This window comes from Brassica napus, chromosome A8, assembly GCF_020379485.1.
Source record: "Brassica napus cultivar Da-Ae chromosome A8, Da-Ae, whole genome shotgun sequence".
NCBI classification, from domain to species: Eukaryota; Viridiplantae; Streptophyta; class Magnoliopsida; order Brassicales; family Brassicaceae; genus Brassica; species Brassica napus.
The window spans coordinates 10,449,276-10,567,558 of record NC_063441.1 but is presented as its reverse complement, the minus strand read 5'-3'; the positions used below and the strand labels follow the sequence as shown (position 1 = coordinate 10,567,558).

The following is a 118,283-nucleotide window of genomic DNA, read 5'->3' as shown; positions in this document are numbered from 1 at the left end:
AAAATGATAATCGTACATATGTTTAATGTAGTATTTCTATTTTTATGTTGTATGTTTACATTATATTTATTATTTTCCAAATTATATATAATTTTTTTTATTTTTTTTATAAAACGGCAATGTTACATTATGGAGATAAACCGTCTTTTTTTCAAGTGAAAATGATAATCTTACATATGTTTAATGTAGTTTTTCCATTTTTTTATGATGTATGTTTACATATTATTTATAATTTTTGAAATTAGTAATATTAAAATGTAAAACTATATTTTATGCCACGTGTCATCTTTTGGGAGAAGTTTTTTTTGCTGATGTGGACGCTCTATGGAGTCTCAAAAGGTTTTTAAATAAAAATGTAAAATGATAATCATACATATGATTAATGTAGTATTTCTATTTTTTATGTTGTATGTTTACATTATATTTATTATTTTCCAAATTATATATAATATAATTTTTTTGTTTTTTTATAAAACGGTAATGTTACATTATGGAGATAAGCCGTCTATTTTTCAAGTGAAAAATGATAATCTTACATATGTTTAATGTAGTTTTTCCATTTTTTTATGTTGTATGTTTACATATTATTTATAATTTTTGAAAATTAGTAATATTAAAATGTAAAACTATATTTTATGCCACGTGTCATCTTTTGGGAGAAGTTTTTTTTGCTGATGTGGACGCTCTATGAAACCTCAAAAGGTCCCTTTTATTAGTAAGGATTTTTGAAAATTAGTAATATTAAAATGTAAAACTATATTTTATGCCACGTGTCATCTTTTGGGAGAAGTTTTTTTTGCTGATGTGGACGCTCTATGGAGTCTCAAAAGGTTTTTAAATAAAAATGTAAAATGATAATCGTACATATGTTTAATGTAGTATTTCTTTTTTTTATGTTGTATGTTTACATTATATTTATTATTTTCCAAATTATATATAATATAATTTTTTTGTTTTTTTATAAAACGGTAATGTTACATTATGGAGATAAGCCGTCTATTTTTCAAGTGAAAAATGATAATCTTACATATGTTTAATGTAGTTTTTCCATTTTTTTATGTTGTATGTTTACATATTATTTATAATTTTTGAAAATTAGTAATATTAAAATGTAAAACTATATTTTATGCCACGTGTCATCTTTTGGGAGAAATTTTTTTTGCTGATGTGGACGCTCTATGGAACCTCAAAAGGTCCCTTTTATTAGTAAGGATTGCTTGAAATACAACAAATCGCTTGAAATGCTACAAATTTTATATTTTGAAAAAAAAAAACTACAAATTGAATATTTTCTTAAAAAAATATTTTCAAACAAAAATATCATAACATTTAAATAACTAAGTTCATGGTTTAGTGATTATTATTTGGGCAATTGTTAATAATAGTACTTTTTATCTAAAAAATGGCACTAGAAGAAAAAAGTAACAAAAATGACATTCATTAAAATATAAAATATCTCTAATATCATTGGTTTATAATTAAATAAACAAACAAAAATAAATAAAAATAAGAAATGAAAAATAATTTTTTTTTATAGTTTCAGATTATATGTTTTCAGATTCGAAATTTATTATAATTTTTTTTTTTGAAAATTTTTTTTTCGAATTTTTTTTTTTAAATTTTCTTTTTATAATTCAAAAATACTTTTTGAAACTGTTTTTCTAATTTTTATTTTTAATTTTTTAGTATTTATTTTTTATTTTATAAAATTTAAACTTTAATTCCAGAACCCCATCCCTTAACTCTAAACCCTAAAGTTTGGATTAATTAATTCAAGTAGTATAAGTGTATATTTACCTCTTTAATGAAACCTATTTTTGTGACTTTGAACCTTGAATGATAGTTTGAGAACAAAAATTTGGTTTGGTGTTATCCTAGTCTTTCTCTTCTATCTATCTAAATTGTTGTAATTTCAGCATTTTCTAGTTAGTAATTCGTGTCCATTACGTCTGATAATATATTTAGTTAAGAATATACTTCTAATACGTCAACTCCAGTAGTATCGATTATACTGATCGAATACAAAGTAAACCTGGTTTTTCATTTTTTCTAATTTACCTATCCTTTTCATAATGATATTTTAAGGTTTCAGGTCCATTAAGCTTCGATACCAATTTTTTTTTTAAATAATAATAATTGAACTGTTATTGTGTATGGTTTTGTAAATTACTAAAATGAGATATTACATTGTGATTAAAAATTTGCACCAATCATTCTTTTGTATTTTTAGAAGATAATAAATTTAGAGGAATGATCACTTCACGCAGGACTTGGATTATGACCTAGTTATTGTTAAAATAAAAGCAAAAAAAATAAACGGGAAAGATGAATAAACAAAATCAAACAACAAAAGTATTTAATTTGGTTTACCAATCTATGAAAAAAATAAGAGATTTTGTTAATGAGGTTAAAGGTAATTCTTGAATACAATAAGTTGCACAAACACTACATATATTAAGGATTATCTTGAGTTAAAACTCCAAAACTACTGAATTGCAGGTTTAGATTTAATAATGGTAACTGAACTGAAAGTTGCAGTCTATATAAAAAGCATCATACACTTGCGAGATCCTGGCTATCTCTTGTATCGAGTGATTTAAAACATATCAACAATTATCAACTTAAAATTAAGGTAACAAAAATATTGGTATTTTTATTTTATATTATATTCGACGCTTGTGAGCCATAGAAAAGACATATAATTACTTTCATCTTGTTATGTTTTTTAAAGAACTAATTTTTATTCCAAATAAAACAACCATCCCTCCGCATACTATACCCAACTTTGTAAATGGTATACTTACAAAGTTCAGATGGTTTTATCCTCCACAAATAATGTATCCAGAAACCTTCGTAATCTCGGGGCTCTTCATATATGTCAAACCAACGCCTTCCATTTGGCAAATCAAAGGAACAGAAAAACAATGACCTTCCGAAGATATTACGCTGAAACTGAAATGACCACGACCCACCGGGTTGCAATCTCTGTTCTCGAAGATCAATATCCTTTGATTTACAATGAAACTGCACTGTACTACCAAGATGGTTCAAGATTTCTACCTTTATTTCGGCATGTGATAGATCTGTAGTTACAAAGATAATCAATATAAAAAGTGATAGGTATCGTTTTGGAATATCCATTTTTGTGGTATAAGAGAGTGTTTGAGCTAACATAATATGTTGTTTGTAATAGTTGAATGAGTTATATATACAGAAGTACTAATGTATTGTAACGCAGAGTCGACGATCATTTATATTTAGTTCAGTAAATTTAGACTAATATTACTTGTTTTTTTAATTAACGTATTTGGTCAAACTTTTTAGTTTGGAAACGTTAATTAAGAGACATTTAACAAGTAGCATTTTAGAATTGACTCATTAATCTGCTGATGACATCTCTATCTATCTCTATTAATATTATAAAAGATATTTACAACCCATTTCTATTTTTAATCTTTAAGTACAAATTAGTTTTCATATATTTTTAAAAATAACAATTTTTTTTCTTAGCTTCGGCTTTCTCTTTACGATTCACAAAATTAAAAAAAAAAATCTGCAGTGTAGGTATACGATTAAATGTTTTAAAAAGTTTCTGCAGTGGTAGGTGTATGATGATTAAAAAAAATTCTTTATATGTATAATTACATTTGATACATATAAAGAACTTCAACTTTTGACGCTTTTTAGTGTAAGTGTTAAATTTTATCCAATTTCTGTTTTTTTACAGAATTTACAGGGAAAATTTGAAGCGGATAAAGACCAAAAATTAAACAACAGGAGGAGGAAAGAAAAAGCAACACTAAGAACACTAGCAGACAATATAAACAATCTACAAATGAAAGAACTACCAAACCAGGAAGAAAATAGCTTGGCCGACAATGAGCATTGCTAAATGAGAATGATGCCTTTGATAAACCATGAGACCACGTTCCGGTAGAATGAGACTTGTCCAAGAAGACTACTCTATATGTATGACACCATTCATGAGCTTTGCGAATAATGTCTGACGAGCAATCGAACCTCACAACTATATTTTTATAATAAAGACCAGTTGTTTATTTTATTAATAAGTAACTAGATTTTGATCTGCGATTAGAAAGCATAACTTAGTTTTTCATTTATTGATCCAAACTAATTTAAAAACTACCATTATTTTTGTTTCAAATCTTGACAAAAGAGTTTTTATGTTTTTATTATTTGTTTTTTTTTTCAAAATGCAATATTTGTTCGAAAAAGATTTCAAGATGATATTTGTGATATAATAGTATAGATATTATATATTGAATAACAATATAGTCTCATTATTGAAATGTAATGATATGAATTATTGATTTTAAAATAAAAATGAGTTTTTCTTTTCATAAATTTATCATAGCTCTAACCATCAATTTACACTATTTTTATCCTATCTGATTTAGAAACTACTACTATTTTTGAAAGAGTGGTTATTATTTTGAACCATTTTGATATGTTTTCATGAATTTATAACTTTTACTTAAAAAAAAATAATTTGAAAATTGTTTTATTATAATGTTTGGGTTTTTTGTTCACATTATAATGTTTGAGTTTCAAACAGTATTTTCATATTCGATTAAGATTTGTGGTTGTATAGATATACCCGACACCTTGTATATAATCCGGTTCTGAATCTGATGAAAATTTTGTTAATTAAAAGTTTTATAAAGCCCTCCAAAAACCTGCTATTAACATGCAATCTGATACCGTTGATCTCATAAAAACCACAAATGTCTGATAATATTTCTAAATTTTTTAATTAAATTACTCATATACTTTTTAATATTACATAAACCTGCCATTCCTTTGAATTTGATGAAAAATTTACTATGTCATCTAAAGAAAATAATTTGATAAAATCTGGTAAAACCCCATAAATCCGCTATTACCTGCTATTTGATACTGTTGATTTGATAAAAACAAAAAATATCGGGCAATATTTTAAATTGTTATATTAATTTACTCATATACTTTTTAATATTACTTAAACATGTGATTCTTTAGACTTTGATGAAATTTATATTATCTCATCAAAAGGAAAAAAAAATTATAATAGAAAAGACAAAATTTGTTTACATAATAGCATTAGTTTATTTTGTTCTGAATAACCTATTATAAGTTTATATTTTTTTTTTAGATTTAAAATTAAATTTTAAGATAATCCTTAAGATATTCTTAAACACACGTAATTTTTATTAATATTATGTACAAAATGATATAGTAAATAGTATTTTAATTTTTTTGTAGATATTCATATTTTATCGTTAAATAATACTATGAACAAAAAAATGATATTCAACTATGTATATAATATATGGTTTAGACTATAATGTTTTGGTTTGTATTGAAAATATGGATAATATCTGAATGATTTATCTTAAATATTAATACATAGATTGAAGAAAATAATATTTTAATTTTATTATGTATGTTCGTCTATATATGGTTCATAATATATGTAGTCCCAATAATTAAACGAGAATATTTATATATATAGGTATCTCATAAATATTTAAATTTAAAGTTAGCATATCTTGTAAATATATATAGGTACAATATTTATTGATCCATTTAGATTTATTGATAGGCCTAAAAAATATTAAAATGTCAGTAATGATATTTTAATTTTCTTTGTAAATTTAACGACATTTTGAAAAAAAAAAAATGAATTTTTCATTAAAAGAGAAAAACATGAATGATTATATTCTTAAAGTATAGGTTTTTAAAATATTTTTTAAAATGTGGTTATAAAAAGAATTCTAGTTAAATATATTTCCATTTTAATTTTCAAAAATAATATAACGTTTGACATTTGATAAGAGTTAAAAATGAAATATTAGTTATTTTATTTTTCTTGTAGATTTTACTTTTGGACGCGCCTCTGATAACACATGATGTATGTATGCCAATGTACTTTGTGGTGGGAAGAAATATTTTGAACATTTACAAGATAGGTTGATTTAGAAGAAGTGCAGACTCAGGAGATGAGACGAGTGTACTTTAAATGTTTGTATATGTTGGTGAAGTTGCAGAGAAGGTAAACCAAATAGATGAGACGAGTGAATGGAGTACCCGTGTTCTCCAAGAAATTATCTAGCTCTGTGAGGTCTAATAAAACTGGAATTTTCAAGATTCTGGTTCTAATGCGGGTGAGTTTGACATGAATGCTCCCTGTTTCATATCTCTCTACACAGTAAACTGTTAGTATAAAATATTGATTATTTGAGCTAAACCTTCTTTAGTGGTCTAACGACTGTTCTAATCCTAACTCACTGTTGTAACAACTGTTTTCATCTAAATACTATGCTAAACCTTCTTTAGTGGTCTAACGACTGTTCTAATCCTACCTTCTATTCTTTGTTTCTCACTTATGCTTAATAACAAGGCTGGAGAAGAATGGATTGTGAGGTATATATTTGAGCTAGTAGCCTTGGACCACAGTGGAAGTTCCACGGTTTAACGATCCTCTAACCACAGCCTTGCAACCGTGCGATAGGATATGTCGAGTAATGAAAACTTTTCTCAAACTCCGTAAAGAGCAAAACATTCTTATTACGGCTGCACCATTTGAGTTCACTCTACAAGCAGATGCACCATTTGAATCCAGACAAAGAGGAAAAGACCTAGTGATCACTAGAGAGTAAAAGAGCTGTTGTAATCCAAAGCCCTCAGGGCTTGAGACTCTGTTACAGCATCTATGCTTTCAGTGTTAGCTTAAGATACTCATACATGGTTAGATCCTTGTACATATCTTTCTACTTCTTACCTCTGAGAAAGTCCACCACAAGCTTCTCTAACAGATCTTATGCTGTGTTACCTCCAAGTTTCTGCTCCCCCATGTTCCTTTAGTCATTTGTCTCAGAAGAACTTGGGACGTAGACTAGAAGAAGTTGTTTAAGCAATGTGTAAGTGTAGTAAGTAGAGATCTACTATAAATATGTGTATCAAAAGTTGTAAGAAATCCAATTATAAGAAAAAAAAAGTTTGACCAAAGTTAACAATGTGGAAAATCAAAGTGTTCTCTCTACTCTCTTCAAAAATGTTTATGTCTTTGAATTACAACAAAGGCAAGAGAGTAAAGAGAGAATACCTAAGCTTGTGTCAAGACAAATAACACAAGTAAAGAGAAAAAACAGAGAGGGCACAAAATAGAACAAGAAATGGAGCTGGCCGTGAGTGGAGAGGTCAAGCAAGAAGTGGCCAAGTCCATGTGAACGGCCAGCAGCAGAATCTTGTGGTCGAGAATACAATGAGCACCTAGCTTCTAACCAGCCAATAGCAACACAATCATCAATGACAAATGTTGCTTCACTATTCACTCATCTCTCTGCAAAAGCTTGTGAGTGAAATTTGAATAATGAAACCGGCTTTGATATTGGTGAGAACCAAACTAAGATGCAAAAGCAGAGAGGCTTTTCAGGACGCAAGTTTAAAGTTCTTCTTGGATATAAATGCCTTTTAAAGCTATTGGATAGTGGTCTTAATATATTAAAACATAGGTTACATACTTTGTCAATTCAGAAGGAGGTAGAATGACCACTAAACTTAAAATTTCATAAAACATCATTCATTTGATTAAACTGACCCATTACATAATTTGATTGAACTGACCCATCTCTTATATATTAAAAGAGGAGCATTGCAATTAATGCGTTCACACCAATATTGACACATGTCGTTTAAAAATACACTCTCACATATTTGTTTCCTTATTTTCCATCTTTTGGAGCATTTTGGCGTTTTTTTTTTGTGATCTTTTTAATGAGCTTTTGATTATAAACTATCCTGAGGTTTGAAACACTTTCTAAAGAGTTTGTAATCTTCTTCACACCTTTGAGGTTTCAACATATCTCATCAGACATCCGGTGATGACAATTTTTATAGACAAAAAGGATTATAAATTGCAAACTGAGATGAAAAGAACTGTGTTTTAAGACAAAACTAGATTTCCACCCGCACAACCGTGCGGGTATATATTTTCACATTTATATATATAGATATTTGTTTTACATAATTATTATATCTTTTAATGTTACTCACATATTTAAATGTTTGTATAATTATGCTAAATATAATAATTTTATAGTTTTCATGCTGTAAATTAAAATCATCACATATATATGTTGTTTATTATATATTTGTCTTATTGAATTTGCGTTTGATTACTAAACTAAATTTTTTAATGCATGAAACAACATATATGAAAACAATTTTGTATTTAATTTATTATAATCATGATCCGTAATTCAAATCGCTAGATTTTTTTAGTAATTTTTTTTAATGTTTATTAATTTTATATAATAAATTACAGTATATTAAAAAGTTTAAGATAAGTTAAATTTTTATACATGTATTATATAGTTTACTAATATTAACCCGTTCTACCAACATGTTATATTTTTAGCATAAATATTTTATATTTATGAAAATAAAATATGTTAACTTATCAATTTAAAATAATTTTATCATAATTTGTTCAATATAACATTTTTATTTTAAAACGATAGATATTATTATAAAATTGATAAAATAGGATTTTTTTTTTGGAACAAAGATAAAATAGGATATAATTTTATTCTTTTAGTAAAATTTCATTACTAATTACAAAATTAGTTGAAAATATTTATATTAAATTTATAACAATTAAGATCTTATTATAATCTTTTTCAAGAGATTTTTTAGAATTCTAGTTTAAAAAAAAAAAAAAAGATAAAAGATATTATGATTAAAGTAGTTAAAAATATTATGTATATTATCATTAGTGATATACATTTAATATAAAATTTAAATGATGGTCCAAATAAAGATATCACTCATCAAAAAATCATGATTTTTATTTTATTAGAAAAAAAATTTGAAAAAATAAAATTAAAATAAATATTTATTTCTAAAAAAATATTTAAAAATTATTAGTAAATGTATTTGTGAAATTAATTAATTTCATTTTATTTAAATTTTCGTTTATAAACCAAAACTATATTTAATTTTAATTTCTAATTATATTTTATGATAATTTAAATTAAAACTAACTAATTTTTGAAAGTAAATTTAAAAAGATTTTAAGAAGATTTTAAAAAGATTTTGTTAGAACATTTTAAATATATTCATTTGTATTTCAAATAAAAAGATAAAGATATTAAAAGATATAATAATAAACTTATGTAAAATATGATATTTTCTAGGAATGGTCCAAACTAAAAAAATCACACATGAAAAGAAGTCATGACTTCTATTTTAATATATAAGATAGAGAAATCCAACACATCCGTTAGTCTACTGAACATAGAAGTCTCCTCTTTTCTTCTTCGCATGGCCTACACGACGATCCATCTAGGTTATTCTCGGCGAGGTTCTTGAGTTGGGGACTTTAGTCGTGGACAAGCGTCACGCAAACTGAAATAAAAAGAACTGTGTTTCTCGACCGAACCTGTGAGAAATCCAACACATCCGTTAGTCCATTGTTGAAGTCTTGAAGAGGAGAAAAGAACCTGTAAGTTTCTGTTCATTAGATCGGCTTTGTGAGGCGACTTCTTTTGCATTTTGTGCCTACCTGTTGATTATTACTGTCAAAAATAGAATTCTTCTCCCATTGTTTCGCCAAGCTTAGAATTATCGTTATTACAAACTGCTGTAGCTCACGAACTCTTCTCCCCTTTCTTTCGTCAAGCTCACGAACACAAATGATAACATTTTTACATTGCCAATAATAATTTTACGTTTTTATTGCTGGCTAGCAAACTCTTACCTACCATACGTTCTTTAAAGCATACTATTTATTCTTTATTATCATATACAAATTAATGGAGGCAGTGCATGTGAAGGCAAAAAGGATCGAAGTCTTATGAGATCATGGAGATTCTGCAACAGAGTTGATAATCGGTACAAAATCTATAGGATAAACACACAACTTTCAAGCTAAACTAGAAGAGTCTTTTTTTTTTGGTATTGTACAGTTTGTTATAGATGAATGACTAAAAAAAACACGTAAAAAAAAAAAAATTCATACGCGCCTGTTATTAGTTCCAAGTTGGAACTTCTGATTGTAGGTTTACCGAATCGAACCGGTCGGTTGTGAGTTGGAACGTCTATTGAAATCAACGAAAAATCGAGAATAACCGGCAGGCCCGCCACAGTATTTTCCAATTGGCCCCCATATAAATGAGAAAATAAATAATTAGACTGAGGTAAAAGGAAAATTATCACAAAAGACCCTGAAAAATCGAGAATAACCGCCAGGCCCGCCACAGTATTCATATTTATCTGAACACACAGAAAACTCTAAACTGAAAACACTTCCAGCAGAGTAAGTCAAAGAACACATTACAGAGGGGAAATCAATGTAAACAAGTACTAGTTCTATTCTCTCCAGCGATGGCCACAATTAGGGTTGCAGCAAACGAAGAACAGAGTCATTCCTTCTTCACCTCTAGCAGTAGCCTGCAGATACAATCACACACACGAGCTATATAAACAAGAAGTAGAGAGCAATAAAATATATGGTGGTGTAGAAGTAGCAGCATTAACCTGGAAGAAGACAGCTTCGCCGTGTTGACACTTGGCGCAGCGCACGGCCTTGGTGCGGGGAAGAGTCGGGTCAGAGGCAACGTCAGAGAGGATCTGAGTTTGTTCACTAACAGAATGGTGAACCTCGTTTCTGTAAACACAGTTGTCATCCGCTGCTTCCTGCAAAATCCATGGCCACAACAACACTAGACTAAACTGCAGATCTCAACGATTCATATCAAGAGTGCGGTAATCTATCAAACAATCGACATGAACGATAACTAATTGCCATTTGCTCAGAAGGTAACAAAGCACTACAAGCTGGATTGTGGATCTAAACTCAACTTCTCGCATTTGACACTAGTCTCTAGGAGAAGAACAAAGAGGAAATAGCATCAGTTTTATCAAACAACAATAATGCTTAGTGGATACTTAGTGTGAACCAAAACAGTTTCAGCTAAAGTCTGTCTAATTTGATGAAACCCAACAAAGCTTTGTTTTCAAAGCACATAAAAAGCATGGAACCCTAATTTCATTAAGACATAAAAAGCCATGGAGGAACACAAAATTAACCTGGTGATCGCAATTACGGCAGGCGTAGAGGAGTATGGACTGCTCCCTGTCTTCCTTCGGATACAAGATGTTATTACTGAACAAGAAAAATACAGTTGGTAAGAGATGGAGAGAAAGATCGGAGCTTTATTCGAATTGACAGCATAGGTAAAACCGAAACGGATTCAGACAAAACTAAGAGATGAAAATTGAAAACCTAAAATCAAAACTCTTGAGTAGAAGAATAATAATAATAATAATAATAATAATTGACAACAGATTCGTGTTTTACCATTCGCGACAGAACTTCATGGTACTCATCTTCGCTGAATCTTTCTTTTAGCTGACGAGTTTTCGATTTCCCTCTCTCTCTCTCTCTCTCTCTCTCTCTCTCTCTCTCTCTCTCTCTCTCTCTCTCTCTCTCTCTCTTCTCTGTATCGTTCCTTCTTCACTGGGAGAAGAGGTCAAGCTCTAGTCAAAGCAGCCTAGTGGCAATCGTATGTAATTTTCGTAAACTTTCCTAGGCATTTTATTCAGTAAGCTATTCTAAAAACCCACTGGCCAGCCCACATTCAAGGTTTACTTTTATTGTATACTAGGGATTGAATTTATATTAAAACTATTTTATATAAAAATATATTTAATTTTATAAAACGATTAAAAAAAATTTTGTATTGAAAAGCTAAATATAATCTTTTTATTATAAACCATATTGTAATTTTTATTAAATTTTGTTAGTTTGGGCTGAAAAGACCACTAACATTTTTATTTGTTAGATAACAAAAAATTATTAAACTAAAAAAGTAAGGAAAATGTAATGATTTTTCTTATTTGATTTCTATTTCAATTTGATATAGTCGAAGAAAAAATTAATGTAAGAATAACTAATGTTTTTTTTAATTTTTAAAAGTATCAAATTTTAATATTATTACAATAACTAATTTTTTCACGACAATAAGTTAACACATCCACCTTCAAACTAAATCAATTGAAAGTAAAATGTAACGTGATAATATTATAAAAAGTTATATTTTGAAGTAATATAAATAGTATAAATAATGTCATAAATAATAATTAGTATATCCTACTATATAAAAGGAGCTAAATCCTAGCTTCCTAAGCCTTGCCACATGAACAAAATAATCAGAACCAACCATTATGCCATGTCATTATGGACTGGACTTTAAAAAAAAAAACCAACCATTAAAATATGTGAAGAGTCACGGTTTAACCCGGGTTCAACTCCAGTTACGTCATAATAAAACAATGCATGCATTGATTGTTGATTATTAGGCTTTTAGCTACCACATCTTTGCCATCCTAAATCAAAATCGATTTCTACAACTTTAATTTGCCTCATACTTAATATTCTTATAGCTGGTGAACAATTTAATTTAGGAAATCGTTATATTTCATGCCAAAAATGGCTACTGTATTCACTGAAAATTAAATAACATATATTCTACCATTAGGATCAAGAACTCTAATCTGAAGACCATATATTCATCCCCTCCCACTCTGAAAAAACCACCACTGCCAACCGTTCAAGATTTTGTGTAAGTCAATATCTGAAAGTCACAATTTTGTCAATTTCTTGACATAAGTGATATGTTTAAGAGTTGGATAGTTAAGTCTGTATGCGGTTGGGGACGTGGGGTTTAGCTCACCTTCCACTGTTTATTTTCAACTGTTATAATTTGTGCGAACAAACGTATAAGATTTTAGTTGGTTAAGATTAAACATAGACCGACAATCTTCCGTCTTTAGCTATTGGTCTCCGCCAAAATTTTTTAATTTAATATAATAGTTCCTGCCTGCTAAGCTACTACAATTGTAGTTCACATCTATCGGTCATATAAAATATTTAGTTTTTTTTTGGCTTTATAAGATTTTAGTTTGTAATTAATCTCATGGTTCGATTTTATCCATTGGAACCTTTTTCACTATGTTTTATTATCAAACCATTTCACTTTGGCTAACATTTAAATATTCTTTCCTTTTTTTAAGGATTGATTGTTCCTCAATACCATGGTCAAACCAACCGCCAAAGATCCTCCGCTTATGGGAGGTATTTTGAATTTACAAGTACATTTTTGAATCAAAAACATTATTAGTATTGATATATTAATTTAATACTTTAATCCAAAACTTTAATAAAACATATAAAATACAAATTATGTTTTATATATATTTATTTTTTTATATAATTTTGACTATTTACATCTTATTAAATTTGAAATGCACAAAAAAAAAGAAAAGTTACATCTTATTTGATAAGATTCCAAATATGTAAATGAAATGCTACGTTTTGATTTTTGTTTATTGCTACGAAACGTTTTAAAAACTTGGGAAAAGGTAAAAATATAGACGACATGACCGGCCACTCCTTTTCCCCCGGTTTGCAAGAATCTAATTGAGTTGCTTAATATTTTTTCCAAATTAATATATAGTCTCATCATAATCATACATTAATAATCTATCTCTATATAAGTTTATATAAGTACTAAATAAAGATATTTTTATTCATTTTATAGTTACAAAACTCTAATAAAACAAATATAAACATTATTAGTAAAATATGTTTTTTATTTAAAAATATAAATTATGAAAGAAACCACAATTAGTTCTTAATAAAAAAAACTCTGCTCCCAGCTGTATCAACAGATTCGACATTCACCCCTAGAAGACATATAGGAATAATTAAATATTTTGGCAAAAAAAAAACATTTTTGTGATGAAGATTCTTAGATGATGATCATTTTTTATACAAACATGCGGCATCTCTTCATCATTGATTTAATCCCAGGAAAACGCTTAGAAAACTATTAACACAAATATTAACATATTTTAATTAAATATATAATCCGCGCGGAGCGCGGACACCGGCTCTAGTATTATGTAACAACAAATGATGTTTTATAATATATGTTGGTTTCATTTTAGCTTTGTACTTAAACCAAAATATGTGTCTAACGTTATTTTCCTTGAGTTTTCTATGATGAACTGAGGAACACACCATTGGAGTAAGAATATTATACTCAAACTCCTAATATAAACTTCCTAGATGCTTCTCCAAGGCATTTATGCTTTTAAAGTTGTTCATGAATCCACAACTCTTTACGGTGTAGATTAATGTAACTTAAGTATGCACCCTTGGAGAAGCTTCTCAGACATTGCGACTTTGTAAAATCAGTTCATACACACATCTTTAATCTAAGGGCTGCATCAATTATTTCTCTTTGTCATATATCATCAACCGCAAATACTCTTCATCATCTTAATATTTATTTGTACTGATCATCATAGCCACTAATCTCATTAAAAAATTCCGCTTGCAAGGTATAATTTGGTGTTTTCTAAGTCCGACCAACACACCAACATTTACCAACCTTTCTTTGCACAGCACAACACGAGATGAAAAAAAAAACCCGAGAAAATGTGATAACTAGGGGTTCCTTAAGCGCTTCAGGTCTTTTGAAACATGGATCAACCTTTCTTCCCTTTTATGTGTTTTTCATGTATGCATTTCCAAAGCGCACAGATCTCTTTCTCTAAGGATTGACTGTCATGTTGCCACTCTTTCGTTTGTGATCTGATTGTCCCTCTATCAAATATCCTATGAATAAATCATGACATAACCTATCACAGTAACACATATAATACATAGTTTTATGCTGATCTATAGTTGCATAACAAAGGCATGATATTACGTATATTGGTCCACTTAATCCAATATAGTCAAATTTGATCAATCAAACATACATAGTTGGATTTGAATATTGGTCTTACTCTTAATACATTAAAATAGAGAAAATATGTAAGAAAACATTTGACTACTGATCGTATACTTTGTCAATGCAAAACAATGTACAATAAATCATATTTGTTTCCAATAAACGAATACTTATTTTAAAATTCAAATTTCATAAACAACATTCACTTGATTAATTAACATGTTACATAATAAAAATAATTTATAATTTAAACTATCAAATTTCAAATCTAAAAACAACAAATGAGATCTAAAAACAACAAATTAAAAATAAAACAAATTGTAAAGTTTAGAAATACCAAATCTTGCTCAATTATTGCTCAATTCTTGTTTTTTTAGTTATTCTTTTCTTCAATCTTCTTCTCTTACTCTCTCTTCTCTTCTTTTCTTTTTCAATCCTCTCATTCAAAACATTGGCTTTTCTATCCATGATTTGATAGAACCTTACATGCTTCAATACCTCTCCTCCAACTAGGTATGTGTAGCTTTTCTCTTCCACAAGTATGGTTGCTTTCACATACATGTCTTGTTTGACATTCTTGAAGATAAAACAAGAATCAACCACCATCTTATTCTATTCACATTTCCAATGACCTCCAAAGAGTCCACCTTAGCATATCTATCCATCTAATCGCATTGAGCATTCGATCTTCAAGTGAATCCATGTAGAATTTCCCCATCACACAATCAATGACAAGGTTAAATAGATGTTCATCACTGGAGTAGAGAGTATTCAAATATTCATCTTCCTTTTTTTTTATTTTCCTTCCACCACTTTCCCTCATCCTCCTTCATAAAATATGCCATCAACGTTTTCACTTTATTTATAAGCAAAATATAAGCAAAATTACAAAATATACCATCAATGTTTTCACTTTATTTATTGATCTCCTATAAATTTATTTGATCCAAATTGTGTTATCCTTTTTGTCACTATTATTTTGGTCATTGGAGCATTCAGTAAATAACTGAATTACACGTATTTATTTATATATGTATATATTCCCCCATGTGCTAAATCATTACTTGTATGTAGTTGAACTAGTTAACTAATTGATATAGGCTGAACTCACATATGAAGATATCTTCCACTACTTTTCCTATGTTGTTTTAGCTCGAAACTAAGACTATTCAATCTTTGAATCATTGTTTTATCTATTATATTTGCGGTGTTACAAGAAAAATATATATTATATTTGTTCTAATATCCTTATAGAGTCTCTAATAAAATTAATAAAGTCTAATTGGTAAATATGTTTGATCTTACAGTAATTTCTAAGGTCCAAAGCTCAAGTTTGTAAGGGCATCATATCAAATTCAGATGAATGTCCATAAGTTGGAAACCTCAAAACTGATTTGAGATTATTAATGCATTAAACACATGTATAACTATTGTTTATAATACCTTGTTGATCTTATAACATTCATCATCTAAACTAATCAACAGTCATAACTTACACTGAATAAATTTAATTATAAATACTAGCTATATGTTTTAAATATTTGGATTTATCATCTTTGAATTATAGAGAGAACATGGACTTATAAATATAAAACCAAACCATTCAAAGTGACAAACTAAAAGCAAATACTAAAAGAAAAATTTAATGAAAATAATTTTTTTACGTGAGACGTGGACCAACCAATAAAAATATTAATTGGCTCACTGTTCTTTTTTAAAAAAAAAATCTTGAGAGTATAACTAAATTAATTTGATTACATAGAAGTCACTTATATATATAAGAAAAACCTTCCCTACAATAATAAATTATTGAAGATAACTTAGGAATCAAGATGTGTATCTTGCTTCATAAGTTATTATAGACTCTTCTTATTATGAAATATAGCATGTGAAAATCTTTGAAGTCAAATCAAAGAATATTATATATGCTATCACGAAAAACTTAGGCTGATTTAAATGTATATCATCTATATACTATACTAAAAGTTGCATATCCTCAATGCTCAAGCTGTCCACGTCAGATTTTATATTCAGACCAATCAAAAGATTTCAAATTGCCACGTCATTTCATCTTTCGTTCGATACATCTTACAACCGGGCCATTCATGTGGGCTTTGAATTGGACCATTTCAAGCCTATCTCTCATCGCAAATCGTTTCTGACTCTTCTCCTTCACTTTCATTGTTTCGTCGTTTCAACATTATGAAATTCGCCGTTATCAATCCACTCTTAAAACATTCAATTATGTTTCTATTCATTTCTTCGTGATTTCATTTCACCTTCTTTGTTTCTCTTCCTATATAAATTTATTCATCTAATCTTACATCCAACCAAAATCAACAACCCCATAAAAGAATATAAAAGCTTTGGCTATGGGATCTTTTAAAGCCACCGAAAGTTTCCCTTTATTCTATATTTTGCAATTTTTTATTGGATCAAGATGCTGATGGGTTTTGAAATCGTTCACAGACTCGATCTCTGTTTGTTGGTAGTTCTAGAACATTTGGAGCTGTTGAAGTTCTTGCTGTGGTGATATGAAGGCTCCTCCTCCAACACTTCTTCATCCCACCATATCCGCCCTATACCAAACACAATTTCTTGAAATATAAATGTAATGCTCCGACCCGCCCACGGCTAATGGGCCACCCACGCCCGCTCTCTCGGCCCGTGGGCCCCATCCCGTCTGACGGTCGGTCCGTTAATTTTTTCCAAAGGCTCGAAATCATTGTTTACTGACCCTGCAATCACCACCCGACCTTTTCCCATGCTTTGGCCTCACTCGCACGCTATCGCGAATCACTTCCCGATAGGTCACCCATCCTTCCACTACTCCAGCTCAAGCACGCTTAACTCTGGAGTTCTTTCAGGATGTGTTCCGGAAAAGGTAAGTCAACTTTGGTGACATAGGTAGCCAAATCAATTATCTTAAGCATTTTTCACATATCACAACTCGGGATGTTACAATAAAGGTATAGATTATTTTAGAATTTAGAGATAACCTTCTGGGTTTTGTTTCCATAATTTGGTTTTAAATCAATTCTTCAAAGCTGCACCTTTGGGCTATATAGTTTACAAATCATGGTTCTTCTTTTAATTTTTTTCAGCATCTCCGAACATAATATGATGTCTTGGTATCGGTTTCGTCCCAAAAGGTTCGAGATTTTTTGATTACCAATTATTATAAATAGCTGTAAAGATCATGACTCATGAGACATGTTAACTATGAACCAGTAATAATAATATTAGATAACAAAATCTTACTTTATTAGGAATCTATGAACAAGTTTTGTCTTTTTCCATCTATATTGGAGTTCCCATGATACAAAGATATTTTTATGCTTGGTTAATTCTTATTTTTTTTAATCTGAATGTTTTCATGCATTAGCTGCAAGTTGTAGCATAGGTTTTTTTACACCAGATGGCGTTTAGAGTAGTATGTCAGCTAAAAAAATCGGTAGTGAGCTTTACACCAGTTCCTAGGTGTAACCTAAATCAATATCTTCTTTGCATAATTCATTAAGTCTTTTAAAGTGGCAGAAATATAAAGAAAAGTTGATGATGTGGGTCCCAGATTCAACTTGCATTCTCCTGCCGGTGTAGGATTTATTGATGAAGGGCAGTTCAAGAGGCCTTAGAGAAAATCACAATATAGCATATGCAGCTAAGCGGGGCTAAGGGAGGTTGCAAACAAAATTTGGGTATTGTGCTGAGCAATTGGGCGTTAAAAATCTGGTCAGTGTGCTTTTATACTTTTGGTCTGTATTTTGTATGGATGACAGTTCTAATGCTGCTTGAGTTGAAGGTTGATGAGTTGAAGATGCAAAGGAGGCGCCAGAGGAGAAGGCATTGAACTTTGTGTGTGCAATGTTAGAAAATCCTTATGCTGTTCTTCAGGGTTCACGACATATGGTACGACTCTGCAAACAAATTCATATTATAGACTCTTAAGCTGGATTTAGTACTACAAGAACAACTGTCCTCACATCAAGGCTGATATACTTTTTATTTTTCTTTGTCAGGCTGCAGTTGATGGAGAATGCAGTAGTTTCAACAAGTCCAACATGGTGATGGAGTAATAGACTTTTTTCCATCAGTTTTTGGAGTTAGTGGTAACATGAAAAGCCATTTAGCAAGTTTGAGTGTGTGCAATGGCTTCTCATTCAGAAGATAGAAGAGAAGAAGAGAAGAAACGTCTTCAAGTCACCTTCAATCTGCCTGAAAATTGCATGAATAGGCTAATTAGTGAACGCAGTGAACACTATCCAAGTGTTGGTGCAGTAAGTATGCTCAACTCTGGAATGAGCAATACAGGATGATGCACTTCATAATTTTTTTTTGCCATCAATGGAAAAAGAAGCAAGATCCTTGCTAACTAGCAGAGCAAAGAGTCGGCTGCTTTCAGAGTATGGACAGGTTTTGTAGGACAAGGTGTCTGCAGGTCCATATCAAAAGAAAGAAATGTACATTAGCTCCTTAACTCAGATCAGGAAGCTGCACTACTTCATGTGTATCCAGTTTCAGTCAGAATATTAGTGATCATTGACGAGCTCGACACTACTATTTTACCGTGACCCGTCAGCTATATTAATTTAAGAATATCATTAATACTTGGATTTATTGATTCTTCAATATGAAAACAGTCAACTTTCATCTACTTCTAATTTGTTGGTAGTGCCGTATGGTCTGTATTTAATTTGTGTAACTTATTTTGATTTAGAATTGTTAAAGTTTTATAATGATAACTCCTAGACTTTATCTACGATATTTTCTTTTCCTTCCATTTTCAAATATTAGTTTTCCTACTCTCACAAAAAACCTACTAAATTTATTATAACATGATTTTTTAATTCTAAAAATTCCCAAAATTCAATCCTTAGAAATAAAAAATAGATCAGTTCAATCTGATTAGAATACTAAAAACAATTGAGTACAAAACAAAAAGTGAAATAATAAAGACTAGGATAACAAAATATATCTAAATTAAAAAAATAAGACACATAAATGTATACATAAATTCTATAAAATTAAATTATTAAGTGGACAATTTCAATCAATTAAAATAATACATATATTATATTCTAATAATAAACTGTTATTCATTTTTATAAAAAGATTATTAAAATTAAAAAATTAAAAATTACATGAAATAAGCAAGGAAAAAATAATAAAAGTATAAAATTAATATTATTAAAAATAAATTAAATAATAAAACCAATGGGTAGTGTGGACAAAATCTTATATATACTAGGGGTTGATTTAGTTTCTCTGGTATATGCCACATAGGCAAACACTAACCAATAAAATCATAAAAATAATATTTTATGTATATATTAATAAGAAAGATTGCACCATGTACACAAAACATTCTCTCTAATTAGGTAAATATCCAAAATTTCATATGATGGTACCTTGATCGCTAAACACCAAATTTTACTTAGACCATCTTCAATGTATTATCCTATTTTCACATATAAAATAGAGAAACTCTATAATAGATTTGAGATATGCTCCAATGTATTTCTCTATAATAGCAATCTCTAAATATAAAGTAAAAAATAAAGGAATACTATTTTTTCCTCTATAAATAGAGGAAAATATAGAGATCTCTATTATAAAGAAAAACATATATGTGGGTTGGAGAAATTTCACTTCTAAATGCTATTATATAGGTGAAAATACCAATGTGTTGGAGATGCTCTTATAGGTAGATTGGTAATATCCATGTTTTTTGTATTATGAACCTATTGACTATTAATAAAAGATTAAAGCGATTATGTCAAATTAATATGTTCGATTTGTTTTCTAAATCTAAATATCAATCAATACAAATAAATAAAATTATCTTATATCTAGATAAATATGTGTTTAGTAAAAACAATTTTAATAAGTAACGTGCAAATAAAAAAACATTTTTTCAACAATGTGTAAGCATCAAAAAATCACAAAATGATGGAGATCGAATAATCTAGAAATCTATGAAAATATATTGAAAATAATTTTAGTAATCTATAAAAATATCTGAATAAATCACATTTTATATTAACTGAGAGATAAAATACATAAAAAGATAAAAAAAAAATGATTCTTGAACTCAAACGCAGAGTTTACTGTATGTATTGTACTCCATCCGTTTCATAAAGAATGCCACTTTGTCATTTTTCACATAGATTAAAAATATAATTGAAATGCATTTAAGTTCTTATTAGTTATACCTATTCAGCCAATAGTATTTTAGATAAACAGAATTATTTATAAAACTAATGCATTTGTAACTAATATTAAGCTGAAATTATATTGAAATTCTAAAATGACATTTTTCTTAAATAAAAAAAAGGTTAAAATAACACTTAATATGAAACAGATGGAGTATTAACTTCTTCTTTCTTTTTTTCCTTAGAATATTGTATTAACTTTCTAAGGTAATACATAGTTTTACACTTCCAAATTTAATGTTATAACCAAAATCTACATCTTTGTAATCTAATTTCTCACTTTAATTATATAGTTACATTTGATTTATCCTAAATTAACAACTATGATATTGTTTATACGGATAAACAAACAGTTTCTTCCCAACAAATATATTGAACAACAAAGGAACAATCCTTAAATATATAAATATCAGAAAAATATTTTCAATTAACCATGTACGATATTGTTTTTTGATAAATAATGTAAATAACATATGAAAATTTATACTTGGTTCAACATTATTAACAAATTCATTTTCAAGAACTTCATAAACATTATTCAAAACGTTAAGAATTTTTATTTTAAAGTAGAATACAAAAAAACATTAGTAGTACATCAACGACGCGACACATAAGAAGAAAATAACATAAAAAATTCATTATCATCTTTGTGATGTTAGTCGTGTCACTCAGTTTTGGTTTCATATATTGTAAAACTAATTTATAAAAACAAAAGCTTTTTACTGAAAAAAATCAAAAACTATAAAGTCATATTATTAGTTTACAGCAGAAAAACGTAAACAATTATACAAATATCCAGTAAAATTGGTATAAGTATAATTATCAATATGTTTACAAAATAAAAGCAAATTCAAACACAAAATTTCACCTACTAATTTTAAAATAAAAAATTAAAAAATACATAAGTGTTCTCCATCCACTGATACCACAAATGCCCCTCCATTCAGTTACTAAAAGGTTTTTTTTTTAAACAAATGTCTTTGAGTTCTCTGTGTAGATACTATATGCTGTGCACAAGAAAAGCCATAAAAAAGTGAACTTATTAGGGAAACCCATAAAAAAATAAATGATGTAGAACATTATTATGATCTTGATTTTTTTTATCTGGTTTCGCCCCATGAAATAAAAGTAATTACATAATTATCATGATAGTTATATCTTTTATTGTTGTATGAATACAACTGATTTTCTTTCCACAATTAATATATTTGTCGGATGTTGAGCATTACATCCATATAGATTATCTAAGATCATACTCCATCTTTCTGTTTCATTTTATATGCGTTTAAGATTATCTCACACATATTAAAAAATAACTAATTTTATGTTAATTATATCCCTAATTAAGATATTATTTTGTTTGTATTTGATAATTAATAAAGAAAGAGAACATGAATAAACTGAAAAATGATAAACATCTACATTTAAAATATAAAACGACACTTATAATGACATATACTTTTAAGTTTAAAAAATAATTAATATAAAACAAAGAGAGTATAATGAAAAGTCAGATAAAAAAAATACAAATTATAAAACCACAAATAAAAATGGAAACTCAGTACTGATCCTAAAACCAGAAACAATTTAAATAATTATGAATCAAACAGTTTCTTATAGTGACAACTCACATAGATAAAGATGAGAAATCAGATTATAAATAAGACTTAATTTTTTTTTTGGTTATTTATATTGGACATATATTTTAGATATTAAAAACAATAAAGTTTAGTTTTAAATAGTTTTAAAAATCATATTTTTTTTACAATGCAGTAATATTATACATGTGTACATACTCACATAAAATAATATATTAATTTCTATTTTGAAAATAATCCGGGCGTAGCCCGGAAAAAGTTCTAGTAAATTTAGAAAATTTATATTTCTAACTCAAAGAAGTTTAAGTCTACTGTATATATATATAGTCGTGTGTCATTCATTAATGAACAACTTAATAGTATTCGTATATTCAAATTCTACACTAGATTTTGATTTGTATTTCTAAAGCGTGGGATTATTTTCAAATACAACTATAATTTAATGAAACCCATATATTTAATTTGACTTTTTGTGTATATTTATAAAAAAATTGGTTTCGTTATTTTGATAATAATTTAAAATGTATTAATAAGTTTATTTTTTTGTATAGAAGTATACATACTTTAGTGGTGGTAAAAATGAATAATGGTACTATGAAAGTAATAAACATGAAATTTCCTCTAAATTATTTATAAATTCTTATAATTATTTATACAAGTTTATTAAACCAGCTTCACCCTTTAAATAGTAAACTCTAAATAATAAGAGAAAAAGACTAGGATAGCACCAAACCAAGATTTTGTTCTCAAGCTAGCACTCAAGGTTCAAAGTCACAAAAATAGATTTCATTAAAGAGGTAAATATACATTTATACCACATGAGTTAATTAATCCAAACCTTAGGATTTAGAGTTAACGGGTGGAGTTTTAGAATTAGGGTTTAAAATTTTATAAAATAAAAAATAAATACTAAAAAATTAAAAATAAAAATTTAAAAACAGTTTCAAAAAGTATTTTTGAATTATAAAAACAAAATTTGAAAAAAAAAATTTGAAAAAAAATTATAAAAAATTTTGAATCTGAAAACATATAATCTGAAACTATAAAAAAAAAGTTCATTTTTTTATTTTTATTTTATTTGTTTTCATTTATTTTTGTTTGTTAATTTAATTTTAAACCAAGAGTATTATAGATATTTTACCCTTTAATGAATGTCATTTTTGTGATTTTCTCCTTCTAGTGATATTTTTGAGACAAAAACTCAAAATGTGCTATTATTGACAACTGCCCTAAATATTTTGTGTATATTATTGATATTCATGAATGTTTATAATATTAATATGATATAGATAAGTTAAAATATTTATATTTAATTGATTGTGAATTTAATTTATGAAATGATTTATTAATTTTTAAAAAGACAGGAAAACATAGAATTAGGAGTAATTATTACTTCATTAATTTTGGAAAAGACAAAGATTACTTAAAAATATGTTCATTTAATTATTTCAATGGCATTAGGCTGTAAATATTATGCAAGTTTAAGGGTTAGTCTCAATTTGTACTTCTCTTTTAATAGATTAGATGAGTCAATCTAAAATTTTACTGTTTAAATGTCTCTTAAATAACGTTCCTACACTAAACGGTTTGACCATATACGTTAATTAAAAAACAAGTAATATTCGTATAACATTTACTAAACTAAATCTAAATGATGGTCGACTCTGCGTTACAATACATTAGTACTTATGTATATATAACTCATTCAACAATTACAAACAACATCATGTTAGCTCAAAACACTCTCCTATACCACACAAATGGAAATTCCAAAACTATACCTATCATTTTTTATATTGATTATCTTTGTAACTACAGATCTATCACATGCCGAAATAGTGGTAGCAATCATCAACGATTTTGGTAGTACAGTGCAGTTTCATTGTAAATCAAAGGACATTGATCTTGGTAACCAGAGATTGCAACCCGGTGGATCGTGGTCATTTCATTTTCAGCGTAATTTCTTTGGAAGGTCATTGTTTTACTGTTCCTTTGATTTGCCAAATGGAAAGCGTTGGTTCGACATATATAAAGAGCCCCGAGATAATCTAATAGGTTTATGGTTCCAGAAGTATTTGTGGAGGATAAAACCACGTGGACCTTGTAAGCATTCCAATGACGACGGGTGGTCTGGTATATTGCTTGATAATTGTTTTAGTTGGAATAAAAATTAGTTCTTAAAAGACATAGTCAATATGAAAGTAATGCATATGACTTTTATATGTTTCACAAGCCTCGAATATGATATAAAATAAAACATACCAATATTTTTGTTACTTTAATTTTTAAGTTGATAATTGTTGATATGTTTTAAATTACTCGGTACAAGAAATAGCCAGGATACCGCAAGTGTATGATACATTTTATATAGACTGAAACTTTCAGTTGAACCCGCAATTCATTAGCTTTGGAATTTTGAATCAAGATATTTTCTATATGTATGTTGTGTTTGTGCAACTTATTTTATTCAAGAGTTACCCTCAACATCATTAACAGAATCTCTTACTTTCCATAGATAAAATCAACTGGTAAACCAAATTAAATATATTCATCATTTACTTTTTTTTATTCATATGTTTTGTTTATTTTTTGCTTATATCTCCTATATATTAATCTTGAGACATTACAACATGTTTTCGTAGCCACGTGTCATTACTAGAATGATTCTTAGAATCCTTAGAAAAATAAGTTGTTCCATATAAATATATGTTATACTTTTTTATTAAGCTACCAATCAAATTGATTAGTAGTTTACAAAGCGATATTCTTTCGTTTCTTAAACAAATGATCATAAATTGTATGAATATGAAGTCTCATTAATAGATATTTTTGATATACATATATATATATATCTCATTTAAATTAACTTATATACTATATACTATATGAAATATATAAATATGTTAATTTCAAAATTTGTAGTGAAAAAGTATTGAGATCTTAATATTTTAATTTTTAAATTTGTATTGGAAATCTCACATAAATTTTTGTGATTAACGGTTTAAATTTTTGTTACAGCAAATATATAAAAGTTAGTAAAATCATATGAGTAGAAAGTGTCAATAATAAATATTTATATTAAAATATATTATAATATATATATATATGTCAATATCACTAACGTTTAATTATATACTATATAAAGGAAATAAAATGATTGTTTTGATTTATTTACCAAAAACATGCATGATTGTAAATTAACAAAAGGAATTTATTTTGATTTATGTGATTACTTTAATGTATATACTTTTATGTATACACATTATTTTTAAATATGTGGCTTCTAATATGTTAGTTGATCCTCACAATCTCAAAAATATACTTTTTCAAATTGAAGTGTTTTTTTAATATAGGAAGCACTATATATATATTATTTCATTCATATTAAATAATTTAGTCTTGATATTTATTCATAAAAAACTTTTAATGAAATATCATGACAAGATTCCAATCACCTCCTTTTTAGTTTTTCGAAGAATGAGAGATTTGATCATTTGTCTAATATTTGTTTCTCCATAATACCCTGTCTAGATATTATAATTGTAAAAATGAGAGATTTAAAACTATTTATTAGACTTTTTCTGGTTTATCATTTAATAAATAAAACAGTTCTTAATATATAAATAGTTTACATATACTAGAATGGTAAAGTATTATATATTTCTTTATCGGTATACTCTCAAGTAACTAAACCTCAAAAGTGTAGATTAATAAATAAGTAATTTGTTTTGTTTTTCTAGAATTAGATGATTTTTATACCGAACTGGTCAATATATACTAGAGAGACATTTATATTTCGAGTTTGTATTTATATTTTATAACAGCTTAATATATTAGATTTGAATACTAACCTCTGAATAGAGTTTGCCAGTGATTTTTTCAAAAAATTGATTCTTAGATATGTATCTGGAGTGGAACTAATGTTTATAGATATCCATTTTTTTAAATTAACACTTATATAATCCACCAAACTCATAGAAGAAGTTAAAAACATAAACAAAACTCATATTACTGAAACAGAAATGAAAACAAAAGCACAATTTTATAATAGTAGAAAATGGAGAGTCAATAGTAAACAAACTGAGAGTAGAAAACCTAATATGCTTTCGTCATTTTAATCGATTTTGCCTATATGGTTTTGGTGATTTGTGTCAGCCGAAATACTTAATTTTCTTTTGTGTATATAAAGTCTTAAAAATAATTAACATGGGTTATAACCCTAAGTCGAAGTACCTACCTAAACCCGAACCAATTTTTGGATCCGAACCGTTAATACAAAAATATCCGAACGAACCTAAATGGTTTCAATTTCAACCAATCAGTAGTTGATAGTCAAGGACGTGTTATTAATACTTGGGCTGATATTATTAACCGTGCTAACCTTGGTATGGAAGTTATGCATGACTTATGAGCTTAGTACTTTAGGGTTTGGTTATAATCTGGACCGAACCTAAATCTGAACTATAATCCAAGGATATCCGAAATTAGTATAATATGTTAATGTTTTATATATGTTAAGCCGTTAAGGTAATTTAGATTTTTATAGTATTCGAAAGATTTTTGTAGTTTATTTTATTTGTTATTTTTAATATATATTAGTTAGATTAGATAGTTTTGATTTATTATAAATTTGATTTATGAATAATTTAAATATTTTGAATTCTTTCTGTCGATTTTTGAGTTAAAAAAATATATTTTGGGACGATTTCAGTTATCTTTTACAATCTGATCCGAACCGAATCCAGAAGGAATCAAACCAAAGCCGACCCGATAATTAGTAAAATCCGAATGAGGCTTATGAGCATAATATCAAAATCCAAAAATCCGAATCAATCGAACCGATACCAACGGAACCCCCGAACATCCATGCCTATGATACATTTTAGAGACCAACATTTGTATTCGTCATTTTACAATCGATAAAGATTGTAGTGTTGCAAAATGTTAAAACCGTTTATTGAACAAACATTAGTATAAAAAATTCATTCCGCGCATTCGCACGGGTTATCATCTAGTCATATCATATTCAGCATTCTATTATACTAGAAAAATAATAGATGCAGCAGGGATAGAACACAAAAGTTCGTGAGGCTGCGAATGATGAGGGATGTCATATTGGTAGCCACCGTCATCACATGTTTCATGAACTTATTGATCCTAGGTGACGATGAGGTACAATGGTTACATATGGGATGATTATCGAAAAGAGTTATTGGCCTCAAGAACATGGGACTAAATATGAGTGAGAAAGGAGGATGTGAGCTGGATTAATGTCATCTTGTTTAGTTAGGGAGTACCTCGGTTTTCCTTTATCTCTTGGCTTGCTGTTAAGAACTAGTTACCTACAAAGGAAAGAAGGAGATGTTTGAGGTGGTCAACAACACTGTACAATGTGTGGGAAAAAAGATGAGACGACGGATCCTATCATTTTGAATATTCTCTTCGTTTAATGTCATCTTGTTTACTCAAGGAGTACCTCGGTTTTCCTTTATCTCTTGGCTTGCTGTTAAGAACTAGTTATCTACAAAGGAAAGAAGGAGATGTTTGAGGTGGTCAACAACACTGTACAATGTGTGGGAAAAAGGATGAGATGAGGGATCATATCTTTTTGAATATTCACGGTATGACTGGGAGTTACTTCAAATTACTGGGTGTGACTGTTAATCCGGACTGGACTGACACTCTAAATGCGCTTCAACATATGTAAGACTCACTCAGGTCGAGTCAATCTTGGCTCTGATGGTTTTTCAGAAACCCATCTACCACCTCTGGTGGGAGCGAAATGGTCGACAAAGCAATTCAAAATCGAATTGTATCACTTGAATACAAATTTCACACCCAGGGATGCTTCAGAGATGGTTTGAGGTCTCTCTATTCTGAACTTGCCGAGGATCACATATATATGTATTAATACAGTGTTTTTAGTTTGATCAAAAAAAAAAATTTCTTCCTCTTATTCTTATAGCATTCTTTTGTATACATAAACTATTCAAAGTGATCAATAGATTTGATATTTTATCCAAAAAATAACTAAATTTAATTTGTTTACAAATTATTATCAATTTTTTTTTCAAATTATTATCTGATGGTATTTCCACTATTAGAAATCTCGGCTATAGCTACGAAATAATCACAAAAATTGTGGTTTATTTAAATAGTCACTAAAAAGTCACAAAATAATACTGGTAAATTTTTCAAAATATAAAAATAAAATAATATATTACATATAAGTTTGAATAATCTATGCTAAAACCTAAATTTAACATTTAAATTGGTTTGGTATGAATATTTGATTAGGAAGTCAATAGATATTTCAAATATTTTTGGTGTTTTGAGTATTGTTTAGCTATTTTAGATATTTAAATTTGGAAAATTTCAAAATATCATATATACTTTGGATAATTTTTAATATATTAAATCTAAAAATGATCAATATATTTAAGTATATAAATCTATTTTGGATACATACGGGTACCCGAAATACTTCAGTTTGGTTCGGTTTCGTTTTCGGTTCTCTAGATACAATTTTTTTTTAACTCATTCGGATATTTAACCAATTTTGTTTTGGTATTATTTTTCAGATCAGTTTCGATTGTATTCTTCAAATTCGAAGTTTTTTTGTCCAGCCCTAACCAAAATAGTCAAACTGAAATCAAATCCAAATTCATAAATAGCCGAAGGGTTCCAATATTTTGGATTAAAAAATCAAAAAACCAAAAATTGAACTAGAACCAAACAAAAAATAACAAAATAGAATTAAAAGCGTGGATCAAAATCTAGTATATGTTTAATTTTTATTTTGAAGTTATAGCCTTAAATTTTAAAATTAATTACAATTTTAGTATTTTAGAATCAGATCACGGTCGTTCTACTTGCAGATGTTTTAATTGGGCACATGTGAAAAGAGGCCCTGCCAAAAAGCCATCTTCCAAGCTATAGCCTTCTTTAATAATATAAGTAATAGACATTATGTGGATCTTAAAATAATTCTTTGTACAACTATATTAATTGACAAATATCTCTAGATACAAATTTATTTTACAAAAAAAAAACAAATATCTTTGTTTATTTTAGAAGTTGTGACCCGAATCAGTTAAAGTTGGGTGAGAGTCGTGAGATGAGACATATGGAAACAATCAATCTTTATTTCTAATTAGATCCACTGAATCAATATGGTATATTTTTACGGGATTGATTTTCATAATTCTCAAATTAAGTATCAAATAAAAATATGAAAATGACCCAAATACGTCAACCTAAAATGTCACTATAGTTAACGTTCTTGACTTGAAAGTTTGACCATATACATGAAGTAACGTTGACACTGCATTGCGATACACTACTATAAACAACAAAATATGGATACACTACTTTTTTTTTGAGCAACCGGATACACTACTATAAACAACAACCAAAAATATATATATATATATATAACTCTCATTCAACAACTATAAACAATATCACTGTCTCATATACCACAAAAATGGATATTCCAAAACGTTACCCATCACTATTCATATTGATTGTCTTCATAGCTACAGATCTATCTCATGCCGACACAAGAAACAACATTCCTGTTGCAAACGGTCCATCATTACTATCAACAAACGATGTGTTTAATCCTTTCGGAAAAATTACTGTAGAAATAATCAACGATATTGGTGGTACAGTATCATTGCCTTTTCATTGTAAATCGAAGAACGATGATTTTGGTGACCGTAGTTTGCAACCTGGCGGGTCATGGTCTTTTAGTTTTAAGCGTCAGTTCTTCGGAAGGACATTGTTTTTCTGTTCTTTTGCGTTTCCCAATGGAATCTATTATTTCGACATATTTAGAGACCACCGAGATACTGCTGGCGATGACTGGTGCCAAAATTGCGTGTGGAAGATAAGACCAACCGGACCTTGTAGGTTTAACGGTGGAACTAAGCAGTTCGATATTTGTTTTCCATGGAATAAAAATAAGTCATTGTATTGACAAATACATAGCCAATATGGTTGTAATGTGTTTGTCTTTTCTATGGCTCACGAGCTTCAAACATTACTTCAAATAAAAATTCCATAATTTCTTTTATTTCAATTTTCATAAGTTGATAACTGTTTATATGTTAACATCTAATATGACTAGGTACAATAGTCAGGATCTCAGTAGTATATGATCCCCGTGTGTTTTCCAAGATCCAATAATTAATTAGGCTTCTCTTTAAGATGGATTGAAGCCATTCCAATGAACCAAACCCGACCAGAGCACCCGGTGGTCTTGGCTCTTTGAACATACATACGGAAACCATGGCGGAGGGAGAATTTTTTTTAGAGGGATCAAATCGATAATACATGTATTCTACAAGGATCAATAATAAGTTAAATTCATCAAATTTTCTTTAAAAAGTACATGTATTTTTTTTTTACAAAAACTCACATGGGTTATGTGAGTTACCCACCTGATGATACTATGCTTGCTCCGCCACTGATGGGAACGAGACTCCTCTTACTAAAGTTTGCATCGCCATTGCATTGATAGCAACTATTGAGCAGCAAAGAGAAAAGGGATTTGAGTTTTTTTTTCTTGATATAAGAACTTACTAGCTAGAGCTGGACTAGATTTGCAGCGATTTGGTCTTCATTCACAGAGACAACGCTGAAATTAGACACTCTCGCAGCGACCATGGTCTTCTTCATGCTATAAGTTAAGTTAATGGTTGTAATAATTTACATAAACTATGTCTTGTTTAGATGAACAATTGCAACTATATAAACAAACATTGTAACTATTGGTGATCGAAACTTTTAGAAATCAACCATTGAAATTTTGGTGATCACCAATTGCAATTTTTTATGATCAACTATTGCAACTATTGGTGTTAACCATTGAAACTATTAGTATAAACTACTGCAACTCTAACTCGCACTTCTAACTCTCTATATAAGGATTTATGGACATTGACGAATAATACATAATAAAATCAGAAATTAAGTGTTAGAAAAAAAGAGGAAGATTCATTGTTCAAAAATCGTCAAAGATCTTTGAAAAACACATATAAACACTAAAAGTCTAATTTTTCTCTTGTATCTTGGCATAGAATAAGAGTGATCAGACTTTGATTGTTTTACTCTTCAGTTAAATTTCGTGTATGCCTATCTTAATTTACACCTTCAGTAGTATCTTTTTTTTTTTTTGAACACAACTAACGATCTTCATTAATAAAACTAGCGTTAGGTGAGGGAATTAACATCCTCATTTACTACAACACATTGCTTGGCAAGGCCATCAGCAATAACGTTTTCTAACCGAGAGATCCATCCAAACGAGATGGTCTCAAACTCAGAAGCTAAAGCTACAATATCTGATACAATTCCATAGATCTCTGGCACTGGTTCTTCGTTCCTGATACAAGCAATCAGTTGCTTAGAGTCTGCTTCACACCTGATCCGATGGACTCCCATCTCTTTACACTTCACAAGTGCTGCTCGCATCGCAATACTCTCCGCCATCAGGGGCGTGGAGACATGCTCTTCTACTGCTGAGAATTTGATCGGTCCATTCTCTCCATAGATGACCCATCCCAGGCCTGCAACATTGCGATCTCCCTTCCAAGAAGCATCAGATCTCATTAAAATAGTGTTTTCTACGTTCACCGGTGACAAGTCGGTTGTCCTCTGCTTTTGTGGGGCTTTAACTTGACCATTCTGCCATTCTCTCGCTGCCGCTATTGCATTAGTGAGGATCTCTGTTGCTGGGAAAGAGTGGGCATCAAAGATTAGTTTGTTTCGGCTGACCCATAATGACCAGAGGATCCAAGGCGCAAGCGCTGTTGTTGAAATTCCACTCGGTGGGAGACAGGTTAGTTCTCTAACCACGTCCCAATGTTCCTTGAAATCTATCTTTCCGCTGAAATCAATGTTCTGCGTAAATGGTGCCTGAGCCCAGACCTCCTGCGCAACAGTACATTGGAAGAACAGATGAGGTATAGATTCCTGGATTCCACATCTCTTACAGCTTGTCTCAACGTTCATGTGTCTCTCTTGGAGTCTTGTCCCTGTTGGCAACGCTCCTTTTAGTGCCTTCCATACTAGCATTCTCACTTTTGGCGCTGTAGGCACATTCCATACAGAGCTGTACCAGTTGATATTTGCTTCCTCTCTTTGGTTATTATCTCCTCTTGACATCGCAAAATCATAACCCTCTTTGGTTAGTATCTTGTTTTACAAATTGTAACGCCAGTCCGTTAAAGTTGAGGGAGACTGTCTCAGAAGACATGTAAACCTCCGATCGTAATTAATATTAGATCTTGATCCGCGCAACCGCGCGGATGTTCTTTTTCGGTTTTATAAATTTATATATTTATTTTAGTTCATTAGTGGTATACAATTTTAACGTTAACCATATATTTAAATGTTTATATACCTATTTCAAATATAATTTTTTTTATAGTTTACATGGTGTAACAATCAATAGTTTAAGACCATCACATGTATTTGTCATTTCTTATTATATATTTATGTTTTTGTATTTGGATTTTGTTATTAAACAAATTAATATATGCATGAAACAACATATTTGAAAAAAAAATTTGTATCAAATTTATATTCAATTTTGACCCGCCAATCTTCAAAGTCGTATTTCCTTATAGCAATATTTTTTACGTTTATTCATTTAAAAAATATATTCTTTATATATGCAAAAAGTCTAAGATATATCAATTTTTATACATGTATCATATAGTTTGCGAATGTTAAGTGGTTATGTCATCGTATTATATTTTTAGTATAAATATTTTATATTTATGAAAATAAAATTATAAATTTATCTATTTAATATAATTTATCATATTTAATTCAATATAATATTTTTACTTTAACATGAATTATTATTATTATAAAATAGATAAAATAAGATATAATTTTTGTGTTTCATTTGTAAACGATAATTGAATACATATTAATGAATGATAATAGTTCATTGCTAATTACAAAATTAGTTAAAATATTTACATAAACTTCCTGAAAGTTAAGATATTGTTAAAATATTTTTCAACAGATTTGTTAGAATTTTATATATATATAGTTAAAATGAAAAGATATCATAATTAAAATAAATACAACAATTTTTTATATTATTAGCTTTAATAAAATACATGTTAATTTTTATACATGTATTATATAGTTTGCTAATGTTAACCCCTGTTACCAACATATTATATTCTGAACATAAATACTTCTGAAAATAAAATATATAAATCTAATAATTTAATATAGTTTATCATGTTTAGTTCAATATAATAATTTTCTTTTAATATGATTGATTATGATTATATAATAGGTAAAATAAGATAAAACTTTTATTCTTCATTTTATAAAATATATTAATGTATAATAATATTTTAAAACTAATAACGAATTATAAAAAATATTTACATAGAATTTTTGAAAATTAAGATCTTGTTAAAATCTTTTAAACAGATTTGTTTGATTTAAAAAATAATTATATTTAAAATTAAAAGATATCAAAAGATATTATGACTAAAGTAGTTCAAAGATTATATATATTATTAATATTAATAAAGTACATATAATATTTTTTTAAATGGTTCAAATTAAAAAATCACACATGAAAGAAGACATGATTTCTATTTTAATACAACTTATTATATATATATATATTGGTTAAATTATTTAAATCGGTTCAGTATTTTGAACTATACAATGGTTTATATTACTACTATGTATAATTTATTAAGGAATCAAATATGTGTTTGTTAACCAATCCGGTTTTATAGGAGTCGATTGTTATATTAGGAATGATATATTATTAAGTCATAGTAGTAGGAACAAATGAATCATAACTGATTTCTAGTGAGAGTCCATTTTTTAAAATATCACACATGAGTCAAGGTTGTGACTTCTGTTTTAATATATAAGATTAGTCTCGTTAATTGAGTCAATCTGGTATACTTTTACGAGAATGATTTTCATGATTTTCAGCATTAAAGTTGAAAAAATTACACTTAGAGTTACTTTTATGACTTTCATTTACACTTTGACATAATTTGTTCATGTGACATACTTTTCTCTTATAAAATGCCTAAAAACCCTCTAGACTTGCACTCTGAGACCTAAGCACAAAGCATCCCTTTAATTTGACGACTCTTCTTTGCCTCTTCGTTGCTTCTTCTTTGACAAAAAAATTCAATTTTTTTTATTACAGTAGTGGATGAAAATTTCCCTGTGGTGGAAGTGAGATGTTGTGAAATGGCAAATAATCATGTTATGGATGTGGAGGGAGAGAAATCTCAGATGATGGTGGTGGTGGGTTTAATGGCGGGTCATGTGATGGGGAGAAGGAGGAGATATTTCCGGTGGCAGAAATGATGGTGGTGAAATTGCAGATTGATCATGCTGTGGAGGTGGAGACTTCTCAAGTGATGTGGATTTTCAATTGGTGGAGGTGGTGAGGAAAAAGGTTCTCGTGGAGGTAATGGATTCGCCGGAGAAGTAGGCAAAACCACCATGCCACTGACCACGTTGGCTCTAACCACATGACCCTCTCGCCTAACCACAACACCTTTAACCCTGCTCACATCACTTTTAATTAGACATGTCAATTAGGGCCGAAACCTGAAGTCCGAACCCGCCTAACCCTAAAAATTACCAGGTTTGGGTTAAGTTTTATAAGTCCAAAAAATTGGGTGTTTCGGACTAAGCCCGTTTGGACTTTGGGTTTTTAGGCCTAAGCCTGTTTGAGCTAGGGCCGGTCCAAAAATCCAAAATTTTATACTTTATCTTAAATATTAACGTTCTTGCAATCAAAATCATTATTAGTATTAGCATATTATTTTAATATTTTATCTAAACTCTAATAAAATAAATATAGAAGTTGTTAATGCACTTTATTGTTTGATCATTACAAATGTCACATTTTAAATTTTACAAAAGTACCTTCTCCTTTCATGTACACCATATTTTTTTATTTCAAAATACAAAGTATAAAACGGTTGACCATGTTTATCACAAATTTTGTGCTCCTATATGTTTAGTTTTAATTATATTTGATTATTTAATTTTTATTACATTTGATTTTTTTATAATATGTTTTTAAAGTATACGAAAAAGTAAAAAAAATGATAAAGAAAAAAAAGTTTAAACTCACTTTATATTTTAAAACACAAAATGAAACTGTTTTTTTATTAAAATTCACAAGTATTAAAATGTAGAAGTGACAATGACAAATTATTTTTCGAAAAGCCCGAAAACCCTTTAACCCTATAAGAATCGGGCCGGACTTTGAACTTTAGGCCCAAAATATTTTCAGACCAGACTGAGCCGGGCTCAAATAGTTAGGGGCTTAGCAGGTTTAGGGGGCCAGCCCGAAATTGACACCCCTACTTTTAACCATGACCACATAATTTGCTTCTTTCCAAAGATCCTCTAACCCTGATCACAATTCCTTAGCCTCTAACCACAAAATCTCTGATCCTAACTACATGCACACTGAACCTTCCATCCACAACAACCCTGACTACAAGAACCAACAAATCCCTGTCTCGCCTAACCACAACACCTCTAACCTTGCTCACATCACAACTTCTCCTGGCCATATAACCTTGAACTTTGACCACTGATCACTTAATTTCAGTCTCACCACCCATACCCTCTAATTCTGACCAGTGACCACAAATCATCGGTCTCTAACCACAAAACCTCAGACGCTAACTACATGCATACAGACCCTTCCATCCACAACCCTGACCACAGAACCAACAAACAGCAACCCATGTTCCGTCACATCCACCAAAAAAGAAGAAACTCATTATTTAATTCACTTTAACGTCCCCCTTTTCGAAAGTGTACTACCTTTAACTCCATCCGTCAGATTAAAAATATTAACAATTAATCCATTGGATTTCGCGGTTCTCCTTCCTATAGTGAGGTTATTTTTGTCATAAATCAGCCCCAACAAAGACATAAAGTACACCTCATAGCTAAAGTATGTCAAAGTGTAATAGTTGAAGCCCAAAGTAGGTCACAATGTAAAGCTTTCATTAAAGTTTCTATAAATTCAGTATCGAATGAAAATATGAACATGACCCAAATGAGTCAACCTAAAATGTCAATATAATTTACGTTCCTTAACTTAAAAGTTTGACCATATACATGAATTTTGACCATATACATGAATTTAAGAGAGGAAAAGGAAACATAAGAATATTCATAATAAAGTATGACCACTAAAATTTTATTTTATGGGTTATATTTAAGATTAAATTTTATTTATGTAAAAATAAAACTTTTTTTCAAATGACATTAATGGGTTTTTAAATTTGAGCATTTAATTAATAAATAATTGTGATTATTATAATGTAAACCCTTGATTTGTTTAGACCAAATTTGTAGTTATATGCCTAGACCAAAAGACTAAAATGTCATTAGTGAAACTTAAAAGGGTTTTTTGCAAAATTGACTCAAAACTCAAAGTCAACCACAAAATTAACCTATATTTTTTGGACATATCATTTGCCCTATTCACTCCACAAGTTCAGATTATTCACGAAAATGCCATTAATTTTTTTTTCTTTCGAAAATGGCCTTTTTATTTTTTCAACCTCATCATCTTCAAGTATTTACAAGAATGTCATTGCCATCAATACACCAACCACCATGAACAACCAAATTGAAACTCTTAATGCACCTCAAATCGATTTACACTTCTTCTTTCTCAATTCATATGAACTAAAATAACATCTCTTTCACTTTCTCTCCATATTCATCCAAAAAAAACTAAGATTTTGATTCTAAATTTTTTATGGTTCATAGAGTCATTGAATCTTACGATTCTTGGTGGCTCACTTTTGTTTGAGATTCTGGATGCTTGGAGAAGACTTATGTTTGCTAAACAAGTTATCTCACTGGTTGAAACTATGAAATTAGTTTTTGTTACAGATCTATTCGCGCAGACGACTTCCGAGTAAGTCTTCTCGTTGTAGACGACTTACATGGAAGTCTTCTTCAATGCAGAGGTTAGTTTTGCAATTGACTTTTAAATGATTTTTTTAGAGATGACTTACATGTAAGTCGTCTAGAGTAAACGGGTTAGAAATTGTGTCGGAAATTTGACTTTTCTTGGACGATTTACCCATAAGTTGGCCAGTAAAAAATTAAAAAAATCAATATTTTGTTATATCCAGATGACTTCCATGTAAGTCGTCTCAGGTTAGTTTTGCAACTGAAAAATAAAACATAAAATTCTATTTTTTTCTAGACTACTACACGGAAGTCGTCCCTTAGACGACTTACACGAAAGTTGTCCATGATTTTATTCCGAGATTCTGGTCAAACCTTACTTATCTTGGATGACTTCCATGTAAGTCGTCGGACGGACGACTTCCGTGTAAGTCGTCTAGAAAAAAATAAAAAATTTAGTTTTATTTTTCAATTGCAAAACTAACCTGAGACGACTTACATGGAACTCGTCTAGGTATAACAAAATATTGTTTTTGTTTTTAATTTTCTACTGGACAACTTATGTGTAAGTCGTCCAGGCAAAGTCAAATTTCTGACGTAATCCGATCAAATGCAAAACTAACCTGTTTACCCTACACGACTTGCATGTAAGTCATCTCCATTTTTTTAACAAACAAAGATGGACGAATTCGTCTAGGTTAAAAATCAATTGCAAAACTAACTCAAATGGACGACTTCCTAGAAGTCAACCAGATGACCACCGTGGAAGTCGTATGCGTCAATGTTTAATAAAGTTTCATTTTCTCTAAAACTATAAAGACTTTAATATTCTTTTGTTAATTCATGTATATTAGTCGATATTTGAGCTCCTGCATGAAATTCATACTTAATTGGTTTTAATTATGAGTTTACCGACATTCATGTGTAAAAATTCATGGAAGTCTTCTACGTTAGTTTTTGTAAATTTGTTAAGTAACTTTAAGATATGTTTACTTAATTTTCAAAAGTGTTAAATAATTTCAAGCATATCAATTAACATGGTTTAATAAGTCTTCTTAGATCATAAGATATACATTTTAACTTTCAAGAAATTTGAAATTTCAAGTTTCACATAAACTTTTGAGTTTCCTGCTTAAATTTTCATTTTCCGCATAAATTTGCCGCTTTAAATTTAAGTCTTACGAGAAGACTTCCCATAAGACTTCTAATGAAAGTGTTCTATCTTTGAACTTATGTAATGGTTTATCTTTTGTGAATTTGACTAAGTTTTCTTAAGAATTCTTCTCCCTTAGTTGTAATAAATTTAATTAATTTTTTGTGTTATTGTGTTTTGCTATTGAAATTGTATCTATGTCAAGTAATTTTGGCAAGATAATATTGTGGAATATGAACATATTTACCAATTTTATTAATATTTCTTCAAATTTACAAAACAAAATCACAACTAAAGGAGTACACATACAAATCACAAAACAGACCACAAACAAAACTATTATCGATCATTCCTCTACAAAGACAAGCTTGGACTCAACTTGATATGGAAGAAGACTCCGTTAGAAGACTTCCAGGAAAACATGTATATCAAACTCAGATCTGAAAAACCTGCATATCAAAAAACGTTCAAATGACTTAAAACAGAGAAAATGAGAAGAAGATTAGATAGATCTACATTTATAAAACACACAAAAATACATATCTAAAATTAATAGATCTATCTTTAAATGAGTGGAAGATGAAAAACCTGCAAAACCTGCAAAACAAGATAAACTAGTGAGAAAGATATGAGACAAAAACAATAAATTGATATAAAGTTTGGTGTTTATAAGTTCAAAGAGATTAGAGAGACGTTAGAGAGTTTTAGAATGAGGAACATAATATTTTTGTTGCAGCCATTTGAGAAGAGGAGAGAGAATGTGTAATTTTTCCTTATATATGGAGACAAAAATTCCAATAAGGTTAAATATTTTCGATTCAGAAAACTTTCAAGTAAGTCTTCTAATAAAAGAATTCTTAGAAGACTTACTTGTAAGTCGCCCAGAAGACTTCAATATTTTTAGCGGGAAACTAAAATATTTTTAGCGGGAGTTAGAAGACTTTCAGAGAAGACTTCTAATCGCCAGACGACTTACTTGTTAGTCGTCTAGACCCTAAACATAACTCCTAAACTAAATTAACTTACTAAACACTTCATAAAATCAAATTAAACTTAAAAAATATTTACTATACACAGAAATAAACACATATTGGTAAAATTTTAATTTTTCAAAAAAACATTTAAGCTTTCCAAAATATAACCCTAAGAATACATACAATACTACAACATATGTTGTCAAACCCGAAGCCAAAGAATATCATGATTAACTACTTTCACTCATATATGTTGAAAAATATTTAATTTTATTATCTTAATTTATATCACTTAAAACTGTTAATAGCTACATGATTTTAAGTTTTCACTTGTCAAAATAGTTTTAAAAAAATTATTTTTAAGATCAACTATACCAGAAGACTCAGAATACTTTCTCGAGTTATATTCGTAAAAATGAGTTCTGTTTTTTTGTTTGTCACAAGGGGCTGGTTGTAATCTCACAAGGCTTTTAGGGTACTTTTGCATTTGATTCAAGTTTGAGTATATTTTGCAATCAAAATCAAGTTTTGAGTCATATTTGGAAAATTCTCCATCAAATTTTAGGTCATTTTAGGGAAATCGCTCAATTGGCTTTTTCTTATTGTTTATAATGAATAGGAGCATGTTCGTTTCACCATCCAGATGATCTATTTGGATGGAGATGAGATTGTTGTTCGTTTAAACTTAAAATAGCAAATCGTCTGAATGATCCATCAAGATGAGTTTTAAAATTTTAGCCTAAAATGAGACTCATCCAGATGGCTCATTGAGATTAGTTTAATTGGTGCATCTGGATGGAGATGAACATTTCCAAATAAAAATGATGAATTTACTCTTATTTAAATAAAAATTTTATTTAAGTTTAGAAACATTTTTTTGCCAAAAACACAAAAATATATTTTCTTGTCAAAACCACAAAAACTTATTTTTTGCAAAAACTACAAAATTAATTTTTTCGCCGAAAGCGGAAAAATGCATTTTTCGCCAAAAACGCATTTTCCCGCCCAAAATGCTTTTCCCACAATAACCGTAAAACAAATTTTTTCGCCGAAACCGCAAAAACGTATTTTTCAATAAAACCACAAAAACACATCTTTCCACCAAAACCGCTAAAATTTATTTTCCTGCCAAAACAAAATTAAAAAAAAATATGTTTTCTCTAAAGCTGCAAAATTGTATTTCCCACCAAACCATGGTGATGATTGGTTCGACTGTGGCTTAAAAAATTTAACTGTAGATGTTTAGCTGTAGATAAATTGGTTGTAGCTGTAAAGTTGTTACTGTAGACTTTTTCTGCAGAGACATTTACTGTAGTTAAATTTGTTGTAGCTGTAAGTTATAGGCTGTAGATATTTTAAAATAAAATATATGAAATATGTGTTGTATATATAAAATTATTATTTTATATGAATTAAAATAATTTATATTAATATTTCTGTTTATAAATTATCAAAATTTGTTGAAATTTTAAAAGTGATATGTAAATAATATTTATATTATTTAAATATCTTAATAATTAAAAAAACACTCAAATTCAAAATTAAAATATTTATAAAAGTTTTTATTATGATTATATAATTTATTTGATATTATAGATATCTTTTTTTACATTTTACAGATTCTACAGCTTATAAAAATATGATGTAGCATTTTTGCCTAAAATACATAATAAAAAGTTTTGTTTTATTTTTTTTTGCTGTAGCTTTAAAAATAAAGCTAAAGCATGATTGGTAAAATTAAATAAAAACTTGATGTAGACATTAATTTTTAAAAGTAAAGCTAAAGAATAATTTATATTAATATTTTTGTTTATAAATTATCAAAATTTGTTGTAATTTTAAAAGTGATATGTAAATAATATTTATATTATTTAAATATCTTAATAATTAAAAAAACACTCAAATTCAAAATTAAAATATTTATAAAAGTTTTTATTATGATTATATAATTTATTTGATATTATAGATATCTTTTTTTACATTTTACAGATTCTACAGCTTATAAAAATATGATGTAGCATTTTTGCCTAAAATACATAATAAAAAGTTTTGCTTTATTTTTTTTGCTGTAGCTTTAAAAATAAAGCTAAAGCATGATTGGTAAAATTAAATAAAAACTTGATGTAGACATTAATTTTTAAAAGTAAAGCTAAAGAATAATTTATATTAATATTTTTGTTTATAAATTATCAAAATTTGTTGTAATTTTAAAAGTGATATGTAAATAATATTTATATTATTTAAATATCTTAATAATTAAAAAAACACTCAAATTCAAAATTAAAATATTTATAAAAGTTTTTATTATGATTATATAATTTATTTGATATTATAGATATCTTTTTTTTACATTTTACAGATTCTACAGCTTATAAAAATATGATGTAGCATTTTTGCCTAAAATACATAATAAAAAGTTTTGCTTTATTTTTTTTTCTGTAGCTTTAAAAATAAAGCTAAAGCATGATTGGTAAAATTAAATAAAAACTTGATGTAGACATTAATTTTTAAAAGTAAAGCTAAAGCATGATTGGTAAAATTTAGTGATTTAAAAATAAATAAAGCTAAAGTATGGAGATAAAACCCAACCAATCACCCCCCATATTTTAGAATAATTATATTTTGATTAATTAACAGAAATTAATATAGTTTAATAAAGATAAAATATGATTAAATCAAAAGAAGGGTATATAAGTCATTTTCTTACGAAATTCATCTAGACAAAATTGAGAAGAAGAAACGAACATAAGTTCATTTAGATGATCCATCTAAGTAAACTATTTGGATGGAAAAACGAACAGTTCAAATCCGAATAACATCAAGATGGATCATCTAAATGGATCATTTAAATGGATGATCTGAATGATAATGACAAATGGACAAACGAACATCACCTAGATATATAACTTATTATATAATAAAAAATATAATCTTATATTAATAATTTTTGATTTAGATTACATTATTGACTAATTATTAAAAATAATCAAAACAAAAAATATATTTAAAAGTAAAGATATGATTCATATAAAATTAAAATACATTTATTGATAAGTATTTTTTAGATATTATGCACACATGTGCTAAGAAAAAACCTAGTTTAAAATTATATGTACATCAAAATAAATTTTTAATTCTTAAATATATGAATCATTCAAGAATTAGCCAGGGGCTAAGCAGAGAGTAACTCAACACCTAGCATTTAGAACACTTAATCGGACGTCTAGATTATAAGTTAAATAGTTTAGCTGTTTGAAAAATTATAATAATATACTAATGTTTTGTATTAACTATCAGTATTTATAAATAATAAAAATTGTATATTTTATTTTCATAAAATTCTATATAATATATTAATTATTATAATTTATCTTCAATAAATTTAATATTATATATTATTATTATTATTTTACTATAATGTCTAGGTGGTTTAAAAGATAACCGCCACAGGTTTAGAGATAGGCATACCTAAACAGTCGTGTTTCTTTTTAAAGCACTGAATATATGTATGAATTATGATTACAGTCAAACCCTTGTTTCTCAAACGAAACAGTGTAGTAATTCCAAGTGTTAAGATTTTGGCACAATTGAGAGAAATCTACATCACTAGATCCCTAGATAATTCTGTAGTTAATCTCCTTTCCAGCGAGTCATGCATACTTAATCCAGTAACCTGATTCTCTTAATCTCTTGCTCTGTGTGAATCTTAACTTTTACACCCCAAAAATGGTATGCTGCTTGTTACTGCATCCGAAACAGTATCTGAACTATTTTTGATAAAAAAAGTCTTGCTAATAAGTTACCATCTCCATACAAGTAATACATGTAGCTAACCAAACTCGGATCTATGCATGTAGCCAAAACTAGAAATTAAAAGTCATCTACATAATTTGCCATTTATAGTTCCTAAATTCTTCTTTCACTAAAAGAATCAAATCCATACACAATGCATGGCACAAATCAAAGGTTTAGAGAAATTTTGCAAATTACAGTATTTTATTTTTTTTTTTTTACAATGAGAGAAAGAAATCAATGTGTTGGGTGAATAACGATGGACCATCCCAATAAGGATAGATTGACGTTAGTTTAGCATTAAAATGGACATCATCCAATTGATCCATCTAGATGAGTTTTAAAAATTTAGGCTAAAATAAAACTCATTCAAACGAGTTTAATCTGTCCAAAATAACAAATGACGAATTTACCCTTATTCTAATATATGTTTATATTCAAATTTATATAAATAAATAATTATGATATCTTTTTTTTTAAAAGCTTCAAACTTACTTTTCGCCAAAACCACAAAAATACATTTTCCTTCCAAAATCACAAAATACATTTTCTCGTCAAAACCGCAAAAAACATATTTTTCGCCAAAACCAAAAAAATGCATTTACCTCTCAAAACTGCAAAAAAAAAACATTTTTTCACTCCAAAACGGTAAAAATGTATTTTTCGCCAAAACCGCAAAAAAAAAAAATCAAATTTCCGCTAGAATCGTAAAAGCATTTTTCCTGCTAAATCACAAAAAATATTTTTTCGCAAAAACCGCAAAATTATATTTTCCGCCACTCATATTTTAAAATAATTATATTATAGATAATTAACAAAAAATATTATAGTTAAACAAAGATAAAAATATTATTGAACCAAAACAAGGATATATAATCAATTGATTACTAAAACCATCTAGATGAAAATAGAGATGAACAAACGAACAAAAGTTCATTTAGATTATCCATCTGGGTGGAGAAACGAACAGTCTCAGATAACATCCAAATAGATCATCTGAATTGAGATGACAGATGGACAAACGAATATCACCTTAGTATAGTTCTGAAAGATACAAAGTAATAAATATAAAACCATAATCTATAAGGACTATACTAACAAAGGAAAAGAAGAATCATCACGTTATAACTTAGCAAAAAAAAAAAAAAAAGAATCATCACTGTATAATACAAAGGAGAAGAAGAATTATCACTGTGTAGCCAATAGCCATTGAAAGAAAAAGTCAACGAACGACATCACGGTCACTGAAACATAAAAAATCTTTGAAAGAAGATAATTCCATGAAACCAGATCTAAAATGTAATTAAGATTTATGTTTTCTGTTTTCTTTTTTGAACATTTTTTCTATATAAGTTTTTTCACAAAAATAAAACACAACAAATGTTCGAATGTGGAGCTACTGCACTTTGGTAAATTTGGGGACTCATAAATTTTAAGTATATTTGGGTAGAGTTGAACAAAATATCCGTAATTTTGATTCGATCAATTATTCATTTTAATCCGAAAATCCACATATCTGTAACTTTGCAAATCAAAGCCAATATTAAAATTAATTATCCGTTAACGAAAGAGCAAACACAAATACTATTATTTTAAAAACAGATATCTGATCCATCTGTTATATAAATATATGTATATAAAGTTATATATATATATATATAATTTTATATCTCTATATGAGTTTTATAATATTTTTATCCACTAAATTAAATAATTAATTATTTAGTTATTAAATTTTCTAAAAATACGTAGTTTCTTCAATTTGTAATGAAATATTATTATTTTATATCAATTTTTTTTTTAATTTTTATTTTTTATGGATCAAATCTGATATCTAGTAAAAATACAGTTTTTCTGAATATCCAAAACACCAGATATATGAAAAATTACGGATAAAATCGAATAAAAAAATCGATTGTTCGTACGGAGTGGAATGGATTACAGATAATCACTCCGTGTCCACCCTTAATTTGGGGCCTATGGCAACTATGCCTTTTCAGATACGCAGTAAGCACAGCTCTGCCCACGACATCTAGTGGTTTGTCACTACTTCCTAACAATCTCCCAAATTTGATATTTAAATCATATATCTTAATATAGTTTGGCCTGCAAACTTAGCATCTTTCATGTCAAACACCTTCTATATGTTATACTATCAATAGTGGAATCAATAGTGATAAGTTAAGCTACAACAGGGTAAATAATAAAAACCAACTTGATATAATTCAGCCAAAACTAGAAACCACAAGTCCTCCAGTTTTTTCTATTTATAGTTCATAAACTCTTTTCTTCCACTTAAACAACCAAACCACCTATGGCTTCCAAAAAACCTGTTAACCGCCCATCAGTTAGGCACCCGAGTCACAACCATCCATTGCGCGTCTTTAAGGCCCAAAATGAAGATGAGATTATCTGTTCAGGATGCGAGCTCGACCTAACCGGACAAGCTTTCAAGTGTACGAAGGACTGTGATTACTTCTTGCACAAGTTATGTTTTGACCTACCTTGTGAAATCAATCACAAGTCTCATCCTGACCATCCCATAACCCTGTTTTATTCTCCACCTTATGATCATCAGTCTTACGAGTGTGACGCTTGCGGTGAGTACGGATCAGGATTCACTTACAATTGTTCTGTGTGTAAATACGACGTTCATGTCGGATGTGCTTTCATCCCTGAGACAGTGGACCGTGAAGACCACAAACACCCACTCACTCTACTTTACAAGATTCCTTGCGAAGATGGCAAGATATACGTATGTGATGTTTGTGAAGAAGAGGTATCGGAGAATCTTTGGACTTATTACTGCAAAGAATGTGATTACGGTACGCATGTGCATTCTTGCGCCCTTGATGAAGATTATGAGGAGGAAGAGGAGGAGAATCGAGAATCCAGCTCCGCGGCTTCAAGGATGAAGTCGTTGATGAAGGCTCAAGACGAGATGGCGGCGATGAAGCTCGAGTCACGTATGAAGAAAGCCGCTAATAATGCTATTATTTATTCCATAAGATGATGATGAAGCTTGTCATTGTTCTTTCTTTTATGAATGTTGTTTTTCTGTGTCTCATTGAAAGTTCTTTTCTTAAAATAATAATAAAGTGATTGAAGAATAATTCTTGAATACAATAGAGTTATACAAACACAACATGTATATAAAGATACTAGTAAGATCCTAGCTATCTTTTGTACCGAGTCCATTAAACACCAGTAGAAATAGACATTTAAGAATTTTTTTTTTAAAACACGAGTAAACTATATTAACAGGTTAGTGTTCAAATCTAATATATCAAGTTGTTATAAAATACTAGATCTTTTGTCCGTGCTACGCGCGGATAATATATTTAAATTTGTTACATTTGTCATTTTTATTTCTATTTGAATTTTTGTATATTAAACTATATTATAACTAATTTTCAAAAAAAAATTATATTTTTAGTTTGAAGTAAGTATATGTAACAAAATTAACTAATAAAATATGAAGAATCAAGTCCGAGATTTTAGAGTTATGTTAAAAAATATAATTATGTATAAAACGTAAATTATCTTAGTTTAAAAGATTGGAATCTCATCTCGAATAAATTAACGAAAATAAAAAGTACTCCAATAACCTACTTAAAATATAAAATCCCTTTTTCAAAAAAAAAAGCGTACTTCATAATTTTTTTTTTACGTGTAATAGTTGAAATCTGACAATTGAATATCAATGTAGAATATTATTTTAATATATCTAATGGTAAAATATTAATTATAATAAACAAATTTTGAATTTTGTAATATTACATGAATTAGACGTCTTTAAAATCTAAAATCTATTTTATTAACATAATATATTTTTATTCATTTATTATTTTGACGTTACAAAATATTGCTTTAGTTTTATTTGTATATTAAAGTGTAATAAGGTCAAAGTGTAATAATTAAACAGAGTTAAATCATCAAACTTACATAAACCGTATTTAGGATCCAGGTTCGCAAGCTTAGCATATCCAATATCCTAAAATCATCAAAGAAAATACATGAGATACAAAGTAAAAATATAGGTATTAATAAATATGAAAAATATATATTTATTTTATTTTATGTTGGTTCAATTCAAAATATAATTATTTGATGATATTTTTTTAAAACTCTTAAATGAATATATAATTTCATTAAAATCTTATATTAATAATTCTCATATATAACTTTTATAAGATTTACATAAATATAAACAAAACATTATGTTTTATATCTTTTACAATGAAATTCATTCTAACTTTTATCCTTTTCTCAATATTTAAGTGTTATATTATATTCCTGGATCACACCCAAAATTACATATATAAGATCTCGATACAAAAATAAAAAGCAAAGAATTTAATATAAGTAATTGCTTGAGTTTTATTATTATTATTGTTGTTTTATTTTGAATTTTTTATAATACTTTTTATTATATGTATTTCATGTAGAATGTTATAGTTTTCTGTTTTGAAAGTTGTTTAGTAATTAAAAATAATGATTAATTCTAAAGTATAATATCTAAATTATGTGATTGTAAATTGTTCTTTAAAAATAAGATTCGTATATATTTTTTTACTTTCTTTAAGTTTCGTAAGTGTATTTCGGTAGTTATTTTTCATTAAAAATTGTTAGTGTTTTATTATATTTAATCTAGTAAAGTGATTTTTTAATGTTTAAATATTTACAAATAAATAAAATACAAATTGTAAGAAAAGAATCTACAAATAAAGTTTTGTGAAACTATTACATATAAGACAAACAAATATAAATTGATATAATGATTTATGACTTGTGATCACTCTAAATACTAAAGTTATGTAAGTACTAATTTTATAAGGTTAAGCAATTTTTAACTTTGTGGAAAAAAGAAGAAGTAATTTTTAACTTAGAGAAAAATAAAATAACAAAGAAGAAATAAATTGAAATAAGATCTAGTGGGGTGAAAGTTATATATAAATGTTTGAACAAATACAAAGAAAATATGGTTGAACTTTTTGGGGAAACGTGGTTTAACTTTGAGTTTTTGTTGTACAGTTGTAAAGAAAAACAAAATTTATTCCAATAAAGAGAACAATAGCTGTAAACATATCTTTTAGTTGTACATCAATTAAATGCTCTAAGCTCTAAGCTATTGTTTCTAGTTTTATTGAATATGCACAGTACAAAATAATTATTTAGGATAAAGAAGTTCTATACTACAAATCTTTACTCGTTTTACCAGTCCCTCGTCTTTATATTATTAGCTTCCAAGTCATAGTCACCATCTCTATTACATCTACCATCAATTTCTCTCCTGATCCCGTCTTGCGTTGTCATAGGATCCTCCAGTATCTCGTCTAACTTCTGCAATGGGCTACAGCCCTCCTGTAAGATTTTTTTTTTGTATATATGGGTTTCTTGCTAGGTGCCAAAAGAACGTTGTACCAAAATGATAAAAAGTTGTAATATGAAATATTAAAGGATTTGTGGTCTTTTTCATCTATCTCCCATCCATGGCTTTTCTGTTCAATGTTTAAAAATTCGAGTCCTGGCCTAAGACTAAGTACTTCAAGTATTAGAAGTTCCAACACAATATATTATTTGTTATGTTTGGTTTGTTACAAATTCAGTACTTCTGTTCTGAACATTCAACTGAGATATATGTATATATAGCTTTTGCAGCTCTGCTCTCTTTTTCAGAGGTCCACATTCATCTTCTTATATAGGTTTTGAATTTTTCATCAAGCCGTTTCTCTATTTCAATCAGGGATGATGAAGACATATTCCTCCTTGCATCTAAGTATCACCAACCCCAAGGTTCCCACTGCTTGTCCATCCTTGCTGCACCTGAATTGTGTACAGCTTGGTGAACTGGAATATACATGATTTATTCATTATCTTATTTTACTAAAATTTTAATTATATGTTTCGATTTAAATTTTTTTTTAAGAATGGACGTATTTTTTAGACATTGATAAAATTTTCATTATATATGTTTATAAATATATTTGATAAATTTTATCTTAAAAATGAAAATATATATGTTTTGTTACATAATATGTCTATATTATATTTTTACTATCTATTAGTTTTTGTTAATAGCTAATAGTTATGTAAATAATCATGTTTCAATATAAGGTTTTCTCAAAACCAATCACTAAATACATTATATTATGCAATATAAAAACATGAACTTTATCCCTCAACCAAATCATATCCTTGATTATCATTAATACAAAATTTGAACCAAGGGCATTAAGATAAATCATATGAATCAGAATTTAGAAAAAAACAATGATAAAATTGTGTAAAATATGAATAAACTTATGTAATCGCAGTTCTTCTAAAACTTATTTTTAGTAAAATATGATAACATAAATCTAAGTCATTCGTACTTGGCTAAAAACATAAAAACTCTATTTTGTTTAAAGATGTCTAAATAGAAACATTTTAATACATCACTGAAACTGATGAGATGGTTTATGTTTGTTTGTTTCGGTAGATACAAAGGATTCTAAGACCATAAGAAAAGTTGTATAAAGTAGGACCAGTGGCTATAGCTTTTCAAGAGTGTGCATTGATAATAATAATGTCGGTAAGAAAAGAAGAAGTGATCTCAAACTCAAACTCCTTTCTTTCACATCCTTGAGTAACCAAAGTTATCACCGTACTGAGACATGAACTCATCATTGAACTTCATGAAACTTTCCATAATCTCAGGCATCTCTTCTTCTGCAGGCAGAATCGTTGTCCTCAGATGAAACACCCTGTAAGGAAAAAAGAAACAAACCAAGTGAGCTAAAAAAACATGAGTATGTTTGTTTGAGTCTGACGTTTTTCACTCACCCTTCTTTCTGTCCAAATCCAGAGCCAGGAACAGTGGAGATTCCTGTGGCTTTTCCCAGCTTGTTTCGCTGCTTGGATTGCTTTCGGTGGTAACTTTATCTGAGGAAACGAATACATTGCACCTTCAGTGAAATTACAGACAACGTTCTTGCAGCTGTTGAACCCATCAGTCATGATTCTTGCTCTTCTTCTCAGTGACTCTAGTATCCCCTTGCTGTTAAAATAAAGTTTCTGAGATATCTTGATCCTACATCAATGTAATGTTCATCTAGAGTATAACATTACCTTTCACGAACGAATTGGTCATAAGAAATGTCTCCAGGCTTTGGTGGGCTAACCATTAAACCCATCTGCATAAAGACAAAACCATAGGCTTCTTCAGCCAAGGAACCATTTTAGTTACTAAGAAAACTAACAAAAGAGCCTTACAAATATCTTCGCAGAGACGTTGGGACTAAAAGCTATAGATGCAACCTTGTATATCTCCTCAACGGTCTGCATTAACCAAAATATTATTACCAAAACAAAAAAACGTTATTACCAAAACCAAGACGGCCAGGGCACAAACCTTGGAGGGATGTTCCACACAACATCCTATATCGATGGCCTCTTCCTCTGATCTTCACAAAGACAGTTAATGGAAAACTCCACTGTGGTCCTCAGTGACTCATACGCATACATTCCCCTCACGCTTGGATCTGCTAAGCTACGCAACACCGATGGTTCCTCTCTCAAACCATTCTCCAGCTGAAGCTTCAAGCTGCCCAACTCTGAGGATGCAGCCGCCATTACTTTGCCCGTGATGATCTGAAGTAGGATCACTCCAAACTGGTACACATCTTCCTTCTCTCCATCTTCATTGCTAGTGCTTTCTGCTCTAAATTATTTCTTTGTTTATGAAATCGACCTGAAATTATATTTGAGAAGATATACAATGAATTAAGAAACAATTAAGATACAATTAAAAAAAAAAGAAGAAGAAACAATCAGCGTATGCATTTCCCAACTAAAAGCCACAAGCATTAACATTATGTAAATACCTCTAAATTATCTCATTCTCCTGGAAATATTTCTTCCCTTAGCCTCCAACTCAAACTTGATCGCCTGCATACAAAAATTTAAAGCCAAGTTCTCAACTCTACTGAAACCCACAAACCAATATAGTGTTTTTAGATTCTAACCAATGAAGGAGGTACCTACACATCAGGATGCATGACCTTCTCCATTTTTGCTTCTAGATCCGTAGAAGCTGGCGAGAGTGTATAGAGAGCCTTGCCTCATATGCGGGAGGACCCGGTGTGACATCTCGGAAGAACATGACCTTTTCATCATAATCGGAGTTCATCGGGGATTTTCCATTCGGTTTCATCGCGAATCGAGGTCAAAAAAGTTTTAGGGTTTGGTTTGCACTCAGAAGAGAAAATCAGTATATAAAGCAGCAGGGAAAGGGTAAATTGAATCGAAATCATAAAGAAAGAATTTATGGATGGAGTTGTAGTGGAGTATTGATTGTGGGGGTTCTGGATCGGGATCGGAGAAGTGAAACGATGGTGAAGGAAGGTGAAGACGAAGAGCGAGAAGGGAGAGCCTCGTGATATCCGTCGTGCTTTGAAGTTTTTTTTATTATTCGAACTGGGTAGCGAAGCCCAACACGAACCGGAGAAGCCCATCAAACAAAGCGGAGCCCGTACGAAAGCAAGAGATCTGCTACCCGGTTATTTTGCCAGCGTGTATTATTAGAATGTTTTGATTGGTCTAATATATTATCCTACGTGGACAGGCTAGAAACACTCCATATTCACCTTTTAGTATAGGATAGATAAGTTCAGACTCGAAATATAAATGTCAGTCTAGTATATATTCACCAGCTCGGTCTAAAAATCATCTAATTCTAGAACAACAAAAAAAATTACTTATTTCACCAATTCGAGTAATATTTGAATCCGAACGGGTAATATCTGAACCCGAATAGATATCTGAAGATAACCAAACATAAGTATACTTAACCCTATATTTCTAGTGTACTTCTTTCATTGTATTCAAAATATTTATATTAATAATGCTTATTGCTCAAAATAATATACATATAATTATGGACAAAATCATCTAATACTCACTTAAATACATATCAAGCTTTTGTTTCTTGCATTAATATTGCATCTAAAATTTCAAAACAACAACTAAATTAGTATATTTATATTTTTAAAGTTTTATCTCCAACCCTATTAATATGTTAATCTTTTAAAAATTAGAAAACCAGTTAAGTTAAAATATATTTTAAATAATTTAAACAATGAATTATTTATTTATTTTTCTTCAAAATTTAAATATCTGAACCTGAACCAAAATATCCGAACCCAAACATAAAATACCCGAACTCGACTCGAAGTGTAGAAATACCCAAACGGGTTCTATACCATTATACTGAAATACCCGATACGAACATGAACGTGTAACCGAACGCCCACTCCTATAATATATGATCATTTGTATCTTGCTTGAACAAAAAAAAGTTAAACCATTGATCACAAAATTTTTAATGTGGGACTATTTTTACTAATTTATAGTCGTTTTAAAAAATTCAAAATATAACATATAAGAAAAAATCTAATTTTTTTTTATTATATGTTTAATGTGATTGTTTAATTTCTTTTAATAGTATAAAATTAAACAAAAAGAGGAGGTTAGAATTTTTTTTATCAAATATGTATTATTCATAATCATTAATTTTCATATATATGTTAATCATATTAGGTAATTTCATAGCTTTTATTTAAGGAAATAAAAAAATATTTTTTTGTATACTTCTAACTAATTTGATAGCTAGTTTAATAAAAAAATATAGTATATGGTTATATGGACCAACTTATTTTTCTAACAATTCTAAGAATCATTCTCGTGATGACACGTGACTACGAAAACATGTTGTAATGCTCCAAGATTAATATATAGGGGATTTGCACCTTAGAAAAAAATGGACCAATCACATTTTTAAACAATATTAAAAAATAATATTATAAATATCAACAAACTTTAATTATTTGAACTATGTGGTCCTAATGTGCTCTAGTGTCAGACTCCGATTTGGATGCGCTTCGATGAAATAGCCTTTCATTGTGCCGGAGGGAAAACGGCTTATTCATGACCGCACTATGAATCCAGGGAAACTACATACTCAAACAATATTACCGTGCCAAAATTTTCCTATACTAAATAAGAACTTGAATTGCATACCTAAACTCATAATAAATAGCTAAAACATGCCTCGTAACTCACACATGTCAGTTCATTTTAAAATGTATTGATTTGTTTTTTAAAACTATTATCTTTTAGTCTTTGTCATTTTATTTGTTTGTAAAGTGCCTCAAATAATTAAAATCATCTAATTGACCTTATTTATAATTTCAAAATTGGAAATAAATTTTAATATATGGTGATATATAAAATAAAAATATTTTTTTTATCAAATAAAATAGATTTAATAATAGAAATATATTATTATTATTTCATATTGAAATATTTGATACAAAAAAATTTAAATAAATAGAAAACAACATAAAAACATTATCATAATCAATTATTCAGTAATTATACGAGAATTAATCGGAAAATAGTTTTGTAAACTTTTTGTGTATTATTAATATTACATACTAGTTTGTAGCAAAATAAAATAATGTAATATGGTCTAGTGGTTTTGTGCGATATTGTTTTTTTTAGATGTTGCGTTCGAAACTATTCTTGGTTAACTAACCATTCTTATCTTTTTTTATTAAATAAGGGTAATATTATTAAAGATTTCTACTGTAAAATCAAATTTCTAAAGAGTATTTTTAGTTATGTTGATTAAAATTTGAGTGACTATATTTGTAAAGAAAATTTTATATAAATATAAATTGAGTCGTATTTCTTGTAAATATTACATATGAGTAAGATTATTTATAATTAATTCTCATGTATTAATAAGGTAGATAACATACTTTGATAACTAAATTAATTAATATTTTGTATATGATAACTATCTAAATTTCTTATAAATAATTAAATTTATTATTTAAATTTAATTAAAATCTGGTAAAAAAAACAAAAGTGTACTTTTCAAATTAAAATTATAAATACGATAAATTTGATTATTGAAGTTATTTAAGACATATTAACAAAAAATAAAATTATAGGGACTAAACTACAAAAAAAAATTTAAAAAATAGTCCAAATCATCATATCACCGGCTATAGGCATGCTTTAACTATGTATTATGAGTTTAGGTATGCAATTCAAATTCTTATTTAGTTTAGGAATGTTTTGGCATGTTAATATTGTTTGGGTATGTATTTTCCATGGCTTCATAGTGTGGACATGAATAAGTCGTTTTCCGCTCCATGTGACATGACGGTCGACTCCAAACCTAAAAAAATAATAGTCGCAATTTTTTTTTCCATCTATTTTTATTATAATAAAAGGCCGAAGAAAAAGCCCGTACACACACACACAACACAAACCCCAGGGCCCAACACAACATAACAGCCCAACCCAAAAAACAAAACCGACACATGCATCCAAAGAACAGCAAAGGTAGGCCACGTGTTGAAGCCTCAAACAACAAGGAGCAAACACGCGTTACACAGGCCCCACATCACCACCGTCGAGAGAGCAACGCCGAAGAACTGAACGGCGTTTCACTGGTCCACACCGGGAACATGGAGCTACGACTCAAATCTTCATCTCCTTGGCTTCTGTCAACGGAGAGCGTCTATCGAAACAACTCTAGATCTCATCCGTAACATGAAACCACCACACCCATCGACTACAGATCAATCATCTACACCTCGAACACCTTCTTTGCCTGATCTCAAACCACCGGAGAACTTCAATCGACCTAGATCGAGATCTCCTCCAAGACGAACAAACCATCACAATCATCAAAATCACCACAGAGCCGCTGTCGACCGAGTGATAAAATCGACGCGGAGACTTAAGCCGACCGTTCACCTTTGATGAACAGGTACAACGTCGGAGTTAAAAAGCGACAGACCACCGATAGAAAAGTACGACGCCGGAAGCAAGAACACGAAACGTATTGACAAAAAAACAACAGCAAACAGCAAATCCCGACCGACGACGTGTCTGTGTAAGCCCACCGTCGTCGGCCAGAAAAACGATCGGAATCTCTTGCCTTTTAGTGAGAAGATGGAGGATTTCTAGAGATGTATAATTATTGTAAATAATAGTCACAAGTTAGATATATGTAAAACAAATTATGTAAAGTATAAAAATTAAAAAGTATTTGGCTACTGATCGGGTTCAAGACATCAAAACCTTCTTATCCCGGCTGGGCAAAAAGATCTTTGACGGTATATCAAGTGTAAGGAGTATCTGAGGAAACTATCAAATCTTGATTAACTCCGGCTACAGGGGTAGGAAGTGCATCTGGACCAGCAGGGGGAGCAACCGGTGCTGCAGTGGGAGAAACCAGAGGTGCAGCAAGAGGATGCGGTGGTGGAGCTCTCTGGGACGACTAAGAGCTAAAGACTACTCCAGAGCCAAAGATGGACCCAATGATTTAGAAGTGCCAACATGTCATGTGCCGAACGTCTCACTATAATGTAGACGGTTTAGTCATCTATTTCTAGGAGTCCTCTACAAAAGAAAAGACAATTCAAATTAAAAGAAATTTAAAAACCAACAATTTCTAATTCTGCAACTTAATATTTTACAATGAATATTCTCTTATGTGGTAATTCGTCGTAATGTTATATGTGTTTTATAACGAAATATTTTCCTCATAAAGTTACTTGTACTTTACAACAATTTCCTTTTTTGTTGTAGTGTCATCAACACCTCGGCAATTTACGATTCGTTGTAAAATTTCATTGTTATGCGCATGTTCTTTTGTAGTATCGAACTTAAAGGCTCACTTCTACTAGAATAAACCTTAGGTTTCCTTTCTATCTAAAGAGAGAATTGGTCGTAGTTTTCTGATGAAGAATTTTGGTTTGGGAAACGAAATATCACCGGAGCCTCTACCGACAGGGACGGATCCAGAAGTATATTTAGTATGGGGCATATTTTACTAGAAATATATAGTTCAAGGGATTTAAATAACATTAAAAATGTTGGCAAAATTAAAATTAAAATAATAATTGATGAAAAACAATGTATGTGGCATGTACCACGCTTAACTATACACTAGCTTTTGACCCGCGCGCCCGCGCGGATGTTTATTCTTCATAAGCATATGTTTTTCACTTGTATAAACATTCATGTTACTCATTCATAGGTTATTGAATTTTGGCATTAGTGTATCTTGTTCGGTTTGTTTAACGTCCCACTACAAGAAAACAACGCCAACTCCGACAAAAGTTCCTGAGAAAGTGAATCATCGGAAGATTTGTTTCGTCTTTATGAGAAATTTCTGAGAAAATATTAATCGTCAGAGGAATGGTACAATTAATATTTTCTCAGAAATTTCTAAAAAAGACAAAGAAAATCTTCCGATGATTCACTTTCTCATGAACTTTTGCGTTGGCGTTGTTTTCTTGTAGTGGATCCATATATAAACTATACAGTTGTATTCTTCTTTTATTGTACTTTTATTGATTTGACTTGATGAATTAATATCTATAATGTAAAATATTAGAATATTAAGTATAACTGTATGTGCTTTATTATATTATACTATAAATATTGTGATTAAAATTAGATGTAAAGTTATAATTTTATAGTTTTTTTTAACAAATACATTATTTAGACAGTAACATAAAAAATAATTGAAAAAGTAACAAAAAAACATTCAAACATAAGTACAAATTTTTGGTAATTTTATTTACCAAACCCAATTTAAGGTTGAATCGCGCAACCACGCATGTATCTGATAAGTAAAAGAAATTGGAATCTATAGAAATAAGTAATTCCATACTATTTTATTTCAAAAAAATCATAATAACAGTCAGTTTTATGATGGACAGTGGTATCATATTGAAAAATCCCACATTTATAAATAATTGGAGTTATATTTACATGTGTCTTTTTATTTTATAAAAGAAGTATTTTTCAACATTTCAATTTTATAGATATATAAGAATTAAATATTACATAGTTGTTTAAATTTGGCATGTCTTCACATAAACATTCTTATTGTTTATATGTTATAATTTATTGTTTAGATTATTCAGTTCCTTGGTTGTGTATATGAACTTATTTGTACTTTGTAAAAATTTGGAATATAAATAATTAACATGTACATATATATTTGTACAGAAACTTTATTACAATCACTGAAAAAATAATTACAATCATTCAAAAACTTTGAATTAAGTGGCCATTGTACGTTGGGCCATGGTAATTCATGAGAAAACAAATTTTAATTTGGGCCATAGTATCTTATTATATAAAGAGATGTTTGTCTCTCTCACGTTCGTCCACGTCACCCTCCACGTATGAAAATAGAGCATCCTCCAGCCAACACGTGTCCATGCGAAAGAAACGCTCCGTTTCATTTATTTGTGTATGCAATACATGTGGGCTTTAGTGTGTATTTGGGCTTAATGAATCCAATCCGGATAAAGAAACTCCAACTTTTATGGAAACGCGTCGTTTCTGATTTAGGGTAACACGTTCTTCATTTCCCCCATTCGAGAGCTAATCTCAACCTAAGGTTTCTCTGGTGCTGTTTCATCTTCTTCATAACAATCCTAGAAACTATCAGTTACAAATTCATCCTCTTAAATCCACCACCCACGATCTACCTTGAATGAGATCTTCACGTAAGGCTGTGGAATTACAACTATAAAAAGGTAACTTTTCCTACTATGAGAACCATCTCCTCATTCCATTTGTTTAAATTTATTTTCTGTAAAATGGCTAAAGCAACAATTTTTTTTTAGATTTGAAGACCGGATGAGTACGGCACAGTAGGAGGAGGAAAGCGGTAGCGACAGAGGAGAGGAGGATCAAGGCAATTAGGGACCAGCCGTGTCCGGTTTGAATCCAGTTGTTTATTGTAATTTTTCCGTCCTGTTCATCATTATTTTGAACACACAGGGTGATTAGATTCATATTTATCAGAATTATGCTTTTAGTATCATAGTTTTCCTTTTTACAATATGATTTGAATCTGTTGTTTATTATTTTATTATTTTTGGTAATCGGTTTCAGGCAACATTCATTCCAGTGTTCATGTCTTCCCACTTATAAGTGACTGGGTTCTATGTTTTACTTTGATTTCACTTGGTGTAATCAGAACTTTTGACTGTAGACTCTCTTCAATTGATGCGGTCCAGTGATGAACCCGGTTTGATGAGTTAACCGAACCGATTACACCCATTCCTGAAGAACACTTCGGGTTCCGTAATCACAGTGAACTGCTTTGCATAATCAACACCAATACCTTGACAAAGTCTTATTTTGTTTCTTGATGAGCTACTGCTCAAAATCTTGAATCTTTTTTTTTTGTTTAGGTAAATGTATGAACTCCAAGAGTTTCTGAAACAAGCGTGAGGAGAACAGCAGGTAAAGCTTGCTCGACAAAGAAACCATATTTTCTTAAATCAAGTCTTTCTAAAAAAATTTTGGATAGTTTTGCTCAAATTCATCGTCAAAGAAGATAGTAAAGCTTATAACTTGCAATCTTCTTTTTTTTGAAACAGTTTCTTTCTTGATATAATCTTCTTAATGAGATTTATATACATTTGATAGTTTGAGGAAGGAATGGTAGTTTATTGGATTGTTGAAGATGGCTGTCAATGAAGGTATTAACTTAGCTATCAGACTTGGTGTGAAGTGATCCTTATGTTGTCTTCAATCTAGGGAAGCAAGTAAGTGTATCTCTTTGTGACTGTTTACTAACCTGCATCTATAGACTCTTTGTGGATCTTAAAAGCTATTGTCATAATTTGCTGATTGTTCAGAAACTTCAAACAGCAGTTGTGAATAGTAATTTGAACCCGTATGGAATCAAGAACTTATGATGTCTGTTCCTAAGAGCTATGGTCATGTAAAACTGGAAAGCCTATTAATCTAAGCACTTTTGCTATTGACAAAAGTTGTTATATATTATATCTTATGGGTTTCTCTGTTGATTGCAGCAAGTTGATATCCAGCCTCTGATACATTCTCTGCTGATGACAAAATGTGAGAAGCTCAACTTGATATCCAGCCTCTGCTGATGACATAAATTATGATACATTCTCTGCTGATGACATAATGGGAGAAACTCAACTTGATATCCAGCCTCTGATAACATCTGCAATGGCGTTTGAGGATCCATAGATGTTTGGGGATATGCAGATTGGGAAATGGCTAAAGTTGCATGATAATCTGCCAATAGATGACAGCATCATTAACATTGTTGATGGGAAAGTGAAGCATGCATGAGGTTTAGATCAAGCTTCAAGATGTAGAGTCTGTAGAATTCGAGATGGAAATGGAATGGCTACCACTCGACCAATAATACTAATACCAGTAGGTTCCACTTTATAAACTTACACTTTTTGCAATACATACATTCCTTTTTTTTTTGTTGAAACATTTTTAGATCTCTCATTTCCTTACACAAAAATGTATGTTTGTAATATTTTGTTTCTTGGTGGCTATATCTTACAAAGTTACTGATAAGAACTTGCGAATATATTGATCAACAACACAAAAGAACTAAGAACCTAGGGATTGTGCAAGAGTCCCTAACTCTCCCAGATACATCCACCACAAGATGCATAATGATTCAGTTACAATCGATCAACTATATATAGTGATCTGACTCTCTAATACTTACAACTCTAACTGAATCTTTACTTTCTTCTACAGATGCCAGGTCACTCTTTATCTTCTTATTCTTATGCAAGTGCCATGTCAGCAGCTCCTCACGTATCAGTTACACACTTTTGTATACGGTTGACTTACACTCTAGAAATATATTTATCTAAATACTCATAATTAATATATGGTTTCATTGTATTTACCAAACTTAAAATAATGTTCTGTAACAGTGAATTTTATATTTACTTATTGGATTGTTTTAGTGATTCCAAACAAATAAAAATAAAATAAACTATCAATAATTTCAAAAGTATGTACAAAAAAGAAACAAATCAATGTTTTGAGGATTCAACCTAACTGAAATAATAAAAATTATATTCTATTTGTTATATATATATAAATTATACTCTCTTTGCTATATAAATTATACTGATATATGTTGTTGTATGTATTATTTATAGTTATTGTGTGTTGTCTTTGAGAAAGCACAAACGATTATCAGACATAACGTGTTGAAGAAGTCATAGGCTTTATCGGTTACATTTTTACTCATGGGTCTTCATGTCAAGACGTTGCAAAGAGCCTAAGCGTCGTATTAGAGTGTGATCATAATCAAGTTTTGTTTCCCTAAGAACCTTCGTGGGTGTCATCAAACAAATCCTTATTTGATAAACTGATAATCACCTTTTTGTATATATGATTAACTGATATGAACTTTTAATTCTCATGCCTATCATTAGTTAGGTATCTTCACTATTATTAAAATAGTTAAAATATGGAAAAACTTATTCGGTTATATTTACTACATAATACTAAACTAAACTAACTTTTGTAAGAAAATGTAAATGTTGATAAATTTCACGAAAATTCACATATACCAAAAACAAAATTATGGTGATGATTATTTAGTTAGTTTTTAGTTTTTGGCGTTTGGTTTTTAGTTTTTTGAATTTAGTTTTTAATTTTTGGTTTTTAATTTTACAGTAACTTTTGGTTTTTTTTTTAAACCTGAATGGTTGTTTTAGACTTTGATTTTAGAGTTTGAAACAATTACTATTATCACTAAAATAAATAATTATATATTAAAATTTATTTTAAAATAAACAACAAAAGGAAACTTTTATAAAATAAAAACGAATAGCTACATGTATACCTACATAGATAACTAAATTAAACTTACAAAACAAACAAAATAAAAATTTAATTATATTTTATAAAATACGGTAAGAATGAATAAACTTTATTAAATTCCAGATTTAAAAAATAAATATTAATATCTGGAATTTTAAATTTTATATTAACAGACTAAACTATTTTTTTAAATGGTATAAATGCATAAAATTTATATAGTTATAACATACAAAGTAATAGCTAGATTCTAAATTTTATTTATAGTCTATCCAATTATTTATTTTAAATATTAGTTACAAGTAAATTATTTTAATAAATGTGAAATTACTGAACCAATAAATAAAAAATTAACTATTTATATATTATCAGCAAAAATATGCAGATTTGTTTATTTTGAATTTTAAAATAAATAAACAAGTTAATATATTAATACATATATATATATATATATATATATATATATACACAAATATTTTAAGAAGAATAAAAAAATGCAAAACCCACGTATAATGTTGAAAAAACTATATAAAATAATCAATATTTTGAGTATTAAACCTAAGCACAACAATAAAAACTCAAATCTACTTCTTATATATAAGAAAAGTTGAGCAAATATTTAAGAAAACGTATACCATTTCAATAATGAAAATCATATCATGCTAATACAAACTTATAATCTCTAACAAAACTAATAAAAATATAAAAAAATAAAAAGGTTTAGTTAGACATATGTGAAGATGATGTGTGCTCATTATAAAAAAAATATAACAAAAAAAAGAGATAATAATAAAATTGTATAATGTGAGAAAATGTATTTGAAAACAAATAAAAAAACATAAAACAAGTTAGAAAAATAAACAAATATCCAACATTAAGTAAAATGAATGTAATATTTCTCATCACTTAAAATTTTCTAAAATATAAAAATCATTATTATACACATCAATTGCAAATGCAAATCTAAAACACAAACCACAAAATAATACATAAAATAAAAATCCAGATAACAAATAAAGTATATCCCGCCCGTAGGGCGGGCCGACCCTAGTTATTATAATAGTTACGTCATCAGCCTATTAGGTTCTGTTTGTTTTTGTTCCGGGAACAAACAAACCTTTTGTGAACAGAAAAAAAAAGGTTTTCGTTTCATTCTAAACAGAGGTTATCTCTGTCGTCCTCAACCTCGTCTCTGTTTCTCATCGCAACTCCAGACATAGAGACCAAACAATGGAAGATCGACGGCCAAAGCGAATCAATTAAGCAACATAGTGACTCAATAACACTTATATACAAGGTTTGTATTTGTTTTTATATTATAATCGATTTTTTTGTGTGATGATTTTAGGGTTTTGTTTTGTTATATACTATATTGATAGATTGGATATAAATCATGTAGATCAGCGGTAGTATGTATGATATATACCTGAAATCGAAGAAGATAAAACTAATCTCTATATTTGGGGAGTGGAGGATGTAGATCCGAGTGTAGGTGAAGGATTGTCGTTTAAGGAGATAGTGAGAGCGATTCAGAAGTGAGGAGAAGTGTATGAGATGATCGAAGGTGCAAAGCAGAGGATGATGATTGAGTTGAAGAAACAGAGGATGGAAACTGCAAAGGAGCTTGAGTTGCAACAAATGAAAATGTCAGTGGATATGCAGATGGAGCTTGAAAAAATCCAATCTTGGCAAACATAGAGCTGCTGCTTCAGGTAAAGAGGTCCAACTTTATTGGTCTAAGCAATTCTTATAATCTCCTTTTTTCCATTTTGTTTCTAAACCAGAGAAAGAGGAAGTTGGTCATTTTGTTAAGTAATGATTTTTCATCAAACAGGCTAGTTTTAAGTTTTGAGTTATTGATTGTTTATAATTTCAGGTAGCAGAGTGGAACTTTCCTTCGGTTAAGGATGCTGCAGACGTGGTGATTGCTACTATGATGTCTGGAATACAGGTTAGACTTCTATACTTGTTATATCTGAACGATAGGATTTAAAGCTATTATTAGATCGAGTTTCAACTGATTGATCTGTCAAAATTGAAGGTTTTTAGGATTAGTTTCTTCTAATCTACATTCTTTGTTTTGATTTTTCAGAGACCAGCTAATGTATGGAATACCAAGACCCTTGAAGCGGATAGACAGAGCCCGGCTTCACTTTTAAAAACAGGGATACATCATCTGCAAGCCTTTGATCGGTAAAGATGTTATAAAAAGTCTCATTTGGTTTGTTTAGCAGACTGATTTTAATTAAGGTTGTTTTAGCTCAGGAACAGATGGAATGAGTAACAAATTGAATTGATTGTAGAAGGTCTTAATAAATGAGAAGCTAATAGACGATATAGGGAGATAAGTCGGATTGTCTTGATTGTCTCAGCTCTATTTAAGTGGTAGATTTTTAAATATACTTGTTCAGAGCATATATGATATTCACGGTTTCAGCTCGATCTGTTTATATGGTAGATTTATAAATCTTATTGTTCAGAGCATATATAATATTTGAAATGTTTATTACTTCACAGGCATGAAGTATTAGTAGACCAACTAATCTGTTATGGAGAAAGAGAAGTACAGTCATCATAAGTGATATAAAGAGAAACTCTGACTGATCAAGACAAAGACAGAGAGATGAGAATAACTTGTGACATCAGAGAGCATAAGGAAGGAAGACCAATGAGTTAGTCAACAACCTTGACAACAAATAAACTTTGAATACGGTTAGTAATTACTTATCTATCATAACTAATTGATAACTTGAAAGCAATGTAAAAATATTTAGAATAACTTAGATTATGAAAAAAAATTGGCTTAAGTATAGATGTTGGGCTAATACTTGTTTTAGGGATGCAAACCAGCTACTCTTTCTTCACGATCTTGTATAACATTGCATTTGTCATCATTTTGATAGCTGATATCATGTCATTCTAAATGTGACGCATGTTTGAGTTGGACGTTCTGAGGACAAAATTGCAGCAATCCAGGCAACACCTGCCTATAGGAAAATGAGATGAGTAAAAGCCGTGACCATAGACATTATTAGGATTTTGGTTTTCTTTGATGTGTTTGACGTAAAATAGAAGAGATATATATATAATGCCGATAGGAAAATTAGGTTAAATTGGAAAAATTAATAAATGATTTGGTTAGTTGTGACATACTCGCAAAATCTAACCAAATATCTGTTTTAAAATTATTAAATATCTATTCCTTTTTTTATCTAACCTTATTGAAAACAGAATATACCTTATTAAATAAGTAAAACTTGTTTTGCAAGTCGGAAATACAGAATATATGATTTCTTAGTTAATTGATATCATTAACTGATTTGTGTGACTACGATGAATTAGGAAAAGAAATCATAATGTTGTTTTGATATTTTTAAAAGGAGACGGCGTAGAATTAGGAAATGGAATCATAATGTTGTTTTGACTTTTATCAAAAGAATATTTAGTTATGATATTCAAGAGCAGTTAATTGTTATTGCGTAGAATTAGGAATGATTTTTTGATTGATGTCGAGTTTTAGGAAGGAAATAAATGTGCCTGGTTCGATTTTGTACCCACATTAAATATAATAAATAATAATATCCAAATCGGCTAAACCATAAAATCCCTAAACCATTAGGAAACAAACTTTTATTTCTAACCAAACAACCGAAATATGGGCTTTGAAAAAGACTGGATTTGAACACAATTAAAAAAATTATATTATGGAATGTATTTAAGACGACATAGTTTTAATACAGATGGTTTAGAAGATAAATGAGCCACCACGTTTAGAAAATTTGGTTAAAGGCTTATGTTTGAGAAATTAATAAAAGAACTCTAATTATACCTGTTTCCAAACAAATTTCAGTAAGCATACTATCAAAGTTTCCAAACAATTCCATTTTGTACTTGAGTTTTAATAAGATAGATGCGTATGCCGCTTGCTGCTCCCTGCCCTTTATACTATATAAACTTTATAAATATCAATTTAAATAATTTTCTATATTTAAATACCATTGTTTTTATAAAAAAAACAAATATTTCATTATCTTATCAAATTTTATTATATTTTAAAATCGGCTCAATTCAAAATTGATAAAATTTATTAATTTATCATGTTTATTAATTAATTAAATCTTAATTTATAGTTTATATTGTATTTGAAAGCTTCATCCCAAGTCATAAGTTTCTTTACATTTTTCAAAGATTCACTAAAAAGATGGATATAAATTTAATTGAGAGAAGGGGTTGAATAATAAGTTTATAATAATTTAAAATTAGATGTTTTGCCCATCCATACGGGCATAAAATTTTTGTAATTACTTATTAATACATTTTTACTAATTGAATATTATAATGATAAATTATTATTTATGTTTACTTTTTAAGCAATTAATATTTATATTTTCATTTGAATAATTTTACGCATAATTTTTTTAAAAATTTCTATATACACTTATTAACTATTAATAAGTAAATATTAAAAATCACTCTATTTTCTATTTTGGTTATATAAAATTAAAAAAAAATTACTTCATTAAATATTTAGTTATATATGCTTTTTGTTTTTCCTAATTTTTAATTATTTATTAAAAGATATTTTTCAGATACCAAACAGTATCTATAGGAATTATTTTTTTTTCAAAATATCTGTTTGAATTTTAAATAGTTCCTATTATTATTAATTTTAACTGTTTATTTAGTCAAAATAATTTAAAATATTTTTATTTTGTAGGTAATTTATATATTTTATTTGTAAAAGTATAAATGATATTAATCATTTTCTCTTTTAATGTGAGTGTTCGGATGAAAAAAAAAAATCAGTTCACAAATATAGATAGATAGGATAAACAAATCAGCATCATAAAAAGTATAATTAAAATAAAGAAGGGAAAATACCAAAAAAAAAAAAAAACAGCTGGGCCAAGCTAACCGAGCATGTGTGTCTCTTCGCCATCATCACCTGTCTCCGCCGCTAGAGCCAGAGCCAACGGCGGAGATAATTGCATTCAAAGCACGAATCTGCATCTCCATGGCAACAATATAATCGGTGGTTTCTTCTAGAACCACCGGTAACGGTTGTTTCCGGCAACCAGGAATTAACCGGCTAAGCAATTTCACTTTCCTCTGCACAGCTGGCAAACCCTTCGCCTTCAGCCTCAAAACCGTAGCTCTCTTCTTCCTTAACCGGTTATTCCCGGTTATCGTCGGAGGAGGATTCGAATATCTCGGCCGGTTCTGTTTCCTGAACTTGAGCTTCACTTTAACCGCCTTAGATAAAATAGCTCGGCTCCATAGCGTTCTGCCCCTCGCCGTAACCGCCAGAGACCTGTAAGCAGCGTCACGTACGGCTATACCTCCGCCGCGAGGAGGTAACGACGGAGATTGATCCGCGGCGGCGGCGCTAATCCGGAGTTCTCTTAGAGATTGAATGATGTTGGTGGAGTAGATCTGTTGTTGCTTCTCTGATCTCCATAGCTGCACCGAGGATTGAGACGGTGCTGGTGACGGCTGTTTCTTCTTCCGCTTACGCCGTGATTGATCATAACCAATGCTCGTCGGCTGATTCATCGACTCCATGTTAATTCCTCTGCTTACAGTATCTAGAGACAGAAAATAGAAATATACGAAACAATAAAAGAGATTAGCGTATGATTAAGGGTTAAATGTAATTAGATTACATGTGGCGAGTGGAGGTGGGAGAAGGTGAGACGTCAAAAGAGATAAAGAGGAATACTTTTGGACCAAGGAAAGGTATAATGGAATCGATTTTTATATTATCTTCCTCCATGTGATCTCCACTCCCTCCATTTTATCAATCATTAATGTTGACTAATCTTAATTAACACTACTAATACTTTATGAAAAAGGTTAAAAGAAATGAATGACGACCTAAACTCTACTTGTGTTTTGTTGTTATGCGTTGTTGACGAAAGAGTTGTTATGCGTTAGGTTAGTAGGCGGCGTATTATAATGTATGTTGTTCCTTTATTCGATTCAATACACCATAGAAATATTACCAAAAGAAGACATTAATCCACGATTTTCTCAACACGAAATAATCCTGTCGCAAAAAATGGATATCTTAGAATTTATTGGAAACTGACAGAAAACAAAAATTCTCGTTATTACCCAATCTGTTTTTACTTTTTATCTTGTCTTCAATAAAGTTATTACACGTTTAGGTGTTCGATACGTACAAATTCGTTTTTTTTTTCGTACGACGGCATCTAGTGGTGTTCAGGCTCTCGCTAGATTAACCATTTTAAATCTTTATTATACTAAATGCTTTATAGGTTTTGCTTTTTTGTACAATTCACAATCCGTCAACCTTGGCTTAATCTTAAATGGGATGGTTCAAGTTTCTCGGAAGGAATGTCTCATAATTGACCGACACTTGTGTAAATCTTAAAACGCCTGTGGGACTAATGTACTTCATTTTTTCACGTTTTTGGAACTTATTTATCGCCAATTTAAGGTGTACAGTTCAGACTAATAGTTGGAAATGGCTATGAACTTCTCCTACAAAATTTTTTCTACTTCTCACAATTCATAGTAATTATGAGTCTCAGTTAGTTTCCTAATGAAGTTTCCAAAAATACAGTCCATCAATAAAGACCACACATCAAATTTTGGATACTGTAGTCTTACAAACAAGTTTCAAACATATTACCAAATTTTCAGAATCTGATACTGTTTACACTACCATAAATTTTATATATAGTTTGAAAATGTACTAACAACCTGATAATCAGACAGGTACATGCACACAGGTGACAGGCCCGGCCCATAGCATAGGCAAAGTAAGCACTCGTTTAGAGTCTAAAATTTTTTGAAGTTTTTTTAGCTTAAGAAAAAAAAGCCAAAAAAAAATCAAATTTTTTATCCTAAAGAAAATGGCCCAATTTTTTTTTAATTTGAATAGGGCATTTAGTAATGAAGGGCCGTCCCTGCATGCACTAAATCCCCTATATATATTTTAGTAGATCATTCTAGCTATATACCTAAATTATACAAATTTTCCACATTCTTAAGGACATGATATTTGCCACGATGTAACAATCTCATACATATTTTTGGAAAAATGATTCTATCTTATCCGATTACACACTATAATATTTTTAGAATTATACAATTGTTTTTATAACTTTTTTTAGAAAATCATCCAAAATAAAACCTAAAATTTATATGAGCGAATACATATTTGCCACGATGTAACAATCTCATACATATTTTGGAAAAATGATTCTATCTTATCCAATTACACACTATAATATTTTTAGAATTATACAATTGTTTTTATAACTTTTTTTAGAAAATCATCCAAAATAAAACCTAAAATTTATATGAGCGAATACTATTTTAACAAACTAATATTGTATTTTACCGGTCTAGAACTTCCTGATATTTTTTTATTAAAAGAAAATAATTTGGTCACAGCACATAAAATTTCTTCTCTTGTTTTATGATTTTGCTTCTAAACTTTCAACTACATACCTGACTAGCTCGCAATTAAAAACCTAAATTGAGAGCTACAGCATGTTTCTTGAGACAAGTTCAAGGACATTTTGAACGAAAGGTTAGTGACTTTTTGATTTAAGGGAAATTGCACCCTATATACATGAAAAAAACATAAATACACTAACTAACCAAAATTCTCCCCTCTCTCTTACTTTCTCTTCCTATCTCTCTACTCTCTCTCCTAAAATCTAATTTTTCATTTTTTTTTGGTTATTTGGCAAATAAGCCTTTGATTTAAACTAAAAGACATTTTAAATTCAAACTAGTGGACGTCTAAATATATTTTGCATTGGTCTGACAAACTCATTAACCGTTGAGCACTCTATCTGTAAACGTTTTTAAAAGGTTTGTGATTTTGATTAGAAAAAAAGTAGAATCGTGATATTTCTGAGAGTTTGTTCATTTAAATTAATGTGTAGAGATGTCTCTAATCAATGAGAAATTCATTTCTTTTTTTCTTTTTCTTTTTTAATTCCAAAAAAAAAAATTTAACATTCAAAAACATCTCTAACCTATTGCTATTTCCACTTCTATAATAGTATTTAGAGATGAAATTGCTCTAACCCACCTCTATTTCTTTCTTTATAATAGAGATATCTATTTGAAATAACATTTTTCTATTTTTTACTCTACATTTAGAAATTGTTATTTCAGAGAAATACATTAAAGCATATCTCACATTTATTATAGAGTTTCTCTATTTTAGAGTGAAAATAACTATGTATTTTGGAGATGGTCAAACTTTATTTTGTATCCTATTTGATATTGGTTTTTGTAGATAAACGAGCAAATACTTCCGAAGAAACGTCTGACGCAACCTCACGGGTGAAAGTTATATGACATTTTCTTGTCTGGGTCCACAGGACCCGCATTTTTATCCAGATAGGATAACGTTTATTCTCTTATATGCCAAAAAGATGTACTAATTTTCTTTAAGCAGTTCAAGCAAAAAAAATTCAAACGGAAGAAAATCTGATATCAGGCTTCAGGGAGCCTAGTCTTGACCGATCCGTAGAAAAGTTTTATAGAAAGACACATGTTTATGCTAAAACTAACACAAATAACAAGACTTCTGATGAGATCATCTAGAAAACGCTGGAAAGGAGATTAGCAGCTGTGGAAATGGCTGCTCCGGTAAGAGCAGACTGAACCACTTGCTCATGGCTTGTACTCTCCGAGGGCGTCATAGCCATCGCCCCTCCTGTTAATGCTCCAGCCACCGCGCTATTCCTCTGCAATATATATATATATATATATATATATATATATATATATATTTATTTATTTATTTATTAAAAGACGTCACATTACCAAGACATTGATGGCAGCAAAATTATATTTTTTAAAGACAATGGTGATTAGACTCACCCAATCATGAGCTCCTCCACGAGCCTCCTTCATACCATAAGTTATACCCGAGTATAATCCAGCTGCAAGCCCTGTCTTACCATATCAAATCAATCAATATCCGGTGTCTTAAACAAATCCCTTATATATTAATTGAGGAACATTTGAAAAGATGTAACCTCAATTTTGTATTAATTAAAAGAGGCCCCAATGCATAGGTGGCACTCAATTAGGTAGTCAATTACATTCAATTGAAAAATAAGTAGGTCCACATTCGATTTTTATATGTTGTTAGATACATAAGTTGGTCAAACTATATGATATAATGATATGATATGATATTTTCTTTCCTTAAATAAAACCTACGGAATTACCATAAATGACTAATATATATATGACAATTAATGATTTTAATAATAAAGATTTGATAACAATGTATATCTCCTCCATCACTTTTTGTTTAATTTTATATTATTAAAATAAATTAAACAATCAAATTAACTATAAAAATAAAATTTAGATTTTTTCGTATATGTTATATTTTGAATTTTTAAAAACGACAATAAATGACTAAAACTATTAAAATTATTATGTTAAAAATTAATGATCAATAGTTTAACATTTTTATTATAAGAAGATACACATGATTTTAAAACCATATGAGCAAAAAATATCATTTAATAATAAAATAAATATATATATATATATATATATATATTAAACACTATATACCATAAGATTACATAAATATTTTAATATTAAAACTTTCAATGAATTTTCAAGAACATTTATAAATTATAAACTTATTAAAGATTTCAGATTGAAAATTTTGTTATCGATGATTTAAATATTTTGTTATAAAACGATATGAACGATCATAGAACCGTATGATTATAAATTCCTATTTAATAAATAACTATACAAAATATACTATTCCTAGAAAAATAGGTTGGTCCATCTTAACTTATATTACACTTTTTATTAAACTAACTATCGAATTGATAAATAACGTACCAAAAAATGTTTTGCACTTTCCTTAAATAAAAGCTACGAAATTACCTAATATGATTAACGTATATGTGAAAATTAATTATAATGAATAATAAATATTTGATAACAATTTTTGTTTCTTAGTTCTTTTTTTAATTTTATATTATTAAAATATATTTAAAAATCACATTAAATATATAATAAAAACATTTAAAATTTTTCTTATATGTTATATTTTGAATTTTTCAAAACGTCTATAAATTATTAGAAATTTGAAGATCCCCACTCTGAAAATTTTGTGATCAATAGATTATTTTTTTTGTCATAATAAGTTACAAATGATCATAAAATTGTATTAATATGAACTTTTATTTAATATTATAAGAAGATACACATTATTTTAAAACCATATGAGTAAAAAAATATCATTTAATAATAAAACATATATATATATATAGATTATACTATATACCATAAGATTACATAAATATTTTAATATTAAAACTTTCAATGAATTTTCAAAAACATTTATAATTTATAAACTTATTAAAGATTTCACATTGAAAATTTTGTTATCGATGATTTAAATATTCAGTTATAAAATGATATGAATGATCATAGAACTGTATGATTAAAAATTCTCATATAATAAATGACTATATAAAATATACTATTCTTAGAAAAATAGGTTGGTCCATCTTGACTTACATTATATTTTTTATTAAACTAACTATCGAATTGATAAATAATCTACCAAACTTTTTTTTGCACTTTCCTTAATTAGAAGCTACGAAATTACCTAATATGATTAACGTATATATGAAAATTAATTATTATGAATAATAAATATTTGAGAACAATTTTGGTATCTTAGTTCTTTTTTTTTAATTTTATATTATTGAAAGTTATTAAAAAATCACATTAAATATATAATAAAAACATTTTTATTTTTTCTTATATGTTATATTTGAATTTTTCAAAACGTCTATATATTATTAGAAATTTGAATATTCCCACTCTGAAAATTTTGTGATCAATAGATTATTTTTTTGTTATAATAAGTTACAAATGATCATAAAATATAACGCATATGAATTTTTATTTAATAAATATTCAAACTAAATAATATATATATATATATATATATATATACACTAATGATTTAAAGCAACAAGATTGGCTGATCAATTTAGTCGTCCAGTTGAAATCTTTCAAAAGTATGTGAAAGACTAAAGTCAAAATAAATATGGATTTAGAATAGTAGTTATATTTTACTAACCAAATACCGAAAAAACCGAACCGAACCGAACCAACCCGATATCCGGATTGAACACCTGTAATCCAAATGAAGCCAAACTATTGTTTCATTCTCAAAAATATAATAAAAATAATAACTTAATCCCGCGCAAGGCGCGGGTCTTATCCTAGTAATCTCTGTTAAAGGCAAAACGGTTAATTTAACATAAATATATGTAATAACTCACCCCACTGGAGAGATTCTTTTCCTGTGTTCTTCACCTAAAGACCAACCAATTTAGACGTTATTGCAAGACCAAACTTAGTTAACTAAGTCTAAAACACAAGCTTAGGATCATATTTTATCTCTTGCATTCGCTCAACACACAAACACATTAACACGCATACACGTGCGGACGGATATTGGACATAAATAAATATACGAAACATTAGTGTTCATTTTGTAATTAAACTCACCAATGCATCCAGTGATTTGCTGCTTTCCCCTGAAAATGCAACAACAAATTCTATCAACATAACGGTAATCATAGTTTACAAACACAGCAAATTTTAAACAAATCAAACAATATAAATATCGTGAACGAACCTCTAAAGATTAGGAAACCTATGTTTCTTGCTGCCAGCATTCTCAGAAGGTGGACCCATGTTGCTTGCCTCAAATCCTGCCCCTAGATTCATAATCAAAATATAAAGTTTCTATTAACTTGTATATTTTTAATGTGGAGATTTTACCATCAACCACCGTGAAGTAAGCTTCCCTAGACACAGCTTGTAAAGCTCCGACCTTCATAATTAAACCCAGTTTAAGCTTTGTTAATACAAATATGCCATCTTATATCTATATATATTTACACATAGATGAAATATTATAAAACTTACACCGGCGGCTTTGACGAAAGAGTCAGCGATGCGGTTGAGAAGAGGATGGCCAAGATCAAACAAACTTGCCTTCTCAAAGCTCCTTATCTCATCCATTACCTTTCTTCCTCCACTCTTGTCCATTTTTGTTTCTTCTCTCTATCACTTATCTTTCTTTGCTTATTTGTTAATACTTCTCTCTTCACAACAAGCAAAGAGAAGTTTGTGGAACAGAACAGAGAGAGCTTTGCCACTCCCTTGACACGTGTTCTGCTTCTCCACAAGTGTTGGATTCTGACCTTTGAACTGTTCACCGCTTTCCTTCCCAACGTAAATTTTTTATGCTAAAGACTAACTTCAAACTATAGATAAAAAAAATCCCACCCACTGGGCCTAGAGTTATAAACCGTTTTCTTTTCGTTCACTCCCGTTTGCAGATCTTTCTCATTAACCATGCAGTCGGCACTCTTTTAAAAAAAAAAATTTATATATTAGTAAATTAATAAAATCCGAAACCCGGATTCTGAATCGAGTACAATCATCCATTGGAGAACCGGTTTCTACCTTGGGACATTAAGTTTTCGTTACACAAACATAAACTGTGCATTCCGGGATATACTTGGAACCAATAACGTTCTTTACTAGAGGAGAACTAGCTCATGAAGATGGAATTAACATAGACTAACCCGCATTGCCGTTACTTCTCGAGCCTACAAAACTACACAATTCTTCTAGTTGGACTTCTAACCTAAGTAGCTATAGATCGGTTTCTTCTGCAATCAAGAACCTATTCCGAGCATTCCTCAACACAAAACCGGTACGTTGGGGGAAGAGACGAGTCACATCTTCCGAGCAAGAGAACGGGCTGAAATGGAGGCACCACCAAGTTGAACTTCAGACCCCACAAAAAAAAGAAGGAATGCAATATACCGGAACAACCAACTAGGGAATCCGGCACTGGGATGATCCCACTCCAAGAAAGTCTCCACCCAACCTGCATTCTCTTTTTCCTTCTCACACGCATTCAGATAAGAGTTTTTTCTGGCTAAACCAAACTGTTCCTTATTTTTAATCATCGAGTTATATAGTGAGCTTTTTGGCTTTTTGATGATAATGATGCAGGATATAAGAGCATCAGCACTGGATAATTTTTCAACTTTCGTCAACAACTATGCGCATATAAGTTATCTTCAAATTTTACTAATTATCGGTTTGGCTTCCATTGGGTTCTTTATGGGTGTGGTTCTCACATAACCAATGTCTGAAATTTTCAAAAAAAAAAAAAAAAAAAAGTTAAAAAAATTGACAAAAATACTCAAAATATATAAATTATTAACAATGCTAATTATTTTTAACATTGGTCGAATCCATTACAACATCATATAATCTATATTTCTATTAGATACGATGATAAGCTACCTGCAACATATGTGATATCGATGAACAACTTTTCGGACAATATTCCATGATGTAGTTCTCCCCATAACACTTGGATCCACGAACGATTATGCATGTACGTCCCGATGGACATGCTCTCTCCTCAGCACACGATCACAATGAGCGCCTACCTGCAGCAGCATACTATAACCTCTGAAAAGTCTTGCATCCTATAAACTGCAAAACAATTGCATCTTCTATGAATAGAAACCTAAACCTGGTGGAAGAGTTTTTTTAACATTAACCACTTGGCTACAGTGCTTACACATTCACAAATCTAATTTAAAACTAGTTACACTATATAAACTAACTAAAATTATTCAAAATAACAAATAAAACAAATTGCAAAAAAATCTTTAAAATACTCTAAATTACGTTAACATTAACATATATAAAAACATTAATATATTTAACTAATTTGGATATTTCAGATCTTAGTTCGAATTTTGGTTTGTTCGGGCAACTCAAATCCCAAAATACCAAACTATAGTCATGTTCGAATATTCTTGTATAACGGTTCGAATCAACAGACCAGTGTTGAGCCCATACGTGAGAATCATCCGTATGGGGCCTACAATTTTTTGTAGTTTTTAAGGCCATTCTTTGGTTAATAGCGGAAAATGTAAATAAGATTCCAAAAAGTATTTCAAACCTCTAACAATAAAATTTTGAATATTTTTTCTTTATGTATATAAAGAAAATAAATAGTTAGCTTTTCAAACTAGAAATATATTTGTTCCAAGGGTAGTTGTAAATTTAATTTTAATCTAAATTAATTTTATTTATTATTTAGAGCTTATATATTTTGTTTTGTAAAGGACCCGAAATATCTCAGAACCAGCACTGCGGATCGGGTTCCGGTTGTTTCTGTTTGCGTTAGGGTAGGGAGTGCGGTTAGGGTAAAAACGCCCATGCCTAGTCCCAGCTATCGTTTTTGTACCGAGTCCATATAAAAGCATCATATAGTAGTGAGATCCCGGCTATGAACAATTATCAATATATAAAAAAAAAACTGAAATAACAAAATAGTGGTTTATTTTATATTATGTTTGAAGCTCGCGAGCCATAGACAAAACAAACGCATTACATTTATCTCGGCTATGTCTTTAATTTGTCAATACAAGGACTTATTTTTATTCCATGGATAACAAAGATCAAACTCATGAGTTATCTTGTTAAACCTACAAGGTCCGAGCGGTCTTATCTTCCACACACAATTATTGCACCAGAATTCGCCGGAACTATCTCGGGGCTCTTTATATATGTCGAACCAATAGCTTCCAATCTTTGGCAACACAAAATAACAGAAAAATAATGACCTTCCAAATATCTGACGCCCGAAACTAAACGACCACGAGCTATCCACTTGCAAACTTCTGACACCAAAATCATCGTCCTTTGATTTACAATGATACGAGACTATACTACCAATATCGTTGATGATTTCTACAGTTTTTTTTGCATAAGGACTAGACGACGCATATGTTGGTGGTGATGGACCATATGGAACTGGAATGTTGTTGTTTGTGCCGGCATTTGACGAATATGTAGTTATGAAAATAATCAATATGAATAAGGATAGGTGTCGTTTTGGAATATCCATTTGGGTGGTATAGGAGAGTGTAGCTAACAACATGAAGTTTGTGATGAGTTACATATAAAATAATGCTAATGTATTATGACATAGAGTCAACGATCATTTTAATTTCTTTCCGTAAATATATTATACGAATATTATTTTTCTTAAATTAACGTACATGGTCATTGAAAAAAAAAACGTATATGGTCAAATTTTTTAGTCAAGGAACGTTAGTTAATTAACATTTTAGATTTTTCTTAAATTAACGTATATGGTCATAGTCAATGAACGTTAGTTAGTTAACATTTTAGATTGACTCTTTTTGAGTTATAGAATTAATATTCTATAAATTAATATTCAGTAAATTAATAAATTTCTCAGGTCTCAAATTGGATTGGTTCAAAGTATGACATAAACCGATAAAATAATAAAGGAATATTTGCTACAATAACTTAAAAAATATAGAAAAAAATAACTGGACGCTTGTCCCTGGTGGTAAAGGATTCACGGTAGTGAGTTTTCCTACCTAGGTTCGAGTTCCGGCCACCGTCGATTATAATAGGTGAAAAAGACGGTCCTTCTGGATGCTTTCGGTGGGCTCCCCGGCTCAGCTCCGGTGGACGGTAATTAGGCGCTAGTCGGATTTTTCTCGAAGGCATCCAAGGATCATCAAAAAAATATAGAAAATAGCTAAATTAATTATAAAGATTTTCTGAAGACACTTTTACTATATTACCCTTAAGCGCATAATTTAATTTTTTGATTTTACCATATAAATTAAAAGAATAATTAATTTCTTTAAATAAATTAAAAAAATTCGAATTTAATTAAATGGAAATAATATTAAAGATGATTATAACATTAAAACAACATTGATTGCTTTTTACAGAAGAGGAAAACGAATCTGGCCAAAAAAGAAAAACATTTTTGAAAAATCACTATTGTTACACATTCATCTTATTAAAACATCTTTTTATACTAAAACATTTTTTTCACCAAAGCAAAAGTTTATACATTAACGTGAGGTTAGTACAATTCTATAGCCATTATTATATCAGTGCTAAAATTTATAATAATCATTCATAGAGAACACTGTTCTATGTTTTGTTTTTTTAATATTGCTAACCTTTTTGGAGATCTATTTACTTTAAAAAAGCATTCAAAAGGAATTTCAGGATTGAATTTCTACAAAAAATCAAGATAACTGAAACGGCTTTATATATGCAGAAGATAAAAATGAACATAACGTCTGTCAAATTTTGGTAGACTAGAAACTTTGAACCAGTAGACGTTCATGGTAAACTAGAAATCGGTAGACATATATTTGGTTTGCGAAACTTGTATATTATTTTGTTGCCTGCTCATAATAGGTAGATTATCATATAGTCTACACATGTATAGCAGACTTACATCTGAATTTGATAGACTTGTGCGATAGCTACATAGTGTCTACATGATTTTACAAATTTGAAATTTGAAACCTGTTGATTAGTTTGTTGTCTGCTCATAATAGGTAGACTTACGTAATGACTACATGTTTCTACATACATGACATTCGAAACCTGTACGTTAGTTTGTATCTTCTTATAATCGGTAGATAAGCAAAAGATCTAAATGTGTATAGCAGACTTTATGTGTGAATTTGGTAGACTTACATATTGACTACATGTTTCTACAGACATGACATTCATAATCCGTAGATTATTTTGTTGTCTATTTGACATACTAGATTACTGTTTGCTAATAATTGGTGGATTTGTATTAAGTCCACACGTGTATAGCAGACTTTACATGTTATTTTTGTAGACTTGTATTTTGTCCTTGACTTTCCTGATCTCTACATGTTTTGGTAGACTAGATATCACATGTTTTGGTAGACTAGATCTCAGTCGGCAGATTTATATTATATTGAAATGTTATTCATAGATTAGCTAATACGCCATAGACATTTATTTTACAGGTACGTAGTTGAGGAAATGAGTACCGATCAAAAGAAAACTTGTGAATATGAAGAAAAAAGTGGTACTCTTGATAGAGGTAGTGATGATACATGAAAAGTGGTAGGTATTGATGATATAGAAAGACAAGCACCACATTTCCTGATTTTTCTTGCAAGCAAGTTGGTTCACAAGAAGATGCTTGACAATCTTAGACGACCAAGTGAATTTATTTTCTACGAACCGTATAATTACTCCGAGAGGAGAAGCACAAACAATGTCCCACACTTCTTCTCCAACAGAACTTTTTACATCTTCAAGAAACTTCATTTTATTATGGTGATTGATACTTTTCTTCGATTTAGGCTCACAACCAACTGAATACAACCGCAACAGGAATCCTAAATCCACATTTTTTTGAATCGACATCCTGTATAAAAAATGAATAATAAGCTTATATAAAGACTATATCAAGCAATTATCCAACCTTCAGTAAAGACTATGACAAGTTAATAAAACAACACTAACCAAAAACAAAAAGCACAAAAAACAGAGACTGGTTTCATTATTAGACGCGTTCATTATTGAAAGATAATGAGAATAACATGAATAACATAAGTTTATGGAAGAGAAGAATAATAAGAATTATGATGGATAGAGGAAGAAAGGTCAAATTCGAATCCTTACTCACTTCGACAAAGTCGCACAATATCCAAAACTTTGTCTGCAACCTCACTTTGAAAATAAAGTCATATGACAACGGAAAAAAGGTAAGATTGATACATCAAATTTCCTAATTTTAAAAGGATTTACTCATAAATAAATTTCATTTTAATAAAGTAAATTAGAAAAGTAAATAATTATTCATTATTATTTTCCAATTTTTTTTGTAGCGTCTAAATTTAAATCCTTACTAATAAAAGGGACCTTTTGAGACTCCATAGAGCGTCCACATCAGCGAAAAAAACTTCTCCCTAAAGATGACACGTGACATTACATTTTAATATTACTAATCTATACTAATAAAATGGACCTTTTGAAGCTCCATAGAGCGTCCACATCAGCAAAAAAACTTCTCCCGAAAGATGACACGTGGCATAAAATATAGTTTTACATTTTAATATTACCAATTTTCAAAAATTATAAATAATATGTAAACATACAGCATAAAAATAGAAAAACTATATTAAAAATATGTAAGATTACCATCTTTCACTTAAAAAAAGACGGCTTATCTTCATAATGTAATAATACCGTTTTATAAAAAAAAACAAAAAACATTATATATAATTTTGAAAATAATAAATATATGTAAAAATACAACATAAAAAATGGAAATACTACATTAAACATATGTAAGATTACCATTTTACATTTTTATTTAAAAAAATAATATGTAAACATACAACATAAAAATGGAAAAACTACATTAAACATATGTAAGATTACCATTTTTCACTAAAGAAAAGACGGTTTATCTCCATAATGTAACATTACTATTTTGTAAAAAAAAACATTATATATATAATTTAGAAAATAATAAATAATATGTAAACATACAACATAAAAAATGGAAATACTACATTAAGCATATGTAAGATTACCATTTTACATTTAAAAATAACAATAATATGTAAACATACAACATAAAAAAAATGGAAAAACTACATTAAACATATGTAAGATTACAATTTTCACTAAAAAAAATGGCTTATCTTCATAATGTAACATTACCATTTTATATAAAAAAGAAAAAAACATAAATATAACTATTTGACTATTTGTTCAAGTTGTTCTATTAAACATTGCCGTTTTACATTAAAAATGGAAAAATACATTAAGATTTAAACATCTATCTTAAAATATAAAATATCGATATTAACTAAATATAAAGTATAAGAAAGAGAAATACTCAATATATAGAAAAATAAATAATAAGTAAATATTATAAATATATAAATATACGAATAATATATACAATAATAAGTAAGTGCACAATTTTTAAAAAAATGGAAAGAGTACATTAAATATTAAACATCTATCTTAAAATGTAAAATATAGATATTAAGTAAATATAAAGTATAAGAAAAAGAAATACACAACTTAAAAACAATGGAAAAAGTATATTAAGATTTAAACATCTATCTTAAAATGTAAAATATAGATATTACCCAAATAGAAAGTATAAGAAAAAGAAATACACAATTTAAAAAAATGGAAAAAGTACATTAGTATTTAAATATCTATCTTAAAATGTAAATCTATCTTAAAATATAAAATTATTAGTAAATAGAAAGTATAAGAAATAGAAATACACAATATAAAGAAAAATAAATCATAAGTAAATATATAATATAAGTAAATACCCAATTTAAAAAATGGAAATTTACATTAAGATTTAAAAATATATCTTAAAATTTAAAATATAGATATTACGTAAATAGAAAGTATCACAAATGGAAATATACAATTTAAAAAAAAAGGAAAACGTACATTAGGATTTAAACATCTATCTTAAAATTTAAAATAGAGATATTAAGTAAATAAAAAGTCATGAAATGGAAATAAACATTAAGCATTAAATATATAATATATGAATTATCTATATAATAATAAGTAAATACACAACTTTTTTAAAAGAATGGAAAAAGTTCATTAAGCATTAAACATCTATCTTAAAATGTAAAATATATAATATAAGTAAATACACAATTTGAAAAAATGGAAAAAGTACATTAAGATTTAAATATATATTTTAAAATATAAAATATAGATATTACGTAAAAAACATATAAGAAATGGAAATAAACATTTTAAAAAATAGAAAAAATACATTAAGATTTAAGCATCTATCTTAAAATGTACATCTATCTTAAAATGGTAGTAAATTATATAAAAATGGAAATACCACATTAAACAAAAAAAAATGTATAGTTTTACATCAAGAAAGTTCCTATAAAACTCATTATTCCATCAACATCAACCTCACACTATCAAGGAAAGCTTCAAATCACTCGAGCAAAAAAATGGTTCCACCATCAACTCTTGCCGTCCCAAAAACCTTTAATGACCTTGAAAGTGATTTCTTATAACAACAAACTTTTTATTAGGTGGATTCATTGTTGGAAAACCCGCAACTTCCAAAAGCCAAACTTATTCATGAGAATTGAATTGCTTTTCATAGACTCAAAAGTATTCTTACAGATTTAAAGTAATCTAATCTATAATTATATTGTTAACATTCATTTAAGCGTTTATCCCGAAACACTTCCTTCCTCGCCGAATCAGGTATTGGTTCATGTTGGTTTAGTATTGTTTTTGGTTTATTAACTGGTTTAGGATGATCATATTGTAAATATAATTTAAGTTGGTTTAGCATATATTATGCTTAAAATAAATTAAATTAAATAATTGTAATATTAAGCTTAAAATATAATTTTAGAGAGTTTTCAAATATAGTTTACAGAACATTATAGGTGATGAATTCGTTTATTACTTAAAACTAAGTTTTTTAAAAAAACATACAGAGATATAAATATCAATAATGGATTGGTGAGTATAACGTGAAGACAAAAATATAAATATTTGATTTTCAAGATAAGAAATTCAGCTTTTATTCAGTTACTCAATATATAATATCTTAAATTATTTTTTTAAAAATATACATAATTTATATATATAGATTAATCTTCCAAACTTAAACTATTATATTATATATGAATAATGTTTTTAAATAAAAATAATTTCTGATTTAAAAAAAAATAAAAACAACAAATGGTTATTTTCAAATAATGGATGTAATTTACATTATACTATCATTTAACAAGTATTATATACGTTTTGATATATCATTATTTTCTATTTCCAGAAAACAATAAATTGTTAAACATCAATATCATCAATATACGAACATCACAAATTCAAACATCACAAAAAATATTTACATAAACAATATTCAAAAGAATAGTTATATACTTAATATTTGAAAATCAAAGATATTTTTGCTAAAATTGTACTTACCTGGCCAAGGAGATCGACCATCTTTTTACGGATCAATCGATTGTTGAGCATGTGGTCGATCCAAAAATACTCTGCAGTTTAATTAAATATCTAAAACATTTATTCCAACACTCAACATATAGTTTTGCTAAATATGATAACTAGATAGCCAACAAAATTAAAAAAAAATTTAAATAGTAAAAAATATGTTAATTTAACGTGTTAAAATTCAAAAACAAATTTTAATTATGACATGCATCTTAACATTTATATAAATATATATCATAACCTAAATATAAATGATTTAACAGCTTAAATTAGAAAAAAATAAAAAATCTCGGGCGTAGCCCGGGTTAATCCCTAGTCAAGTTTTAAAAGAATAGTTTTGGGAATTATAATATTAGTTAATGATTTATAGGTAACTAGGTGTCTTCCTGCACCATGTGCAGTAAAAAATTTAAAATATTTTTTAACAGATAAATATAAATTATATTTTAAAATAAAATTTTATTAATATTGTAAACTTTCTTTTTTTTGTATCAGTATTTTAATATAAATTTGATTTAATTAAACATAAAAATTATATTTAAGAATATGCATGTATATATTTGAAATTATAATCTTAGATAGATTTTTCTATCTATTTATTTTAATTAAATATATTAAATAAATTTGTAAAAGTTGCATAATTACCAAAAATTAAAATTAAATAATATTTATAAAATTTGTAGATATATTAGAAAATAATTATTTTACGATTAAATGTTTATAGTTTTCTAAACAAATTGTATACATTTTTGAAAATTTTAGTAATAAAATTGTATAATTAAAAATATATAATTAAATTATATTTCGAAATTTATAATGTCATAATTGAATATATTTATTTTAATGATGATTTATGAGTTATTTCCATATTCTAAAGAATTTCCAAAATATAAATTGACATTAAATGTAATATATGAGTTATTACCATATTTTAAAAAGTTTACCAAAAATATAAATTAACATAAATGCAATTGTCTATGTCATATTAAGTTATAAGACATGTCATCAATTTTATTAGTCATGTCATATTTGTTTTGTAAAATTGATTGTAGAAAGGACATGTGGCAAAATCATTTCGCAAATACAATCTTGGGGATGTGAGTAATAACGAATTTGACGGGCTACTCTAGTTATTTCTTATAATATGTAGATTAGTTAGGGTAATTTTTTCAATAATAAAATAATATTTTTTTAGAAAATCGTATATAAATATTTGATCCCTCTAAAATCATAAATTAATAACCTATATGTATATTAGTTTTATATAAGTACAAACAAACCATTGCATTATTTTTATATTCATAATGAAAGTATTTTTATATTTTTTTAATATTTCAATATATTTTGATGATATTTAGTAAAATTATATCTAAACCATATTTAAATTCTACGAAACATATTTATATACACTAAATATAATATAATAAAATCCAGATTAAAAAGTCGCATTCGAAATTTAGTTAATGTATTTACAGTAAAAAAGTATTTTCTTAAAACATATATTAAAATATAAAAATCTAACAAATATAACTTTTTGTAAATTAATAACTCTATAAATTAATAAAATGCTATAGTCCAAACATTATTAATTTATAGATTTTTTACTGTATCTAGAAATTTTTTTTTGCCAACTGTTTCATTTATATGAAAAGGCCAAGTAAGTATTATAACAGCCAATGACCCATTACATCATATTTTTGTACCCCATTTCCCTGTTTAAACAAAAACAATATTAAATACATGTAGGAAACTAAGAGCAGGTTTATTGGGGTCCCTTAAAGAAGGGTTGTTAAGCATAATTACAATTAAAATAAAGAAGAAAAAGAAGAAAAGAGGAGGGACGTACCTTATTTAAGCAAAGGAAGGGACGTTGCTTCCACTACTTCTTCATCTTTTGTTTGTCTTTCTCTCTCTGACCCCACTTAAGAGACATTTAAGAATTTTACCATTGAACATGCTCTAAGGGCATCACGCAACAAGTGGACTCCGTCCGGTGATAGTATCACCGGACACCTCATTGGATCTGCAATCATCCCGACGTAAAGTCTTTCCGATGTAAACATCCTTCATCAGCAACTTGTCCTCTTCCGTGAGGTTGGAAAATCATATGCTCCATGTAACACCAACGAAGCTCCTTTCTTCAACCAGTCCTGAAGATTGATTCTAAAATTGATGGGACATTAAGAACTGTATAAAACTCTAACAGTTGAAGTTTATAATTTTGCCAGGAGGGTTTTCACCTGAAAAGCCATCTACTAAAATCAAACCCAACTTAATCGATTTGAATCAATACTCTATTCATCTTTCTCACAATTCACTTGACTCCAAAGCCAAATCAGCGGCTCCTGCAAAACAGTAAGATTTACACTTTCTTGAAAGACAGCAAAAGAGAATCAATTTCATTTCATCTGGATTTAAAGAACCTCAAAAGGAGCTTGAGAAGGCAAGATCCAAACTCTTCAGAATTATTCAAACAAAACAAAACAGAATCTCCAAGCGAAGTAAGGATCCAACAAGCATAAAAATATACAATCGATCAAAAGATCAAAACTATATCACATAAAAAAAAAACAAAATTCTAATATGAACGATTATCAGAATAAACAAGAATTTCTCTCAAAACTTCTACGTGAAAGATACTAGAGGGGAAAGAGGGAAGAGAGAAACCCAACAAGGGTTTTCAAAACCTATTAGGTTATATCTAAAAACTAATCTTCATATTGATTAGTTTTCATATATGGGTCATTTCATATTTTTATTTGATATTAATTTACAGAATATATGTATGCTTAAAATATAAATTATAATTTGACAATTAATAACCATATTACGTATTATGTAATATTACTATTTCTATCTCTATTCAATATTTACCCTTTATCTTTCTCTTTCTTCCTTGTTATCTCTTTTTTTCTTCCCATCTAATTTCATTTGATCTTATAATATTTCTACTAATGTAATCACAAGCAATTGTATTAGAAAAAACATAGATATGTTTATTATACATATGCCATAGTTTGAAAATTTTCAAACCGACATATATTTTTCAATAAACTAATAAAACAAAATTTAATAAAAAAAATTAAGTTCTATTCTGTATCAATTTTATAGAATACTACATTTTTATACATATGCCATAGTTTGAAAAGTTTCAAACCGACATTTGAAAATTTAATAGATTAACACATATTTTTAATTTTTAATCAAATGATGATAAATAAATATTTTAAAAGCAAAAATATGGTTAACTAACGTCATACATAATATCATAAGATTTTCAAGAATATATATTTTTGCAAAAGATAAATATTTTCTTAAAAGATATAATAAATTTTAAATAAAAATATTTTATTTTATTTTATATTATATGGTCACTAAATATAGAACAGTACTCTCTCTCTCATGAAGAATTATCATATATATATTTTTTTTCTATTATAGTTTATGGTTATCTCCGGAGTGAGAATCCATCCGTGACCCACTCCTCTGGAAATTATTTAGAGTCTTTCCATAAATATGTGATACTTTCAAGGTTGAAAAAATACTAGATCGCATATATGTAATGGAAATCACTTGGGGTAGTTTCTCCTATCAACTAATATATATATTAATTGGTTTTTAAGTTTTGGTAATCCAAACCAAAATGGTTATATATTTAAGATATAAATTAAAGTTGCAATAAGCTTATATAAATGCCACTCTCTCTCTCTCATGAAAAATTAATTGTATCTATTTTTTTGCTATTATAGTTTATGGTTATCTTCGAAGAGAATGCTTAATTCTCTTTTTTCTATCGTAGTACAAATATTTGACTTTAATAAAATTAAATTATGTTCTAAATAAATTTAACACTTTTTGTTATATTTAGTGCAAATATTTTATTTATATTATTATTTATAATTTCCACTTATCTTTCTTTTTCAACAAGCTGAGCCTAGACACTGAGAGGAATCATCAGACTAATATTAGGGATCTACAATCAACAATTTTTTAGCATTTAGATGATGCAAATGCTCTCCAAATGTTCTCGCTCAATGTTTTCATATGAAGTTTTTGTCAGATTATCTACATTTAGAATATATAAAATCATTAAAAAAATTTAATAGGATTAACTTATTTTATATAATAATATCACAATATATAAAATCATTAAAATAAATTAATATAATTAATTGCTTTTATATAATAGTATCACAAATTATATTTATATCAAACTATATAATTTTTAAAATATAAATTTAATTATTTTTTAAAAAATTAAACATTTAAATGAAAATTATTATTTAAAAAAATATATATATTAAAACCAAAAATTTTAAAATTAAATTTTAAATTTAAAAAAATAAAACTTTAAACAAATTTAAATAATCTTTCTAATTTTTAAAAAATAAAAATAAAATTTATTTTTCAATAAAATTAAATATAATTCATTATCGTTAATAAAAATATAAAAATTAATTAAATATATATTATAAATAAAATATATCTATATTTTTCAGCAATAAACTATAATTACATATCATATACTAATTTTATATGATAATTTTATATATAAATCATTTACTGTTCTACCAATCACTGTATTAATTGCATTTATAAAAAACATACTGCTTCGATAGCATAATGCTTCTACAGCATAGTGTTAATACTTTGCCATCAGCTCTGCTAATCAAAGCTTAAGATTGCTACTGTAAACAAGATTTTGGTGAATATTTGTGTAAACATGGTTTTGGTGAATGTATGTGTGGATCGATTCAGAGGTTGAACGTCCTCATATATACTTTACAAGAGATTACCTATTAGGCTTATCTCAAAATACCGACTTAACTTAAAGAGTTATCTCTAACTAATTACAAGATCATCTAACTCTAAATATATAACATCACAACAGTTGCCTTGGTAATATGTATTTGAGAGAGGAATAAGCAAGATCAATAATTTTTTTAGAAGCAAGTACAATAATTGATAGTCCAAGTCTCTCGTAATATTCAGCATTCAACCTTCAATGTTGTGAGACTCGATACTTACTACCTTAAGTAACTTTACTATTTAAAAATATTTATTTTAGGTATGTAGATATTTCCAAGTTTTTAGGAAAATTCTGAATATTTTTAAATATTATGTAAAAATAATTAATGTATTTAAAAATATAACTGTGATTCAGATATTTTCGGGTGTACGGTATAAATTTTTTGGGTCGATCTGTTCAATTTTTCAGATTCGGATATTTTCCTTAACCCTACCAAAACACCAGCTCCGACAAAGACCACCGAGCGATACATTAGCGAGAATGGTCACCAAGACAAAGAACAAGACAACCACCACGTGAAGAAGCCAATCCCTTGTGACAAAGCTCAGATAGGGGACGCCAGATTTGAAACTCCAAAAGCAAAATCACTTCGCAACACGTCACATGCATCAATATCGAACAGCTACAAAAGAAGATTTTGGAAACCAGGGACTGTCGATTGTCAAGGTGGAGTGGAGATCACATGGAGGAAGATAATCATAACGGTACCACAAGACCAAACCTTAGATAACTAATTCTAAAACACAAGCTTATTGACCATACTTTGTCTCTTGCATTTGCTCAACACACGAACACATTTCGACACAAGACATGTGATAACACGCATACACGTGCGGACCTTCAAAAATAATCCATCTTAAGCTATGTTAATACAAATATGCCATCTTAAATATATTTACACAATACATGAAATACTAAAATTACTTATACCGGAGGCTTTGACGAACGAGTCAGCGATGCGGTTGATAAGAGGATGGCCAAGATCGAACAAATTTGCCTTCTGAAAGCTCCTTATCTCATTCATCACCTTTTTTCCTCCACTCTTGTCCATTTTCTGTTTCTTCTCTCTATCACTTATTTTTCTTTGCTTCTTTGTTAATACTTCTCTCTTCACAACAAGCAAGGAAAAGTTTTTGGAACAGATCAGAGAGAGCTTTGCCACTCCCTTGACACGTGTTTTACTTCTCCACACGTGTCGGAGTGTGATGTTCGAACTGTTCACCGCTCTTTTTCGTTTTTTTTTTCCAACGTGTATCTTGTTGCAAAAGACTAACTTCAAACTGTAGATAAAAGCCCACCCACTGGACTGGACCTAGAAATCAAATCTCGACTAGAAGCAACTCCTATTTATTTCAGGTCAAAAGTCCAACTCAACATCGGCACAGAGTGTAAGCACCACCCAGAATTCGAAAACAGCATTTAACCAAAGTTTTGTGGAAGAAGACTTGCACTTGTATTCTCTGGATTTCACGTATATTTGTTTCATGTTTTTTTTTTCTGTCTTCTTATTATATCTTAGATTGTTTATTGAACATAAGTCACATAACACATTACAGAAACTAACATCGTCTTCCAAACAAAAGACTGATGACAAGACGCCTCTAAGCAAAATCTCCCACCTCCAGAATTGATTTTACCATGCTAACAAACAGCTTCAAAAAGGCCGAAATTGCCTCTTGTCATTTACACAGATTTTACTTGTAATACCACAACACTTCTCTTTAATATGAAATTCAGCTCTCAATATCCATCTGATTAAGCTCTTGCATCCCATCATACTCCAGCTGTCACATGTTACACATTTATAAGTGAAACTGTGTCATGTTTTTGAAATAGATTATATATAGCGAGTTAAGAAAATAGAAAGAAACAAAAGTAATTTCACCTGAGCTTCTTCATGAGCCAGTTTCATCCTTCTGTAATCTTGCTGAGCCTTCTTGGACCGGAACATGGCCTGGACTCGAACCACTGATCTCTCTAGCCGATCCTCTGCTTGTTTCTGGCTTGTCTTGTAGAAATCCTCCACCGCTTCAGTGCCTTCCTTCTCCTCAGGTTGGCTAACCTGAAGCCCTCTGAATCCTCTTCTCTTGAGTCTCCACCTCAGAATCGCCTTCTCAAGAACTCCCACCGACCATGTTATCTTCTGGTACTGTCTTCTTACTTGGAACCCCCTAAACACAGCCTGCACCACCGTAAAACAAAATCATCTTTAGTGTATTCTAAAGCAGCAAAGAGCAGTCTTACAGAGTTTGATGGCAACATAATCTTTTTTTTACCTGGATCTTAATTGCCTTTTTCCGCATGTTCAAAAACTCCCGCCTCATTTTCCATGTTTGGAACCTGTACTGAATCCGAGCAGCGGCTGCAATCTTCCTACGAGTCTCGTAATTTCGAAACGCATGCTGAATCTTCATAGCGGCTATTATGTTTTTGGCCTCTTCTTCTTTGCTAGCAAACCTAACCGCCTTTGACCTGACTTTGAGCTCGTGCTCTCTGAAGGCCCCCTGGATCCGTGCAGCCGCCTCTGCAGCGGTTCTGTATGCCGCCAGAGTGTCCTTCAGGCTCTGCTCCTCTTCATTTGAATGCCCTGGGTTTGTTGACGTCTCTGCTTTGACGCCCTCAAGGTTACCACTGATGTTTCCAGCCATTTTCATGTCTCTGAACTGTGCTACAAGACATTTCTCTGCAAGAAAAGCTGCTAAACCCTCGTAACCTTTCTGCTGTGCAATATCAGCCGCTGTGCAGCCGCCGAGGTATTCCTTAGTCGGGTCTGTCACCAAGTTAGGCCTTGCCCCGGCAGACAGAAGAGCAGCCACCATTTTCTCCCTTTCAAAGAGTAAAACATGGAAAAGAAGTTACTAAAACGAAAAGAGGATATGCAAAAGAACCTCGTGTTACTATAAAGATGCAAGTTATTTTACCTTCCATAGTATGCTGCCCAATGAAGAGCGGTCCAACCATGCTTATCACGGAAATCCAACGATATATTTGCCCAGGAGAAGAGAAGGATCGACCAAGTGTATCCAAGGACAGCACAAAGGTGGATCACTCCAAGGCCTTTAGAGTCATACTCCTTCGTGTTGCGGTTTTCGATCACTTTCTCCAAAAGCCACTCCTTCAGCCTATTTTTCAGAGTGAGCTCAAAGAGATGGTCCCTTGCTTGATCAAACGGCAACTCATTCGCCTGGATTGACTTCATTAAATACGCCCAGCTGTTTAAGAGATGGGAAGTCCTGCTAGCTAGTTTTTTAGCCTCTAGCAGGTTATCAGCTGAGATTCTGCTTGAGAAAACGCTGATTTTGCTCGAAGAAGTGAACAGAAGATGAGATAGTCTGACTTGGAACTCAAATTCTTCCCACTTGTACAGCTGGTCCTCTTGAGGAACGACTTTTTCAATAACTGGAACTGACCGGTGTTCGAAGCTGAATAATTGGCTGATCGGTTTGGTCCCATCCGCACTTAGATAAAGGTTCACTATCCCAGGAGATTGAGGGGGAAGAAAGCAACGATATACCCCCATCTGGAGAAATTCTGCGGGGACACGCAACTCTCCACAAATGCAGAAGAGGTTTGATCTTCCAAAATGTTGGAAGCTGTCGTGAAAGAACCCAGTTACAAGAATCTGCAAGATTAACATGAAAATGGTTAGATTTACTTATAGGACCAACCAATGGTGAGATGATAAGGGAAAGAAGTACTAGAAACCTTTGTTTTCTCTGTCGAGTAGGCCCAGGCAGGTGAAACATCAGTGATGTTGAATACTTGCTCTGGTATGTTAGACTGAGAATGAACTACAGCAGGAGGAGCAGATGATTCCTGTCCAGGTGTATATACAGCTTCAAGTGAAGGATCGTCCACTGAACCAGGAGAGTCACTTATGAAGTTGTTTACCCATTTTCCAAAACTTTCCTGACTTCCATAACCGTTATTAAGCAAAGCATCACCCTGTTCATCAGCAACTGTTGCACTGGAATCCCTTGTCTGTTGATTTGGATCTACTACACAGTGCAAGTGCTGACTAGAAAATTCTCGTGCGCCACATGGACTGTTATTTTGATAAACAGGGTCCCCAAGACCGAGGTATGATGGTATATCTGTTGATCCGTTGTAGACTGCATGGTGATTCCCCTGCACAATAAACAAGGCGGAAAAATGGTGAACAGCAAGACAGGCAAAGCCTCTTACAGACTTGAAACATCTATTTCACTCACCTGCTGTGCAGATCCCATAGCCGCAGTTTGGAGCTGTTCAGTGAAGTATAACACATCGTCTGCAGAGATACAAACGAGAGTAAAAATTCAAATGCTTTTAAGCATCATCTCATCGCTCCCTTTTTAAAAACAAGCAGATAATATTATATTTTTGGAAGATGTTAGTTAACTTATGAAGGTTAAGGTCAAGTGATATAAGTACCTTGTGTTGGTGAAGACTGGTTGGTCATACCTGTTTCTACTAGAAGCTCATCCCAATCAAGTGTGTTGATCTCATGAAGGCTAATCTCATGATTTCTAGCAACCAGACTGTTGCTGCGTGCTTTAAACCCGAAAACAAAAATAAAATAAAAAAAAGAACTGTGATCAATGTCCAGCCATCTAAGAGAACTCCAAATGATGAACATATTTCAATATACACTAAAAATTTCTGAATAGTACAGAAAATTGCCAATATACACCAAAACTTTGAATAGCAAAAGCTCAAGATCAGCAGGAGAGGAGACAACTTCTCACCTGTATTACAAGCATTACGGACACCAGAATTAATATCTTCAGTAACAGGTTTTGCTGATACGTGGTCAGTGGTCGAACTTGAGTACGAGTTCCCAGGTGTTGCTGGAGCTGCCTGAACCTGTTTTACCAAAAAAATTCAGAGGGCTGCAAACGAATATTGTAGTTTGCTACTAAAATATTCCAAGAGAAGGCCCTAACCTATTGAAACAACATCAATGCATCATCCTAACCAAAAAAAAAAAAAATCAGAAAAAGCTGAGAACAGGTAAAAAAACCTCATGCGTCTCACGATAGTGGACAAGAACTATGTGCTCCTGAGACCTGAAGAGATGAATTATTTACTCAAAATCATGAGAAAAAAAGCAGGGGAAAGAAGGCATGATCAAGTGAACTATATTTATACAATCTTTGGCTGCCACATACTTGTCCAATAGCCAGTAACACCTTCGAACAAAGGTAGGGTTATCATCACCGTGGGCATAGTAAACATGGATCCTTTCCTCATTACCAACCTGGAGATTGAACAATAACATCACAACAAGAGAGCATATAAAATTATCTGTCAAACGCTCGTCAGTGAAGTGAAAGACGCTCACTTTAAGGTGTTCGTGAGCTTCCTTAATAGTCTTGCCATCCTTCTTCTTCTTCCAGTTATGACCATCTTTTCTAAAGTTCCTCAACATCTTACGGTCGAAAAACACAATCGTGCCACCTATACGAAGCAAAAAAGAAAACTTTAAGAAAAAAAAAGAGAGGATGGGGAAAGATGGGAGAATACTTTTGGGTAAGTGGACAGGCTTGACGTTGATGGTGAAGTAGTTATGGTTAGAGAGGAGAGCATGGATCTCATTAGGACGGAGCCACCTAGTGTATGCTTCCTCCAACATCGTTCGTATATCCAGATCTGCAACACACAATCAAAACCAAAACTCAAGAAGATATTACTCATCTATCTAAATTATATTTACACTGAAAAATAAAATAACTTAGCAGGTAAGAAAAGTCTCCTGATGAACAAATAGTCTTCTTCTAACAAAGTTGTACCCTATCCTAAAAAATGTCGGCGAACTCTAATTGAATGCATTAGATCACAAGGGATGCGATCAAATCAAGAGCAATCCGAAACGAAAGTCTAGAACCCAGACAAAGATGGAATCGGTGATTTTGAAACTCGGATTTAAGAAACAGTCAAACTAATTGATCAGGGATCAAGAAGGTTTTAAGAGAAAAAAACCTTGCAGGGTATGGAATCCATGAATCTCAGAGCCGATAAGCCTGCCGGAATCGACGCCGGCCATCGAAGACAAGTCCGATGATGATCCTCCTCTTTCACAACAAGTACTGTAACACACAGAAATTGAGATAGAGAGAGAGAGAGAGAGAGAGAAACAAAACAAGACAAAAACGAATTTGAGCTATTTCTCCACTAAATTGTTTTTAATTAATTTTTAAAGAGAGCTTCTTAAAAGATAAAATTGTCTTTTCCGTTGACGATTCAACTGGAAATGGTAGATGCTGCGTTAACTCGCAATGTAACAAAATGTCTGTCTGTCTTTCTTCTCTTTTTTTTTTACCATAACCTTTTATTTTCACATTTTTCACCCCTACGAATTATAAATCTATTTAACCAGGATCCATTTTTATATTATCACATACTGTATTATTTTATTTTTTGATATAAATAGTTTAGTTTATTTTTCTTGTATAAATCTACCTATGTTCAAACTATTATTTAAAAAGTTATTTTGTTTAAATATCATATTTTCCATGATTTTAGACTGGATCATCTTTTATATACTGTTAATTAAAACACTATTTTGTTGATTTTTTATGTTTTATATGATTTAGACTGAATTTCATCATATATATATATATATGTCATTATATTAAATTATTATTTTAAATGTTCTTCGGGGAAATTTTACTTTTACACTTTGTTTGATACCACTATTCAATTTTACCACCAATTTAGGGACATTTTCATAAATACCACTTTCATTAATGAACAAAACACAATAGTACCCTTACCTTATCTTCTCCTCAATCATCGACTCTTCCTCTCTCTTTTTGAGATCCATTTTCTCTCAGACTTACCGTCGAGATCCGCCGTCTCCGTCGAGATCCGCCGTTTCCGTCGAGATCTGCCGTCTCCGTCGAGATCCGCCGTCTCCGTCGAGATCTGCCGTCTCTGTCGAGATCAACCGTCTCCGTCGAGATCCGCCATCTCTCTCTCTCACACAACCGGCGACGAAAACGGATTACAGAGAATCGCGATTCAAAGCCTTCAAATGTTGATTCCTGTTCAAGATTCACAACTCGTACGTCTCTAATTCTTGTATTCTTTTGTTTGTTTCGAGTAAATATTTGATTTTGTTCTTTCTCTTATCAAAAAATCAAAAAGGTTTGCTTTAAACTTCTCATTTGAACATGTCGATCTAAGAGAAACAATTTTCATAGTGAACAATATTGAGTTTTGACAACTTAAAATCCTTTATAAATCTGGGTTTCAAGTAATTTTAGGGATTTCTCCTTTCTGTTATAAAAATAGAATACGGTTAATTTGGACTTGTCATTTGAATGGTCCTTGCTAAGAGAGAGATTTTTCGATAGTGAACATTGTATATTAAGGAATTATAACCCTTTATAAATATGGGTTTTAGGATATTGTTGATAATACAACTCAACGATTTACAAGATTTTATAAAAGAAGTTTTTTAACAAGAGTTCATCGCATATGTCTATAGGACAACATATAAATGTGTGAACTAAAGAAGTCTTGTGTTGTGTTATTCTATATTATTTGTAAGATTGTTGTCGAAATACACGAATCCTATGCTTGGATAAGGTATGTTTAAGCCATGATTAGAAGTTCATATCATCCTTTTATTAACTTCATATCATTTTTGTTTTTGACTTCTCATTTGAACATGTCGATTTAAGAGAAACAGTTTCGATAGTGAACATTGAGTTTTATGACAACTTAAAATCCTTTATAAATCTGGATTTCAAGTAATTTTAGGATTTTCTTCCTTCTGTTTATCCAAAAATAGAATACGGTTGATTTGGACTTGTCATCTGAATAGTTCCGGCTAAGAGAGAGATTTTCCGATAGTACACTGCATATTAAGGAATTATAACCCCTTATAAATCTGTATTTTAGGATATTGTTGATAGTACAGCTCAACGATTTACAAGGTTTTATAAAAGAAGTTCTTAGACAAGAATTCATCATATATGTCTATAGAACAACATATAAACGTGTGAACTCGAGAAGTCTTGTTCTGTGTTATTTGTAAGACTGTTACCGAAATACATGAACATTATGCTTGGATAAGGTATCTTTAGACCACGATTAAAAGTTAACATCATCTTTTTATTTCGTCTTGCAGTTAGACAGCAATGAATCTTGCACATCTTCATGATTGCCTCCAAGGATTTATGAAGCTGGAACAGAACCACTAGACAATCCAAAAGTGATTATCCAATCGGTGTCTTGGTCAATAATGTTAAGTGTTTTATAAAAGATTATAAATGTAGTATTATAGGGGTTTATAAATTTATAAATTAGAGAGACTTATAATACGTTGTTTATTCTTTGTTACATCTTGTGGTTAATACATTATTTGGATTCTCTGAGGAATACAAACATTTGGTGACCCCAACACATCCTGATCTTGGATGACATGGATTTTTACAGTGTTGTGCAATTAGTTCAACAAGGATATAAAATGAAGAAAAGCTAAAGGGAACGAGGATTTGTGGCTTTACTTTTTGCAGCATATGATGTAGGGCAATAACACATGAAAGAAGATAAAAATGAAGAGAAAAGAAAGCTTAAGAGAAAATAAAAGTTTATAAATAATTTATAAAAATATATAAAACAGTTTGTAAAGTTTATAAGCTATTTATAAAGGTTTATATATTATTTGTAAGAGTCTCAAAACCATTTATAAATGTTTACATTTATAAAGGTTTATAAAACAATTAATAAAGTCTATAAACCATTTATAATTGTTTATAAAAACGTTATGAAAGTATATACACAATTAATATGGGTTATGTATTCAACTTATAAGGTTTATAGGTTTAGGAACCAATTAGAAAGTCACTTAAATCATTTATAAGAGTCTACAGTAATTTATAAGAACTTGTACAAACAATTTATGAGAGTTTGTAAAATTGTTTATAAGGGTTTATAAGGATATATAAATAATTAATAAGAGTTTATAAATCATTTATAAAAATTACTAAAAACAATTTCTGATTTATAAAAACAATTTATAAGAGTTTGTAAAATCGTTTATAAGGGTTTATAAGGATATATAAATAATTAATAAGAGTTTATAAATCATTTATAAAAACTACTAAAAACAATTTCTGAATTTTATAAACCTTTTAAAAAGGTTTACAATTTTTTTGTAAGAGTCTATAAACCATTTATAAAGGCTTATAAAACAATTTATAAGAGTATGTAAAATAGTTTATAAAGATTTATATGTAAATAATTAATAAGTGTTTATAAATCATTTATAAATATTTATAAAAACAATACATAAATTTTATAAACCATTTATAAGGGTATATAAATTATTTATACAGAATCTATAAACTTTTTATAGAGGGTATATAAACAATTTGTTTGTTCATGGCTTTATAAAGTATATCTTTTGTCTGTATTTTAATCATTTGATATGGAATCCTAATTTGCCTTCATAATTTAGACACTAAAAACATCTGAACGACATGTTTCTTTACTTGAATTCTGGATACAATGTGTTATTTCTCTTCTTGTTCTCTCTTCCGTATAAGATTCCCTTCATGTAACCCATTTGGTCATATGAATATTGACACAAAATCTAGACCATTCAACGTCAACCTAACCAAGCTTGATTTCTATTACAAGAAACAAAATGTAGTAAAATTGAGTAGTTTCAATTACTTAGCCACTTAGCCACAGAATAACAGGCCATTTCATGGAAAGAGCAAGACTATGAGTTGAAAGGACTATATAAGGCTCTCATCTGAACATTAGAGATAATTCCTTGTTCTCAACAAAAAAATGTCATTTCAAACATAATCTGAGAACATCAAGGTTTCTCCACATCACACTCTTCTTTTTTGTAAAAAGAAAAAAACAATTGCAGCCAAATTCACTTAGATGTCCACCTAACCTCTTCAGCTTTGCAAGTCTTAGGAGAGATATACGATTGTTTTAGTATAAGAGATGTCTGAAGAAGATGAGAGAGAAGATGGTGTTAAGAAGCCAACTCTGCAACTTTTATAAAGCTTTATAAATCTGCAATTCTTTGATCTCACAAACCACGTTCTTGTTCTGAGTCCCTCTTACTTCTTCAAACAGCTCACCAACCTCGTCGATCTTCAAAATCTGGACACAACCCAATCACATATTATTCCTACGCATAAGCACTCACTTCCAAAAACAAGATTCACTGTAATTTAACTCAGAAATGTGCACTTCAAAGTTCAAACACGTCAATTAGATTTGGGGTTTTACATAGATTCAATTGAACTAATTTACTCAATTGAACTCGGAAATCAAATCCACTGACACAAACTATCTTTAAGTTTGTCGATCGTGTTCACCAGAGCTTGTTGGTGTTCACCGGAGCGAGTTGGTGTTCACCGGAGCGAGTTGGTGTTCACCGGAGCGAGATTTGGTCGGAGCAATTGGATATGGTCACTGGAGCGTCGTTGGTTCAATCATCATAACCTGATTATAAGAAATATATGGATCAAGGAAGGAATAGAAAATATTCAACACAAAAAATTCTCAAAACAAGAAAGATCAACAAAGACATATCAAAAACGATAATATATAAGAACTACGTTCTTCACTGATAAATATTTATAAGATTTTATAAACTTGTGATTTGAAAACTTCACGAGAAAAACTTCGTCTTCCTTCGCAGAAACATATCGATTTTGAGAAACAAAAGCTACAATTACAGAAAGAGACGAAAATCAACATCTATTATCCTTTGACCTTTGTTAGCGTTTCTTAGCGTCGTGAGGGAGATCGACGTAGCTTCGTCGGATCTCCCCGCAGCTTCGTACGATCTCGCCGTAGCTTCGTCGGATCTTGCCGTAGCTTCGTCGGATCTCTTCGTAGCTTCGTCGAATCTCGCCGTAGCTTCGTCGGATCTCGCCGGAAAACTCTGCAGAGTCGAATCTCGCCGGAGAACTCGTCACCGCTGGAATCCGTCGACGATTTGTGAGATGATGAGATTTAATTATCGTGAGATGTAAGAGAGAAGAGTTAGTCTTAGGCTTAATTAGTTAGGGGTATAAAGGTACTTTGCCAATTAAAATTTTAATGGTAAAATTGAAAAGTGTAAAGTTGAAAAGTGGTATTAGGAAAGTGGTATTAATGGTAATTCTCCATGTTCTTTTTGTTATGTTCACTGTAATTTGAACATGAATGATCTATTTATACTATTATTTAAAAAGTTATTTTGTTGATTTACATGTATCATTATTAATTTAAAAGATACAAAGAGAAAAATATGAAAAAAAATTTGTTGTGACTGATTGGATGATTACGGAACTCTATGGGTAGATGTTAAAATACTAAGTATATAGAGAAAATATATAAAAAAAATTGTGGCTGATTTGATGATTCAGGAACTCTATGAATAGATGCAATCTTTTGAAAACCGGACCGGACATTGACTCGGCATATTATATATATATATATACTATCTTTTAATATGCGTAATTTTTATTTCTGCAAACACATAAATAGAGAAATTATATTTATGTAATTATTTTAACATTTATCATTATTATTATTTATTTATATTTGTAATCTTATTTCATCTTTTATCCAACATTTAATGTGCTCATTATTTCTAACTAAATTATTTAAATTAGATGAAATCAATATTTCATGTCTATTTTGGATCTATAATTTCACCGATGTATCTAGTGACCCGTATATAAGCCAGTTTATATATAATGAAAAGTGTTTTACTAAAATTCTGTTAAAATCTCAAAAACTGCATTAACTTCGGGTCCAGCGCTGTCAAGAGAGAAGCCCTAGCGCCGTCAAGCTTTCAACCGACCGGTTTCGGTGGCTCTGTTAACATCAGAACCGGCCAATTCTCCTCTTTTATCTCTTGTGATCTATTGCTACTTGTGTGGGGGTCTCTTTTTAGGTTTTTGGCTTTTGGTTTGATGATATATAGGGTGAGGGGGATGTCTTCGGCCTCAGATTTGTGTTTCTTTGTTCCTGTTTCGAAAGTGGAAGGTGTGGTTCATAAGTTGTTGTCAAGTCGAGGGTTGCCTTAGATATGAGTTGTGGTTTTTCTGCAGTCATGGTCAATTCGTTTTTGCCTTGCTCTAGCTTAATGGATTCATCGGTGTGAGGTGTATTTTTGTTGTGGAGGTATCTACTATACCTCTCCTTTTTCAACCACGGATGGGTGAGTGTTTCGAGACGAAGCAGTGGTTTTGATTTGCAAGTCTTCTCTTGCGAGGAGCTGGCCAGTTTTACCTTTGTATATCGTTATTCTGCCTAACGTGTGTCCGCGCGCATGTAAGACACCTCATGGAGTATTACATGTCTCAGATCCATTAGATGTATAGAGCAAGCTTCTACCCGCACGACGAATCAGAAGACGGAAACCTTATCTAAGAGCATTGCTCATGCGTCTTCCCAGGGGCGGATCTAGACTAGTATTTAGTTGGGGGCACATTATTAAAAATAACGAAGACATATAAAAACACATTCAGATGGGGGCATTTTCTCAGTTTTCTTCAGTAAACTTAAGTTTTCTTCAGTAAACTAAGAACATTTAAATAAATTAGGTGAAGTTGCTTAAGAAAAAACAAAAGTTAGTAGGGGGCACGTGACTCCGTACCGTTCTACATAGATCCGCCCCTGCGTCTTCCTCGACGCCAAACTCAAATACCAAGTCCTCGACCTTGGCTGATACCAATCATTTTATTTATTTCTTCTTTGAGAGTTTTAAACCTCGGAGAAGATGTCTGGGCGGTACATAATATCTTAAAAAGATAATGAAGCTAAAACTTGGTTGGAGCCTACTTGCGTGATGACTTATGATTGTGTTATATGATACTTTACTCCAAAACGAATATACAATATAAACTCTATTAATTATTATCGATAAATTAATAAACACTATAAACTAATAAATTTTTTCGGTTTCAACTTGGACCGGTGTAAAATAAAACATTATTTGATAAAATAGTAAGAATATTACTTTGAAATCTCGTAGGTAAATATATGATCTTATTAAAATCATAAATTAACAACTACCATATATATTAATTTTATATTAACATATACAAAATTTTGTTGTTGTGTATGTTTTTTCAAAACAAAATTCATTTGTAATTTTTTTTAGTTTTATGGAATTACATATAAAAGTATAAAAGTGAATTTGTATTATATAATATGTATTCATATACATAATTATATCAATGATCTACTAAAAATAGTTAAAACTCAAATGTATATAAACACTAACCAATATATAATATAATGAAGCAAATATTTTTTTTTCACTTTTCTACACTGTCTTTTTCAATAAAAATATAGATCTAAAAAGCAAATTATTCTAAATTAATAACTTTATAAATTAATAAATTTTTATAGTCCCAACATTATTAATTTATATAGTTCTTACTGTGCTTTTTAAGTTCTAACTATCATACCATTCAATAGCCAAGTAGATGGAGTTATTTTAATATATTTTAATTAATTCGAAAATTTATGTAAAATTTATAAATTCAAGTAATTTTATCTATTTTAAAATCTAATATTGTATTTTTAGTTAGTATTAATAAATCTAGAAGTTTTATTATATTTAATTTAAATAATTTTTAAAATTTTCTTCAAATTTATTGTAAAATAAGATTTTTAATAAATAAATATAACTAAATAATACATGATTTGAACTAAATTTACAAATCACGAAACTAATATCATATGATTTTAACATGAATTTTAAAACATAAAATGCACACGTTATATTTCTTTGCAATAAAATTGGAGAGGATAGATACTCTGCAGATATGTTTTCCGACTTCAAGATCATTCATATTTCATGAGCACGAAATCATATTTCAAACCACACTCAATTTGAGTAATTGAATAGCATTTGGCTGTTAAAAAAAATGATTTTCAGATGGTGTATATTTCATCATAATGATATAGTAGATTTTGATCCGCGGTTGAGAAGCGCGGATAATTTTTTGGTATTAAAAAATAATCAAGTTGCATCAATTTAGGAAAAATAATTAAGTTGCATCAATTTAGGAACAACCAAAATAACTAATTATATAATTATAAAAATATAACTTTACATAAAATTTATTAGGTTTCTAATGAATAGGTCCAACAACATTTTATAAGTAGATTTTTCAAGAATGTTTCCCTTTTAATAGTATAGATACTGACAAGTGGGTCTCTGTAACGAAATCAAATAAAATTTAAAAATGTATTTTGTAAACCAAACGAAATTTCAATCTCCGTAACTTTTCCTCTTTTCTCGTTCCCCTCTGCTTCGCCTAGGGTTTATTCCCTCTCCCTCTATATATCCGCCGATTCTATTCTAAACACTCTCTCCTCTCCTCTCACTTTCACTCACCCAGAAGAGCAGTAGCCATCATGTCTCTGAGACCCAACGCGAGGACTGAGGTTCGCCGTAACCGCTACAAAGTGGCGGTGGACGCCGAGGAAGGACGAAGGAGGAGAGAAGACAACATGGTCGAGATCCGTAAGACCAAGCGCGAAGAGAGCTTGCTCAAGAAGCGTCGCGAAGGTCTTCAATCCACACAGCAGCCTCAATTCGCTCCTTCCTCCGTTGCTTCCGCTACATCCGTCGAGAAGAAGGTATAGAATCACTATCGATCTGGAACCGATTCGATTTCTAGGGTTTTAGAACTGATTAGATCGGTTTTGATTGTTGATTAAGTTGGAGAGCTTGCCGTCTATGGTTGGTGGGGTGTGGTCAGAGGATAGGAACTTACAGCTTGAAGCGACTACTCAGTTCAGGAAACTGCTTTCCATAGGTGATTTTGCTGGTATCTGTGTAGTTTGGATTTTGCTAGGCATGTTCTTGAAATTGAATCGATGCCTTTTGTTTTGATTTGGTAGAGCGAAGTCCTCCTATCGAAGAGGTGATAGCTGCTGGTGTTGTGCCAAGGTTTGTGGAGTTTCTCAAGAGGGATGATTATCCACAGCTTCAGGTTTGTGTTATCTCTCTCTCTCACATTTGCTACAATTATCATCTGAAACTTAATGCTTTGTGTGGGGCTTCAGTTTGAGGCTGCTTGGGCATTGACGAACATTGCTTCTGGGACTTCAGAGCATACGAAGGTTGTCATTGAACACGGTGCTGTTCCCATTTTTGTGCAACTCTTGGCTTCTCAGAGTGATGATGTCCGTGAGCAGGTACAATATGTTTCTTCATTAATATTCGAGACCAAGTATGTTGTTAAAGTATATTTTCCTAACCTGTTCACGTCTCTCAGGCTGTTTGGGCCTTAGGAAATGTTGCGGGTGATTCTCCACAGTGCAGAGATCTTGTCCTTGGTCAGGGAGCTTTGTTACCGTTGCTCTCTCAGTTGAATGAGCATGCTAAACTCTCAATGCTCAGAAATGCTACTTGGACCCTCTCTAATTTCTGCAGGGGCAAGCCACAGCCTCCGTTTGAGCAGGTTTGTCACTCATTTCAGTCTTATTCTTCTCTTCCTTATTTGATCAAGGCAAATTTATTTAACTTTTGTCATCTCGTAAGAACAGGTTAGTCCAGCTCTTCCAGCCCTTGAGCGCCTGATTCATTCGACTGATGAGGAAGTGTTGACGGATGCCTGTTGGGCCCTCTCTTATCTTTCTGACGGCATCAATGAAAAAATCCAATCTGTCATTCAGGCCGGTGTTGTTCCCCGACTTGTAGAGCTTCTCGAGTGAGTCTTTTCAATCCTGTAATCCACCTTGTTTTTGTGCATGATCATGTGATGATGAATTTTGGCTTGCTGTGTAGGCATCCATCACCGTCTGTGCTTATTCCTGCTCTTCGAACTATCGGTAACATCGTCACTGGAGATGATGCACAGACACAGGTATACTTATTCTTTCAGTCATTTATCTGAACATACATGTTCCACTCGTCCTACAACATTAATGGGAAGAATGTATGATAATTATTTTTGGTTCTCAAAAGTTACTTACTACTCATCAGATTAACACTTGAGAATATTATGTGCACCTCTGGAAAAAGAGGTCGATCATTTCTTTTTAAAATTTGTCTACCTAGTACCATGCATGTTTTCACATAGCTCAAATACTGCACATAATGTCTGGTATTCTGTCTCTTTTAGATGTATGTGTTCATCATTTTAGGCCTATAATCCTCCGTAGGTCTCAATTATTTAACCGTTTATTGCATAACTGTTTTTTGGTTGGTTTTGAGCTGATGAATTTTTTCCCTGCAGTGTGTAATTAGTCATGGTGCACTCCTTAGCTTGTTGAGCCTTCTGACTCATAACCACAAGAAGAGCATTAAAAAGGAAGCTTGCTGGACAATATCGAACATCACTGCTGGAAACAGGGACCAGATTCAGGTGAACTTTCGCCCAAGATTTATTTTGTTCAGCTTATCAGTTTCAGAAGGCTTTCGTTGTTTGATGGAAATTTTGTGTGTTTATGTTCTGTGATGCAGGCTGTATGCGAAGCTGGTTTGATATTCCCTCTCGTCAACCTGCTTCAAAATGCAGAGTTCGATATAAAGAAAGAAGCTGCATGGGCAGTATCCAATGCGACTTCGGGAGGTTCTCCCGACCAAATCAAGTAAGATTATTCGATATCAGCCCCCTCTTCTTTTGATCTCAGCCTCCTTTGAAATATTTGTTAGATCTCTCTTTTTGAACGATCATTTAAAACTTCCCTCTGCTCCGTGCTTTAGGTACATGGTGGATCAGGGAGTCGTGAAGCCACTGTGTGATCTTTTGATATGCCCCGATCCGAGGATTATCACCGTGTGTCTAGAAGGATTGGAGAACATTCTGAAAGTCGGAGAAGCTGAGAAGTTGACGGGAAATACCGGGGATGTAAACTTTTATGCGCAGTTGATCGATGATGCAGAGGGATTAGAAAAGATTGAGAATCTGCAGAGTCATGACAACAGCGAAATCTATGAGAAGGCAGTGAAGATTCTTGAAACATACTGGTTGGAAGAGGAAGACGAGACTCTACCACCAGGTGACGTCTCTGCTCAGGGATTCCAGTTTGGCGGTAATGATGCAGCCGCACCGCCAGGTGGATTCAACTTCCAGTGATGGTAATAAATAAATACTCAATACTTACTAGTTAATCCTGTCCAAATGTCTTAGACTGGGAAGTTAAAAGTAAATATGTATTTTGTGTAATTCTTTGAGTTTGGTTTTGTTTCAACAGGAGCTGATTGAATTGAAGAGTCAAAGGAGGTTTAAGAGTCTGTGGTGGGGTCACTGGTTAAATTGGTCTGAGTATGAGTCTTCTCTTCTGTGTTGAAGTCGGGCAAGGTGTCTTGGTGTAGTCGGGTGGGGTTTGAGTCGTAAGATAAGCTTGTTTTGGGGGGGGAGGGGGAGGTTTGGGTAGGAGTCATCAGAGGGAATATTTTTATGAGAACCAAAATGGGTTTTATAGTATGTGTGATGAGAAGCCTGTAGGAGCTTTGTGACATTTGTGTACTACACAAGACTGCGAGGTCGAAAACATTTTTTTTTTAAATTGGTCAAACTTTATTTGGTCGTAACGGTGACAAATTGGGCGTCTTTATTGTTAATATTTTTTTTTGACATATAGAAATGTTTCCAGCCAGTGCGGTTCATATCTTTTTCGGCTAATGAGAACCATGTGTGTTTCTCAATAAATATAAAATAATAGCATTTACTTTCTATAATTATAATTTAATTATTTTTTATAATTCTACCACTATTAGAGTTACTTCCGTAGAATTGTTTCTTTTTTGTCTTGTAAGAGTATACATTTATAAAGAATCGATTCAAGTGATTTATTGTTCTCTCTTCCATTTTTAATATTCTTTACTATTTTTATCAATAAAAACTCATTGACATACTATCACCAATGATGCCCTTAGCTTCTAATTTTACTAACCCTTTAATTACTAAAAGAATTATAACATATGCAACTGGTATTCATATAATATAGTTTGTTAACAAAAATAATACACATATATTTCTTTTTAAAAAACTCGTGGAAGGAGTTTCTGTTAACATATATACGCCGTCAAACACCATGGCTCCGGGAGCTTTCTCAAGGCCTTTTTTTAGAATTGCAGGCTCAAAAAGTCAAAAGTAATATTGCTCTCAAGCATCGTATCGATGACGACGAACAAGAAATAACTATGATAGAGACGGAGAAATCTTCTAGCAGTTACAGAGTCTTCGCGTGGCCCAGCTCCGACGAGAGGTTCTATGAGTTGATCGGATCTCATCCTTTACATGGTGATCCTTCCGAAGCAGCAACTGGAGCTGCTCCTCATCTCAACCCTCCACCAGCTATCGAGCGAGACTATTTAAGCTTCAAATTTTGTGTGTATGTGTTTTGAGGGATAAAAAAAGAGAGGCAAGGTTATGTTTTGTGTGTGTGGGAGAGAACTATGGTTATGCTCTGTGTGATGAATTATATTTTATAAAGCTTTAGGCCATACATTTGGGTGAGTGCAGTGCACACTCCTATATTGATATGAGTACAAGACAATATATATTTTTGTGTAAGTCTAATTTCAAAAGGAACTATATTTCTAAAACATTAAAAAGGAACTATAATAATCCAAATGTATGTAGCTGAATTTATGATGATACTTGGAGGAGTCGGTGTACATTTTCTTTGGGTTGAGAAATTGAGTTAAAAGGAGAACAATTGAAGATCCTTAAGGTCAGGCTTCAACTCTTTGGGATGACTGGTTTGGCCTTTGATGTTGTTAGGATGTGGCTAGGTTGGGCATGAATTTCTGCTGCTTGATGTCCGTGTGCATTGTCAGATTAATAAGTTGGGAAATCTGCTACTCTACTTGACCTTTGATATGACGTCAGTGGATTTATGAAACTCTTTTCCATTCATACCAGTCTCCTAGATGTTATGTCGCATCTTCTTCCTGCATCCAGATTATAGGTTTAGCTCTCTCTCCCTATCTCGGGGTTATGATATATAAATGGTAGATGTCAGTTATGGTGAAAGTTCAGAAGATGTAGACTTCCGAATGTTCGTTAATATACATCTCATTGTTACTTGGCTGCACCTCAGGTCATCTCTTGATCTTTATCTTTTAGTCTTTTGATAAGTTGATTTGTCGGGACAGAGACCATCTCTTGGTGACCTGGAAATATCTCAAGAGCTTGCACTTTTTCTTCTGAGTAGTTACTGCAAAATGGGAGTTGTGGTAATGGATGGGGGCCTCTTAGGCTGGGAAGTGAAATGTTGCATTGCTTCGTACAATTAAAAGCTATTTAGGATCTTTTTCATACTTGAATTTCGCCTTACATCCTTCTGTGGTAGTAAGAGATTCAGATCTTCTGCAGTTTCATATAATTCAAGTTTCTGCAACTGACTTCAAAATACTACCATGAAGCCCAAACGAGAATCCTGACAAAACATAACCTTTTCTCCGCTTTTCGTTACAAGAACCATAAGGATTACAATGATATGGAGCCAGTCCAACTTGTAGGGAACGTACGTAGCTTGAGCATCCGCATAAATAAAAGGTCTATTAAGGTACGGTACCACTATGAACTTCAAACAATCTCCATCAATACAATATCAAAATGTTAAAATTAGGTATAGGCATTCGGTTCGGTTCTTGAAAATTGAAACCATACGGTTTTAAAATATTTCGTTTCAATTCGAGTTCATTTATAATTGAATTAAGTAACCATTCGGGTATTTGTTTTAGATATTTTGGATATTTATGGTTATTTTAGGACATATTTGTTCTTTTTGCTATATTTTTGATAATTTAAGTTATTTTTAGTTTTTTTGTATATTTTTAGCTCCATTCAGTTATCCGAAATATCCCAGTTTTGTTCGGTTCTGATTTTTTTAGTTCTCAAAACTTGGAACCATTCAGATATTTTTTAAGTCTGGTTAAGTTTTGGTTCAATTCTTTGGTTCTTGTTAATATACCCACCCCTAGTTTAAAAAAAACTACATTATGTTCTAAATTACATTATATTCTAAATTTCCGATTATAGAACATGGAAATATGATTTTACAACACATTTTTGGTCGAGGATTGGTAACTTACACAAATATTTTTATTTATTTTTGTAAATAAAATACACAAATATGGTGGTTAATAAACGTAACTTTAACAAGAGCTCACTGTAGCTGACGTACACAAACTCTCAAACAATTCTTATTTCATTACTTTACAAAAAAATCCTCTTCCATATTATTATTCGTAACACAACTTTAATAAGAGTATAATACGCTATTAGATAATACGTATAGATATTAAAACTGTTGAAAAATTCAAGAATTCCAAGGAAGACAGACATCAAACATGTTATTGATTTTGTTAAGCTTGCAAGGACCATTCTTACGTATCTTCCACTCACAGTGTGTGCATCCAAACTTCTCAAACTCTTTATCTCTTTTTTGCTTATATATATCGAAATAATGTGATTCGTTTCCCCAACTAAATCTGCAAAAGAATAAAGTACGACCAAAAATATCAGGTTTAAAGCGAAAGAACCATGATCCACCTACTCCCAGACCCCCGTATCCAAGATCATTGTCCCCCGACTGACAGTGGTAGCCTAACGATAATCCACTTCCAAGATCATTATGAATCACCACTGTTGTCTTTTGCGCACAGGACATGGTTGCATTCATGAACATAATCATCGTGATGAAGAAAACTATATGATGTTTTAGAGAATCCATTTATCTTTCTGGTACGTATTATTCTTAGAATATTGGTTCTTTATATATAGTGAAACAATATATGCTCGTGAATCATTAATTCGAATTAACATTTAATTTAACACTAACTATGAGAATATTCTTATTCCTTAATTTTAATTAAAAGTTTCTTTTCTTTTTTTTTCTTACCATTTTTTGTTGTCAATTTCCTTTGTCTTAGCATATATGATCTAAAAATTAAAAGAAAATTAACATAAATTTTGTGATCACCCGGCTTTTAATTTTTTTGGTAAATATTGTTATGAATATTGTGGTAATGACATTATGGCTAGTCTTAGATATGTTTGTTCTTCAAAATTTACTTGTTCTCTAAGTGACTTTGTTCCCAAGCTATTGTAATCCTATATAAAAGATTCATTATTCATGGAATAGGATACACCAATTCTTCTCTTCTTACTTATAACATGTTATCAGCATGAAACTCAAGCGATTTTGGGCTAATAGGTACATATTTTTATTTTATGTTAATAGCTATAATCTATGTTCAATCCTTCTCTAATAATTCTTATTATCAATTCATGGTTTGTGAGAGTGGGATTTATAGTTATCAACATGTTGATTTTGATTGAGTTTAAAAGTTTCAGTCGACAATATTGATTTGCCCTTGTTTCAAGGAAAGAAAAAATCATTCGATCAAAGTGAGACCTTGTCGACAAGCTAACGCGCAATTTGTTATATTTTATATTCGTATGTGTTTGATTTCATAATAATTTGTTATATTTTATATTTGTATGTGTTTGATTTCATAATAGCTTGTGTTTGCTTTAGATTTTATTATATGTTTCACATGTCATCACGTAATTCTTAAACGTGTTAGTGTTCATTCGTAGTATTGCTATAAACCTACGCTTAACATTTTGTATTGTTATTAACCTATACTTTCATACGGTTGCATATTGCCACTGTTATTTCATACAACATGTAATTATATAACTAATAGCTATCTTGACTATTTTATTGTTGAAACTGTGTACTAAAAGTTAGAACCTATAGCTACAATCAAAACCTACGAATCATTCTTGTTGAACCTATAGCTACTTTATTAGCCATATGGTTATTGTTTCATTACTTAATTCATTAGTAATGATCGTTTACACTTATTGTTTAGGTTTATTCACATATATATACTTTGTAGCAATAAGATATGAGTCTGAGTTTGACCTAATTGCTGTCAATACAATAAATGATATTGTTTTATACGTGAGTGGTTCTTGGTTCTCATTAATTTATATTCCACCAATCGATACTGTTTTATACGTGAGTGGTTCTTGGTTCTCATATATTGTTATATCTAAATACTTATGTTTACTAACATATCAATAGTCATTTTATATGAGCAAATTATAAGTATTTCAGGAATATTTATTCTTTGTAAAAGAGAAAGAAACCATGTAAGATGTCGAGAAACATGAAGAGTTGGAACACTCATCGCTGATGCTTTTCTCTTTATAAGATAAGTATTTTTCTATGTTTTATATACAAGTTTAATTAAATCTTGATTATATAAAATAATTTGCATAAAAAATCCACAAGTTTGATAGTTATATACAAGTTTAATTAAAACTTGATTATATAAAATAAGTATTTTTCTATTTCATTACCATTACATATATGATAGTTTTAAGCTTAAAGCTTGATCTTAAAAAATCCACAAGTTTTGGAAAACAATCCAAAGAAAGGTATAATCACCATAATGTGATTACCTAAAGCTCATTATCTATTTTGCATCTAAATATTACAAGACATGGAGTCTGTAGATAAATCTTAACTATGTTGGATAAAGTAAAAATTTTCAAAGAACATTTTAGTGATCCAAATATAGTGAAAAATACAGTTTTCACACATAATGTTGTCCAACAGACACATGGTTGAAAATAAAGATTAAAAAAATTTATACTTGTATCATGTCTCTTTGAGACTCAGGAAAACACGTTATGATTCATTCTCTTGAAGAGAATTTGACATTTTGAGAAAGAAAATCCACACAAATAATATTGGTAAGTCCAAGAAGTAGTTGTTGACGTGAATGTGGATATATATATGCTTATGATTAAGGTCAAGACCAAAGAGTTTCTTTTTAGAATTCATATTTCACTTGAAGCTGAAAAAATAAAAATGGTAATAAAGAAGAGAAAGATGAAAGAATACAATTTATGGAATGTTAGTATGAGGTTTATTGAATGTTCAAGAAGAGGATATATATGATGCTCCAGAAGAGTACAAAATATTATTGTATATAAGAATGCAATTTAAAATTCTTATTGCATTATATTCTTATAAGCCTCAAAAGTTTGAAGGATATGAGAAAGAATACATAAGCCGAATATGGTATGTTGTTGATTCTAAAATGAGATTCAATTAGAAACTAATAAATTTGTAGTATTATCATCTCGAGGTGGAAGAATTAAAGAAACTCACATTTTATAATAAGTGAAACATCCAAAAGATTATGTTTACACTCAAATTGGTTGACAAATCCTTCTTAAAGTAAATTTATGGCATTTTGAAACAAGTTATGTTGAGATAATAAGCTAAAGACATGTTAAATTTATTGCAAATCAAAAGTATTTCTTAAGGCTCTAAAAGTATTTTAGAGACGTACCTACATTCTCTTATAGATTTTACTACATAAATATTAGTGTAATAGAGATAAATATATAGTAAACCAGAAGTTTACAAAAATATTTGGCACGAACCAGTTAGACCATTTTGGTTTGATAATGATTCGAAAAGATACATAAAGATTTATGTGAATATTCATTGAAGAACCATAAGATTCTTGCGAATGATTTCACATACGTTGCTTGCTCATTAGATAAAATGGTAATACGGTTTTCACCAGCCAAATGAAGTTATTTGCATGAATAAATGAATGTTGGTGGACTGATCACCCACCATGCATCTTTATAATTTTGGTGAATTCACGTCTTAAGTATTTGATAATTATTTCATGTTCAGTGGAATAAGTATTGAACATTTTGAGCAACATAGTTTGTATCAAGCCAACAAGTGATCACTAGTTCTCTCCATCATTGGTATTGGGTTAGAAACCAACAATTTTTCATGTAAGAGTTTTGCATGTGAAATATACATTCCAAGTACTCCACAAGCTTATTAAGATGTGTTTCCAATAAGGTTGGGAATATCTGTTGGATATGAATCTCCATTGATAATTAAGTATCTAGAGTCATCTCCGAAGGATAAGTAAGGCTCGATATGAATGCTCAAATTAAAACGAGTATTTCCAACATAAAGGAGATAAAATACACAACTGGAAATGAAAATAAGTTGAAATGAATTATCATTGATCCTCAGACTAAATAGAATGTGAAGTACAAGTCCAAAAGATAATTCAAAGATATAGCTTAGTAAAGCAGTTTCCAGACACATTTACTGACCTAGATAAATAGTGATCAAGTCACATACCAGCTGTAAATACTCCAATAAGAATTAATGTTTTATAAGAACAATATCAAACTGCTAGTCACGCCTACAGCGTGGTAGACATGTTGGTTCCAAAGATAAGAATCCTCTTAAATGAAAAGGAGCATAAATTAATAATGGTCAAGAGGAAATAAAGTTTTTGAATCATATCCAGAAGAGATGTTAAAACATGACTGAAATAATTCAAGTACCCGGGGAATGAAGAGATCTCAATAAGTTATGTCATTTATAGAATAAAATGGAACCGATAAGAAAATCGACGTCGAGGATATTTATGCATGATGATCATAAAAGAAAGTCTATTGAAAAGTGTACACAAAAATGATTGGCCAAATCAGAAAGAAGCAATATACAAAGATATAAACTCTCATGAAAGAGAGAAATATTTGGACCAATAGTCCATACACCAAAAGGTGTAAAAGAAGTGGGATAAATGAGTCGTTGTACCAAAGAAAAATCAATATGAAATTGACTGTGAATAGACATACTCTCATGAGGTAGATGCAACTTACTTTCAAGTTCTTTATCAGTCTGGCAATAAAAGAAGAACTTGAATTATATGACCCGCTGAAAAATGATAAATCTTTGAGAGATAGAATCCATGAATGACTGATGATATCAAAATTATGTTCACGGGAACTCTAGTGATTCGATCGGATTGAAACAAAATATTTTATGGGATATATGGAAATATTATAAGATTAACTAATGTATCCATTTGTATTTATCAAGAGAGTATGAATTAATAGAATCATGGATTTGAATATAATCCAAACTCTTGAAGAGTTATAATAAATTGTTTGGTTGGAAGAAAGATCTTGAAAAGACTACATTGTTATGTATTCCAAACCGGACATCTAGATCTTGAAGATCCTTAAATATTTTAAGATGATCACATATGATTGATCTTGAAGTACCATATTTAGAGTGTAGTTACTGACTGATCTTGAAGTACCATACTTAAGATTGTTGTTTGAGCAAGTTACTAATCTCTTTCATAATTGAAAGATGTAATTTCATATGACAAAAAAAATCATATTAGTAACTTTATAGTTACGATACAAGACAAATGATTAGACGATTGTATGTAAAGAAATTTGGCTTGAAAGACCAAAAAAATTATTGTCTATGTCAAAGAGATTTTGGACCAGAAGTCTAAAGACCCTGAATATTATAACAAAAATCAAAAGAGTTTGTTCTGTTAAGATCAATTTCCTAAATAGATATATTTGATCAGAATGCATATCTTGAAAATATTGATTTCTAGGGAAGGGATATAAAACTATGTGTAGTTGTACTCTTTTTCTTTATTATGGTTTTTTATCTCACTGAGTTTTTCCATGATAAGGTTTTAATGAGACAACAAAGAGCACACAAATGATAGACATCTAAAGGAAATGTTATAATTTCAATATGGATCATATCAAGACTCATTTACTTCAGAAGAATGGCAATGTATGTGTCCGACAAGTTCCTTCAAGTGACAATTTCCTGCTGAATTATTCACCAAGACGCTAACCACTGTTACTTTCAATAAGTTAGTTCATCTTATCGGACTACATCATCCCAAAGATCTTGTACACATGAGGAGAAGTCATTACGCACTGCCCTATTTTTCTTTTAACCATGGTTTTTCCCATTGGTTTTTTCTGGTGATGTTTTTAACGAGGCAACATCTACGCGCATAATGGACATCAAGGAAGTAGTGTTATGAATATTATGGTGATGCCATTATGGCAAGTCTTAGATATACTTGTTCTCCAAGCTTTATTTGTTCTCCAAATGACTTTGTCTTCAAACTATTGTATATTCCTATATAAAAGACTCATTATTCATGGAATAAGATACACTAATTCTTCTCTTCTCTTCTTACTTATAACAGATATATATTTATAGTTTTTACTTATATTATGATATTTCTAATTAATCACTTTAATGTAAAATTTCCAAAAATATTATATGTATCGAGTTAATTCTTTTTAATGAGTTACACAATATTAAATTTGACTTTATTTTCAAGGAAATATTTTATGGAAATATTAATTTTAAAAAATATTAAATTAAAATTTTCATTTGGTATATTTATTGATATTGTAATTTCATATGATATTTTCAATATTATGTAGTTTCCTTTTTTGTATTATTTTATTAAAAAATTTAATTTTAGGTTAATTTTCCAAAATAGTAAAGATCAAAGTGATTCATTTTAAATACCTTTTTTCTGTTAGTATAATTTATTTTAGATGGAATATAAATTTATATGTCATTGATATTCTTATTAGTTAATTTTATTTTAATGTTAAAAATAGTGTCTTTATCAAGTTAATTTTTAAATATTTTTTGTTAGTTAACCTTATTTGCACGAAATTCTATTTTATTTTGGAAAAATACATTTTGGAAGTTTTGACATTTTGAAAACAATCTTGCATTAAATTTATGTTAATTTTCAAAAAAAAAGTATCTAATCAAGTTAATTTTTAATGTTATTGTTAATTTACCTTATTTTGTATGAATTTCTATTATGATAAGGAGTTTTAAATCTTATATGGACATTCTCAATGTCTTCTTATATACTCAACTTTTATATGGTATAAATTCCTTTACTATGCTAATTTATAATTCTCCATTCCACTAAGACTGATTTAAAAAAGAATATTTCACAAAAATAGACGTTTTATGTTTCTATACAAAATTGGAAACTTTAAGAAAATTAATTGAGTTTATTAAATTATTATTAGTTAAAATTTATTAAAATTGATGGTTACAAAAACTAATGCACTTATAATAGTAATCTAACTAGGATAAGACCCACGCCTTGCGCGGAATTAAGTTATTTTTTTTATTATATTTTGGAGAATGAAACAATAGTTTGGCTTCATTTGGATTACGGGTGTTCAATCCGGATATCGGGTTGGTTTCGGTTCGGTTCGGTTTTTTTGGTATTTGGTTAGTAAAATATAACTACTATTCTAAATCCATATTTATTTTGACTTTAGTCTTTCACATACTTTTGAAAGATTTCAACTGGACGACTAAATTGATCAGCCAATCTTGTTGCTTTAAATCATTAGTGTTTATATATATATATATATATATATATATATATATATATATTATTTAGTTTGAATATTTATTAAATAAAAATGCATATGCGTTATATTTTATGATCATTTGTAACTTATTATAACAAAAAAATAATCTATTGATCACAAAATTTTCAGAGTGGGAATATTCAAATTTCTAATAATATATAGACGTTTTGAAAAATTCAAATATAACATATAAGAAAAAATATAAATATTTTTATTATATATTTAATGTGATTTTTTAATATCTTTAAATAATATAAAATTAAAAAAAGAACTAAGATACCAAAATTGTTATCAAATATTTATTATTCATAATAATTAATTTTCATATATACGTTAATCATATTAGGTAATTTCGTAGCTTCTAATTAAGGAAAGTGCAAAAAAAAGTTTGGTAAATTATTTATCAATTCGATAGTTAGTTTAATAAAAAATATAATGTAAGTCAAGATGGACCAACCTATTTTTCTAAGAATACTTTATTTTATATAGTCATTTATTAAATGAGAATTTATAATCATACAGTTCTATGATCATTCATATCATTTTATAACTGAATATTTAAATCATCGATAACAAAATTTTCAATGTGAAATCTTTAATAAGTTTATAATTTATAAATGTTTTTGAAAATTCATTGAAAGTTTTAATATTAAAATATTTATGTAATCTTATGGTATATAGTATAATCTATATATATATGTTTTATTATTAAATGATATTTTTTACTCATATGATTTTAAAATAATGTGTATCTTCTTATAATATTAAATAAAAGTTCATATTAATAGAATTTTATGATCATTTGTAACTTATTATGACAAAAAAAAAAATCTATTGATCACAAAATTTTCAGAGTGGGGATCTTCAAATTTCTAATAATTTATAGACATTTTGAAAAATTCAAAATATAACATATAAGAAAAATTTTAAATGTTTTTATTATATATTTAATGTGATTTTTAAATATATTTTAATAATATAAAATTAAAAAAAGAACTAAGATACAAAAATTGTTATCAAATATTTATTATTCATTATAATTAATTTTCACATATATGTTAATCATATTAGGTAATTTCGTAGCTTTTATATAAGGAAAGTGCAAAACATTTTTGGTACATTATTTATCAATTCGATAGTTAGTTTAATAAAAAGTGTAATATAAGTTAAGATGGACCAACCTATTTTTCTAGGAATAGTATATTTTGTATAGTTATTTATTAAATAAGAATTTATAATCATACGGTTCTATGATCGTTCATATCGTTTTATAACAAAATATTTAAATCATCGATAACAAAATTTTCAATCTGAAATCTTTAATAAGTTTATAATTTATAAATGTTCTTGAAAATTCATTGAAAGTTTTAATATTAAAATATTTATGTAATCTTATGGTATATAGTGTTTAATATATATATATATATATATATATATATATATATATATATATATATATATATATATTTATTATTAAACGATATTTTTTTCTCATATGGTTTTAAAATCATGTGTATCTTCTTATAATAAAAATGTTAAATCATTGATCATTAATTTTTAACATAATAATTTTAATAGTTTTAGTCATTTATTGTCGTTTTTAAAAATTCAAAATATAACATATACGAAAAAATCTAAATTTTATTTTTATAGCTAATTTGATTGTTTAATTTATTTTAATAATATAAAATTAAACAGAAAAATGATGGAGGAGATATACATTGTTATCAAATCTTTATTATTAAAATCATTAATTGTCATATATATATTAGTCATTTATGGTAATTCCGTAGGTTTTATTTAAGGAAAGAAAATATCATATCATATCATTATATCATATAGTTTGACCAACTTATGTATCTAACAACATATAAAAATTGAATGTGGACCTACTTATTTTTCAATTGAATGTAATTGACTACCTAATTGAGTGCCACCTATACATTGGGGCCTCTTTTAATTAATACAAAATTGAGGTTAAATCTTTTCAAATGTTCCTCAATTAATATATAAGGGATGTGTTTTCTTAATATGTGTGTTTTTAATATGTATGAAAACAGTATAAAATGTATTCTTTACATAGAAGAGGTATCTCTATACAATTACATCAGAATACTTATTTGCAACACACACGCCGTGTGGGGTACAAGTCACTCCTCCGCCAGGGAAGGTGAAGATAAAGACTCTACCAATCCTTACTGATCAAACAGTTTCCTCAGAGGACAAACTACGAGCATTGATGACAGAAGATAGAAGGCTACCAAAAGGATATCAGTCTTTGAGCATATTAATACTTTGGAGAATTTGGAAAACTACAAACACTCTTATGTTTCAAAAACTTCAACTACATCGGACGACCTCTCTACAACTAGCAAGACAAAACAATGAAGAAATAAAGCTGCACAAAGTTATGTTGTTAAGAATCAAGTAACAACACCAACAAATAACAAAAGACGATGCCTTAATAAATGGACACGACCTCCGCAAGGATGGGCAAAATGTAACAATGATGGATCATTTACGCTAACATTTATGGAGATGAATCGACATAAAAATGAAGCCTGACCACATTTATGGGGTCCAACAAACGTAATCAGATTTCCTTCTAACCTTTCACGAGATAGGAGAAAAATAAACAGTACTTATCTGCGATCCCTGAGAAAAACAGACAACAATGAAGATGTGTTTTTGTTGAAATAAAAGATCTTCGGTTATCTTTTAAATAGCCTGGGATAACTTCGAACGAAGACAGATGTGCAAAGAGTTTATCTTGACATATAATACTGCCTCAAAGCTACTCTAGTATATATAGAACTCATCATCAGATACATTCTGGCACACGAATCTGCTACACAATGCCCTATGATCTCCTCTTCAAAATTTTAAAGAAATCAATTAAATATTACAAGTTCATATTGATATCCTTGTAACCTAATTATTCTTTTTTCCTTCACAATTAGTTATTCTTGTCCTTCTCAATTCCATGATATCTCGTTGTCTATTGTTTTGTGTATAGCTATGTATTTTTTTTTTGGAAAGAAATTTAAAATTGTTACACTAAATTAGTAATCATTTTTTGGTCTATGAGCAATAGAATGTTGTTCTGTACTTTATTTATTTGGGGAAATTAAGTTTCAACAAAAAATTGTATTATTTGATTATATATTTCAAAATTTTGAACAATAGTTAGAGTGGCATCATTTTTCTAATTTACTTGAGACATCATATCTCGTCTGACCGGCACTTATTAGAACTGAGCACAAAGCGAGTACTCGCTATTTTTATTGTACTTGATACTTGATTTGTTTTGTACGAGTAATAAAAATTTAAATGTATATTTAATTAATTAAAATTGAGAATTTGGTATCTCAAGTTCTTGATAAAAATGATTTGCTTGCAAATTACTTGTCCCACTTTATTACTTGCTATTTGTGAATACTTGTGAATAATTTACGAATATTTCTGAATATTTAAAAAGTACTTATTAATGGTACTTTAGTTGAAATGGACATGAAAGTTAGTTTTGTTTGCTCTACTAAAAAGAACATGAAAATTATTTTGAACGACATATTTATACATATTATAGAGAAGAAGGATAAAGAAAACAATAATATTTCGATATGGAAGCATTGTAGATTTCTTACGATAACAAAAAATGTCTTATCTTGGCAAGTGAACTAGTAGAAAGCGAGATAGAAAAAAAATTTAATACTTCTTATTTGTCTTATATTTGCTAGTATCTAAATTTACTATTTAATACTAACTTGATGACGACGAATACTTAAAAAATCATGTTGAAACAAGTATAAAACGATTAGCGAGTAGTTGTACCCATCCCTAAATGCAAACAAAAGAAAAGACACATATTATTAGCAAATAACAAGTATTTAATAGAGTACTAGATTTTTTAACCGCGCTACGCGCGGATAAGATATTATATGTATTTCTCAATTCTAAAAAATAATGTATAATATTGTATTATATTATTTAAAGAATATAAAATAAGACCACATAATATAAATATATTTTTTATATTTTCTTTGTGAAAATCATTATGTTGTTTGATTGTTGTACTTAATTCACAT

At 29.7% G+C, this 118,283-nt stretch overlaps 9 protein-coding genes, 2 long non-coding RNA genes and 1 pseudogene across 20 annotated transcripts; 5 read left to right on the top strand and 7 right to left on the bottom strand.

The window, feature by feature from the left end:
- Positions 1–10,174: 10,174 nt before the first annotated feature.
- LOC106360661 (DNA-directed RNA polymerases II, IV and V subunit 9B) lies at positions 10,175–11,584 on the bottom strand. The gene is made up of 4 exons (XM_013800300.3): positions 11,363–11,584; positions 11,092–11,167; positions 10,540–10,698; positions 10,175–10,452 (listed from the first exon to the last, which is right to left on the bottom strand). Exons 1-4 carry the CDS (start codon positions 11,389–11,391, stop codon positions 10,372–10,374), a joined length of 345 nt encoding a protein of 114 aa, XP_013655754.1. The 5' UTR covers positions 11,392–11,584; the 3' UTR covers positions 10,175–10,371.
- An 18,185-nt stretch (positions 11,585–29,769) lies between these two features.
- Positions 29,770–30,614, top strand: BNAA08G06030D (S-protein homolog 2). Its single transcript, XM_013799918.2, has one exon. It carries the CDS (start codon positions 30,101–30,103, stop codon positions 30,593–30,595), a length of 495 nt encoding a protein of 164 aa, XP_013655372.1. The 5' UTR covers positions 29,770–30,100; the 3' UTR covers positions 30,596–30,614.
- Positions 30,615–45,293: 14,679 nt separating this feature from the next.
- LOC106359599 lies at positions 45,294–46,559 on the top strand. The gene has a single exon (XM_013799271.3). It carries the CDS (start codon positions 45,809–45,811, stop codon positions 46,505–46,507), a length of 699 nt encoding a protein of 232 aa, XP_013654725.2. The 5' UTR covers positions 45,294–45,808; the 3' UTR covers positions 46,508–46,559.
- Positions 46,560–49,873: 3,314 nt separating this feature from the next.
- On the bottom strand, positions 49,874–52,807 carry LOC106360662 (glutamate--glyoxylate aminotransferase 2-like). Of its 2 annotated transcripts, XR_007315710.1 has the most exons (7): positions 51,520–52,807; positions 51,360–51,423; positions 50,888–51,226; positions 50,749–50,814; positions 50,605–50,669; positions 50,320–50,533; positions 49,874–50,240 (listed from the first exon to the last, which is right to left on the bottom strand). XR_007315710.1 is itself a non-coding variant. In XM_022690717.2 (4 exons), the coding sequence occupies exons 1-4, from the start codon at positions 50,818–50,820 to the stop codon at positions 50,190–50,192; spliced, it is 402 nt and encodes a 133-aa protein (XP_022546438.1). In that variant the 5' UTR covers positions 50,821–50,881; the 3' UTR covers positions 49,874–50,189. The 2 variants fall into 2 exon arrangements, 1 of the variants encoding a protein (XP_022546438.1); XM_022690717.2 differs by lacking the exons at positions 50,888–51,226; positions 51,360–51,423; positions 51,520–52,807 and having other exon boundaries at positions 50,749–50,881.
- A 4,298-nt stretch (positions 52,808–57,105) lies between these two features.
- LOC106359600 lies at positions 57,106–64,185 on the top strand. 4 transcript variants are annotated; one of them, XR_007315707.1, is made up of 10 exons: positions 57,108–58,109; positions 58,200–58,315; positions 58,471–58,824; positions 59,011–59,129; positions 59,223–59,308; positions 59,400–62,494; positions 62,597–62,909; positions 63,074–63,148; positions 63,290–63,390; positions 63,715–64,185. It is a non-coding gene; the product is annotated as an uncharacterized LOC106359600 (long non-coding RNA). The 4 variants fall into 4 exon arrangements; XR_007315706.1 differs by having other exon boundaries at positions 57,116–58,109; positions 58,200–58,824; XR_007315709.1 differs by having other exon boundaries at positions 57,118–58,109; positions 58,200–58,824; positions 62,678–62,909.
- Positions 64,186–65,948: 1,763 nt separating this feature from the next.
- Positions 65,949–67,120, bottom strand: LOC106359601 (annotated as a pseudogene).
- Positions 67,121–72,353: 5,233 nt separating this feature from the next.
- On the bottom strand, positions 72,354–73,301 carry LOC106359602 (outer envelope pore protein 16-2, chloroplastic-like). Its single transcript, XM_048738661.1, has 3 exons — positions 73,174–73,301; positions 73,027–73,078; positions 72,354–72,962 (listed from the first exon to the last, which is right to left on the bottom strand). Exons 1-3 carry the CDS (start codon positions 73,294–73,296, stop codon positions 72,883–72,885), a joined length of 255 nt encoding a protein of 84 aa, XP_048594618.1. The 5' UTR covers positions 73,297–73,301; the 3' UTR covers positions 72,354–72,882.
- A 2,373-nt stretch (positions 73,302–75,674) lies between these two features.
- Positions 75,675–79,034, bottom strand: LOC106360351 (S-protein homolog 2-like). The gene has a single exon (XM_048738660.1). It carries the CDS (start codon positions 76,223–76,225, stop codon positions 75,704–75,706), a length of 522 nt encoding a protein of 173 aa, XP_048594617.1. The 5' UTR covers positions 76,226–79,034; the 3' UTR covers positions 75,675–75,703.
- A 9,402-nt stretch (positions 79,035–88,436) lies between these two features.
- On the bottom strand, positions 88,437–93,131 carry LOC106360667 (calmodulin-binding transcription activator 5). Of its 6 annotated transcripts, none has more exons than XM_013800305.3 (13): positions 92,924–93,131; positions 92,468–92,593; positions 92,286–92,401; positions 92,113–92,201; positions 91,965–92,010; positions 91,690–91,807; positions 91,376–91,495; positions 91,174–91,232; positions 90,668–91,090; positions 89,884–90,584; positions 89,239–89,788; positions 88,848–89,144; positions 88,437–88,746 (listed from the first exon to the last, which is right to left on the bottom strand). In XM_013800305.3, the coding sequence occupies exons 1-13, from the start codon at positions 92,985–92,987 to the stop codon at positions 88,696–88,698; spliced, it is 2,760 nt and encodes a 919-aa protein (XP_013655759.1). In that variant the 5' UTR covers positions 92,988–93,131; the 3' UTR covers positions 88,437–88,695. The 6 variants fall into 6 exon arrangements, with proteins under 6 accessions (XP_013655759.1, XP_013655760.1, XP_048594614.1 ...); XM_013800306.3 differs by having other exon boundaries at positions 91,406–91,495; XM_048738657.1 differs by having other exon boundaries at positions 92,286–92,593.
- A 134-nt stretch (positions 93,132–93,265) lies between these two features.
- LOC111199504 lies at positions 93,266–95,353 on the top strand. Its single transcript, XR_007315704.1, has 2 exons — positions 93,266–94,534; positions 95,079–95,353. It is a non-coding gene; the product is annotated as an uncharacterized LOC111199504 (long non-coding RNA).
- Positions 95,354–101,190: 5,837 nt separating this feature from the next.
- LOC106360668 (importin subunit alpha-2) lies at positions 101,191–104,536 on the top strand. Its single transcript, XM_013800307.3, has 11 exons — positions 101,191–101,566; positions 101,649–101,745; positions 101,831–101,922; positions 101,996–102,127; positions 102,208–102,393; positions 102,479–102,642; positions 102,720–102,798; positions 103,171–103,299; positions 103,398–103,525; positions 103,641–104,015; positions 104,132–104,536. The coding sequence occupies exons 1-10, from the start codon at positions 101,342–101,344 to the stop codon at positions 104,011–104,013; spliced, it is 1,605 nt and encodes a 534-aa protein (XP_013655761.1). The 5' UTR covers positions 101,191–101,341; the 3' UTR covers positions 104,014–104,015; positions 104,132–104,536.
- A 2,117-nt stretch (positions 104,537–106,653) lies between these two features.
- LOC106358793 (S-protein homolog 2-like) lies at positions 106,654–109,431 on the bottom strand. Its single transcript, XM_048738655.1, has one exon. It carries the CDS (start codon positions 107,621–107,623, stop codon positions 107,210–107,212), a length of 414 nt encoding a protein of 137 aa, XP_048594612.1. The 5' UTR covers positions 107,624–109,431; the 3' UTR covers positions 106,654–107,209.
- Between the last annotated feature and the right edge of the window lie 8,852 nt (positions 109,432–118,283).

Excerpts from the sequence above, each read along its gene's own strand:
- LOC106360661 (XM_013800300.3), bottom strand. The coding sequence starts at position 11,391 with ATGAGTACCATGAAGTTCTGTCGCGAATG. Across the intron at positions 10,699-11,091 it reads GCCGTAATTGCGATCACCAG|GAAGCAGCGGATGACAACTG; the intron begins GTTAATTTTGTG and ends TGGATTTTGCAG. Across the intron at positions 10,453-10,539 it reads GCGAAGCTGTCTTCTTCCAG|GCTACTGCTAGAGGTGAAGA; the intron begins GTTAATGCTGCT and ends TTGTATCTGCAG.
- BNAA08G06030D (XM_013799918.2), top strand. The coding sequence starts at position 30,101 with ATGGATATTCCAAAACGTTACCCATCACTATTCATATTGATTGTCTTC.
- LOC106359599 (XM_013799271.3), top strand. The coding sequence starts at position 45,809 with ATGGCTTCCAAAAAACCTGTTAACCGCCCATCAGTTAGGCACCCGAGT.
- LOC106360662 (XM_022690717.2), bottom strand. The coding sequence starts at position 50,820 with ATGCAGACCGTTGAGGAGATATACAAGGTTGCATCTATAGCTTTTAGT. Across the intron at positions 50,670-50,748 it reads ACGTCTCTGCGAAGATATTT|ATGGGTTTAATGGTTAGCCC; the intron begins GTAAGGCTCTTT and ends GTCTTTATGCAG. Across the intron at positions 50,241-50,319 it reads GGATTTGGACAGAAAGAAGG|GGTGTTTCATCTGAGGACAA; the intron begins GTGAGTGAAAAA and ends TTTTCCTTACAG.
- LOC106359602 (XM_048738661.1), bottom strand. The coding sequence starts at position 73,296 with ATGGACAAGAGTGGAGGAAGAAAGGTAATGGATGAGATAAGGAGCTTT. Across the intron at positions 73,079-73,173 it reads CTTTCGTCAAAGCCGCCGGT|GTCGGAGCTTTACAAGCTGT; the intron begins GTAAGTTTTATA and ends TTAATTATGAAG. Across the intron at positions 72,963-73,026 it reads TTACTTCACGGTGGTTGATG|GGGCAGGATTTGAGGCAAGC; the intron begins GTAAAATCTCCA and ends TTATGAATCTAG.
- LOC106360351 (XM_048738660.1), bottom strand. The coding sequence starts at position 76,225 with ATGTTGTTAGCTACACTCTCCTATACCACCCAAATGGATATTCCAAAA.
- LOC106360667 (XM_048738656.1), bottom strand. The coding sequence starts at position 92,987 with ATGGCCGGCGTCGATTCCGGCAGGCTTATCGGCTCTGAGATTCATGGA. Across the intron at positions 92,402-92,467 it reads GCCTGTCCACTTACCCAAAA|GTGGCACGATTGTGTTTTTC; the intron begins GTATTCTCCCAT and ends TGCTTCGTATAG. Across the intron at positions 91,808-91,964 it reads ACTATCGTGAGACGCATGAG|GTTCAGGCAGCTCCAGCAAC; the intron begins GTTTTTTTACCT and ends TTGGTAAAACAG.
- LOC106360668 (XM_013800307.3), top strand. The coding sequence starts at position 101,342 with ATGTCTCTGAGACCCAACGCGAGGACTGAGGTTCGCCGTAACCGCTAC. Across the intron at positions 101,567-101,648 it reads CTACATCCGTCGAGAAGAAG|TTGGAGAGCTTGCCGTCTAT; the intron begins GTATAGAATCAC and ends TTGTTGATTAAG. Across the intron at positions 101,746-101,830 it reads CAGGAAACTGCTTTCCATAG|AGCGAAGTCCTCCTATCGAA; the intron begins GTGATTTTGCTG and ends TTGATTTGGTAG.
- LOC106358793 (XM_048738655.1), bottom strand. The coding sequence starts at position 107,623 with ATGGATTCTCTAAAACATCATATAGTTTTCTTCATCACGATGATTATG.